This window comes from Lynx canadensis, chromosome D2, assembly GCF_007474595.2.
Source record: "Lynx canadensis isolate LIC74 chromosome D2, mLynCan4.pri.v2, whole genome shotgun sequence".
In the NCBI taxonomy this organism is placed as follows: Eukaryota; Metazoa; Chordata; class Mammalia; order Carnivora; family Felidae; genus Lynx; species Lynx canadensis.
Window position 1 is genome coordinate 69,279,124 of NC_044313.2, and position 144,179 is coordinate 69,423,302.

General features: G+C 49.5%; 1 protein-coding gene across 1 annotated transcript; it reads right to left on the reverse strand.

The window, feature by feature from the left end:
- Positions 1 to 6,473: 6,473 nt before the first annotated feature.
- On the reverse strand, positions 6,474 to 110,947 carry PGBD5 (piggyBac transposable element derived 5). Its single transcript, XM_030335161.1, has 7 exons — positions 110,626 to 110,947; positions 37,540 to 37,967; positions 30,041 to 30,175; positions 15,103 to 15,283; positions 11,114 to 11,311; positions 9,160 to 9,265; positions 6,474 to 7,711 (listed from the first exon to the last, which is right to left on the reverse strand). Exons 1-7 carry the CDS (start codon positions 110,945 to 110,947, stop codon positions 7,516 to 7,518), a joined length of 1,566 nt encoding a protein of 521 aa, XP_030191021.1. The 3' UTR covers positions 6,474 to 7,515.
- Between the last annotated feature and the right edge of the window lie 33,232 nt (positions 110,948 to 144,179).

Sequence of the window (144,179 nt, forward strand, 5' to 3'; positions counted from 1 at the left end):
GGTGATGGCAGCAGCTGACAAGTGGCAGGCTGCACAATCCGGCCTCTGATGGGTAGAGACCCTTTGTTCCCACTTGCCCCCCCACCCCCAACATGAACAATGGGAGGGGGAGACTGAGGAGGCCCCCACGGGAACCCCTCTGACTTTCCCCAGGATTAGCAGCAGAGTTGAGAAGGCCCAGGTGTCCAGACATGCCTGAGGCCCCCGGGGCCCCCTTATCTGCCAACACTCTTTTCCTTTGGGAGCGTCCCTAGGGTGGGCTCGCCAGGCTTTGCCCAACCTCTTCTATTACTCAGTCTGGCAACAGATCCCATGATGCTTTTCACGAATTTCCTTCATCATACCCTCCCTCCCCCAGAAGAAACCACCAGAAAGAAGCAAATGCAATGTATTTAAAAAGGTTTTTTTTTTAATGTTTTTATTTATTTTCGAGACAGAGACAGAGCATGAGCAGGGGAGGGGCGGAGAGAGAGGGAGGCACAGAATCCGAAGCAGGCTCCAGGCTCCGAGCTGTCAGCACAGAGCCTGACGCAGGGCTCGAACTTATGGACTGTGAGATCATGACCTGAGCCGAAGTCGGACGCTCCACCCACTGAGCCACCCAGGCGCCCCGCAAATGCAATATATTTGATTGTATTTCAAAGTTGCTGACTCTAGACAAACTGATGAAAAATCACATGAGAAGTCTGAATTACACTGTATATATATATATATATGCACATGTATGTATGTATGTATGTATATGCCATACTTCACATTTTAGAACTCAGAAATTAGCTCATGGCATACAAAATTTGTAAAAATGTATTGCAAGCATGTCTTAGTGTGAAATCAAAGTCTTGACAAAAGGGTAGGCTTTATCTTCACAAAAGGGATGGGGACGTAGTTGTGTGACGTCCCCTGAGGGCTACATATGTGCAGTTCACGAGATTACAAATTTCCTCCTAAAGATTCTTTTTTTAAAACTTTAACGTTTATTATTTGAGAGACGGAGCATGAGTGGGGGGAAGGGCAGAGAGAGAGGGAGACCCAGAATCCGAAGCGGGCTCCAGGCTCTGAGCTGTTGGCAAAAGGGCAGGACACGGGGCTCGAACCCACAGACTGCGAGATTATGACCTGAGCCGAAGTCTGCCGTTAGCTGACGGAGCCACCCAGGCGCCCCCCCCTCCTAAAGATTCTTAACTGAAAACTGTAAGGAAAAGCAAAATAATGGAATGGTGCAAAGGCATTTTCAAATAACACGGCAATCTTCCCAGATTCTTTGGCAGGGGTTTCCCTGTTGCTGATGGCTGGTGCCCTTGAACTTGGGGTCAGTGGGGACCCCCATCTGAGGAAGAGGAAGAAGGTGAGCGGCTGGGAGCTGGCTGCCGGCATCCTCTGGAGAGAGGCAGTCGTCTTTGTAATTTTGTTCCTTCTTCATCCCAAATCACCTCTCCCCAGGAGCCCAGGAGTCAGGGCTTCGATTCATGGCTATTTTCCGCTCCTCCTCAGTTAAGATGACAGCTGCCAGCAGGGGTGTCCCGCTCCAGCCCACAGCCCGGAGTTAAGGCCACCTCCAGCCCACAGGATGCCCTCCGGGACCTTCCCGTGTTGCGAGCTGCCCCTGGCTGGAGACATCCGGGAACTGACAGAGCGTTCCCTGCTTTCTGGGGTGTCCTGTCCCAATGTCGGGCAGCTCTACGCATTGGAAATCGCTTTCCCCACTGAGCGGAAGCCTGGTGACGTGCACCACATGGAGAAGGGGACTAGGCAGTCCAGAGACAAATGTCACGTTCCCTCCTGAGTCAGTGCTTCACCAACCAAGCTAATCGCCCTGTTTTCCCAACCGCCCCTCTTACCATTTGGTTTCTATGTGGACCCACTGTCCTAGCCTCCGGGACCCCCTCACTGGTCAAAGTCTCTTCTTGTAGGATGGTGGGCAGGACTAGACTCACGGCTTGACGGGGACAGGAACTGAAACAGCATTTGTCCCACTTTGGACACTGTACTTCTATTGATAAGCACTGATAAGCATTGATGAGGGGACACACTTTAAAAAGCCACAATAGACTATGTATGGCATTAATGACTCCAAAATGCCTCACTAATAATAAAAAAAAAAATCCCACAATCCCACCACTCCAGATCTTAAATTTATACCTAAAAAATGAATACAACTGTTCTGTTCTTTCTAATCTATTGAAATAATAGAAACCACATCTCCTTCTTCCTTCTTTTGTTCACTCCTTCTATATTCTATCGCGGGGAGGCAGCTCTCAAGTATGAAACTAGATGCTTTTTTTTTTTTTTTTTGGTATCAATTTAACTAAAAAAACCCAAGAAGTTCAACTCATTTCTCCCAACCCCCTTCTCCTACCTCTGGCAACTACCAATCTGTTCTCTACGAACTTAGTTTTCTATATGCTGTATATATATTTTTTTTCTGGATTCCACATGTAGGAGAGATCGTACAATATCTGTTTTTCTCTCAGTTCACTTAGCATTAATTTCCTCGAGGTCCATCCATGTTGTCACCAATGGAAGGGTTTCATTCTTCTTAAACGTTAAATAATGTAATAGTCCATTGCATATACATATATATGTATATGTGAATATATATGTATGTGCAATGGAATATTATTTATATGTATACATGTATATATGTATATATATTTATGTGTATATATACGTATATATATACACACACATATATATGTATACATACACACACATATATATATGTATACACACACATACACACCACATCTTTATCCATTCATTCACTGATGGACACTTAGGTTGTTGCTACGTCTTGGCTATCATAAATAATGCTGCAATGAACATGAGGCTGCACATACCTTTTCAAATTAGCGTTTTCATTTTCTTTGGATAAATACCCAGAAGTAGAATTGTCAGGGGCGCCTGGGTGGCTCAGTCGGTTAAGCGTCCAACTTCGACTCGGGTCGTGATCTCGCGGTTTGGGAGTTCAAGCCCCGCATCGGGATCTGCGCTGAGAGCCCAGAGCTTGGAGCCTGGAGCCTGCTTCGGATTCTGTGTCTCCCTCTCTCTCTCTCTGCCCCTCCCCCACTCACACTCTGTATCTCTCTCTCTCTCTTTCAAAAATAAACATTAAAAAAGAATTAAATTTAAAAAAGGATTGCTAGATCATCTGGTAATTCTTTTTTTTTTTTTTTCTTAACTAATCTCTAGGCCCAAGGCGGGGCTTGAACTCATGACCCTGAGATCAAGAGTCACATGCTCTACTGATTGAACCAGCCAGGCACACCTGGTAATATTATTTTTAATTTTTTGAGGAATAGACGCATTTTTAAAAAGACGGCCAGGGCTAGTGAAAAAGCTAATTAAAGTAGCTAAAATCTCATCTTCCCAGTGAATGTTTTTTTTTCTAGCGCTGCTTTTGCTGAAGTTGTGGCTCCTTCCTAGTGGAGGAGTGTGGGACATTAGAAGTTAACTGGGGGCAAGCAAACCCTCACACCAGCTGTCAGGTTGGAGAAAGAGGTCAGTATCCCATTTCCTTGGAGAAAATTAGAACCAAGTATAAGCCACAGGGGGAATGGAAGGAATAAAAATTTTGTAGCTGCAGATTGGTACTTAGGAGATGAGAAACTTTCTTTTCGCTTGGCTAGGACTTCTTGTAGGACCCCTTTTTGACTAGCTGCTCACGTGTGGTGCAGCACGTTCCAGAAACACTGAGGTCGCATTGGCTCTCAGGGCCAGTGTTTTCCAGAGAAGCTTACGCATAATTGGCTGCATGGCAAATAGGCAATTTTTGGTCAGATACGGTCTGGCTTCAGCCTCTTCGGAGGATGCGATTCTGTCTTTTCTAGAATCTGCCAAGCCAGGTGCATCTGGTGCCCGCCGGGGTCAAGTGCCCCACATTTCAGAGGGGGCATGGGTGGGTCTGCCTGCCTCCCTCACTGCCTGGTGCTGAGGCTGGGTTCCCTGAGGAACCCAGAACCCAGGACAACGGCGGTGCACGGCCACACACGATGAGCCAGAGCCTTTCAGGCTCCTGGCGACTGCGAACTTCTTCTCTGGCACAGCTGTAGAGTTCATTCGATTCTGGTGGCCGGGCCTTGTCTAATGGAGTCAATAAACTGAATGTCCTTGTCCAGAATGATCCAGACACCAAAGTTTTCCTATGTAACTCATCTGAGGTTGTTTTTTTTTTTTTTTTTAATTTATTTTGAGAGACCAACAGAGACTAAGTGGGGGCGGGCCAGAAGGAGAGAGAGAGAGAGAGAGAAAGAGAAAATCCCAAACAGGCTATGTGCTGTCAGCGTGGAGCCCGACATGGGGCTTGAACCCACAAACTGTGAGATCACGACCCGAGGCAAAACCAGGAGTCGGATGCTTAACCGACTGAGCCACCCCAAAAACCCACTTGAGTTTTGAAATACGACCTTAGTATTATAATGTTCCATTGACTACAGTCAGACCTTGTTCAAACTTGAGGCTTTTTAGGAAGCAGAGTGTGGGGACAAGAGACAATGTGAATGAAACAGAGAAACCGGGAAGGAAGGCAGCAAATACAAACAGAAACTCACCCACGTTCAGTTCCCTGAAGGATTACCTTACCCGATTCTAACTATAGCCGCAGCCCTGGGACTGCGGCCCAAACCACGTGAAGCTCGGTGCATTTGGCCTAACAGAGCTTTGCTCTGGAGAAGCTTCTAGGTATTTGTTGTTTTATTCTCCGTAAGGGTCGGGATGCTCCTTGTTCTGATTTTCTTTTTCAGACTCTGTAGCAAAGACATCCCACAGCGGTGGCTGGCCTCGGGATGCCACCTGCTGGCCGCCCCCCCCCCCCCACCCCGCCGTGGTGAGAAGCACTTATTGGGCCCTCCCCAGACCCCAGCAGTGGCCAGCTACTAACTGAGCCAATCCAGGGGCAACCAGTCTCTCCAACCCTTGGAAATACTGGAGCCAGGTAGATTTGAACTGGAGCAATTCTCCAAGGCGCTCAGACTCACATCTGCAGGACGAGGTCCTACAGGCTTTCCTAATCAGTACTCTAGGTCCCTCTGTCCTCCTTCCGGAAGAACAGAAACCCGTCCCAGCGTTGCAGGGGCTCCAAGAGACCCCGGGCGGAACTGCCGTCTGCTTCAAGCACGTATCTGAAAACAGGTGGTTACCGTTTAAAAACGAGAGCGCTAAACTGGCGTTAAGTCCCCTCTAGTTACTCGGTAACGCAAAGCCACCCACCGGCCTGTCGCAAGAGCGTCTCGCTGGGTCAGTGAGGACGACCACAGAAAGCGGGGGAAGGGAGGAGGCATCCCCCATCTGGAAGGCAGGTGGGAGTTTTCTTCAATGGCACAGGCACCCAAGATACAGCCTGACTCACAGGACCAGGGTATTGATATCTATTTCTCTAAGTCAAGACTTAACTGAATTTCTTTTTTAAACTGCTCAGGGGCGTAGGATACTAAAAACAGTTTAAGATCATGCACACTAGCTCACACACCAAGAAGTCTTAAAAGAGTAGCCCGTGGTTTTGTCCCTGATCTTTTATTTTTTTTAGTAAGCATACGCGACACCCAGCCGTGGGGCTCGAACTCACGACCCCACGATCAGGAGCTGCGTGCTCTACCCACGAAGTCAGCCAGGCGCTCCTTGTCCCTGACCGTTTAAACAAACTCGCATATTCGCAAAGGATCAGCATCTAAATAGACTTTTATTTTTTCTTTTACTTATTTGGACAGAAAAGAAACTTCATCAGCTTTCATTAGAGTCTCCCTAAGTGTTGGAAACACATTAAACTCAGAAATAGTGGACCTTGTAGAAAAGCATCACAAATTAAAAATATATTTCTCCATGTGGTAAAAGTGCTTTCAATCCAATTAAAGGACACGGCGAAGGTGTGAGGAAACACAATTTAAAATTTGGCCTACAATCCGTGGCGTCGAATTCAAACCACAGGGCGAGGGGGATCATCACGAACGCAGGCTGCAGGAATGGCGTGGAGTTCAGAAGCATGCGGCCAGCAACACGTTTAATTAACTGAGTGTGAACAAGGAAAAACGTCCCAAAGCCTGAGTAGAATAGATTTTGCGTTTGTTAAAAAAAAAAAAAAAAATGAGGGGGCTACGTAAACCAGGCTGGAGGGGGATCGTGTAACTCCAGGAATCGCTCGTTTCGTGTCTGCGGGGGACGGTCAGACCAGGGGATCACCCTGGCCCAGGTCTCCCCCGGAGACGCACGGACCTGGGCGCAAGAGCCCCAGATGCCGGCGGCCTTGGCATGTACTTCTCGCGGTCCTACGGGGAGATCGCCCCCAACAAAGCTGGTCACCGGGTCACCTTCCCGGGTCTGCCCGTGCCAGCCGCGGGGCTCTGGGGCAATGGGGTCAGAGGGCACACCCAGCCAGGTGACCACACACAGGGCGCGAGGATTGGCCAGTGTCACCCCCAGACGTGTTGGCGTGCGTTGCAGCAACGCCCCGCGTTTTCCCAAACGAGTAATTCTGCCGACGATCAGGTCTACGGCAACGCTTAAGGCCCACGGGCCCCCCGTGCTCCTTGATGGAGTGGAAGCACATCCGTTCTGGCAGCAAGCTGCCCTTTCCGGTCCTGGCACGGTCACGGGGCCCAGAATACCGAACCGTGACCACGCAAACAGCCGCGGCTGGGGCGAAGGGAGGGGGCGGAAAAGAAGGGGGGCATTTTCCTTTTACAGAAGATCTTAAGCAACGGTAAGAAAATAACCTGAAGATATATTGAAAAATAAAAAACAGCATCACACGTCACTGCGATTCCGTTGGCATTTTCCCTCTCTGCCCCGTCCACCAGCCAGGGAGATGAAATGAGTTAGGAACGCCTCATCCTTGACTCAGAACGGGCGATCGCTGCCCCATTTCATCCCTGCGTGTCAATGGCACCCAGTTTGCGTTCCTTGTTCCAGGAGGCCCGTTCCAAGCCGCCTGCGTGAGGCAGGTGCGGGGCGACGCTCGGGTCTCCTGCCCACACCGGCACGGCCTTAGCGGTGCACAGCCCCACCTCTGCTTGCCTTGGTCGCCGTCGGACACGGCAGGAAACTGAACCGCGTCACAAACGTCTTTACGTCTTTACAGAGCAGGCATTTCTAGCAGGACGTGCTACGGCTCATCCCATCCCTGGCGCCTCCGGCGGCAACAGCCTTCCCAGGGCCCCTGTACCGAGCTGAGCTCCACGGGTGTCACGAGGAGGCAGCGCCCTGCTGGGCCAATGCCACGGACAGCGCGCCCGCCGGCACGTGGAGTCTGGGTGCGGCGCCCGCCCCGGCACCGGGTGGGTGGCCGCTTCTGGAGGGAGGACATGCTCTTCTTCGAATGGGAACCGGGACGGGCAGCCGTCCTCTGACCAGGCCCACCCTGGTCCCCGTGGAAGCCGTGGGCACCCCTCCGGGCTGGGGCCACCCCCGGGGAGGGGGGTGGGGGGGGGCACCCGCAGGGCTCTGGCTGGGCAGGTCAGAATGGCCCGCTCCCTCCCTCCTCCGGCCTCCCGGACCTGGTCCTCACTTAGGCCTGGCCGCCTGGCATCAGTGGGCTGGGGAGGCTTCCTCCAGACCCAGCAGCTCCCTCACCAGTCTCTCGCCGAACTGCGCCCGGCTGTACCTCTTCACGTGGTAGGCGTCTGACATCTTGTACAGGATGTAGGCGTTATTGATCGCGATGCTGATGGCGAACCAGAACACCTGTTGCCAGGTCTTGTTTGGTTTATGAGAAATGAAATACCTGCGGGGGCGGAGGAGTAAGAAAGGCTCAGCCGGATGGTTCGTGGGCGCCCAGGTCCGGGGAGATGTTCCCCAAAAGGCCCCATCACGGTCAGGGCCGCCGCAGGGGGGCCGCGGGGGTAGGAACCGGGCCGGGGGGTCAGCTCTCACTGCAGCTTAGTCACGGTCAGCTTCACTTAAGACAAAGAAGATGAAGACGATTCCTAGCAGAGGATTAGGTGCGGCGGGAGGAAGCCACCAGAAGAGATGCCGAACCCGGGAGCCCGGCCTCCGATGGCTCAGAAGCTCCAAGGGAAGAGGGCCTGGGGGGCTTCCCTCTTTGCTAAGGGATCCTCTCGGCTGCCGCGTCCCGTGCATCCTGAACTGCTTCCGTTCCCCAAGGTCAAGTACAGCCTCAGCTGCAGGCCCCTGCGATGCGTCCCCTTCCTCCCGAGGGCACGTCTCCTGGCCACCCCCGCCTTCCCTTCGGATCCAGGACGGATGTCACGTCAGGGAGACCTCTGCCCCGAGACGGAGGATGGTGTCCCTCCAGGGCCAAGAGCCGGCTTACGACTCAGGCCCGAGCCGTGTCCTCCCATCTGCACGTTTGTCTCTGCCCCGCCCCCTCAGACGTGCCTGAGGGTCAGCATCCCCGCCATGGCCGGCACAGAGCGGACCCAACGCGTCTGCGATACAAATGCAGATTTCTCTGTAATAACCTCACGGACCCAGTAGGTGCTGAGCAGAGCACGCGGTAAACATTTGTTCAATGACTCCCGGTGGCGTGGGGCTGCCTTTCGAACCTGGGCTGAGTTTTCCAGGGGGAACCGGGTCCTCGGTTTTCTCTGCCACGGAGAAGCCCAGCACGTTACCCTCCAAGTGGGCGGAGTAAGCGCCCACCTGCCTTTTGGGGGTTCCTCCAGCCTCGTTCTAGGCTGGGAGGCTCAACCCTACCAATTTCAGAGTCCCGCTCAGGTTCACCAGCCATCACTCCCGAGCTCCTGTCACCGCGCCGTGGGCGACGCATCCCGTCTATGCTACGCGTGTGCTTCAGACGAGGCCACCCCCGGAGCAGGTGCCCAGAGGTGAAACAGCTCAGTAACCTGGGCTGGAGAACACGGCACCCAGGGTGTGGACACCGGGGGGCTGGTGCTGCGTGGTCCGTGGGTGCCGGGGTGGGGGAGGAGAGCGGTCGGGGCAGGGGACAGAGGGAGCAGACTCTGCGCTGAGTGCTGAGAGATGGCAAGCCCCGGGTGAGCGGAGGGAAGGGCGCCCAGGGGCAAGGGTGACAGGGAAGGAGGCAGGGCGCCCAGAAGTGAGGGGGCTGTGCGGGTGAGCCTGGAAGACCAGGACGGGACTCAGGATTTTGTCTCGCAGGGGCTACATCTGTCCACTCGGACACCGGGGCACTGCTGACCACCCACCAATCTCCAGGCCGTGCCGGTGAGCCCCGCGGCTGCCTCCACTTACTTGCTGTACTTGTCGTCGTATTTGCAGATGTAGCTAAGGTGAGCAGCGAACGCCTCCACGGCCAAGGGGCAGGGGATCTCCCCAGTCTTCCTCTTGATGATCACTCCTGCGGAGAACAGAGACGATAAACCCCCCCCGTCGGACAAATGTGCGTCTCCCCACCCTGCCTGGCTATCCTGACATAAAACAGGGAGCGGAGGGGGTGCCTGGGTGGCCCAGTCGGTCGAGCGTCCGACTTCGGCTCAGGTCGTGATCTTGTGGTTCACAAGTTCGAGCCCCGCATCGGGCTCTGTGCTGACCGCTCAGAGCCTGGAGCCTGTTTCGGATTCTGTGTCTCCCTCTCTCGCTCTCTCTGCCCCTCCCCTGCTCGCGCTCTGTCTCTCTCTCTCTCTCTCTCTCTCTGCCCCCCTGCCCCTTCCCCGCTTGCGTCCTCCTTCTCTTCTAAATAAACAAACACGAAAACAAATACTCTAAGATGTGAACTAATAAAAAGATTTCCTGTGGCCACCCAGCTGCCACTCTCCACGCCGCCTCCCTGCCTCCTGGCGCCTCCTGCCTGTGGCACCCAGGCTGGGAGCTCACCCGTGGGGCTCTGTCAGCTCCAGGGCGGGCCTGTCTCACAGGTGCCCATGCCATCCACCTGGGAAGCTTCCAGAGGTGCTGCGGGAGGGGCCGGGGCCACGCCAAAGGCATACGACCTGGGCTTTTTAAGGGTGTCTCAGAACGGGGACTTTGTGATTTATAACCGAGTACTTTAGAAACGGAAACTATAACTGAAGGAAACACAAACAGTAAGTTTCAGCATACTTAAAAATCAACCCTACCAATTTTCTCTTCTTCCCCATCAAATATCCTCCTTGCTGGTTCCCTTGACGATGGATCTAAGCCTCCCAACCTTTGAGATTGGGGCTTTTAAGGCCCTGTCCTCTTAAATCCTATCGCAAACTTTGCAACTTGCCACGCATAACTTGGAGGGAGGTGGCTCCTACGCCCTATTCTCGAACATTCTCCCTGTGAGAGCCCTTGTCCAATCACCAGAGTGTGGAAGTCCAATTCAAACTCGCCCTTTGGCTTGCAAGGTCAATTTCAAACATCTCCCCCGAGTGCCCTTGACACAGTGATACAGTGACGGGCGGCGTTCCATACCTCCTTAACCCCGAGTCCCGTGGGTTTGGGTCCCTAGACTGTCATCTCCACTGAAATGTAACAGAGCCTAGGTGTGTGTGCGGGGTGAGGGGTGGGAATAAACGAACAGACATTAATTAAGCACGCACACACACACACATGCACACACACACACGAGACACACATTCACATACACCACACGTGCACACCAATCACACACACAGACACCCCTCCAACACAACCGAGCGCCCTGCAGCGTTCCTTCAGCAGGAAAGGGGAAACATGTCTTGATACAGACAACCATAGGGGATTTACAAGTACACGACGTGACGGGACAATTTCGGTGAGGCGCCCTCTGTCATCTGAGTTCCCCTGTCAGTGGCTTAAAGAGGTGGGGGCTGTAGTTACTTTAACTGCAGATGCCTTATGGATTTTAGAGCCCGAGGAAAATTGATGACAGAATCACCTGACCACCCCCAAATCCTAGTGGTTCATCTCGGAGGAAGACGCCGAACCAATAAAAACACAGCTGATGTTTTCCCCTCCCGTCAGAACAGATCCTCGATGCCGAGGTGACCACGTGAGTGCTGGCCACGTACAGCACTCAGAGCGACCACAGACAACTCTGGCGGCCTGCGGACCCCACCCTGGTCCCTTCCTGCTTCTCTTGGCCGCCGACAAGCAACGGGGAGCTGGTGTCGCCCCCCCCCACCACCAGTCAGGTGCAGTGGCGCCGAGTCCCCGGCCCAGAAGCTCACAGTGATGGGGTCACCTGACACCTGAGCTGCACAAACCCCCCCCTCCCCCCCAGCCCCCCCTGCGGGCCCACCTTGCTGCACGGGCGAGTAGGCATTGGTCAGGAAGCGGAAGGGCCCTTTGTTGTACCAGCAGATCAGAGACATGTTCCCCTTCATCTTGATGCGGTGCTGGCCCCGGGCCGGGGGGGTGGCCGGGTTGCTCAGCATGGACGGGGGCAGGCCGGTGCAGTCACTCTTCCTGGGGCTGAGCAGGCCACAGCAGTAGATCTCTGCGGGGGAGACGGACACAAAACCGCATCCACACGGTCAGGGAGGCCCCGCGCACGCCGGTGGAAAGGACGGGCCTGCCCTGTTCTGGGGCTGATGCTTGGGGGATGGGCCCTCTAGATGTCCCTGCAGGGGAGACCCCTGAAGTCTGGGGACTTCTATCCCAGAGGTGCTCTGTCCCAGTACTTCTATAAGAACGTTCAAGATTACACGTAAGACCGGGTGCCTGGGTGGCTCCATTGGTTAAGCGTCTGACTTTGGCTCAGGTCATGATCTCGTGGTTCATGAGTTCGAGCCCCGCACTGAGCTCCGTGCTGACAGCTCAGAGCCTGGAGCCTGCTTCAGATTCTGTGTCCCGTCCTCTCTCTATGCCTCCCCCTCCCTCAAAAAATAAAAAAATAAGCATTTAAGATTTTACACGAGACCATCGCAGTGAATCAGCGAATCTCTTCAGAGCGCTGGCTATGTGCCAGGCTCAGGGTTGAGCATGTGCACCTGTCCTCCCATCTGCTCATCTGCTTCTAGAAACTTCTGCACTCTGAGGGAGGAGCAGCTACCGGGTGGCCACTAATGCACAGACGGTCCCACGGAGGCAGGAGGGATTGTGAGCGGAGGTCGCGCATCTCCGGCCCGCCCTGGGCGCGGGGGGTGGAGGGGAACGGGAGGAACTACCCGGGTCCCACTGCCTAATGAGCACCAGTGGGTGCACTGGAAGAGCCACTGGGTGGCATGATGGAGCCTTACTGCTCAGAAGCAGAGGGCTGCTGGCCGCTCGCACCTCTGTAGCTCCAACTCCAGCTACCCCTCGTCTTAATATGTAAGAAGAAGGAACTGTTTTTAAAACAGCGGGGAGCCTTAGATGAACAAGGAGAAAGGATGTTTTAAATTCTCCATCCGAGGCTCCGTGCACACAATCAGCCAAAAACAGCAGGTGCAATTTTTGTAAGAGGGGAAGGAGAAAACCCAAACAGCATCCAAGTCTCCTGAATCTGCCCCTTTATGAAAATAGCGTTTATTATACCAGTGTCTTCTTCCGGCTGTTTTACAAAGCAGACTCTGTCCACGGAGGGACGGCCAGACTCACAGCTACGATGCCCTTCTTCAATCCTGGCTGCCCGTGAGAATGTCCTGGAGGGCACCAGCCCAGCCCAGGGCAGCCTGGGGGAGGGGAGGGCACGCAGCCACCAGTGTGGGGACAATGGAGAACCACCAGCCCAGCGTCTCATCATCACAGTGGAGCCACGCAAGAAGTGCACAGGAGCTCCAGAAGCTTCCAAAAAACAGGCAATGAAATCTTTGCTCGTTCTCGGGAAAAGCTAAATCCCATGTGTAATTATTTTCTTCCCAGTAGAAGATTCTCTTCCGTCCTTTCCCTAATTCCCTGAGCTGGGGAGCGTCCTTTCCTTCCCAGAATCACAGGCCAGCATGGCCAGCTGTCAGGGCAGCAGCACTGATGGCCCGTGACAGTCCTTGGGCACCCGCACTCTGCACACCAGCCCCACCGGGACAACATGCCACCTGACTGCACCACCTGACTCTTGGTCTAGGTGACGGGAGCATATACCGTGTGATGCCGGGTGGCCCCAACAGCACGCAAAGGCTATCTGGGCGGTTCTAGGAACCCCAGGGCTCACGGCCCTGCACCCACAGTCGGACTTGAACGAGTGGGCGAGTGGGGATGGCAGCCTCGGCTCTCGCCACCTGCTCTAACACAGGAACCCCTCGTTCTTCCGAGGGGTTCGGTTAGCGCGCATCAGGGTCCATTTTCTCCAATCTTACTTCCACGGCCTCTCTTCGCGTGGTCGGATCTCTCCACCCTGACTTCTCCCAGCCATTAAGCACGGAGCCCTGTTGGGCACTGGACTTTGCAGGTGAGTCAGACGCAGCCAGGGCCAGCAGAGCACCCAGTCTAGGGCTGCTTCCTTGCCGCAGTGGCTGAGGTCAAGGTCAGAAGCTGTTGGCTCTCCATTACTTGAGAGGGTTTTGTTTTAAGGCCGGATGTCTGATCTGTTGCTAAGCAATCGGTCTGCGATTTCAGTGGCTGCCATAGCAGAGGAGACGCTTTTTATGTTTCTCTTGAGTGGACAAGATATAAATCCCCCAAATGTAGGACAAAGCAAAGGATATACAGCTTGCTGTCAGGCTCCCTGACTTGGTCCACACCTTTTTCTTTTTTTTTTTTTTTTTTAATTTTTTTTTTCCAACGTTTATTTATTTTTGGGACAGAGAGAGACAGAGCATGAACGGGGGAGGGACAGAGAGAGAGGCAGACACAGAATCGGAAGCAGGCTCCAGGCTCCGAGCCATCAGCCCAGAGCCCGACGCGGGGCTCGAACCCACGGACCGCGAGATCGTGACCTGGCTGAAGTCGGACGCTTAACCGACTGCGCCACCCAGGCGCCCCGGTCCAGACCTTTTTCTGCAGCCCCCATTTCTGCCGGAGCCACAGAAGGCTTCCTAACCTTTGAACAGATGAACGAAGCATCCCAGCACCATAGCGCACTAAGAATTTTCTGAGGCCTACTGTCCTGCTGACTGTGTTAATTCTACATAATTCTCTGTGACATCTGCGTCAACTGGAGGGGCCACGTTATAGATGGGGATGAGTCCAGACTTAAGAGCCTTTGTAGGAGCTGGGACTAGGTGCTACAGATCAAATGTGTGCGTTCCCCCCAAATTCCTCTGCTGAAAGCCTAATGCCCAAGGTGATGGTGTTAAGAGGTGGGGCTTCTGGGAGGTGCCTGAGCCATGAGGGTGCAGCCCTCATGAATGGGAGCAGTGCCCTTAAGAAAAGGGACCTCCGGGGCGCCTGGGTGGCTCAGTTGGTTGGGCAAGAGACTTCGGCTCAGGTCATGATCTCACAGCTTGTGAGTTGAGCCCCGCGTCGGGCTCTGTGCTGACAGCTCGAAGCCTGGAGCCTCCTTCGGATTCTGTGTCTCCCTCTCTCTGTCCCTCCCCTGCTCACATACTGTGCCTGTCTCTCTCAAAATCAACATTAAAAAAAAAAAAAGAAAGAAAGAAAGGAAAAGGGACCCCAGATGGGGCACCTGGGTGACTCAGTCAGTTAAGCATCCAACTTCGGCTCAGGTCATGATCTCACGGTTCGTGAGTTCAAGCTCTGCGTCAGGCTCTGTGCTGACAGCTTGGACCCTGGAGCCTGCTTCGGAGCCTGTGTCTCCCTCTCTCTCTCTCTGCCCCCTCACCCCCCACTCACGCTCTGTCTCCCTCTCTCTCAAGAATAAATAAACATTTAAAAAAAAAAAAGAAAAGAGAAGAGAAGAAAAGGAAGAAAAGGAAAGGGACCCCAGAGAACTCCCTTATCCTTTCGGTCACGTGAGATCGGCAACCTGAAAGAGAGCTGCACCCAACCACGCTGGTGCCCTGATCTTGAACTTCCAGCCTCCAGGCCTACAAGGAATAAATGTGTGCTGTTTATAAGCTGCCGTCTGTGGTAATTTGACAGAGCAGCCCGAATGGACTAGGACACTAGGAGAACCCCTCAATGGCCACGGTCTCCCAACCAACGACACAACCAAATGTGACCTGGGCAGAGCTTTGTGCCGACACGCCCCCGCCCAGACCGCAAGCCTGTGGCCGTATCCCTGCTGATCACCAGCGCCTGGCAGGGTCCAGGCCTGTGGCAGGCACACGGCGGGCTGAAACCAGCGTGTTCCCTCCTGGCCCAGCAGCCCACGGGCTGTGCTGGTTGCTACGCACCTGTACCCCCAGACCTCTCCCATCACTCCTCAGGGGGCGAGGGGCCCCTCTCGGACGGGCCCGCCACACGACAAACCTTGCTTTTCCAGCTCCTCGAACAGGGTCAGGCTGGTGATGCTGGGCCCCGTGAAGATGATGTAGTTCTTGCCCGCCGCGTTCCGGCACAGGCTTCGGGCGACCACGCTGTGGAGCTGGGGCTTATTCTTCAGCGCATCTAGCCCATCGGGGCCCCCGCCTTCCTTCAGGTGGACGTAAATCTTGAACAGACACACACAGGAGTCAGAGAGCTCACGGCAGGGTCAGGCCTGGGACCCAAAGCTTCGGGGAGGCACAGGTGGCCGTCGCCGGGCCAGAAATGAGTGGGAAGGCCACCTCTTCCCTGAGCCACTGGTTCCACGGTCCCTATGACACCATCATCACCTCCTCAGCCTGCAGAGGCCCCAAGTCACTCCCAAGGCCACCCTGTAACCTAGGCAGCTAGCTGGTGGCTCAGCCCAGACTTCTCAGTTTGCAAATGTCAAGGGAGGAGAAGAAAGGGGACAAACGCTCACACGTGATGGATTTGGGAGCTGAGGTCAATGCAAACATCCCCCAGTCCGGAAGCACGGGAGGGACTTGAGTTTACAGTAAATACAAGGTAAAGGCCCCCCCCCCCCCCCCCGTAAGGGATAAACTTATCTGTGACCTTTCCATTTGAATACGGCTTTCTAATTCGCAAAGTGCATCTGCAATTATTCCTTATTCCTTCCAGAAGCCACGGCGCAGGCAGAAGACGTAGTGTTCACCTCCCATGGCAGAGGAGGAGACAGGATCGGGGATTAAAAACTCACCTGAGCTGCCAGGACCAGCAAAGAGGATGGGCCGGAATTAGCAAGCAATTCTTCAACTCTTTGTGCCATGAACATCTTCCATGGACATCCCCAAGGGGGTCATTGCAGGGAACGGGAATAGATTCAAGAAAAAGTATGGTTCTCCCAATGACTGACCGAGTCACGAAGAATCTGTCACATGGGTATTAGCTACTGCTTTCCTTAAGGGAGAAAAGATAGTCTTGGGGAATGTTCTAGGTGCCTTTACTGGCAGCATTTCACAAGCGAATAGTGCACCGAACTGCGGAGTGCAGGCTTGCCCATGAGGACAGCCGATGATACTCTGCACTGCAAAACCAACATGGCCCCAGGGAGGATCTGGGCGCGTCCACAACACCTGTCCTTGGCCAGAGAATCACTTGCAAAATACAGTGTCTGATGTTCCAGAGGCAGATGAAGAACAAGTGAATATAGGGGCGCCTGGGGGCCTCACTCAGTTAAGCGTCCGACTGCGGCTCACGTCATGATCTTGCGGTTCGTGAGTTCAAGCCCCGTGTCAGGTTCTGTGCTGACAGCTCAGAGCCTGGATCTCGCTTCGAATTCTGTGCCTCCCTCTCTCTTTGTTCCTCCCCCACTCACACTCTGTCTCACTGTCTCTCTCTCTCAAAAATAAAGAATAAAAAAAAAAATTAAAAGAAAAAGTGAATATAGTCAAATTTTATTTATCTTAAAGCTTATTTATTTATTCTGGGAGGGAGTGAGAGAGAGAGAGAGCAGGAGAGGGGCAGAGAGGGAGGGGGAGAGAGAGGATCCCAAGCAGGCTCCATGCTGCCAGCACAGAGCCCGACGCGGGGTTTGAACTCACAAACCACGAGATCATGACCTGAGCTGAAACCAGGAGTCGGAGGCCTAACCGACTGAGCCACCCAGGTGCCCCGGGTAAGTCTAACTAAAAAAAAAAAATTGTTTTAAGTTTATTTATTTTTGACAGAGACAGTGCGAGCATGAGCTGGGGAGGGGCAGAGAGAGGGGGGGAGACACAGAGTCCGAAGCGGGCTCCAGGCTCCGAGCTGTCAGCACAGAGCCCGACGCGGGGCTCGAACCCGCGAACCGCGAGATCATGACCTGGGCCGAAGTCGGCCGCTTAACCGACTGAGCCACGCGGGCGCCCCCGGGGAAGTCTAATTTTAAAAGCAGCTCGTTTTCCGAGGGCTAATCCTGTCCCAAAAGCTCACCCTAGATCCTAGGTCCTCAGGGAGGACCCTACTTTCTTGCAGCCTGGCAGGTGACTGACGCCTTGATGATACAGAACGTCTTCGTCGGTAACTTGGCACAACGCTGACATTTCGTTTGGGGGCCTCTACGCCTTTTCCACCTCAACGCCCAGAAGGAGTCTCTTTTGATAGGAAAACACAGGGACAGAGAAGCCAATCTCCATCTCTGTCACATGTCACATGTGTTTCTGGCAGAGCTAGGACGTCTTCTCAGAACCTGTCTTCTCTCCGTCAGCAAAGCCCCACTCTCGTGGCCACTACCGTGGACTTCTGCACCCGACGCTCGGATTCAGACCTGCCTCTCCCGGATATCCTGCCTGAAATCCCATCATACCCACGCTGGGCACCGTGTGCCCTGAAATCCACCGTAGGGACAGTTAGCTTTGTCCCAAGTGTCATCCAAAAGTAAGTCCTCCACCCAAATCCAGCTTTCTCACCAGGAAATTGGAAATGTGTCACTGGAACCCCTCAGGCCCACCGTGACACCCCACGTGGTTTCCAAAGGCCCCTCCCCCCGAGGGATGGGGGCGGCCACAGCAGGACTAAATGTAAAATCCCACAACCAAGTTCAAAAAACAACAGCATTCTGGCAAAGGATGCAAGCAACGTGACTTGGCAAGGATAGTTTGAGAAAACGAACACTAACGCCTTTGGAGACGGTCACTGGATGCCATGACCGGCCAAGTTAATGGGATCTTGGCTTCGTCATAACGTGGGTGGCGACCGTCTTAGCTCCTCTGGTCAAATCATACCCGGTTCTTCTGATGCCACTCTTTACAAGGCTAGTGAGAGGTGTGAGGGGTTGGCGGGTTCGTCCGCTAACCCAGACCTGGCGGCTTAAACAGAAGTGTATTTCCCCACAGTCCTGCACGCTGCAAGTCTGAGATCAAGGAGCGAGCAGGGCTGGTTTCTCCCGAGGCCTCTCCGTTTGGCTCGTCGATGCCGTCTTCTCCCTGCGTGTTCACACAGTCGTCCCTCTGTGTGCGTCTGTGTCCTATCTCACACACGCCAACCTCAGACGCCCCAACAAAGCCGCACAGGAGACCACGGCCCGTCCTGATGAACACTCAGCCCATCATCTGTCACAGGACAAAAAAGCCTGGCTGGAGCCGGTCCGACTCCTACATCAGAGCAGCGCTGCCCCCAGGGTCGCCGGGGTGGCTCTGTCGGTTAGGTGTCCCTCTCTCGACTTCGGCTCAGGTCACGATCTTGCGGTTTGTGAGTTCGAGCCCCACGTCGGGCTCTGCGCTGAACAGCGTGGGACCTGCTTGGCATTCTTTCTGTCTCCCCCTCGCTCTCTCTGCCCCCCCCCCACTGTCTCTAAATAAATAAATGAAATATAAAAATAAATAAATAAGTAAAAACACTGCCCTGCTTGAATCCCGACAGCAAAGGGTTCAGAGAATCCTGCTTCTCTCCTGGATCTCATTGTAACCTAGAGAGGATCGTATCTTTCTAATAGTTTCCTGCCGGGAGCTTTCCCAGATGCGGCACTGGGTGAGCCGAAGCCTCATCTGATCGCTACAGCACTGCGGTGGGTCCCTTGGAAGGCGGACTGTCCGGGTGCCTGGCTAACCTCCCTCCCTCTTTGACTCTCTGGAAGCACGGATGACCTCGGGGACGGGGGTGGGGTGCCACGCGGGGGTTGCACGGACCCTCCAGAAGATCCTGCTAGATCCAGGGTGCCGGAGAATCCCTCACCCGCGCTCCAGAAACTGGGCTCGTCTGCTCGTCGCGAGGGAAGTCCCAGAGCACGGGGCAAGTAGCTGAAGGCAAGGGAGGGACTTCCGAGCTCAAATGACCCCCTGCCACGGCAGAGGAGGCCACGGCAGTGGCCCCAAATCACCGGTGATGTGCAACCCTTCCCAGTCACCAAAGCCAGAAGACATCTATCCACCGGGACCACCTCAAAAAGCATCCTCCCTGCTTATAGGGCGATGTGCAAATAAATGCCTGCTTCTCTAGAAATAAGGTGACGCCAGGACCGTGTTGTGACTTTCGCGGGCCCTTCTGCTTCCATGGGCCTCTCTTCCTCCACACGCAAATATTTAAAACCACATTTTACAACTGCACGGGCGTCAAGGCAGACGAATACCTTAATATGATGTATTAAAGCACGTTCTTCAACTTCAAAGCTTGTTTTCTCCCCTTCCGATCGAAGGGAAACAAACATTTTCACATTTTGCCTGGAAGTGTCGCGGGCCCTCGACACCGTTCCCGCTCTATGGAGAGGTCAGATCCAGGCAGTGACGCGAGGAACGCGTTCTAAAATTTGGAGATAGGACGTGAAAAGGTAACGAACGTGGCGGCAGCGGGAGGAGGTGGGGACTAGCCCAGCATGTGACCAGGCGGAGTCTGGGGTGCAAGCAGCAGCCCCAGACAGGGCATCGGAGACATGCATCGGAGAAGGTCAAGGATGAGGACACACGGGTCAGAGTCCAGAGTGCACAGGTGCAATGAAATCCCAAGAGTGGCTGAGCTGGGGATCCCCAGCATTTGGGGTGGGGGGGAGGCGGCCACGGGCAAGGGGCTCCCAGAGAAACACAGAAAGGGAGGGTCAGAGAAGGAGAATGAGAAGAGAGAGGCAAAGGGGTCAAACGTGTTAAGGAGGAGGAAATGATCCAGAAGGTCCCACCACCTAGCTGAAGAAATCCTGGATCTGTTTTTGTGGCATTACAATTCCCCCGAGCTTAGTGGCTTAAACAATACCCATTCATTAGCTCGCACTTCTGTGGATCGGAAGTGCGGGCGTGGCACGGGGGAGTTTTCTGCCCCTGGTGTCACAAGGCCGCAATCAGTGTGTCAGCCGGCTGTGTTCTCAAGCTGGCAGCTGGGATCCTCCTTCGGGCTCACTCAGCTTGTTCCCTTGTGGCTGGAGGACTGAGGTCCTGTCTCCCTGCCAGCCGCGAGCGGGGACTGCCTTCAGCTCCCCCGGGCCACCTGCGCCCCTTACCACGTGGCCCCTCCACCTTCAAAGCCTGCCTTGCAAACCCTCCCTCGGGATGAATCCCTCCCTGCAAAAATCTCTTCGCTGGGAAGAGGCCGTTTCCTTTAAAAGGCTCACCTAATTATGTCAGACCCACCAGGGTAATTGCCTTTTTCAGATCAACTGATTTGGGACCATAATTATACCCACAAAATCAAAACTCCCTCGGCAATGCCTGGACTAGTGTTTGAGTGGAGAAGGTATGTGCATACCAGGGGCGGGAATCTCTTGAGCGTCTTAAGAGTTGTGCCTACTACCCACATATTAACTTCAAGAGCAGCATTTCTAAAAACAAAAAACAAAAAACAAAAGCATCATTTCTAAGGCTCCCAAGACCTCCGACACCGTAGCTGATAGACGGAGTGCTGGCCTATGTTATTAAGACCAGCAGAATGGAGGGGCGCCTGGGAGGCTCAGTCAGTCAAGTGTCTGCCTCGGTTTTGGCTCAGGTCATGATCTTATGGTTCATGGGTTCGAGCCCCGCATCAGGCTCTGCACGGACAGCGTGGAACCTGCTTGGAATTCTCAATCTCTCTCTCTCTCTCTCTCTCTCTCTCTCTCTCTCTCTCCCCCTCTCTCTCTGCACCTCCCTTGCTCGCTTGTTCTCTCTCTCAAAATAAATAAACATTAAAAAAAAAAAAAAAAGACCAGCAGAGTGGAGATGATGTTGGCTTTATTCCCTGGAAGACAGACTGATCTCAACATACAATGTGTGGACCAACAATACGATCTTCCTTACATTCAAACCCCCCGTTACTGGGGACAGACCACTCATCACCGCTGGGAATGTTAAGCCGGTACAATCTTTTTGCAGGGTGATTCTGTAGCATGATCGAAAAATGTGAGCCGAAGTAAAAACCAGTAAAAACCTGCTATTTTACTGATAGGTTCCACTTTTAGAGATTAAATCTAACACAACAATCAGAAATGCAGATTAGATCTAATGTAACATATCAGAAATGCACCCAAGGGCCTGCCTATACATATACGTCTATGTATGTATATATATACATATATATATACGCGTGTGTGTATACATATATATATATAAATATATATATAACCATGTATCTCAGAATTTTTTTTTTTTGATGTTTATTTATTTTTGAGAGACAGACCGAGTGTGGGGGGGGGTGTGCAGAGAGAGAGAGAAGGAGACACAGAATCCGAAACAGGCTCCAGGCTCTGAGCCGTCAGCTCAAAGCCCGACATAGGGCTCGAACCCATGAGCCGTGAGATCATGACCTGAGCCAAAGTCGGACGCTCAACCGACTGAGCCACCCAGGCGCCCCAGAATATTTTTTATAACGGCAAAAAAAATTAGCAACAACCTAATTACTCCCACGAAAAGGAGGCTGATTAAAATTACTATCTGTCGGTATAATGGAATCCAGTGCAATGTCTTTTAAAATCATGATCTACAAAAATTATTTAATAACATAGTAAAAAGGTCCACGATACCCTTCTAATTAAGTACCTACATTATAAAATGGGGTGCGTGTGTGTTTATATAAATATGTTGACTGCATCCTCAAGTGGCTATCTCTATACGTTGGTATCAGACATTTTGAAATGTTTACGCTTTGGGATGCTAAAATATAAATTCATCACAAACAGACAAAATATAACTACAGAAGAACTTCCCTATTGGGGTCACTCACGCACAGGTGCATTTGGAACTCGCAGGATTTGTTCCCCAAGACAACCCGGATCTAAGTTAGTGGCTGTTGACATTATACAGGTATTAGTTTCAGGTATACTGATCATCACGAGAAGTGTAATCATCACGTGTTACCATCCAAAATTATTACACTGTTACTGACTATATTCCTATGCTGTACTTTTTCATCCCCACGACTTACTTATTTTATAACTGGAAGTTTGTACCTTTTTTTTTTTTTTTTTTTAGTTTACTTTGAGAGAGAGAGAGAGAGAGAGAAAGCGTGAGCACAAGTGGGGGAAGTGCAGAGACAGGGGGAGAGTCCCAAGCAGGCTGTCCACTCTCAGCACAGAGTCCGATGCGGGACTCGAACTCACGAACTACGCGGGACTCGAACTCACGAACTATGAGATCCTGACCTGAGCCGAAACCAAGAGTCGGACGCTTAACCGACTGAGCCACCCAGGTGCCCGGATGTTTGTACCTCTTAATCTCCCTCCGCCATATCTATCCCCCCACGCCCCCCAGCATGAGCTTACTTTTAAAGTGATTACAGGGGCACCTGGGTGGCCGGTTGAGCGTCCGACTTCGGCTCAGGTCACGATCGCGCGGCCCGTGGGTTCAAGCCCCACATCGGGTTCTGTGCTGACAGCTCAGAGCCTGGAGCCTGCTCCGGATTCTGTGTCTCCCTCTCTATCTCTACCCGTCCCCCGCTCATGCACTGTCACCGTCTCTCAAAAATAAACATTAAAAAAAAATAAACTGATTATATACTAGGATCTACATTTAAATAAGTAACATAAAAAATGTAACTTCAAAAGTCCTAGTCAAGGGGCACAATTTATTTTATTTTTGTTTAATATGAAATTTATTGCCAAATCGGTTTCCATACAACACCCGGTGCTCACCCCAACAGGTTCAAGGGGCACAATTTAGAAGGAACTGTCAGCTGGGCAGTTAAAACCTGGCCAAGAGAGGAAGGGCCCAGCCTGACAGGTGCTGCTTGTCCGACGGGCCCTCTGGTCCAGTATCCCACTGGCCTGGGTTTGCTTGGACTGAATTACTTCAGCTGGTCAGAGATATCAATTCAGACTCCTTAGCTGAACGAATAAATCAGTAATTCTATGAAAAAGCCCCAGAGCCTCCAATGGAATCTCATCCCAACTCCGCCACTGCTGTGACGGCTGAAGACACACACATGAATTGTGTCTAGATCTGCGAGCCTGCCCTAAAGATCAGTAACCTGAGAAAGGCAGCATCGTTGGAGACCCACACATCCACTCCTACACTGTGCCGGGCACTTTCCGTAAGAGCCTCCGAGAGGCAGCGCCGGAGGAAACAGCCTTCATTTAGATGTGTAATTGCAGGCTGGTGTGGCTCCCAAGGGGTCCCGTCTCTCCCTGGACACATGTGGAGACAGCATCATTACACTGAAATAGTCCCAGCAGCACGGAGAGCACAGGGCACTGCCCGCCCCTGGGAATGTGAATTTGCTGCAGACGCTTTACTCTCTGAGCCACGAGCTTGTCTGACAAAGGTCTTTAGGGCAGAAAACTGTTATGTTTTCATTGCCAAGCTTTTCATTTTCTCCTAACAAAAGTTTTTCTTGCTCCTAGGACTTAACTAACTTTCAGATATATACAGGAAGAAAAGAAAAGAAAATTGGTCAATACACGGCAGGACGCTTTGCCCCGGGATGCGACTGCTAACGTGGCGTGTTTTATACTGTCACCACAACGGAAAGGGCCTTAGGAAACCACCTTGGGGGACACACATAACACGTAACTGTCTCAGCCTGCTTCTGAAAGGCCTCAAGACCTGGAGTAGGGGGGCCCAGCTCTCCTGCCCCACCCCCACCGCGCCTTCTCAGCACACCGGTGACAGCTATAAAGACGGATGGATTCAGAGCTCGTTACGACGCCCCCACGAAGCTGTCACTGGGGTTCTGGCACTCTCCCCGTCTCGGGGAGAACCTGGTTCATCTCTGCTGGTCTTGATCACTGGCCCTACTTCTTTTCCAGAACAGAAGAGAATCAGGCTTCCCCTGTTGCCGTTGCGTATCTGTAGGAGCACGGCATCTCCGGGGACTGGGAAGTCACTCAGGATCGGGGTCTGTGATCCTTTGCTCGAACCTCCAATTGACAAGCTGTGCTTGGAGAGGGTGGAGGGTGGACTCCTCATGGGGTCGGGGGTGGGGGGAGCAGTGCGGGAGGGCATGGTGTGCACTGGCTGAAATTACGCAGAATGAGCTTATGGAGATGTGGGACACCCCGGGGGTTGGGCGGGGGACAGCCACTGGTGTCCCTAAAATTGAAGTGATATTCCCTTACCAGGGGAGGAACGGGGCCTACTGCAAGGAGACGGTGAAGGCATCAGTGCTGGGTTTGATGGGCTGGGGCTCTGCCGTTTACTGGCTTATGTGGTTTGGGGCCAGAAACTTAATTGCACTGAGCCTTGGTTTCCTCATTTGTAAGGATCATAATACGCTATGTACCTCGCAAAAGGCCACTGCCTGTGATGAAAGCTGTGTGTGTAAAAATCTTTTTTTTTTTTTTTTTTTTTTAAATAGCAAAGCTCTATGCGCGCGCTCTACGCCCCCTAGGCACGTGTGGCTGCTTTTATTTAACCGAAATTAAGTAAAATGAAAAATGCAATTCCTCAGTCACACCCGTCGCATTTCAAGTTCTCAACAGTCACGTGGGCTGGTAGCCGCTGTCACGGAAAGTCCGACTGGACGGTGCTGCCTTCTGTCACCCTCGGTTTGTTTAGCCCGGTCATTTTCCGGCAAAGTCTGCCACCCGCCCCCTTATTGCCGCCTTGTGCTACCAATTTCCTCTCACGTGGCCTCTTCCCTCGACTGCGGCGGGGAAAGGCCCGTGCGCCAAGGTGGTTCTTCTCTAACTGTGCGCCTTCGGCACAACTGACCCTCGCAAGAAACTCGCTTTTGTTTCACTCCAAAGCACAGACCTCGGGGAGGCTTGTGGGGAGGGGGGTGGGGGCGCGGGGGCTAGCATCCTGGGTCTTTGCACCCGTTCACTTCCGTGTGGTTGTCGAGTCTAAGCTCCTTGCGGAGAAAGCCAGGGTTCAGTCTGGTCCAGTCAGTGCCTGATGCACGTACAGGGCCACTGGATATTTACTGTCACCTCTGAACCCCTACGCGGTGAGGAGGGCAGGGCAGAGCAACCCCACTCAGGAAGAATGAGGAGGAGATGATTCTCAGCCACTTGCTCAAGGACACTCAGAGATGATGTGACAGATGTCTCGCACCCCGGCCAATTCCACCCTGTGACATAACCACCTCCAAGGTGGCCAGGACGGAAGAGCGCGTCCCCAGCGCGCACAAGGAGACAGATGGACGAGGGCCCTGTGCTGCCCGGTTTTTGACTCCAGAAGCAAAATCCACTCCGGTTAATTAATCCCACTCTGATCCTGGCATTTCGAGCGAATCCTGTTAAAAGACTAAAAATCAAATCAGAAGAGGCACCCCTTCCTGCAAGTTCCTCAAGTCCTTTCCACATGAAAAGCAGGTCTCAGACTAAGGGAGATGGGGGACAGTTGATGCTAAAACCATCAATGAAACAACACGCAAGCTGGGTAAGAGAAGAGATGCGAGGTTTTTGTCTCACGTGAGAAAATTCCCCCAGGCAGCCTGGCGGTTAAGAAGGTGGGATCTGGGGCCCGGAAAGGCCGGGTTTAATCCCAGGTCTAGCGCTCTATGGCTGACCCCTTGGGCGAGGTAGCTTCCCTCCGTGTGCCTCAGTTCCTCACCGTGGAAGGGGCAGGAACACTGCCTGTGTCGTAAGGTTGCGGTGAAGAGAAAGCGAGTAAAGCCGGTAAAGGGCCTGGGCAGAGAGCCTGGCACCGAAGCAAAGTACCCTTTCCGGAAGCCCTGAGGTGGCCATCGTCGTGAATCCACACATCGGGCTGAAGGGAGGAGAGACACTTTCAGATCAGCTGGTCCAACAACACAGGGTAGAGGACCTCCTTCGGAGTACCCCTCACCGATGCGCATCAGGGCGCTGCCTGGACACGTTTAGAGACATACAGGGGGTGGGAACCAGGGGTCCTTTCATCTGGGAGATTCTATCTTGAATTCTGGCTTCTGAAGCCCGTCCACCTCCAGTGAACGTTAGTTCACTCAGCAGGAGACGGCGGCTTGTCATTTAGAACGGCTATGTCCCTGCTCAGCACGGCAGTCACTCAACCCCCTGGGGACTGTCTGGCCTCTCCACTTTGGGCAGAGCATCCCTGTGTCCCTTAAAGCTCACGGACAGCGCACTCGGCAGGCATTTGGTGCCCTGCCGCCCCCTTCTTGGGGCTCTCCTGCCTGCCAACATCCTTACGGGGAACCCCAGGTCTCACACCACAGAGGCAGGTGGCTAGACCGACACATTCAAATAAGAGAAATCTGCTCTTTTTGACTATACCATTTTTTTTTAATTTTTTTAAATGTTTATTTATTTATTTTGAGAGACAGAGCATGAGCAGGGCAGGAGCAGAGAGAGAGACACAGAATCCAAAACAGGCTCCAGGCTCCAAGCTGTCAGCACAGAGCCCGACGCGGGGCTCGAACTCACGAACTGTGAGATCATGACCCGAGCCGAAGTCGGATGCTCAGCCGACTGAGCCACCCAGGCGCCCCTACCGTTTTTTGTTTTTTTGTTTTTTTGTTTTTTTAATTAGTAGACCCTTGCTTTCCTCGAAGAATCTCACGGGTCAATATAACATTAACTGAAGCGTTGGCCAGTTTTTTCCCGTTGGATTCCCAATCCTTCTGACGGAGTAGACAGAACAACACTCTGCACGGACAGTCGCCTTCTGACCCCACAGAAAGGCCACAAGGCTTCCAAGAGGAGCTAACTTAATGTCTCAGACTAAGGAATTCCAACCTCTCTTTTTTTTAATTTTTTTTTTTTTTCAACGTTTATTTATTTTTGGGACAGAGAGAGACAGAGCATGAACGGGGGAGGGGCAGAGAGAGAGGGAGACACAGAATCGGAAACAGGCTCCAGGCTCTGAGCCATCAGCCCAGAGCCTGACGCGGGGCTCGAACTCACGGACCGCGAGATCGTGACCTGGCTGAAGTCGGACGCTTAACCGACTGCGCCACCCAGGCGCCCCTGGAATTCCAACCTCTCAATGACAGGACTGACTGTCCCCGGAAACTGGAAGTCTCATCGTCTGTATGAATCTCCTCAGTCTCCCCCGCTCACAGGGAGGGTGCACACGAAGGGTAAGTGGGGCCCGTCCCCTTGGCTGGAGCCCTTTCTTAGAGACCCTCTGCAAACGGCCTCGGCTAGAGGGCGTGTTGGGGCTGGGGACAGTTCTTGGCCGGCCCGCGACACGGGACACAGAGTATACACCCTGGAGCGCCCCATAAGCCTCTAACCTGGAAACGGCGGTGGCTGTACCGAAAAAAGAAGGCATTCGCTGCGGTCTCATGTGGTTGCGACGTGTCTGGGACCCCGGGGGCAGCTATGTGTCAGGATTTTCGGGATCTCGCTTTATAAACGATCCCTGCCTGCTCCTTCCACTGCTCTTGAAACCTGGAGTCGAAAAGCTTCCAGATCCTCCACGAGACTGGAGTACGTGCCGGGGCGCGGGCTCGCGAGGGAGAAAACGGGCCTCCCTTAGCCTCGACGGGTGTCCGCTGCAGAGATGAAACGGGTGCTGGGAAGGGGAGTCACGGAAATCCTTTCCATTTAGACACCCGTATGTGAGGGAAGAGAACGCCCCGCGCCGGGCTGTGCCCTCTTCCTCCCTTCCTCAGAGGGCCCTGGGGAGCAGGACGCGGGCTCCAGACAGGCCACAGGGCAGGGGGACCTCCAGCCCCCTGGTTCTCGTTTCTGCTCCACAGCCTCTCAGCCTTGGGTCTTGGGGCAGACGACTTACTGTCTGGGAGCTTGGGCCTTCCCCCGTGTACTGCTCAGAGTGTCGTATTAGGCTCAGCGGGCGCCCCTCAGGGCCAGGCCTGCGGTGAGTGACAGTGGCTCCCGCCCCAGCCCTTCTACCCGCTGCCTTCTGCGCGGCCACATCACACGCCCTGCTCTGTCCGCCTCGGGGAGCCTTTCCTGGCCCCCAGGTGCCCTGCCGTGGCCCCCAAAACGTTGTACGCACATTTCTAATGCTGCACCTGTCACACTGTATTTACGAGTGGTTTTAATGCGTCTGTCTCTCCAACTAGAACGTTCACCTCTACGCCAGGGGGACTGCAGGAAAACCCTCGGCAGCAGAACCAGTTGGAGGTAGGGGTGTGTGTGTGTGTGTGTGTGTGTGTGTGTGTGTGTGTGTGTATCACTTCTCTCCATTAAGAGAGATGGGTATTTACTTTAAGGAATTGGCTCACATGATTAGAGAGGCACGGTAAGTCCAGTAGAACAGGTTGGTGAGCCAGAAGACCCAGGAAAAAGTTGCAGGTCAAATCCAAAGGCACTTTTCTGGCAGATTTCCCTCTTCTTTAATGTAGGTCAGGTCCCCCCTCCCCCCCACCCCGCCCCGCGTTAAGGCCTTTGACTGATTAGATGAGGCCCACCACTTACAGAGAGTTCTCTACTTTACTCAAGAGTCTACCCATCTGTTAATCTCATCCGAAACACACCTTCACAGAAACATCAAGAATAGTGTTGGGCCACAAATCTCCATACTGTGGCCTGGCCAAACGGACACATAAAATGAATCATCACGACCTCTGAGCCCTGCTGATGTCAGGGGGTAAAAACCAGAAAGGCCGGAGTCAGGAAGGGAGTGAGGTAGAGTGGGCACCCCCCCCCCCACCCCGGCACCTCGCACCCTGCAGAGCTGACGACAGACCGCCCTGGGAGCCGTACAAGTGCCGGAAAGTGCCGGAAAAGGCCACTTCTGCCTGGAATGCAGACAGACGGCAGTGGGGCCGAGGATTACGAAGCACAGTGTCTTGATCACTCGGCTGTAACTGGGGCTCCACAGACCCAGCGGCTGGAGACTGGGGCCAAGCTGCCCAGGGGGAGCGTGATGACCTTGGAGACACAGTGCCGAATGTGCCAGATCTCTGAGAAGGCAGGACTGGGCCTCCACGTCCCAGTGCTGGGCCCAGTGCTGCAGGTAACAGGTTCTCGGGAAGTATCTATTCAAAGAACTGAATGTTCCCGAGGACGGGGTGCACAGAGTGAACCTCCCTCCCCTGTCCCCAGGGAGCCTCACTGCAAAGGACACTACTGAGGTGGCACGGGCCACCAGAGGCTGTGCAGGGACAGAGGGCCCAGGTGCACATCCAGAGTAAATCGTGCTGTGGGACAGGTCCATTCTGGCAACTGCCCGAAGCCTGTGCTCAAGCCCACTCGGGTCTGGGGTCCAGCTGGAGATCCCAGCCCCAGGCTGAGCTGAGGGTCCCCCGAGCCCGCAGGGAGACCAGGATGGTCCTTCTGAGCAGATATGTTGGCCTGAAGCGCAGGCACTTTCCCTGCTGGGACAAAGGGATGCTCAACTGAATCTTCCCACGAATCCTCCAGTGGCTCAGGGGGAGAAGGGAGGGCAAGACCCCCGTGCCTGGGGCCTGGGGCCGCAGCCAGGCAGGGGCAGCGAGGCGGGGTCAGCCGTGACCGCAGGGCCGGCGGGCCTGACAGCTGGGAGAAGGTATCCCGAACAGCGCGGCTGGAGAAACCAGCCGGAGCCGGGATCTGTCCCTCGGGTGCCACGTCCGGTGTTCGCCGGCCCCCACCTCCTCCTTTTGTGCAGTCCGCACCCTGGCCGATCCCGGCAGGCGAACACCTCACACCTCCCCTGTAGCGGAGCTCGGCCACCGCTTCTGAAACCCGTGTCAGCACCTGCCTGGACCACGGCAGAGCCAGGGAGCAGGTGGCAATGCCGGCTCGAAGGGCCGCCCGCGCTCCTGACCAAGCGTAATTTAAGCAGCTGGCTGTTGGTGGCCTGTGAAGAAGGCTTCCTCAATACAGGGCAGTAGGACAGACACCGGGCAGGTCGGGGGCGGGAGGGGGCTTCCGGGACCACCACACGGTGGGTTCCCGAGAGAGACGGCGGTCACCTCGTGTGCCCCACTCTTTTGGTGAAGTCTCTGGCCGACGCTGTCAGGGCCCGAGCCTTGATCAGCGTTTGCTGCTGTTAACTGAACCAGAAGGGCCGGACAGGACAGGAAGGGCAGGCAGGGAGGTGCCGGCCGCCCCAGTGAGGGGGGAGCAGCCCCGCCGGAGCTTCTGGGGAAGGCCCACGAGGAGGGGGAGTGAGCCGGCTCATCAGTCACTGCGAGAACCGTCTTCCCTTGGCTTCCCTGGGCCCAGCCCGGGGCTCACCTGGATGATGAAGCCGGTGGAAGAACACTGCCTGACCCAGAGGCTGAATTTCCGCTTTTTCCTCTTTCGCAGTTCCCGCTCTGTGCACGTGGCGATGAACACGGGGTCCTCGTCAATCAGGGGTTCGTGTAGCACCTGCCAGGAACGAGGGAGCAGAGAAGCTGAGCTCGAGGGGGGGTCATCAGATTTGGGCTCAATCCTAGTCTCTGCCTTTGACCTTGGCTAAGTCACGTTTCCTTTCTGATCCTGGGTCTCCTCATCTATAAAAGGGTAGCAGTTTCAATATTTACGCCAGCGATTTGGGGAGAACTAAGTAAGAAGCCGTAGGCAAGGCACTTAGCACAGGCCCTGACATATGGTAGGTATTTAGTAAATGGAAATTTGAAAAAGTAACTGAAGGGGCGCCTGGGTGGCTCAGTGGGTTAAGTGTCTGCGTTCAGCTCAGGTCATGATCTCACAGGCCGTGAGTTCGAGCCCCGCACCGGGTTCTGTGCTGACAGCTCGGAGGCTGGAGCCTGCTTCGGATTCTGTGTCTCCCTCTCTCTCTCTCAAAAATACATAAACATTAAAAAAAAAAAACAACGCAAAAAAAATTTTTTAATCTTATTTTTGAGAGAGAGAGAGAGACAGAGACAGAGCGTGAGTGGGGGGAGGGGCAGAGAGAGAGGGAGACAGGGAATCCGAAGCAGGCTCCGGGCTCCGAGCTGTCAGCACAGAGCCCGACGCGGGGCTCGAACCCACGAACTGTCAGATCAAGACCTGGGCTGAAGTGGGACACTTAACCCACTGAGCCACCTAGGTGCCCCCCAAAAAACTTTTTTTCTTAAATAAAAATAAAAAAAAATAAAAAGTAACTTAATTTTTATTTTATATATTTATAAGATACACATTTAATCTCTATACTTATATATGTTAAATACATTTATAATCATCTTATTACAATAATACTAATAATAATTATTATTATATAATTATAATTATTATTATTATTATTATTATTAGTGGCCGAAGGTCCCCAGGGCAAACTCTCACTTGGGGGAGGGATCTCCAGCAGGGGCCCTGACCTCAGCTAGACATGCCCACCTGTCTTCAGGAAACACCTCTCCCCTGCTGGGCAGCCCCAACCGCTAAAAAGTTCTTTCCCTCACGGACTCAAAATTTACCTACATTCTATCTGTCCCTGTGAGAAACAAAGGAAAACACACACTATTTCTGCAGGTATTCCAGACCGTGCTCATGTTGGCCCACAACCTCCTCGTATCCCGGGCCGAACAATCTCTCTTTAAAATCCGCCCCTGACGTGAATCTGACGCCTGTGGCCTTGTGGCCGACACCCAGCCTCTGGCTCTCCTCCACATCGTCACGTCCTTCCAGACGCGGGATTCCCGAGGCGATGTTCACACTTATCTCACCTATTTCTATTTCTTTATGACATGCTTATTACGATGTGTTCAATGACAAGACTCTAAGGTAGAAAGAAATGGGATAACAAAAACGGGTTCCAAGGAGTGCTCAAAGTTTTGCGTCTTTCAAAGCTAAAGCTTTTGGGAGGAGACTTTTGGCTCAATTTAGGAATCTGCTACACGTCTCCCCCAAGTCCAAGGTCAAGCTCAACTGTGAATTGGGGGGTGTGGCTGAATTTCATCGAAATGAAGACTGTGGGAAGCGACGGGATTCCAAGAACCCTCCCCAGTGCCCTAGATGAGGGGCCAGTAAACTACGCTGGAGTCTGGCCCACCACCTGTTGTAACTAAGGTTTTATTGGGACCCGCCATGGTCACTCACTCACGTATTGTCAACGGCTGCTCCTGGACTCCAACGCCAAACCGACAAGATGCATCGGGGACCGTATGGCTCGCACAGTCTAACGTACCGACTGTCTGGCCATTGGCAGAAAAAGTGTACCAACTCGTTCTCCACCGGTGCTTTGGGACCTTTAGTGAACAAACTAGTTACCCGGGATCCTACCGGCGGGCGAATTCTGATTTAGTGGGTTTGGGGCAGGGCCGGAGTTTCTGCGTTGCCGACAAGTTCCCAGGTGACGTCAGAACACGGTCTGAATAAGGGCAGACTGGAGGACAATACCCAGCAACTGCGATTTGGACGCTATCCTCTCAACCTCCCATCAGTGCTACCTGGAATTCCATTTAAAACAGCAACAGACTGGAAGGGTTCAGTGTGGCCCCCTTCAGTTTTTCTGTTGTTGGACGCATGTGGACGTGACGCCTGGCCCTGCCCGTCTTACGCTTATGAACGGGAGGGTGCCGGCACGTGTGGCTGCCAGCCACAGGCCCTCACGCCTTGCTGACTCTGTGGGCTCATAAAATATTCAAAACCCCATTTGGAGCCACTGTAGCAAAATGGACACCCCCCCCACCACTGTGGTGCTCCATTTGAGCAGAGGGGGAATGGGGAAAAGGGCAGAAAGGAGTCCTTTCGCTGCCTGCGTATTCCCTGCTCCATCAGGCCTACTGGAGAAGCGTGTCCTACTCACCCCCTCTGAAGCCACAGTACAGAAAACTGCCCTCTCTCCCTCGTCTTCAGAAAGCCAGAGTACCTCTAGTCCGTGTGCGTTTACCTAAACTCAGGGGCGCGTTGATATTTCATCGCATGCCTCACCAAAGCAACCTCTGCGTGAAAACTACCCATGCCGGAAAACCACTTCTCTCTCCGCCGGGCTGCCCACCCACAGGCCAGCATCTCTCCGCTCCCCAAATGTACTTCCCGAGTCCCCTTCTGTGCATGACAAGCTCATTTGGGGGCGTGGCAGTCGGTTAGGGGAGAGGAAAGGCAAAGCATCCATTTATTTACTTGTATAATCCCTCCCTGAAAATATCCTCCTACGGAACCTGTCCCCACTTTTGAGGACATGAAGCATCTCTCTGTTTGGCACTCGGGTATACGCACGCGTGCGGACAGACGTGCGTGCGACTTGTGGCTGCGTGGGTTACCGGTAGACTGGGAGCCGTCAGCTTTCTGAAGGCTCTGCGAAAGCTTCAACTCATCCTGGAGGGTCGCAATTTGCTGGAAGGGAAAGGCTCCAGAGATGGCGGGGCAGAGGGTGCGTGTCGGGGGTAGAGCACGTGTGAGGGAGCAGGATGTGGAAGGGACGCTTGGCAGCCAGGAGCAGAACCACCCACACGTGCTGGAGAACTGTTCCGACCGCCCTCAGCAGGCAGAGTGTAGACCCTTCAGAGGGGCCCTGAGGCTCTGGGGTGCCAGATGGCCAAACTCACTGTGCCATCACCTTCTATCCAAATGAACGTTCCAGAGCCCAAGCAGGGACTTTTCACGGAGCAGAAAAGCTGGAAAACCAGGACACCTTTACAGTTTCTAGAGTCTTCGGACATCCAGATGGCTAACAGACACATGGAAAGACGCTCAGCGTCACTCATCACCAGGGAAATGCAAATCTGAACCTCAGTGAGATACCACCTGACACCTGTCATGAACAACTCAGGCCACCACAGATGTTGGCGAGGATGCGGAGAAAGAGGATCTCTTTTGCACTGTAAGTGGCGATGCAAGCTGGGGCGGCCACTCTGGAAAACAGCGTGGAGGTCCCTCCAAAAACTAAAAATAGAGCTACCCTATGACCCAGCGATTGCACGACTAGGTATTTATGCAAAGGGTACAAGACTGCTGATTCAAAGGGGCGCATGCACTCACCCCAATGTTTACAGCTGCGCTATCGACAATAGCCAAAGTGTGGAAAGAGCCCAGATGTCCATCGACGGATGAATGAAGAATGTGGTGAATATATACAGTGGAGTATTACTCGGCGATGAAAAAGAATGAAAGCCTGCCATTTGCAGCAACGTGGATGGAAGCGGAGTGTATTGTGCTAAGTGAAATAAGTCAGTCAGAGAAAGACAAATAACCGTATGATTTTGTTCATATGTGGAATTTAAGAAACAAACAGACGGACATAGGAAATGGAAGGAAAAATAAGATAAAAACCGAGAGGGAGACAAACCATGAGATACAGAGAACAAACTGAGGGCTGCTGGCAGGCTGGCAGGGGGGGGGGGGGGGGGGGGGGCAAATGGGGGATGGGCATTAGGGAGGGCACTTGCTGGGATGTGCACCGGGTGCTATATGTAAGGGATGAATCGCTAAATTCCACTCCTGAAACCCTTAATACGCTAGATGTTAACTAAGGGGGACTTAAATAAAAGTTTTTAAAAAAGAAAGAAATTGTAGATTCTTCAGTCAGGGAGGACAGGAAGCCTCTCCAGGAGGCAGATGCATTGCTGAGAAGAGAAGCAGTGTGGGAGCCAAGCATACTGTGGCCGATGCTGGAGGTCAGGGGAAGACGCCCCTCACCCCGGCAGGCCCGTGGGACGGAAGGTCCCGCCCCACACAGCAAGGCCAGCGCTTTCCAGGGCACGCAGGGTCCAGCTGCTTCTCTGCAAAGGAAGGGGGTACAAGGACTTGTAGGAGCCCCCAGCTAACAGGAAGACCTAATCATGTTCAAAATCAATCACACGCTGCAGTTCATGATTTCATCCCCCTCGGCTGACCCTCTCGTGCCTACGGACACAGAGCTGGCTCAACGGTGCCCACAGTCAGGAGAAGGCAGAAGGAGAGGAAAATGCCATCTGATTATCAGCCAACGGGAAAACAGATCCGAGGGCCCTGGGACGTTCCCTCTGCCTCGGGTTCCTGTCCTTTGGGCGGAGTGTACTGGGTGTTCTGTTTGCCCCCAAGACCCACTTTCCACCCCTCCTACGCCTTTCCACCCCTCTTATAAACCACACACCATCCAGGCCTCTGTTCCCGGCGTTGGGTCTGTTTGGCCAACCTGGAGGCCTGAGCGAGAGAAGGAGGAGGCCCCCTGCCTGCCCGTGCCCTCACCTCTGGGCTCCGAGGCCCACACCCTCTCCTTGGCCCGCGGCTGATACCAGTTTCCCACTGCTGCTACCAGTCCTGTCACGTCCCTGCACCCTGACCACACGCCATCCACAGTCCCCCGCATCCGGTCGTCCTCAACTGCCCTTCTAGAACACAGGACTCGTTTCCTGCTGGGATCCTGACCAACGCAAAAGGCACTAGATACCAAGATCGTAGCAAAACGAAGACACAACCTCACAAACACAAAGGTAAACATGAAAATCAAATACAAAGGATATGTTAAAAAAAAAAAAAAAAAAAGGAAAAAAGGAGAGAGGGAAAAAACCCTCCAACACGACCAAGGAGCCCTTCCCCAAAGGAAGACTTATCTTGGGACTCTCTTCTTTCTCTCGGCCTCGCCAACCCGGAAACAAAGAACAGACGTGGGGGCAAGAATAAAGCGAACGTTGTCCCCGGGCTCTCAGTGGTCCTGGTCTCCTGGCTGTGCACCTGAACCACGCAAGGGAGGAAGGCCGAGCTGCCCGCGCGGGTTGCCGTCTAGCCACTGCTGGCTCGGGAAGGTGCCAGGCCCCCTCAGGGCACCCATGCCTGGGCCGGGAAGGGACAGGCCTATAATCTCAGAATTGGCTGGGAAGGGGCAGGCCTATAATCTCAGAATTGGCCGGGAAGGGACAGGCCTATAATCTCAGAATTGGCTGGAAAGGGGCAGGCCTATAATCTCAGAATTGGCAGGGAAGGGACAGGCCTATAATCTCAGAATTGGCTAGCAGGCACCACAGCGTGCCCCAAGCCACCCCGGGCTCCAGAGACACACGCGCACATGGTGACCGCCCCGGGCACAGGTCTCAGGGTATCCGATCCTGCAGTTTCAGAAGGCAGACAGCACGAGGCCGGTTCACAGCAGCACACAACACGCATGAATATAACCCTGGCTAAGGCTGGCCTGGTCCCGGGACTAGAAGGATCTTCGGCAACCTTATCTCGCAGCTGTTAAATAGCAATCATCCAAGCAGCCGGCTGTTTGGTTCTTGAGAGATATTCAGCCCACAGCTTCCTCCGGGGGCTCTTCGAATGTCTGGCCCCAAGGATGGTCAGAATACTGTATTTTACCCCTTGCATCCAGCCGGAAGGGCCCCAGTTTGGTTCATTTTCAACCAAGCAAATATTTAGCGCAGCAAAAACGAACGTGCCCGGCCCTGTATTTGGTCCTGCAGGGCATGTTGAGGGCAGGGCCAGCGTCCCCAAAGGATCCCACCTCCTGTTTAGAAGGTCAGAGACACAACTAGGGACAAGAAAGACTGGCACTCGGCTGCCCTATAAATAGTGGGGGGGGGGGGGTAGGCCCTGCACTGGGCCCAGGAGACTCGGTAAGTCTGCTAAGGCAGAGAGAAGAGGGAAGAGCTTTCTCGGCGTCAGAAAGAGCATCACAAACACCTGGAAATCATAACGAGCCCAGCACATTCACAGCACAGCAGGGGGAACGCTTCCAGAAATTGTTTTAAGGCTCCCACAGACCTGAAATAGAGTGAGATCTTCCCCCACAAAAACCCTGTGATTTTCAGCCGCGCAGAGAAAAAGGCAAGATACAGAGATAGGGAAAGAGAGAACATCGAAAAGAATTTGAGGTTTATGAAGAAGGCCCTTGGAGGAAACGCACGAGGAAGAGTGGGTAGATGGATGGCTACTCAAACGCATAAATAAAAATGACGTCAACTTTGGTTTCCACACTGCACAGGCCAAAAGGAACTGGGCTCACGTGGGCCGAACACGTCCTAAAGTTTTGGTTAGAGGCAGCTCGGGAATGAGCTGCCTCCTCAGTTTGCGAGGCCAGCAGAGCAGTTTGGAGGACAATTCCAGAACGCCTATCTCACCACAGCCAAGTGTACTGGCCACAGGTCGACACCAGAAGGCAGCCGCTCAGGAGCTGAGGGCACACAGAGCCTTCTAGAACCAGAAGTTAGGGAAGTTGGGGTGGTGTCAGGGGGCCCTAACAGACCTGGGGCTCTATGGAACCCTGGTCCAGAGGCCCCGCTGGTGACAGTGTGCCAGGTGGACCCCCCGCCCCCCACCTGAGTGACTCCGGGTTACCTGCAGGGCGACTGAGATCCGGCCTCCTGGCCTCCTTTCCTCTGCCACCTATGAGGCTTCAGCCCTTTCCACCACCAACCCAGGAGTACATCCCTACTCAGAGAACACGGGAAAGTGACCCATCAGAGGTTCTTCTTAATCTAAGAATATTGGGGCGCCCAGGTGGCTCAGTTGTTAAACATCTGACTTCCGCTCAGGCCGTGATCTCACGGTTTGCGGGTTCAAGCCCTGCGCTGGGCCCTGTGCTGACAGTGTGGAGCCTGCTTGGGATTCTCTCTCTCCCTCTCTCTGCCCCCTCTCCAACTCGTGCTTTCTTTCTCTCAAAAGAAATAAACTTAAAAATATATATATAAGAAACGTCCAAGCCTGGAAAACACACAATTTGGAAAAAAAGCGCCATTACGGGGAGGGGGGCAGGCAGCGGCAGAACCCCGCTCTCTGAGGTCTCTGTGGCATGGGGCCGTGAGTCCATCGCTCCCCTGCACTCCGAGGAGGGCGGGAGAAGGCAGGACGGGGGGCAGGGGGCAGTCCCGGGGCACCCCCGCGGCCGATCTCACCTGGGTTTGGGAAGGCCTGAAGGCAGAGTCGAAGCCGTTCTGCAGGGAGTCGAGGAAGGGCTGGACCTTGTACAGGCCGTGCGTGGTCTGGCTGGAGCGGAAGGCCACCACGTGGAAGTACTTGAGGATCTTCTCGAAGCGGGCCTGGCTCATGACCAGGGCGAGGCTCCTGTTGCTGTAGAAGCCGCCGCTCCAGATGCTGAGGACCGACTCGCAGTGGGAGATGCTGGTGGAGATCATGTAGCCCAGGAACGCCTTCATCTCCGTCAGCGTCACCTCGGCCCAGGCGCCGTCGCTGCCGAAGCGCTCCTGGAACTTCTTGGCGTACATGTTCGTCTGCACCACCATGTTCTTGAGCACGTTGTCGGGGACAAAGAGCTGGAAGAAGTCTATGGCACTGGCGCTGGGGGGCATCTTTCGGGTTGGACCTAAAACGAAGGCAGGCCGGGGGTTCATTGCCGCAACCACCACCGCAGCGTGCACCCTGCCCCCCCCCCCGCCCAGCGCAGCTGGCTGGCCAGAGCCCCTACCCCCCCCCCCGCCCCCCGCCATGAACTTCGGTCCCCTTCCCTGGACAGCGGCACACGCGCCCCCTGCCGCCCGGGCCCCGCACCTGCAGGTCCTCCCTCCACCGTGCACCCCGGGCCCCGCGTTCTTCCCTGTCCAGCAAATTCAGAGAAAGGGACGCGCGAGCCGTGGGAAAAGACCCACGCAAGGGCACACTGAACTTACAGGAGCTCCACCGTGGCCTTCTGCCTTTCGCTTTCTTGTAAATTGACTTCCGTAAGTAAGAATGCTTTCACCCCTCGGGGCCTGAAAATTTCCACCCAGGAGAGGCTGCAATGTTTATTTCCTGGTGCTCTCCATGTGGCAGTTTGGAATTTATCGGTGAATACATCTGAAGGGGCTTGTTCAGATAATTTCACCAATGTAATTAAGAGCTCACAGTTTTGGGGCGCCTGGGTGGCTCAGTCGGTTGAGCGTCCAACTTCCTCTCAGGTCATGATCTCACAGCTCCTGAGTTCGAGCCCGGCGTCAGGCTCTGTGCTGACAGCTCATAGCCTGGAGCCTGCTCTGGATTCTGTGCCTCCCTCTCTCTCTGCCCCAACCCACTCGCACTCTGTCTCTGTCTCTCTCAAAAATAAATAAACATTAAAAAGAAAAAATTAAAAAAAAATCTCACAGTTTTGGCTAATGCAGGGACAGCGTGCTGAACTACATACACACACATCCACCCATAAGAGATACGGCTTTCAATCCCAGTGTCTTAAGTCAGGCTAACAGGATGTACAGGTTTGTAGGAGACAAGCTTTTTTTATTTAAAAAAAATTTTTTTTAAGTAATCTCTACACCCACCTTTGGGGCTTGAACTCACGACCGGAGACCCCGAGTCCACCGACCGACGGAGCCAGCCAAGTGCCCCCTGAGGAGACCAGCTTTGCAATTTCTAATCAAAGCCGGGCACGCTCTTCAGAATTTTAACCACCCCCCTAAACCTTTCTCTACTACTGATTTAGGCAATCTCTGAAAAACACGTTTTTTTCGCAGCAAAATAGGACAATGTACACCCAACCGCCTAGGTTTCAGATCGGATAAAGTGGGGAGGTGAAACCCTGAATTTACATCTAGCTAAATGCACAGTCTTGGATAAATTCCCTCTTTCCCACGAGGAAAGCGGAACACCTGCTTCGCAAGGCTGTTGTGAAAACCTAGAGACCTTTACTGAGATGTTATCAGCAGAAATCCACTGCCCTGGGCTCTGGGCTCTGGAATGCTCGATTGCTCTCACGTTGGAGAAAAAAACCCTGAAGCCCAGAGAGTGAAGTGACCACCATGCTCACTGTCACCAACCAGTTACTGGAAGGGCACCAGGCGGTCCTGGTGCCACTGGCACCTAACTGCTCTCGGAGCAGGTGGCCCTGGCTGCAGGGACAGCGAGGCCAGGAGACAGCGGGGGCCCCGGTGAGTAAGAGCGGCCTGCGGCCTACAGCCCCACACCCACTCTTTAGTGGAAATCATCTTATTTCAGCGAAGCTTTTCACCCTCCGGTGGGTGAAGCCATAAATTATTCAGGGGTAGCTCTCAAAGAGGAGAAAAACCAGCATTTCAATTGCTACATCATGCTGAGTGAGCAGAATGAAATTTTCTCTTCCAAAAGTTATCTTTAAAGCAATTTCGCCTCCCGGGCTATTTCGCAATGAATCCTCCCAGCAAACTCTGCCCTGGCCAACTGTTTAATGAAGAAACGCGGAAGTAGCTGGCTCCCTCTTATCTGTTTAGTTTGGATTTACAAGCACCCTCCACTGCCTGTCTCAGCTGTTCTGATTCTTCGTGTTGGAAAGTGTTGGCACAGGCCAGTCCCTGGGAAGGGATGGAGGGAAGGAGGGAGGGAGAAGATGCTATTCAGTAGATTCAACCTATATCGCCAACCTTATAATAGGGCTATTTAATAATATGGCTCTGGGGGTGGGCAGCACCCCCAGCCAAGACAAGACTCTCTTACATTTGATTCATTCACAGGAGCTTTTCCGGCTGTTACCCCACGTGATCCTTACAACATCCTCGTGAAGCCTCGTCCCCTTTTGCAGGGAAGGAAACAGAAGCTCAGAAGTATAGGGATCCAGCCCAAGGTCACTCACTTGTAAGCGCCTTATCGTTGGGGCGACCGTCTTCCCACCTGGCCCAGCACCAGTCTGAGAGCACCTGCTGCTGCTATAATTATTAACGCGCCACTTCTGCTCTCGCGAGTGGACAAGAAGGGATGTGGCTGTCCTGCACACCGTGCATACACACGGCTTAAGCCAGGTGCATGGTCCTCAAACCCCCCCGAGCTCCCTCTACCTCTGGCACGCACACATTTCATGGTGGGCCACGTAGGGTTACAATGCACAGCCAGGAGGAATTCTGAAGGGAAAAAAACCGCAAAGGCGGCATGGAAGTGGGGGTGGGGGTGGGGGCAGGGTGGTAGGAAGGACCTGTAGTGCCCGCGTTTACCTTCGGGTCTGCCGAAGGGAGACAGGGCTCTGTGTGTTGATGATGCATGACCAGGCTATAAACTCATACAGTCATCTCCCGGCCGGGGGAGGCCGGTGCTCTCCCCACCTCCCCGCCCCACCATGTCACCAAGTCACTCTTCAGGGCTTGCTTCAACCATCGACCACCTGGTTCCTTCAGCCCCCCGGGGATCACCTGCTCCCTCAATCCCAGGATGCCACAGCAGGCCCACGGGCCCAGGGTAGCATTAAGCATGGTCCAATGATGCTCAGATTCCCTGAAGAGATTCCCCCCCACCCGAACCACCACCCCAAGGTAGAAACCGACCCCCTCTTTCCAGGAGCGACATCTACAAAAGCAGATGTCCTGTTCAGGGGGTGGACTGTAACGCAAGGGCAGTTAGCAGAAACCACTTATTCCGAGAACACTCACGGGTGTCGTATTGATCCTAGGAAGAGAGGAGTAAGACCCAGTGCTTTCTCCCCAGGAAGTTCTCGGTGTAGGGACAGGAGCAGACAGCAGACAGTGACCAGTGATGTCAGGCTCGGGGGAGGCCGGTGCTCACAAGAGGGACCTCGAGTCCAGATCCTGGGAGTGGGGGCGGGGGGGAATGGACGAGCCGCGTGAGACTGCTCTTGAGACCGGTGGCTGCAAAGGGGTGGCGGCCGGGAGGTTACAGGAGATCTCAGGCACTGAGAACATCTCCCGCAAAGGCCCTGAGTTTAGCGGACTGTGCAAGAGAGAAGGCTGGCTGCAGGCACTGGGGGGCAGGGCCCGGACTCCCCGCATCGAGGCGAGAAGGGCTGTGAGCACCGCGGATCATGCTCCCGCTTTAGGGGGAATCACTACAGGTGGTGTGGGGGGAGGGCCTGGGGCTGTTCCTGAAGCCAGTGAGCACCAGGGGGACCTGAGGGGTGGCCACACGGCTTCCCCTCCTGGCTCCCTCACCTCTACGCACGGCGCCGTGCTCCGTTTCCATACAGGTGTGCTGGGCAGGGGGAGCGGACTGCGGGCGAGCCGGGTACCGGAGGCGGCCTGAACCCGGGGGCCTCATCAATTTGTCATTTCCACTTGAACCAGAGCATCTTACAACACACGTGTCCAGGCCGAAACTCCAGATGCCTCACTGTCCTCTCCCGTTTTGCTCCTCCCCGCCAGCCCCCCCCAGACACCAAAACCACCACGGGTTCCTCTGCTGCCGGCGCCCCGCGTCCCGCCCACCCGCGCGTCCTGCTGCTGGAGTGTGTGATCAGCCACCCGTTGCTCTGACCCAGGCAGCCACCACCCCTGGCCTAGAAGGCAAAAACGGTCTCTGCCCAAAGGATTCACAGCAACAGGAAAAATCGTTAAAAGAATATAAACCAGGTCGCTACAGTCCCCTGCTGAATTCAAACACTCCCGGGACTTGCCACCGTGTTAAAGCGAACCCACATTCCTGACCAAGCGCTCGGGGCCCTGAAGGGGCAGGTCACAGCTACCAACCCCCATCCCAGGCCGCTCTCCAAGGGCAGCTGAGCACAAGGGGTGCAGGCAGGGCTGGGGTCAGGCCCGGGCTCTGGCACGCTCCTTCCACCCCAGGGCCTGCACCCACGCAGACCCGTCCGCAGGAAGCAAGCCTTCCTTGTGATGAAGCGCCCCCACCCAACCACAAGCAGAGAGCCGGTCCTGCCCATCCCCATCCAGACTGCACTTCCTTCCTGCATTTATCAGAGGCCACGGTTGTTCGGTTAGGGACTTACACACCCGTTCTGGTCCGCCTCTGCGGTCCCGCCCTCTGACCCGGCCGCAGTGTGACGGCCGAGGTAAAGGCCGGCGGTCGCAGCGCTCTAAGCCCGGCCCACGGTATGCCGGACGCCCCCGCTGACAAGGTGGATAGAGTGGGTGAGTGGGGAGGGCCGATTTCACGGCCCACGCAGGAGGAAGGGCCTCTTTGCTGAGCCCCATGGAAGGGATCCGGTTTCGTGGACAGCAGCCCATGTCGATGTCTGATAAAAAAGGTAAGGACAGCCAGAAACATATGTGTGGAGGCGGAAGCCTACGTGGCCGGGGTCTGCAGCTGCTGGTTACGTGACCGTGGCCAGGCCACGTAACCTCTCTGCATCTTGGTTTCCTTCCCCGGCCAGTGGGGGTAAGAACCACCATGGAGGGAATGAAAGCCACAGGCCGCGGCCCGTCCTGGCCGGTCCACCACGAGCCCCGTTTGGTGTGAGGGTCCCGCAGGAGCGGCCGCCGCCCGCTTTCACGGTGCCCGCTTCACGGCCACAGCCACATGTGGCCCTGATCCCCTCCTTCACGCTGTCTGGAAGGAAAGTGTGGTTTTTTCTCAAGTCCAACCTTCCAGGGACCAAAGCAGTCATTTTGAGATGTGAAGGGCATTTTGCATCAACTGGCATCGTGGGGCAGCAATGGTCTGCAGCTTTGTGACACAGATAAGGATCCCTTCGTATTCTGAATTAAGGGCTTAAAATAACGAAATGAGGGGCGCCTGGGTGGCTCCGTCGGTTGAGCGGCCGACTTCGGCTCAGGTCACGATCTCGCGGTTCGTTGAGTTCCAGCCCCGAGTCGGGCTCTGGGCTGACGGCTCGGAGGCTGGAGCCTGCTTCGAATTCTGTGTCTCCCTCTCTCTCTCTCTCTCTGCCTCTGCCCTGCTCACACTCTGTCTCTCTCTCTCTCTCTCTCTCTCTCTCTCTCTCAAAAATAAACATTAAAATGTTTAATAAAATAAATAATAAAATAACAAAATGATTCTCCCCAGGCAAAATCAAGCAGATATAAAAATATAAAAGAACATCCTGTGCGATCACAAAAATATTCCTCTCAGCTGAGATGTGAAAAAAATAAATCAAGATATTACATTCTGTAAAAAGGTAACGTAGGAAATAGCCAAGCTATTGTGCTCAGCACTGGCTGCAGCTGGGCCTTTTTCTTGGTCTGAACTAATCCTCCTGTCTTCTCCGTTTCTCTCCTTCCTCCCTCCGCCCGTGGCTGACGTGCAGGACAAGCTGTCTGTCTGACGAGCTGTCTGTCTGCCAAGCTGCCGAGGCCCAGGTCTCGGCTGCAGAATCCAGCCACACGGCCACTCGAGACCTCCAAGGCTTCCTTCCTTGTTCAACCTCGTGGCTCGTGGCTACGTGACCGGGAACAAATTCGATTCGCAGCCAGATCAAGGAATGTCCACACAGGGGCGGGAGCCTTGGGTAGGAGTCCAGGCCGTGTTCCTGACCTCCTGGGGGGCTCGGCCCCTCATCCGTGTGGCCCGATGGGGTAACGCACACCTGTCTCACTGGGCAGCTGGGAGCCGCGTCCAGCTCCCCTTTCGGTTTAGGTGTGACCGACCTGCAACGCTTACCCACGACATACCAACACAGGCTCAGATGAGCGTCAAGTCCTCGAAATGGTGCCTTCCCACCGGAGGACACGTGAGACTCCTCACCGCTCTCCAGAGCCTTTAGAAAACATGCAGAAACCTGGCCGGGAAACCCAAGTACGGCATCAGTCACGCAATTTATCGCTTGCAAGGCTTCCTTGTCAGGAGCATGTAAGGGCAAACCGTGTGTGTGTGCGTGTGTGTGCACATGCACGCGTGTGCCCATGCGTGGTCTCCCTCATGCTAATCCAGCCCAGTGGCGGGAGAAGACACCGGCAACACAGAGACAATTCTGGAATGGGACGCTTGAGGTGACGCCGTTCACAGGAGTAGTTCTTGTAGAAGAGGGCTAATGTGTTGACTGTTCGGAACGTTAAAGCTACACCCCTGACCAGATGTCACGTGACAAAGAACTGCTTTGCAGAGAAGGGAGGGGCACGCACCCACGCCTGACATATAAAGGCTTTTCAAGACAGCCCAACTTCAAGAACGAGGCACCCATACACCTACAAGGAACAGTCTTACACGACTGTGTAAGGTGAATAGTCTTCATCTATGTGTGACGGCCACCTCAAGGGCCTGCCACCTGCAGTGGGGGGCGGGGGGGGGTGGGGCGCTCTGCTGGGCGGGGGGTGGGGAGGGACCCTGACCACCTCCACATGCACTGAGCTAACGGGGAGCAGCTGGAACCGAAAGGATCCGCTCTCGCCTGGGCCTGCGGCCCCCCCCCCCCCCCCGCCCCCAGGGTCCTCTCTCTCTGGAGCTCTGGTCGTTTACATTTCAGGTCACGCACACAGACTGTTCTCTGGACTTTGTTAGCGAACGGAGATCAGGTCACACGCGCTTGGACGGGCAGAACAGGGAACTTCTACTGCTCCTGCCGCATCCGGTTTTGATGTAAGCAGCAAGGTGACAACACGGGAGGGGCTGTGACCCTGACCAACAGCTCAGGTGTCGAAGGAAGGAATGAACGCTGCCAGTCACAAAGCTTCATTGCGAATGTGACTCCCTTAGTGGCAGTAGCCTAAAGGCCAGGTGACGGGGCTATTCCATGGCATCCAGGAGTCCGTGAGTCCTCCCACGGCTAAGAGTCCGTGCGGCCTGTGAGAACGGCTGGTCCAGGCTCAGACCCCACGCCCAGGACCACGCGCATCCCCTGTGCCCCCGGACCAGGCTTCTCCACTAGGACACTTCCCCACCCAAAGCACAGATTTCACTTTTCCTTCGTGCTGAGCTAAAGCATAGCGGGGAGAGGTAGGTGGCCGTTAAGGATGAGAGGCGGGGTTGGCCGCAGCTGGGGTTGGGGGCGGGAGGGAGCTGGTTCTGTTCCCGGCTCTTTCCCTGTCTAACCGAGCCTCTGTGAAACTCCAGTTTCTTTGGGTTTCAGTTCCTCACGGGTACCTCTCCTCCTCCCCCTTCCAAGACCGATGAAACGGTAGAGCCAACGACGGAAGTATTCCGAGGAATGTAAGTAATTATGTAAAAGTCACCTATCACGGTTCGGAAATAGTTGCCGGCCAGCAGAGTCGACGACCTGGGACTGGGCTCCAGCTCCGTGACGCACAAGGCGCGTGACCTTGGGCAAGGTGCTTCATCACTTCATCTTAGAGCACGTGGGACGGGCGGCTTGAAGGACAGCAGTTTACTTCCCACGGTTCTGGAGGTGAAGGCCAAGATCACGGTGTTGACAGACGTGGTGTCTGGAGAAGGCAGGGTCTTCTCGCTGTGTTTCCATGCAGGGGAGGTCCAGGGAGATCTCTGGGGTCTCTTTCCTCAGGCACACTAATCCCACCATGAGACCCCACCCTCATGACCTAGGCGCCTCCCACAGGCCCACCTCCTCGTACCCTCGTGTTGGGGACGGGGTGGGAGTTCCGGGGGCCACGCAAACGTTCGGTCTATAGTCCTCGGTGACCCACCGTCTCCGTGTTGGTAGAGCGAAGACGAAGAGAACGGTACCAGGAGGTTCACAGTCAGGGTGCGGACGGAGAGGGAGGACGCCCAGCAAGAGGCTGAGGTGCCCAGTGATGGGATCTGATCACATGCCCGACAGCATCCGCCAGTCCCCTACCCCCGGCTCCTGTCCCACTTCCCGGAGCTGACTTACCAGATGGCTATTACAGAAGAGCAGCCTTGGCTACCACAGTTGATAGTTCATTTAGACGCCGTGTCTGTTTTTCACAGGAGGCTGTATTTTTAAAGCCTCTGCTTGGAGACAGAAAGGGTGGCAGGATTTTCGTCTCCCGCTTGGGAAGTACACGATGGGGAGGGGACGGGGAGCTGAGGAGCTACGGGGCCACCGCCTGGGGCCGGCCCCACCTCAAAGGCCCCGTGTCACGCGCAGTAGCCAGCGGGGACGGGCCACCCAGAGAATTTGCTCATTTCCTCCGTGACCTCACAGCTTTTTCTTGCTTCCCCTGCTTCCCGCTGTGCCAAGGACACCCACCTTGGTTCTTCATGCCGAACCAAACCAGGTTCATGGCCAATTTCCATGTGCCTGGGTGCTGTTTCTTCCTCAGGCTCCTTCTCCAGACCTTCCTCCTCCCGCGCACTGGGCGCCCGCTGAGCCCACTGGTGTCCCCAGCTTGCTGCCCACCCTGGCCAGTCCCACGTAGCATCACGGTGCATGTTCCTCCGAGGCAGGCAAGAGAAAGGGACCGCGCCCCGGGCACGGAGAGTGCGAACGATGAAAAGCGTGGACAGTCCCCCTAGGCTTCAAGAAGTGTATTCCAAGCCATGCACCTGATGGCATATAGAAAACTCTGGTGTGCCTCATGGAGGGTCTTCTGTGCATAAAGCACCACAACAAGCAGTTAGCTGACCACACTTGATTCTCACGGGGGTCAACCCAAGAGGCGCCGGGACGCCCGCTCTGCAGCCGCGGAAGCAAGTCTTGCCCCAGGTCACCCCGGCCGGTGAATGAAGGAGCCGACAGTCTCTTCCCCCCCGCCAGGCGCCACCCACACACGCGGGCGTGGACTCCCCAGACGGCTGAGTCTTCCTGGCGTTGTGGTTGCTTCCAATTTCCCAGGCACGTGATGCAGTTCTGACCTGGGGAGGGTGAGGGGAGGCAGAGGGCCGGCCCAGGAAGGAGGACAGAGGCTGTGATGAGACAGGACAGGAGCTGAAAAGGGGGCTATTTAAATATATATGGACTTGGGAGTTTCTTTCTTTGGCTGAAATAAATTCTTAGAAGGAACTCTGAGCGGAGGCACCACGCACGCCCCCCCCCCCAGCTTCCAAAACGAGCAGCGATGGGGACGACAGGACCCAGCAGAGCGGGCACACCACCAATGGGTCCGGCTGCCGGAGCACAAACAGGAAATCCTGGATGATTTTGGAGGAAATCATAGGGATTTTATCACTGATGGCGAATCCCTTGGGAGAGGTCCAGAGGGGGTTTGTGGAAGGTCCACACGGATGGGAGTTTTGTCTGTTGGGTTCCCTGTTGGGTCTTAGGCGCCTAGAACAGTGTCTGGCCCACTGAGGTGTGCTGAGTGAGCCAGGGAAAAGGGAATGTGTTCAAAGGCCAATGACCCTCCAGGTCTCAAGGTCAACAGCAGCATCCTGCAGCTCACAGAGAAGGTCAAGGGCACCGAGGTGCTCACTAGAACATGATGCGGGAGAGTAGACGAGACAAAGGGTCGGACCCACAACGCGTGCGCTGGACGTAGGGCCAGGGACCCCTTGCAGACAGCCCGAGGTATGGGCAGGACCACCCCGTGCGTGCGCGCATGCGTGTGCCTGAAGAGGGAGTAGGGATTCGGGCGGGACCCCCTCGTCCACACCTTACGTTCCTCAAGACGCTGGGTTTAGCCCTTTGTGCCTATCTACAAGAGAGATTAAACACAGAGTTACGGAGATGCACAGACTGGGCCGGGCACATAAAATGTGCCATGTTTGCAAACCAGTCTTAGTATTTTAAAAAAATACTGGGAGCCCAAGGAAGGGGACAAAAAGCAACCAGCACAGGCCCATCATGACCTCTGCGATGGCTTCGCCACGGGCCAGAGGGAATGAGGGAATGAGAGAGTCGGTGAAGAGGCCAGAAGGCTCTGGGAGGCCCCAGAAAGGGTCTGGCCCTTTCCAACCCGAAAGAGAAGGTACAGGCCACACTGCATCCTGAACCCAGTCGGTGGCATCAGGAGGCGGGGCCTGGACCTCTGCTCTGGGGCTCAGGAGCCCTGCTTGAGAAGCAGCAGTGACAAGGGTCTGTGTTGACATGACGGTGGTTAGCGCAATGGGGAACATCAGAGGCCACTGCGTGGGACTGGGCTGCACTCCCTCCCTAGAAAAACCTATTAGGACACAGGGGGTGGTCACCCTCCCCGCCGCCGGCAGCTGACTCTCGGGCACCTCCCCTCCTGGCTTGGCATCGCTGGTGCCACCCACTGCCTCCTTTCACAGCCCAGCACGGGTGTGTGGACCCCAGGCCATGCTCCTTGTCTCCCTCCACCAGGCGTCTGTATTTGCTCTGCGTGCCTGTGTCCCCCGGGGGCACCGAGTGCAGGACTGCAGGATCGCTGGGGTGTGGAGGGAGGAGGGAGAGCAAAGGCTTCCGGTGGAGTCCTCATCCTCCTTTCTAGTACTCGGGGACACCCATGGCACCCTGTGCGTGGAGGATGGGACCAGGCGCTTGTCTCGGCACAGCTGGGCCAAGAAGGAAGGCAGGCCGGAGGGGCTTTATCCCCGCACCCTAACTGCATCACTCTAATGCCCTGCACAGTCCTCCAGGCCCCGGGAGAGAGAAGGCAAGGGACCAGGGACCAGGGAGCAGGCAAGAAAGAAGTACATCCTGGCCAAGCTGGCCGGGAAGCCTGAGAGAGCGCCCACATTCATGCTATGACTCACCGAGTCAAGCCGGTGGAGGGAGGTGCCGACCTCCGCATCCAGTGGACTGTGGGGAGAGGCTGGCCCCGTCCCACCAGCCACCTGCAGCCTCACCTCCCCAAGAGGAAGCAAGGAACCAGAGGAGGTCAATGTTATGGTTACTGAGTCGGGGGCGGTTCTGGCCTTCAGGCTCCTATCCTTTTTCTTCCCGGAGCCTTTCCTTTCTCAGGGTCACACATCCAGAGCCCCGTTCCACAAGTGTAGCTGGGCCGGGTATGTTATTTATTTCTCAGTGAACATAAAAGAACGTTTCCGTATTTTATTCAGCATACGTGTATATGGCACTTGTGCTGTATATGTGTTCTGCTTTATAAATGATAGCTTGACTCCCTTCCTCCTTGATGATAACTCGGAGACACGTGCACCGCTACTAACCTCCATGTATCCAGTGAGGAAACTGAGTCACAGACAGGTTAAGGGACTTGCCTGAGGTCACACAACCAGAAAAGGGCAGGACCAGAATCCACCCCTGATGGCTCAGCCTGAGTCCCTGCCCCTGACCACCGCACTGTGGTAAGTCTTGCCGGAAGATTCTTCCAGTTTCAGTGCCCCCCCACCACACGACCTCATAGCCCCAACACACACAGCTGACAATAGCAGACGCCTCTATAGAAACGAGGGAGAGGAAGCCAGCAGCCTCCCCCAGGCTGCCCACCTGTGATCTGACCCCCCAGCATTAGCGAGGACACAAGCCTCACAAGTGTAGGGGCTCGTTTTACTTATTTTCCAGAATCCCATTACTGGATCCCAGTAAGAGCTGGCCGGCTGAATAACATTTGCTGGGGTGTCACCGAGACCTCCTTTTCCCTTCTGGGTTTGGGTGGGACCAGGCACTCACAGACACCGCCCAGAGTCACAGCCCAGCTCAGATCAGCGAGGCTCCCGGCTGTCTGCTCAAGTTAACGCAGCTTCAGGACGTTGCAAAATGGCAGCCGTCAACGTCAACAAAATACCCTTGGACGAGACCGAGCTCCAGGGCAAGAGAGGCACTCTTCATTTGGGAGAGTCAGGCTGTCACTGAATCAGTCCTGGGGACCAGCTTCTGGCCAGCGGAAAGAACCAGCTGAGACTTGAATTCCAAAGAATTCAGGGATGGTGAAGAAACACCTGCTCTTTGAGGAAGACACAGGGGTGACTGCCACTTAGCCCCTGGCCACCGCATCAAAGAACCTGAGAGTGGAAACCCACAGTGTGTTGTTCTGTGCCCGACAGATCCATTGGAGTTGGACAAAGGCCCGATAACTCCTTCAGGAAGGGAGCCACTGAGGTACTTTCTTTAAAAAAAAAATTTTTTTTTAACATTTATTTATTTTTGAGACAGAGAGAGACAGAGCATGAACAGGGGAGGGGCAGAGAGAGAGGGAGACACAGAATCGGAAACAGGCTCCAGGCTCTGAGCTGTCAGCACAGAGCCCGACGCGGGGCTCGAACCCACGGACCGCGAGATCACGACCTGAGCGGAAGTCGGACGCTTAACCGACTGTGCCATCCCGGCGCCCCTGAGGTACATTCTTTAATTTCACGAGGTACCTAAGTTTGGGGTGTCCAGTGTGGGGAGGGGACACAAACCTTGATTCAAAGGTGATGCTGTGCCTAGGGCTCCATTAGGGCTTTAATGTACGCAGGCACCAGATTTCTTTCTTTCTTCTTTTCCTTTTAATATAATTCATTGTCAAGTTGGCTAACATACAGGATGTACAGTTTGCTCTTGGTTTGGGGGGTAGATTCCCGTGATTCATCGCTTCCATACAACACCCAGTGCTTCTCCCAACAAGTCCCTCCTCCATGCCCATCACCCATTTTCCCCTCCCCCCCACCCCCCCATCAACCCTCAGCATGTTCTCTGTATTTGCCTCCCTCCCTCTCTGTTGGTAACTATTTTTTCCCCTTCCCTTCCCCCATGGTCTTCTGTGAAGTTTCTCAAGTTCCCAATACGAGTGAAAACGTGGCATCTGTCTTTCTCTGCCTGACTTATTTCACTTAGCCTAACACCTTCCAGTGCCATCCACGTTGCTACAAATGGCAGGACTTCATTCTTTCTCATGGCCGAGTAGTATTCCATCGTATATAGAAACCACATCTTCTTTATCCACTCATCAGTCGATGGACATTTGGGCTCTTTCCGCCATTTGGCTATTGTTGAAAGCGCTGCTATAGACATTGGGTTATACGTGCCCCTATGCATCAGCACTCCTGTGTCCCTTGGATAAAGTCCCAGCGGTGCTCCCGCTGGGTCATAGGGTAGATCTATTTTTAATTTTGTGAGGAACCTCCACGTTGTTTTCCAGAGCGGCTGCACCAGTTTGCATTCCCACCAACAGCGCAGGCATCTCATTTCTAAGGGAAGTTCTACAGATGTGTAAGCGGAGGCCCAGGGCTTGGAGCAACTGTTCAAGGTCAGAGCTTGAGTAGGAGCCCAAGCTGCTTCCATGCCCCAGGTGGCTGCCTTCCTACGCAAGCACACGACCAAGTGTAGTGCCCTAAGTGCTCATCCCAGCCGTGTGCACCAGCTGCCTAAGCACCGAGGAGGAGGAGGAGGGGGACCGGGTGGGGGAGGTGAGGAGGGGGATAAACGCTTCCCACTGGGAGGCGACCCTAGCCAGCCCCCTAGCCAGCCGAGGTGCAGCGACCAAGGTGCGTAGCTAGGTGTCTCAGCAGAGTGACAGGGGGCGGGCCTTCCAGACAGAACTGCCCGTGATGCACAGGCGGCTGTGTTTCTAATGCCGTTAAGTCCAGGAAAAAGCAGGGTCCTCTGCTGCTCAGGGCTCACCGTCTGACAAATCGAATTACCCACATGGGGCTGCACCGTGACCACGTTTAGACAGCAGTTTTGTAGCTCTCGGGTTTTTCTAGCGCTCCTTCCTGGGCAAGGCGACGCCACGCTAGACAGGTCAATTGCAGAGCACATACGCGACCATCCCTAATCTTCACGCATAAAGACAAAGAAACTAGCGCGAGGGATCCGAAGTGAAAGCTGTAAGGAGACACAGAACACTAAGCTGTGCCCGGCAAATGCCATAAACGTCTTGCCCACCATCAGCCCACGACTGTTCTCTTACTTGATAAAGGGCTTGCGCCTGGAGAGTAACCCACGGAAACACGAAGAACACAGAGTGCACCTCTCAACTGACACCCTTCGAATCGGGGTGGATACGGAAAGGCTGGCATACTTCCAAACAAACCCTAATTGTTTCACATCTTCCTTTGTTTTAACTTTCTTTATTTGGAGCACGAGGAGGAGAGAGAGAGGGAATCCCGAGCAGGCTCCGTGCTGTCAGCGCGGAGCCCGACGTGGGGCTCGAACTCACAAACTGTGAGATCTGGAAGTTGGATGCTCAAGCAACGGAGCCACCCCAGGCGCCTTGTAGATCTTGGTCTTGCTCGAGATGCCTACTGAAATTCGGCACACGGTGCTTCCAAAGCCAATCTGCGCAGGTGCTTCCGCACCCCCAGCCCATTCTCCAGGAATGAATGAAACAGAGCACTCTGCACGCCTCTTCGGAATAGGCGTCAATCCTTGACCCACAGATGGCAAATAGGTTCGGGCTCTTGTGTCAACTCGCGTGGCTCGTAGCTGCCTGTACCCGTGTTAAAGAGGATTCTGAAGTCTGTGGCTGGGGGGAAGGGTAGTGTCGTGACCGACGAGCAGCGCTTCCTGGGGGTGAAGGTGGCCAGGACGCAGCAAGGGGTCACATATCTGCCCCGCTTAGTGGGGAAGGGCAAAACAGGACGGCACTCTCCCCCAAACATTCGAGCCCTCTTACAAGATCAGCGCCCGGTATTACTTAGAGCTCACAGAAACATCTCTCTGTTTATCAAAGAATAAAAAGGCATAACATTTCCAAGGGGGAAATCTGCCTTTACAAATTGTTTACAAGCTTTGATGTTATTCTAAGGGAATGTTCAGAGATGCACGTGTATTTTGCAGAGGAAAAACAGTCCAAATACACTAAATGTCCCCAAATAGGGAACATTCATGATGTGGAATCCTCTCTACGTTAAAAAGGAATGTTCTTGAGGAGTATTTGAGAGCGTAAGAAAATGTTCAGGAGACCATCTTTAAAAAGATAAGAAAGCAGTACAAACAGTTTGGTACAAACTTAAATTAAAAAAAATAAAAGTGTGCCTGTAAACTCTAAACAGCTGAAAAAATTTAAGTCAAAGGGTTCACCATGACCATCTTTAAGTGGTAGGGTTATAAGTGACTTCCATTTTTTTCGTTATGCTTTTCTGAATATGATTTCTGGAAACAGATGATATAACCAAATGAATGGCCTTCAGAAGCAGGAAAAAAAACCCAGCAGATAATATTTTGAAGAAGGGGGCTCTAGGGGTCCCCAAAATGTTAATAGGGCAGTCAAATACTTGTTTGTGCTTTCCATCGGTTATAAATATTCCTCTTTGTGACCAGGGGTATTGTTTGTCAAGACTCTGGGAAGGAAAAACAGCTGTTAGCAGCTGCGGGCAAAGAGAGACCGGCCTGGAGGGGCTGTGGGTACTAATGAGCCAGCAGAAGGGGGGAGGGGGCAGCTAAATGCCAAAGAGGTGGGGAAGCCCCTCCCACACTATGTTCCAACTGTGAGTTGGTCCTAAACCCAGAAAGCAGATGGGCAGGCTGAAATTTCCTCCCGGATGCTTGAGATGTACCAAGGAAAATAACTCCCCATCTTTCCTAATCCCTTACGTCCGAGATAAATAGATGGCCAGGCCAGACTTTGGGAGTTTCAAAGACACAAGCTCATCCGAGCTCGCTCATTCTCTCTCTCTCGCTCTCGCTCTCGCTCTCACTAGATGGAGGAACCTCACAATGAGATAGGAAAACACCCAGGAGGACGTGGGCAGACAGCAAGAAAGAGCATCTCTCTTCCCTCGGCAAACCGGCGTCGGGAGCTATGTGACCTTGAGCCTCAGGCCACCTACCCAGTAGCACAGTGGGAGGATTATATGAGCTAGGAATCTATCAGGATGCACTCAGGCACTATGGGGTATTCCTGCTTCTGATGTTGCTATTATCACTGTCGCTGCCGCTGTTGTCCACAGCCTCTTGGCTCGACGTGGAATCAATAGAGAAGAACACGGGCAGAGCGCCAGGAGACGTCACCCTGGAACGCACAGATTCCTTCCTTTCTATGCACTCGCAGTCCCAAGGAATACTTCGGAGAGGAGAAGCTTTGTGTCATTTTATTAGCACGCTTCGCTAAGGAGAGAATTCCAACCGCCCAGCTCCCTGGGCGCTCCCTGTCTCCCACCGAACCTGGAGCTTGTCCGAAGCGTCCATGAGGGGTCCCATCCTCCTGGACTCGGCTTGCCTTTTGCCCACTCGATCCACGCGCTGGGGTTCTTCCCAGACTGACCACACACGATAGAGTCGGCATCCAAACCAGCAGCCCCGTTGACAAGAGGGCCAAGGGAGCCTCTGCCCCTGGCTTCCCCATCGGGTGGCCCCTGCCCTCTGCGGAGCCGTCCCCGGGGCTGTCCCCGTTCCCATTTCATCTGACCACATTACCGTCACTCAGCCTGTCCGTGCTAACCCCAAGAGTCACTTTGAACACACGCCGCAGGGCCAGGACCTGGTACTGTGCGGGCTGGCGGCTGCCCAGGGTGGGCGCCGGAGGTGTGTGCAGACCCCAGCAGGGCAGAGTAGAGCGTGGGGCAGCAGGTGGAGACAGAAAGGCCCCCAGTCCGCTCATCAGCCCTGATCGGCAGCCTGATGCTGGGCAAACGTGTTTTTTCCTGGTGGGCAGAATAAAGGACCTCTAGAAGACCATAGAAGGCCACAGAAGAGCTCTAAGGCTCTTTCCAGCTCGTAAAACACCTAACTGTCGTCCCTAGTCAAGAAGTCAGCCCTAAATTCACTGTTCCTGCTGCTATTGCCAGAAGAAGGGGATAAACCTCTCCGGCTCACAGGACGCTCAGAAAGAGGGCTGAGTTGGTATCTGCACAGATCTCAGCCCCGGGCATCACTAATAGCAACTACAGTGACAATCAGCTAGGAAGGAGAGGAGCCCTCGGCCACAGGAAATCTCATTAGAAGTGAGGCCAAGAGCTGCCTTGCCTTTGGTTGTGAAAGGGAAAACCCCTCCCTAACTCCAAGTGCAATCACCCTGCCGTGGGATGAAACCCTACACGCACAGGCGCAGGGTGCTGGGTTTGGTCCCTTGCGGCAAACTCTTTGAGGTACGGGTGGGGGGGGGGGGGAATGGTGCTAGATCTCCAAACGCACAGACGACTCCATCTTGGTCCCGATGCGGTGGGCCGCTGGGGTGGCGGAATCAGAGAGGCGAGCGGGCACAGCAACGGGCCCGAAGAACAAATGGGAACCCAGAGACAGGCCGATGCCAATGGCACCAGGCCTACACCAACAACACGCCGAACAGGACCTGGTTCCCAGACGCGGAAGGGCCTTTCCGAGTCAGCTCTGCCTGGGAACGGATCGCCCGACCGCAGAGCCCAACCGGGCATGAGGCTGAGCCACAGCTAAGTCTCCAAGAATGCTCTGCGCGCTGGGAGCACCAGGGCGCAGTCGGGCGGATCTGACCCATCAAACGGGCACCCGGGACAAGGTCCACGGCCCCGCAAGGCTTCAGTTGCCCCACCTGTGAAATGGGGACGATTACAGCACCTGCCTCAAAGGGCAGTCCTGAGGACGAAATGACATGCTGCGCGTAAACCAGAGCGCAGCACCCGGTACGCACCAAGCGTGGAAACGGCACCTGTCACCATTATGACGCCGGCTGCCAGATGCTCGGAGACTCTTGAGATCTCTTTCTGGCTACTCTTCCCCAATCCGAGTTCAAGGAGCCCAGGGAGCTCAGCAAGAGAGCACATCACAGGGTTGAACAAACACCAGACGCACCTTTACTTTTGGCCTCAAGAGCGACAGAATTATTTGGGGGACGTGTTGCTCATGCACCTCTCACCTCTGATTATGATTTAAAATGACCACACGGGAAATGGTATTTCCTTCTGCTCCCGCCTTCCACCGCCTCTCTGTAGAGACAGGATCTAACACAGCGCTGAGGAACTACATCAACACCTCCTTTGCCGGGATTATACTAAGTGGGGTCATCAGGCGGTTCTTCCGTTAATAAGACTTGTCAAGTTGATGCTGAGTGCAAAGGAAGCAGAGTGTCGCTTATTGCCAACCTCCCCCGCCCCGACCCCCCGTGGTGTTACCGGAAGAGACAGCAGTTGCCCAGGGTTCCTCGGTGACATATGCACAAGACTGGAAGGATCCAACTGCCAAGCCACCAAGGTGTCCTTTTTCTGATCCATAAAGCCATCCAGGGAGGAGAGGGACCCTGAAGGAACCCGCGAGCTGCCTCGCCACTGCCCACAGCCCATGCTCCATGACCTCTGCCTCTCACCGCAGCGACAGCCGCCCTTCGGGGTTGACCACCTACTTGCCCACCTCTGGGAGCACCTCCCTGGCGACACACTCAACCCTCGAAGCTCCTGTTATCCCTGCAGGTGGCCACACCCTGGGGGGCCCTGCCCTCAACCTGCCTCACCCCGCCCTCCAGCCCGCATCCTGAATCCCTCTCCCCAGTCTTCCCAGAGTGACTGCACCCACCAGGCTCACTTGTACCTCCCCAGGGAAGGCTCGTGGGCATTCTGTCTCCACCCTCACTATCGCTAGAGTTAATTTCTTTTAAATGTTTATCCATTTTTTGAGAGAGAGAAAGAGAGAGAGAGAGAGAGAGAGAGAGCGCGCACAGGTGGGGGCAGGGGCAGAAAGAGAGAGAGACACACAGAATCCGAAGCAGGCTTCAGGCTCCAAGCTCTCAGCACAGAGCCCGATGCGGGGCTCGAACCCACGGATTATGAGATCATGACCTGAGCTGAAATCGTGCCCTTAACCTACTGAGCCACCCAGGCGCCCCTAGAGTTAATTTTTTAAAACGTGCCCCTCATCATGCTACAACCCTACTGGAAATGCCCCTTAGCCCCACAATGCCTACAGCATAAAGGTTGCCTTCATCTGGAAGGCTCTATAGGGCTGTTCTGCCTCACCACTGCACGCCTGCTTTCACTTACATACCTGTTATTCCAAGAACCCTCCTCACCAAATACTCGTGCTCACCAACATGCCTTGTATTTCAGGCCCTCTTCCACACATTCCTACTATCCTTCAATCCTTCAGCCCAACCAGCCCCTGAGGACCACAGGTCAGTTACTCTATCATTTGCATTCCATTCTCCTCCTATAATGAAAGGAGCTGGCAGAGGAGGTCAAGGCACAAACTTCCAGTTACGAGACAAATAAGTCCTGAGGATACAATGGACGGCATGGTGAACTACAGTTAGTAATACCGTAGTAGGGGCGCCTGGGTGGCTCAGTCGGTGGAGCGTCCGACTTCTTCGGCTCAGGTCATGATCTCGCGGTTTGCGAGTTCGAGCCCCGCGTCGGGCTCTGTGCTGACAGCTCGGAGCCTGGAGCCTGCTTCGGATTCTGTGTCTCCCTCTCTCTCTCTGCCCTACCCCGCTTGTGCTCTGTCCCTCTCTGTCTCTCAAAAATAAAGTAAAAAAACATTTTAAAAAAAAATAATACCGTAGTATACCCTGCAAAGCTGCTGAGAGTAGGTCTTCAAAGTTCTCATGGCAAAAAAAAAAAACTGTAACTACGTAAGGCGGATATCAACTACCCTTATGTTGATTATTTCACAACATATACAGATACCAAATCATTATCTTGTACATCTGAAAACTGATGTTACATGCCAATGATACTTCCATTTATTTTTTAAAAAGCTAGCGTTTCCTCAGCATTTCCCAGTAGTATCTGGTGCTGTTCTAAGCACGGACACGTATTCGTTCATCACGGAATCTTCATCCTACCCTTTAAGATTTTATTATTGTTCCCCACTTTATAGATGCAAAAACTGACGCCACTTGCTGACGTGGCTGGAGTGAACTCAAGAGAGGCTGGCTCCCGGGCCTCAGTTCTTAATTTCCACCCTTATCACATTTGATTGCAATTACCGATTTCCGGTTCACCTGCTGCTTGGGGCTGGGCAGTCCTGCAGGGCAGAGGGCGAGTGCTCTTTGTGATGCAGACCCAGAGTCCTGGGAGTGTCTTTCAAGGAGCCTCTGTCCCAGGGAAGACGGGAACCTAGCACCAGCGCGGTGCGTGTGCTTGATGCCTCCCAAGATCATTAAACCAAATGGCCCGCCCTTGTAATCGAGGCGTGGAAAACGAAGCCCCATGAGGAAACGTGCCTTGTGGAGGAATCGAGCACTCTTTCAAGCCATTTTCCTTTACTTAATTATACAGAGAAATTAACCCTGCTGCAAGTTCCTAATTCAGACCGTCCGCGGCCAGGAGCTCCGCCCCCCCTGTGCTGGGCCCTCAGGGCAGCGGAGGTCAGGGCACACCCAGGTCGGGCCTGCACCCTGCAGCACCCCTCCAGGCCAGAACTCCACCCAGACCCCCCAGCCTCATCCCTGCCTCTAACTCGGGTTGCCAAGACTGTGCTTCAGCAGAAAGGAGAAAGGAGAGGGGATGTGATGGCCATGCTGAGCGTGGGTGAGGGCTTTAGGGTTCCCAGAGACCATCCTGTTGAGCAAATGCCCACCCAGCGGGGAAGGAGGCTGTGCTGGTCAGCACCCACACCTGTACCCAAGACCCAGGGGTGCAGTCTCTGCTTTTGCAAAGGGCTTAGGCTGTTAGTGTTGGAGAAATGGATAAAGTACACCAAAGATGGCTGATGGGGCTAAAACAAACTCTGGTCTGTAGCTTAGAGACCCCTCCTCCGGGTTCTTCTTCCTTTGGTTTGCTGCGCGCCTGAAACAGCACCCCCCCCCCCAAAAAAAACACACACACACAAGTATGGAGGCTGATAACTATAAATTACCCTTCCCGCTCGCATTCGGGGCTCAGATCTTTGGAGAAACGGTCTCCTCTGAGCCCGCCGGTGTTAAATAAATCTCCGATCCACCAAGATCTCCGAGTGCCGCTTGGTTTTTCCACCAGCGTTCCAGCCTGGTTCCGTAACGTCAGGAAGAAGAGAGAGCTTACGTGGAATAAAGGTAAGAGTGCTGACGTGGCCCGAGACAGCAATGGTTGAATCAAGCCAGGAACAGACGACAGAAAAGTAAGAAAGAACACCAGTCCCCATGGTTGCAGAGGGCTCTGCACAGAGCTGCAGGTGGGCGGCCCCGGGGCGGGTGGATGCCTGTCTGTCTGTCTGTCTGTCTATCTACTGCTAGAACAGCCCCTGGGGTGTTCCTGCAGGGAGGAACAACAATGAGGAACATGCCCTCTGTGCACACAGTGCTTTACAGTTTATAAACTGCTGTCGCCCACACGGTCTCCTACCATTTTCACGTGGAACCTCCAAAACGGCTATTGCTTTGCCCATGTCACGGACCAGGAAGCGGAAAGCGGAATGACATTGAGAAATTTACATGAACTAGAACTAATCCCAAGTTTTCTGTCTCCCAAGTCCAGAGTGCTTCCCTTCTCGAATGGCGAACACACTCAGCCATAGAATAATCCTGCTGCTCGCAAGTGCTCCTAATACAGATGGGGTCGGCAGATGCCATCGGCCTCCCCTCTGAGCGTCCCTGGGGAAAGAGGCACGTGCTGCCCCAGCCTGGATCCTGGGTCTTTCCCGGTGCCGAGGTCACTGCCACTTCCTGATGGCCACCGCACGGCCGGGCGGCACTTCTCGGGCACACCCAGTCTCTGCATCTTGGCCAGGGGGCTGGCGCTGGACCCGGGCTGTGCAGCCCTGAGCCCACACGGCTCCCTCAGGCTAGAGCGCCCGTTCCGGCTCCCTCCCACCGCACACATCCGTTCCCCATACAGCCCGCAGAACCTAGCTCGGCTGGGACCTTCCTCAGGATCTTCATCTTTAAACAAAACGCACTCCTTCTTCTGGATGCCCAAGCACTTGATCTCGTTCTCATACAAATGTTACGTTTTCACCGTGGCCTCCTTTATTCACTGTGACGGTGTCAGCCTCCGTCCGGCCCACTTCTCCCTTGGGAGCCCTCAGCATGTCCCCGGGAAATCTCTGGGTCAGCCCTGTACGTGCCTGTGCAAGAAAGACCGTCCGGTTGTTCAAGCAGGTGCTGGAAGCACATCCCGTTCACAGCCCCTGTGGGTCCCAGAGCAGGTGGAAAATACTGCTGAGGGCAGAACTGGCCCAGGGCTCCTTTCCTGCCAAAAGGGAGGCGAGCTTCTTTGTCCCCAACCAGCCCCCGCTTCAGCCACCTGACCTGCGGGCCCACAGCCTTCTGGCTTGCCCTGCATGCACACAGCCAGCCTGCTGGGCTCTGTGAGGTTAGGGGTTCCTCCCGGAGCCCAGGGGCCATCTGGGGCCAGCTGGGATTCTGCCTGTTTTGTCCTTTATTCTACTTCTGAATCTAAACCACACCAGCTCCTTAAAAAGCAACTGAATCAGGGTCAAGAGAGAAAAGTACTTTCAGTAAGACTAATTTATTGTGGGCTCAGAAATAATGAATCCTGGAAATGAGGTTATAAGTAAGGTCATTTGGAAACATGAATGTCTTTAGAGCACATTTCTTGTCCCTACCTGCTCTCCATTTAGAAATTTTAAAATTTTATAGAAATGATACTCTATACACACATATACTACTACTTGTCTGCTAGGCTATAAAGTTTACTTTAAAAATTAAAAGCTTGGGGCGCCTGAGTGGCTCAGTCAGTTAAGTGTCCGACTCTTGATTTCAGCTCAGGTCATGACCTCACGGCTCATCTCCACATCGGGTTCAGCACGGAGTTATGGAGCCTGCTTGGTACTCTCTCTCTCTCTCTCTCTCTCTCTCTCTCTCTCTGCCCCTCACTTGCTCACTCACTCTGTCTCAAAATAAATTAAAATAAACATAAAAACTGTAAAGTTCTTCCAGCTCCATGTTGTAAAAAAAAAAAAAAAAATCCAGCATTAAGCAATAGAAGAAAATGGGAAATGCTCCTTTGCCAAGTTCAGTGAGGTTCTCTGGGTCCCTAAGGCACCAGGGACAGACTGTCTTGCCTTAGGTTTGTTCAGTCAGAATGCTGAACTCACTTCTTCCATAAGCAGTGATTTTCATGTTGGTTTAAGAGGAACGGCTCTATAGTTACATTGCACAGATTCTCCCAATTCAGGCTTCCAATCCCCCAAATCTCGTCCTGCATTTGGGACATAATCAAGTGCAGGTTAAAAACACCATGTTGGAAATTGGAACTCTACTTGTAACACATTTCAAAGACATAATATCTAAATATAAAGAGAGTTCTTACCAAATCAAGTATAAAAATGACAAACCCTCCCTCAAAGGAAAAACAAAGGACCTAAACAATTTACATAACGAAGACAAAAGGCTAACAAGTAAGTGAATTCATGTTTAACCACACAAGTATCAGACAAATTAACCACTGGTGATGAGGTGCCATTTGTTTTTATCAAACCATCAAAGATTTTTTTAATAAAGGGTAACTGCCAGAATCAGCATAGGAAAATGGACACCCATTATTTCTGATTTGGCAACTTTCATCAGAGATCTTCAGAGGGATCTTCAGATCTTCTACTAACGCGTCCCGGGCAGATAATCAGCCAAGGAGACAGGACATTTGGTATAATGATGTTCATCACAGTACTAATAACAAAAGTGAAAATTCATGAAAAATCTCCAAGCGCAGATAATAAGAGATTGGTTATCTAAATTAGAGCACATTTACAAAATGGAATATTAGGCAGCTACTCAAAATGATGTGGTTCAGGGGCACCTGGCTCAGTTAAGGTTAAGCATCTGACTCTCAGTTTCAGCTCAGGTCATGATCCCACGGTTTCACGAGTTTGAGCCCCACCATGGGCTCTGTGCTGACGGTGTGGAGCCCACTTGGGATTCTCTCTCTCTCCCCGCCTCTGTCTCTATCCCTCCCCTGCTCACGCCGTCTCTCTCAAAATAAATAAACTTAAAAAATAAAATAAAATAAAATAAAATAAGGTGGTTCCATATTCCTTAAGCTCAAAAGTAAAAAAAAAAAAAAAATCACTAGGATGTTGTGAAAAAATGTGGACTCTGGGGCCTGAGAATCTGCATTTCCATAAGCTCCCAGGTGATGCTGCTGCTGGTGGTCCAAGGACCATGCTTTGAGCAGTAAGGATGGATGTGTATTTACTGAAAAACACTTTGGTTACTATATGGTGTTAAGGGGGGGGGGTGGGGAGGGGAATCAGCTTACAAAAAATAGAGTAAAAGCTCATCCTTAAACACACACACACACAGAGCAGCTAGAAAGATATTTGCCAAAATGCAAACAGTGTTTAGCTCAGAGTGGTGGGAAATTTGCTTATTTGTATTTTCTAACTTTCCCTACGAGAAATGAGTCTTCCTTGGGCACCGAGAAAGGGGTGGAGGCAGAAAGTGACTCTGACTCAGCACACTTACAATGCATGGTGCCCATCCGCGATGGTCCTAATGATTGCTCCAGTCCTTCCTGTCCTGCCTTCACTTCAATGCAATCTCAGTCAAGCTTCCTTTCCCAAACCTCTTCTGCGTTGGGAAGGGAGGTGGACGTATTTCCAGAGTTCGGTTCATTTTTCCTGTCACGTACAAGTGTGGCTCTGGCTCTTTAAAATGCTGCTTCAATTTCTCCCTTAAAAAAACAAGGCAATTATTTGCCAATCCCCTACTGTAGGAAGGGAACCTTGTAATTACCAAGCATCTGTCTCTCTATTCAAAGTCAAGGTCCCACAGCCAGAAGACACTGTGATTCAGCAAACAGGAGGACAGAGTGAGCTCTGGGGGAATCTCTATCCAAATCCTGAGGTCTCATGTGCCGGAGACTAAAATTTCAAGCCCAAAGCTGGGCATGAATATATCATAAGAGAAAAAGAAAGCCTGTTTCATTTGCATTGCTGGGCTGATGGGCAAAATAAACACAGAAATTGTAACTGTCATCTTTGCAAAAAGCAAAGTTGAGTTCGGGGACTAAAAACATATTTACTCAACAATGGTCCTTTAACCAGAGTCCTGGCTACAGCTCAGGAAAGAGTAACTAAGCCATGACACTTGGAAAGGCTCTGGACCAACACTTGTGTCTTTGGAAATAGCGTTTGTTTTGTTTGTTTTTTTTACTCCCGTGTAAATGACACATAACATCAGTTTCAGGTTTACAACATGAGTCCATATTTGCGTACGATGCAAAATGATCACCACAGTGAGTCCAGCATCTCCATTACCGCACAAAGTCACGTCATGTGCAATAGATTATTGACTACACTCATCATCATGTATATTACATCCCCGCGACTTATTTATTTTGACTGCCAAGTTTGTTCTTCTTGACTCCCTTTTCCCATTTTGCCCACCCCCCCCAAATCCCCTCTCCTCTGGCAACCACCAGTCAGTTCTCTGCATCTATGAGATTGATTTTGTTTTTGTTTTTGTTTTTTTAGAATCCATACATAAGTGCGATCCTACAGTATTTGTCTTTCTCTGGCTTATTTCACTCAGCGTAATACCATAAAGCTCCATCCATTTGTTCCAGATGGCAAGATTTCATTGTTTTTTTATGGCTGAGTAGTATTCCATTGTGGGTATATACCACAACTTCAGCCAGCCAGCCATCAACGGACACTTAGGTTGCTTCCCTATCTCGGCTGTTGTAAACAATACTGCTATAAGCACAGGAATGCATGTATTTTCTTGATGTTTTCATCTTCCTCAGAGAAATACTCAGAAGTGAAATTGCTGGATCATAGAGTAGTTCTATTTTTAGTTTTTCGAGGAACCTCCGTACTGTATTCCACAGTGGCTGCACCAATTTATATTCCCACCAAATGTGCACGAGGGTTCCCTTTTCTCCACATTCCTGCTAACATTTGCTATCTCATAATAACAAGTACCATTCTGAGAAGTGTGAGGTGATATCTAATCATTGTTGTTTTGACTGGCATTTCCCAATGCCAATCAAATGATGATTAGAGATGCTGAACATCTTGTCTTACGCTTGTCGGCCATTTGTGTGTCTTATTTGGAAAAATGCCCAGATTCCCTGCCCATTTTTATATCACATTGGTTTTTTGTTATTGATTTCTAGGAGTTCTTTATATATTTTGAATATTAACTTTACTGGATACATGATTTGCAAATATCTTCTCTCATTCAGTAAGCTGCCTTTTTGTTTTGTTGACGGTTTCCTTCGCTGTGCAGAAGCGGTATAGTTTGATATAGGCCACGTGTTTATTTTTCCTTTTGTTGCCAGTGCCTCTGGAGTCAGATCCTAAAAAATATTGCCAAGAACAACGTCAAGGAGCTTACTGCCTATGTTTTCTTGTAGGAGTTTTACGGCTTCTGATATTATATTCAAGTCTTTAATCCAATTTGAGTTAATTTTTGCGTATGGAGTGAAACAGTGGCCCAGTCTTCCCAACGCCATTTATGGAAGGGACTGTCCTTTCCCCAGTGCATATTCTCGGTTTCTTTGTTCTAAATTAACTGACCATACATGCTTGGATTTTATTTCAGGAATCTCTATTCTATTCCAATTGATCTATGCATCTGACTAGATGCCAAAATCATACATACTGTTTTGATTACTATAGCTTTGTAATACAGCTTTGTATTGGAAATCAGTGAGTGTGATGCCTCCGGCTTTGTTGTTATTAAGATTGTTTTCACTATCCGGGCTCTTTCGCAGTTCCATACAAATTTTAGATTTGTTCTATTTCTGTGAAAAATGCCATTGGAATTTTGTTAGGGACTGCCATTGAATGTATAGATTGCTTTGGGTAATATGGACTTTTTAACAATATTAATTCTCCCAGGCCATGAGCAGAGAATATCTTTCCATTTATTTGTATCTGCAATTTCTTTCATCGGCGTCTTGTGGCTTACAGTGTATAGGTCTTTCCTGGTTAAACTTATTCCCAGGTATTTTATTCGTTTTCATGCAACTGTAAATGGGATTATTTTCTTAATTTCCCTTTCTGAAAGTTCATTTTTACTGTAAAAAAAAAAAGTGCAACAGCTTTTACGCTGATTTTGTTTCCTGCAACTTCACTGAATTTATTAATTCTAATGTTTGTTGGTGGAGTCTTTGGGGTTTTCTAATATATAAAATCACCTCATATACAAATAACAACAGTTTTACTTCCCCCTTTCTAATCTGGATGTCTTTTCTTTTTTTTGCTTAACTGCTCTGGCTAAAACTTCTAATACTATGTTGAATACAAGTGGCAAGAGTGGGCATCCTTGTCTTGTTCTTGATCTCAGTGGAAGAGCTTTCAGCTTTTCACCACTGAATATAATGTTAGCTGTGGGCTTGTCACATATAGCTGTTATTATGTTGGGGACATTCCCTCTCTATCTGCTTTGTTGACAGTTTTTATTATAAATGGATACTGAACTTTGTCAGATGCTTTTTTCTGAATCTATTGAGATGACCATATGATTATTATCCTCCATTTGGTTAATGCAGTGTATCATGCTGATGGATTTGCAGGTGTTGAACCATCCTTGCATTCTTGGAACAGACCCCCATTTGATCATAGTGTATGATCTTTTCAGTGTAGGGCTGAATTCAGTTTGCAATATTTGGAGAAGGTTTTTTTTTTTTGCATTTATGTTCATCAGAGTTACTGGCCTATTATTTCTTTTTTAGCTGTGTCCTTATCTGGTTTTGGTATCAGTGAGATGCTGGCCCTATAAAGGAAGTTGAGAAGCATTCCTTCTTCTTCATTTTTTGGAAGAGTTTGAGAAGGACAGGGATTAAATCTTTGAATATTTGGTAGAATTCAACAGTGGAGCTGTCTGGTCCCTGACTTATGTTTGTTGGGAGGTTTTTGATTGCTGATTCAATCTCTGCTGCTAATTGGTCTGTTCAGATTTTCTATTTCTTTATAATTCAGTCTTAAAAGATTGTTTCTATGAATGTATCCATTTTGTTCTAGGTTGTTAAATTTGCTGGCCTATAATTATTCATAGTAATTTCTCATGATCCTTTGTATTTCTTTGGTATCGGCTGTAACCTCCCCTCTTTTATTTCTGACTGCATTTACTGGGGCCTCTTTTTCTCTTAAGGAGTCGAACTACAGGTTTATTAATTTTGTTTAAAAACACAGCTCTTAGTTTCACTGATATTTTCTATCACCATTTTAGTCTATTGTGTTTCTTTTTCTATTTCCTTTCAGTGTAAAGTTAGGTCTTTTTGAGATTTTTCTTATTTCTTGAGTTAAGTATGTATTGCTATAAACTTCCCTCTCAGAACTGCTTTTGCTATCTCCCATAGATTCTGGAATGTTGTATTTTGATCAACGAATTTTTTGTTTCTCCTTCAATTTCTTCATTGGCTCACTGATCGTTCAGTAGCATTGTTTAATCTCCACGTATTTGTGATTTTTTTAGTTTTCATTTTGTGATTAAGTTCCAATTTCATATCACTGTCGCCTGAAAAGATGCTTGATAGGATCTTCTCAAATTTATTGAGACTTGTTTTGTGGCCTAACATGTACCTTGGAGAATGCTCCTTGTGTACTTGGGAAGAATATGCATTCCACTGCTTTTGAATGGAAAGTTCTGTACATATATCTATTAAGTCCATCTGGTCTAAAATGTCATTTAATGCCAATGTGGATGGTCTATCTATTGATGTAAGGGGGGGGTATTAAAGTCCCCTACTATTATTGTATTGCTTTTGATTTCCCCCTCTAGGTCTGTTAATATTTGCTTTATATATTTAAACACTCATATGTTGGGTACATAAATGTTTACAAATGTCCTATCTTCTTGCTGGATTGATCCCTTGACTGTGGAATGCCCATCACTGTCTTCTACCACAGTCTTCATTTTCAAGTCTATTTTGTCTGATGTTAAGTACAGTTGCCTCAGCTTTCTTTTGGTTTCCATTTGTATGAAACATCTTTTCCTGAACTTCCACTTTCAGTCTGTGTGCGTCTTTACAACTGAGGTGCATCTCTTGTGGGCAGTATCCAGATGGGTCTTCGTTTGATTGGAGAAGTGAGTCCATTTACATTTAAAGTAATTATTGATAGGTATGTCCTTATTGCCGTTTGGCTCATTGCTTTCTGCCTGTTTTGCAGTTACTCTCTGTTCCTTTCTGCTTCTCTTGTTCTCCACCTTTGTGGCTTGATGCCCTTCTTTGATATTACATTTATATTCCATTCTCTTTTGTGTTTCCACTTTCGGTTGTTTTGTGGTTACCGCAAGACTTACATATATATCAGCCTCTATATATACACGCAAAAGTCTATTTTGATAGCAAGTTAATTTTGAACTCATCTAGAATTCTACATTTAAATTCCCCCTCCCATGTTTTATGTTTTCAATGTCACATTTTACTTTCCATTTTGTGTATATCTCTCTCTTTCTCTCTCTCTCTCTCTCTTTTTCTAGCATTTATTTATTTAGAGAGACGGTACCACTCTGAGCAGGGGAGGGAGAGAGAGAGAATCCCAAGCAGGCTCCATGCTGGCAGCACAGAGAACCGAGAGATCATGACCTGAGTCAAAATCAAGAGTCAGACACTTAACTGGCTGAGCCACCCAGGCACCCCTATTTTGTGTATCTCTTAACTAACTGTTGTAGTTATTTTTATTACTTTTGTCTTTTCCCCTTCGTGCTAACGTTTAAAGTGATTAGTCCACTACTTTTACTATAACTTTATCAGTGAGATTTTTACTTTCATATGTTTTCTTGTTACTAACTGGTGCCCTTTCTTTTCAACTTAAAGGAGTCCTGTAACATTTCTTGTAAGGCCAGTTTAGTGGTAGTAATCTCCTTTAGTTTTTGCTTGTCTATAGTAAACTCTCTCTCTTTCAGTTCTGAATGATAATCTTGCCAGACAGAAAAATCTTGGTTGGGTGTTTTTTTTGTTTGTTTTGTTTTTGCTTTCAGTAATGTGAATATATCATGCATTCCCTTCTGGCTTGCAAAGTTTCTGCTGCAAAATCTGATAGTCTATGGGGATTCTCCCATAGGAAACAAGTTGTTTTTCTCTTACTTCTTTTAAGATTCTCTCTTTACCTTTTGGCAATTTAATTACAACATGGGCTTCCTGGATAGAATGGTCTGCTTCCTTCCCCAGGTTAAGAAGTTTTTAACCATTATTCCTTCAAATACGTTTTCTGTCCCCTTCTCTCTGTGGTCTCCTTCTGGGAGACTTATCATGGACTGTTCCATTTCATGTTCTGTTAGACTTCTCTTATGCTCTCTTCACTTTCTAAAATTCTTTTTTCTTTTTGCTGCTCCGTGGGTGAGTTCCACTGCCCTATCTTCCAGGTCACTGATCTTTTCTTCTGCTTCATCTAGTCTGCTGTTGAATCTCTCTAGTGTATTTGAATTCACCTATTGTATTTTCAGTTCTGAGGCTTTTGTCTGGCACTTTCCTGTATTTTCTCTTTGTTCATCCATTCTCCTCCCAAGATCAAGAAGCACCCTTATGACCACTACTTTGAACTCTTTATCAGGTAAGTTATCTCCATTTCATTAGGAGTTGTTTTTTTTTTTTTCCCCAGAGGTTTTATCTTGTTCTTTCATTTGGAACATATTCCTCGGTTTCCTCATTTTGCTTCACTCTGTTTGTATGTATTAGGCAAAAGAGGGGTCAATCCCAGTCTTGAAAGGGTGGTCACAGAAAGACTGGGGCGTGTTTCAGTTGGCTGTCCTTGCAGTGTCCTGGGGATGGTACCCTGCCAAGAACCGCCTCTCCAATTGTTTCAGTTCTATGGGGCCCAGACACACAAGCCCCCTGGGCGCCAGAGCCACAGATCCACTCACTGACTTTGGCAGGGATGCAGGGAACACCAGGCTGGGGCCCGCCTGACAGGTTTAGTGGTGTGGGGCCATAGGGAAGCACTGGGTCAAAGCAAAGAGCAAAAGCAGAAGCATGTAAAAGGGGCGCTCACCGGTGCCTCCATCACCGGAGAGACTGACACCACAATCCTACCTCTCTAGCTGATGCTTTGAGATTAGTCAGTAAATCCCCTTCACGTATGGTTGAAGCACTTTTAAACATGTTCCTTTTGCACTGTGTCCCAGGGACAGTGGGTCTGTGCATGAGCCCTTTGAGAGCGGAGTCTCAGTTTCCCACAGTCCTGTGGGTCTCCTGGGTGTAAGTCATGCTGGTTTTCAAGGCCAGAGTTTCGGGGGGGGGGGGTGCTGCTCTCCTCAGTGCAGGTCCCAAGGGCTGGGGTGCATGCTGTAGGGCTCAAACCCTTCACTCCTCAGGACCACGATCTGTGGTCTGTGAGATCCTTCCCACTTATGGATCACTGTGCTGGGGATGCAGGTTTGGCAAGACTGTGTCTTTGTCTCTCCGACCCATCCTGGTGTGGTCTTTTCATTCTCTGTTGTAGAACAGCTGTTCGGCTAGCTTTCAAGTCTTTTTCAGAGGGAATGTTCCATACGCAGCCGTAGATTTGGTGTGCTCATGACGGGAGGCTGAGTTCAGGGTCTTCTTATGCCTCCATTTTGAACTGCCCTCTAGAAACAGCTTTTCAGAAGACTGGCTATGCACTAAAAGAACAAAGGGAGATGGGGAAGGGAACCTGAGTGTTCTTCCCCATGAACCACTTCTATTCTGAAGCCAAAAAATGATAAATGACCAACGGACCTGAGATCCTTGTTCTGCCCTTATCACCTGTATAACCCTCATCAGTCACTTTTCTCCTCTAAGTTTGTTTCTTTATTTATAAAATGTACGTAATAAAACTACTACCCGTACCTGTGAAGCTGAATTGAGGGCACATATGGTGATTTTCTAGCTGAGGGCCTACCACGTGTGTGTTCAGCAGAGGGAAGAACTAAAAGGAGGGATCATACTTTGCCCAAGAACCCCGGATCTACATGCCAGATGCAGGATTTGAACCTGGGTCCATCCAGGTTCGCTGGGTCCATCCAGGATCGCTGCACATGATCTCCTCGCATGGTGCTATACAAACCTGGCCAAGTCTCCAAAACACATATCCCTCAGAACCCCTCTCCTTCCCCCAACTCCCAGCCATGAGGTCAAAAACCTACATCTCACCAAACTATCCAGAGTCGAAACATCAAAACTATGAACATACATTCCCTCCTGTGACTACTTTGCTGTCTTGTTTTTATTAGCACGGCATTCAATAATAATCTTAAATTGGATCTAAGTGGTTGAAAGCTGTGATCCAATACTTCCCTACCGATGGTTTCCATTTCCCAAACCCTCTTTCCGAAAAGTATTCCCCAGAGAAATCAGGACTCTTCCTGCCCATGAAACAAACTGGCCCCTTTTAAGGCAGGAAGCTTTTCAACCGCTTGACTGGACACAAAGGTACTTTGGCCTGGAAGGGGCAACCATGCTGCCATTTCCCCAAGCTCCTGACATCACGTGGGGGCCGAACCTGCTCCACCCATCTCCACCTTGGGTCCTCTCGCTGCCAGGCTTCCACTCCCACCTCTGTTCACCCCGTCAGCCCTCAAAGGCTCTGGTCCACAAGGCGGGAGCACACAGAGTGCCTTCCCACGGAATATGTTTCATCTGAGAGCCCAGAAATGCAGGCAAAAGCCAGGTAAAGCCAGCTGATGGCCGAGTGCTACATCCCTGCCAGGCTCTGAGCAGTGGAGCTCTCCCATATCCACAGAGCTCAGACCCCTTCAAAGGTCCCCTGGTCCCAGACACTGCCCCTGTGTCACTCTCAAGCTCAAGCACCCTGAGTTCTCCCAAGAGGCATCGAGATGGCATAAAAGCATAGACAGCGCCCCACCACGCTCCAATCAGATCAAGTTTAAACAGAAGGCCAGTATCCTTGCAGTGAGGCAGTGCTAACATCTGACACCTTGCACGTGCTTTCAAAACAGGCACATCTCTCACCCGCTGGTGACCAACCATCCCACTCTGTCTAGGACTGACCGAGTTTTAGTGCTCAAAGTCCTGTGTCCCAGGAAACCCCTTAGTCTCATGCAAATCTGGGTGGCTGCTTACCCTATCGCCCTCCAGGCAATGGATCGATGAACCAACCCCTTGCGATAAGGGGTGTCTGGATTATAAAAGCCAGAGCTTCACCTGCCCATCATCAGTGGAGCTTGTTCCGTCTTGTTCAAACGCCCACAGGCGGTCAACTAAAGCCTGGCACTCACGGCTCTTTTCTTTACCATGGAAAGTTTCTCACTACCAGAAATTCTAGAAACTCCATCATTAGAATTTCACTTCTTTGGGTCAAGACCCTTGTACCTGGTTAAAAAGTAAAATACCCCCGGAATGCTCTGGTAGGGAAATAAATCCTTGGCATAACGACTTCATGAGATCTCTCTTAAGTGTCAGGGCAAGTTTTTGTAGGGAAAAAGCAGGAGGGAAACGAAATGGCTCGTAAGAGGGTGAGGTCAGCGTGTGACCTGGGCTCCCAACACGAATCCTACCTACCTCACAATAATACAATTTTACTTACCACCCGCTTTAAGCAGGATGGCTGAGACACTCATTGATTTTACGCATGCTGTCTTATCTCGAAAGGGCACCAAGGGAAATGGAGGACAGACGGGGCCTATTACCCAACACGCCTGCTGTTCCTCAGACACATTCCCGTCACTGAATACACAGCTGCACGATGAAAAGTGCTACTCAAACTTGCGTGTGCCTGGAAACCTCTGTGGGACCTCATGACGCCAGTGGGTCTGGGGTGGGGCCGCGTCTGCCATAGGTCTGGATTTCCAACCAGCCCCAGGGAGTCACCCCCAACCCCTTTTATAAAGGAGGGAACTGGGGGTCCAGGGGAGGTGGGACGGGGAGAAAATAGAGCACAGCCCTGACGTGGCTGACACCCAGGCTGGGATATTCCCAAATGAACTTGTGATGCCCTAGAACGTAACAATCATCGCATGAAGCCACCCTGTAACCCAGGGAGACACCAGCCAGAGGGGCGCTCTGCAAACGTGAGAATACCTAAATATCCCGTGCTCCATCTACCACTGGAGGCCACTCCAGCAGGACAATCCTCTAGCTTCTAGATAAAGTGACCGGGACACTCTATCACTGATGGGTCTGGACATCCCCCAGTCCAGAACTGGCCTTGGCTCCCTCGAAGCCGTCTTAGAATCACCCAGCAGGGGCGCCTGGGTGGCTCAGTCGGTTAAGCGTCCGACTTCAGCTCAGGTCACGATCTCGCGGTCCGTGAGTTCGAGCCCCGCGTCGGGCTCTGGGCTGATGGCTCAGAGCCTGGAGCCTGTTTCCGATTCTGTGTCTCCCTCTCTCTCTGCCCCTCCCCCATTCATGCTCTGTCTCTCTCTGTCTCAAAAATAAATAAACGTTAAAAAAAAATTAAAAAAAAAAAAAAAAAAAGAATCACCCAGCAGAAGCCCAGAAGCCCAGGCCCCTCTCACCGGGTCATCCAGTCTGGCGCACATTCTCACTGAAGCAAACTAAATCAACCCACGTGTATTTGGCGACAGTTGTGTTCCGGGCCGTCTTCGCCGCTGGGCTTTGACAAGAGCGAGGGCAAACCAAGTCTAAGGCTGGGATCTCCCCCCGAGCGGGGATTTGATCTCAGAACTGGCAGAGCGTTTCCAAACTCCACCCGCCCCCCACCTGCCCACTCCAGGGAGGCCAACTTTCTCCTGCACCGCACAGTCACCGGGAGGCTGACTCACCGGGTGTGGGTTTCAGCAGGGGCTCAGTTCCAGTTTCTCCACCTCCATTTCATACTGACTGGTCATAGTGACTGGGCTTAGTCCATTAGGAGGGCACTGGGGCACATCGCCAAGGGCAGGGTTGGCCCGAGTGTGTGTGTATGTGTATGTGTGTGTGTGTGTGTGTGTGTGTGTGTGTGTGTGTGCGTGTTGGAGGGTGGGGTGGGGGGCTGTTGCCAGCCTGTCAGTCGCCGTCAGCAGACATCTGGCACAAAGCAGATGGGGGTTAATCCACAACAGCGCAAAGTGAGGGCCTGATAACAGGGTCCTGACGCACTTTCTCCTTTAGTCACCAAAACATTTAGGAAAGCTTCAGAAACTGCATATGGTACTACAGTTTAGCAATTTTCCAATTTTGCCCCCACATTTTCTCCCCCAGGAAAAAAATACGTTGGCTCTGTCCTTCCCCACAGGGATGTAATAGGGGTTTTCCAGGTAGACAACTGCTCAAATGGCACCATTATAAAATGGCATGCCCTACGGTGCCACCCCCCTAGGACGCTGGCATCCGTGAAAAGTATCACACCTTATACAAACCTAACATCAGACCCCTCTCCTCCGGATCAACACCTTATGCGCTAAGTCACAATATGCTTTCCTCTTCGTACTGGAACTGCTTCTAAGCAAACCAGGGAGCAGAGTTTGGTCATCCACAGGACACAGCCCCTGCGGGACTTCTGGTGCAATGAAGCAAGGGTGCTATTCCCAGGAGAAATAAACGTCACCCTCACCATTTCTAATAGCCAGTAAATAAAATGAGCCTTACTATTATTAAGCAGCACCGAATGCCTGGCACTGATCTTCATTTTACCATCAGATTAAAAAAAAAAAGAAAGAAAAAAAATGACGCCACAAGCTGCACGCCTTTCTTCCCGGCCCAGCGGCAGCCGGAGCCTGCCCCAGAGAAGGGGGCCACCGGGAGGCAGAGGCAGGCGTCCTGTCGGGCATTCGCTCATTTACCGATGCGGTTAGAAAAGAGCCGAGATGAAATGAACTTTATACGGGCAAAGGCAGGATTGATGCTTCCCGGGACAGTGAGGCGCATACCTAGATCTCAAACCCATATGAAAATCTTACCTCCTTTGAATGTTTTCTTTTAAAGTGCCTTGGTGAGCTTCCAAGGGGCTGAGCCCAGGCGAACAGCTGGCCCTCCACAGGCTTCAGGGGGGCGCCCACGTGGAATGGGACCAGAAGGCTTTGGTGCCGTGAGATGGGGAGTGAGCACGTTCCCGATTTGGGCCAAGTGAGGACCCTTCCCAGTCAGTGGGAGGAAGGAGACTGCTAAATGCGCTCGTGTTCAGGGGCTTTTCAATTTCACACATGGATGACAACTTAAAAGACAGAGGGGAATCCAAAAGGCTCCAAAGATTATTTTGCGGTAGGTCCCCTCCACCGCCAAGCCTCAACTGTGATTTTAATCATTTTAACATAAAAAAGGTAGAGAGAATGGAACTGCAATCAAACCCACATGCAGTTTCATGCATCACCCCAGGGTTCTTATTCTTCCTGTAAAAAAAAATTTTTTTTAATGTTTATTCATTTTTGAGACAGAGAGACAAAGAGAGAGTGACAGAGCACGAGCAGGGAAGGGTCAGAGAGAGAGAGGGAGACACAGAATCCAAAGCGGGGCTCCAGGCTCTGAGCTGTCAGCACAGAGCCGGACGTGGGGCTCGAACTCCTGAACTGTGAGATCATGACCTGAGTCAAAGTTGGACACTTAACCAACTGAGCCACCCAGGCGCCCCTTATGTTTCCACTTAACTTTGGACCAACAGTAACTTCACTGTAGATCAGCAGTGGTTTGCGAGCTGGCACGTGGGAATCCTTCGCAGGAAGCAATACGTGCCCCCTTCCTGCTGGCCTGAGTGGCCTTCCGGACCACGTGGGCGCACCCACACACTGATGCGGCAGGGGGCCGTGGAGTCTGCACTTAGCGCTTACCCTCTCTGGGCCTCCACTCCCTGCTACCTGTAAAATGACGGGCTTCTATCTTGATACGCTGAATGCTGGACACCCGATCCCAGGCTGAGCACACAAGCGATAGCTCCTCTTCTTGGTTGTACCCTAATCAGCTATATCCACCCCCCACCCCCACCCCCGCCCCCGCCCGCCCAACCTGCTCCCTCACCCTGGGAGTGCAGGGTGGCACTCTGGCTGGGGCCAGTCAACAGATGCCTTTGGGGCACAGAGGACCCCTATCTGCATCGGCATCGAACACTGTTTCCCCGTCTATGTCCTGTCTCCGTTCACATGCCCTGGGTCCTGAAAGCTGGAGCAGAGAAGGTAACGGCCCCTTCTATTTCTGCCAGGACTTCCCATCGAAGAACTCAAGGCATCACTGAGAAAAGTCCACACCTGTGGTATGTGCTGACTGCTGCGAGGTGGGAAGAAGAGAGAACTCAGAAAGAAGAGAAGATGCACCTTGGACTTGGTCTTGAACACCCACTCCAGTTGGCCTCCTGGCCCCTATTCTACACACGGGCTGCGCTTCAAGGTGTAGAGAGCCTGGTGTCATTGGAGGCTCGGCCCCCAAGGAGGAGGCCCTAGGGTATCGGCCCTGGGATCCCGTGCACAGAAATACCCGCCCCCCTTTCCCCCGCCACAGCCTTGTCATCCACCCCATAGGGCCTGGAGAACAGTGTGCCAGACTCCACAGAGCTGGGGAGCTCAGCCAAAGAGTCTGGAGCAGCAAGTAGGTGGTGAGAGACAGACAGCTGGACCCTCGGTTCTAGGGGGGGGCAGGAAGGGGAAGTGTGGCCAGGAAGGAGGTGGACGGGGTGTGGGAGGGAATGGATCGTGGGCAAGGAGGAAGGAGGTGCGTATGCTAGGAGGAGGGTGATGCTGGGAACTAAGAGAGGGGTTGGGGAGGAAAAGAGAGGAGGCGTGTGTGTGCTCTGGGACAGGTACGAGGCCAGCGCTGTGGCAAGGGGACACCGGAACTCCGGAGACCGAGGGGTACGCAGGAGGAGAGGTGGAAGAAGAGAAGACACACACACTGAGGGACCCACTCTGCGACATCCCACCACCGAGCCAGGCAGGTCTGGCAGTCCTAGAGCATGGATCACACCTGCTCTCAGAGGCTCTGGCCCAATCCCAGCATCCACGACGGGCTAGGAACGCAGTTCAGAAAGGCGGAGCTGTCCCCCGGGGGCCCACCCCAGTCCACGTTCTGCTTAGAAACCCAGGTGGCTTTTAAAGGCTTTGCTCTGGATGGGGGAGGACGGCGGAACAGCACGGAGACCCTGAGCTCCTCTCGTCCCCGAAACGCAGCTAGATCAGCGCCAAACCATTTTGCGCACCTAGGAAATTGATCTGAGGATTAACACAATGATCTGCATACCCTGAGCCACAGAACGCAGCAGGCACACAGTGCAGAGAGGTTGACCGGGGAAGAGAAAAGCCGCGGAGGGAAGGGAGCTGTTTTTGCGGACAGGGGACAGAGCAAGGGGGAGAGCGTGGCGCATTGGGATCGTGCAAGAAAAACGCTTCCCTGAAAGTAGCTGGGGAGAAGGAGAGAACGCGTGAAAACACTCGCAGGGGACTGAACAAGAACTCTGTTTCCCAAAACCATTGACGGGAAGAAAGGAGAGGGGGTTCAATACCACCAGGATTCTATAAACAGTGGAGTGCAGAGTCTGAATTTCCGGAGCTCAGTGCCCGGCGATGCTCTGGTGAGGATATAGGGCAAATCCCCAGGAGTAGGCAGCAGGGTCTGAGGGGTCCATGTGCCACACACACGGGCAGAAGCGGTTCCCCTGCTCAGAGAGCATTTGGTAGAGGCCATACGGCCTCCCCACAGGCAAAAGTCCCACGGGACCCTGGAGAGCAGTCACATCTGCTGGTACTGGCACAAAGACGCCAGAGTGCGATGAAACCTGGCGACGGCCGTGTGTTGTGGTTTGCCATAATCTCTGAACCTCTGCCACCGTGCAATCGCCCGAACGTCTTCTGGGGCAAGCCGGCACCTGGCCATTGCTCGGCGAGACCCTCCCCCAGGGAGTCAATGTGGATCCAACCCTCAGGGGTCTCTGAAGTGTGGGGTGTTGAAACACAACCTCCGCCGAGATAAAACTCTGGAGGGAGGTGCTGCCTGGCAGGCGGACGGCTTGGACACACAGAGTAGATTGCGGGAGTGGACAGAGTCCTGAGACAAAGGAAGGGTGCTTGATCGCGGGTTCCTGAGAACGAGAAGTTCCTGTGCCAGAGGCTAGGGGGCCGGGTGAAGCCATTTCCAGCGCTCCACACGTGCGCACGTGTGCAACGCCGATCCACCCCAGTAAGCTAAGCAGTGCCACCTCGTGGAGAAGGGATCCGTTACACCAAGCCCCACCCAACTGTGCCCTCCAAGCACACCCCCTAGAAGGCCAGCACAAGTCACTCCATCTGCTCGGTGCAGGAACCAAAGAGTGTTTCATAGTTTTAGTTCTAGCGAAGACTGGATGTAACTTCATTCTGGTTTCATTCTATTTGCTCGTTCATTTATTAGTTCATTCTTTCCTTTTCCTGTTTGTGCTTAAATTGGTTTTCTTCCTTCCTTTTCTTGGATAAAGAAAGAAGATTTTTTATTTTTATTTTCTTTTAATTTTTCTAATTTTTTTGCACTTTTTTATTCTATTTGATTTTCTTTATTTCATTTTATTCTATTTTATTATGTAAGTATAAAGTGCCGAAAGACATGAATTTAGTGCCATTGTGTTCCCGTAGAGTTATGTATATATCAATTTCATAGATAAAGTCATGAATGAAACTGGAATTATCACAACCAACCAGTCAGAAATACAAACAATTATCAGAGAATACTATGAAAAATTATATGCCAACAACCAGACGACCTGGAAGAAATGGACAAATTCCTAGACACCCACACACTACCAAAACTCAAATGGGAAGAAACAGAAAATTTGAACAGACCAATAGCTAGTGAAGAAATGGAATCAGTAATCAAAAATCTCCCAACAAATAAGAGTCCTGGGCCAGATGGCATCCCAGGGGAATTCTACCAGGCATTTAAAGCAGAGTTAATACCTATTCTTCTCAAGCCGTTCCAAGAAATAGAAATGGAAGGAAAACTTCCGGACTCATTCTATGAAACCAGCATTACCTTGATTCCCAAACCAGACAGAGACCCCACAAAAAAGGAGAATTACAGGCCAATATTCCTGATGAACATGGGTGCAAAAATTCTCAACAAGACACTAGCAAATCTAATTCAACAGCATATAAAAAGAATTATTCACCATGATCGAATGGGATTCATTCCTGGGCTGCAGGCTGGTTCAATATTTGCAAATCAATCAATGTGATACATTACATTAATAAAAGAAAGGATAAGAACCATATGATCCTGTCAATAGATGCAGAAAAAGCATCTGACAAAATACAGCACGTTTTCTTAATAAAAACCCTCAAGAAAGTCAAGATAGAAGAAACATACCTAAACACCATAAAAGTCATATATGAAAAGCCCACCGCTAATATCCTCAGTGGGAAAAACTGAGAGCTTTCCCCCTGAGATCAGGAACACGTCAGGGATGTCCACTCTCACCGCTGTTGTTTACCATTGTGTTGGAAGTCCTAGCCGCAACCATCGGACAACAAAATAAAATAAAAGGCATCAAAATTGGCAAAAAAAGAAGTCAAACTTTCACTTTTCGCAGACAACATGATACTCTACACGGAAAACCCAAAAGACTCCACCAAAAGGCTGCTACAACTGATACATGAATTCAGCAAAGTTGCAGGATATAAAATCAATGTACAGAAATCGGTTGCATTTCTATACACCAATAATGAAGCAACAGAAAGAGAAATCAAGAAATCGATCCCATTTACAATTGCACCAAGAACCATAAAATACTAGGAATAAACCTAACCAAAGATGGAAAAGATCTGTATGCTGAAAACTATAGAAAACTTATGAAGGAAATTAAAGAAGACACAAAGAAATGGAAAAACATTCCACGCTCATGGGTTGGAAGAATAAATATTGTTAAAATGTCAATACTACCCAAAGCAATCTACACATTCAATGCAATCCCAGTCAAAACTGCACCAGCATTCTTCTCAAAGCTAGAACAAACAATCCTAAAATTTGTATGGAACCACAAAAGACCCCGAATAGCCAAAGTAATGTTAAAAAAGAAAACCAAAGTGGGAGGCATCACAATCCCAGACTTTAGCCTCTACTACAAAGCTGTAATCATCCAGACAGTATGGTATTGGCACAAAAACAGACACATAGACCAATGGAATAGAATAGAGAACCCAGAATTGGATCCACAAATGTATGGCCAATTCATCTCTGACAAAGCAGGGAAGAGTATCTGATGGAAAAAAGACAGTCTCTTTAGCAAATGGTGCTAGGAGAACTGGACAGCAACGTGCAGAAGAATGAAGCTGGACCACTTTCTTACACCACACATAAGAATAAACTCAAAATGAATGAAAGACCTAAATGTAAGACACAAAACCATCAAAACCCTAGAGGAGAAAATAGGCAACAACCTCTTTGACCTCAGCCACAGCAATTTCTTGCTCAACAGGCAAGGAAATTAAAAGCAAAAATGAACTACTGGGACCTCATCAAGATAAGAAAAACTTCGGCACAGCAAAGGAAACAAGCAGCAAAACTAAAAGGCAACTGACAGAATGGGAAAAGATATTTGCAAATGACACATCAGACGAAGGGTTAGTATCCAAAATCTATAAAGAACTTACCAAACTCAACACCCAAAAAACAAATAAACCAGTGAAGAAATGGGCAGAAGTCATGAACAGACACTTTTCCAAAGAAAACATCCAGATGGCTAACAGACACATGAAAAGATGCTCAATGTCACTCAACGTCAGGGAAATACCAATCAAAACCACACTGAGATACCACCTCACGCCAGTCAGAGTGGCTAAAATGAACAACTCGGGAAACAGCAGATGCTGGAGAGGATGTGGAGAAATGGGAGCCCTCTTGCACTGTTGGTGGGAATGCAAACTGGTGCAGCCACTCTGGAAAACAGTGTGGAGGTTCCTCAAAACATTAAAAATAGAACTACCCTAGACCCAGCAAGAGCACTACTAGGAATTTATCCAAAGGATACAGGAGAGCTGATTCACAGAGGCACAAGCACCCCAATGTTTATAGCAGCGCTTTCAACAACAGCCAAATTATGGAATGTCCATCAACTGATGAATGGATAAAGAAGATGTGGTTTATACATACAATGAAATATTACTTCTTGATCAAAAATAATGAAACCTTGCCATCTGCAGCAACGTGGATGGAACTAGAGTGTATTATGCTAAGTGACATAAGTCAGTCAAAGACAATACCATATGATTTCAGTCACGCAGAATTTAAGATACGAAACAGATGAACATAAAGGAAGGGAAGCAAAAATAATGTAAAATCAGGGAGGGAGACAAACCATAAGAAACTCTTAAAGACAGAGAACAAACTGAGGGTTGCTGGAGGGGTGTTGGGTGGGGGGGATGGGCTAAATGGGTGATGGGCATTAAGGAGGGCACTTCTTGGGATGAGCACTGGGTGTTATATGTGATGGATCACTAAATCCTATTGAAAAAGAAATATATATACATAAATGTAAAAAAAGAGTAAGAAAAATAAAAGATCTTATATTTTAAAAAAAGAAAATCATAAGAGAAAAATACACTTCAAGTACTGCATTAAATAAAACAACAACAACAAAACAACCTGTGTTTAAGTTTGAACCCATGAAGTTCAAACCTGTATTGATCAAGCATCAGCTGTATTTATGGGTGATACGACATGCTATCTAGGATTTGCTGAATAATAATCTAAGGGGCGATGGGGAGGGTGGGGCGAAAATGAAAGAAGACTGGCCATGAGTGGATCATTGTGGAATTGGAGCAGGTAAGGATTTATCACACTATTCTCCCCAGTCTGGAATATGCTTGAATTTCTATAACAAAAAAGTTTTAAAATGTGATCCCAGGCAGAGGCTATTACACGAAAAGTGCATTATGATACATTGTGATCCTAGCTTTATGAACAGATATTGTAGCTATCTGCAGAAAATTTTGTCTGGGAGGAAAGACACCCAAAGTTTATTTGTTTGTATATACATAGTGGAATTCGGAGTGACTTATTTTGTATAAGTAAGTCTTTGTATTAGTTTTTCCACGATAAACATGGTAATTTAAAACAAAATAAAAATATTATTAATTAAAAACTAAATTAAGAGGGGTGCCTGGGTGGCTCAGTCGGTTGGGCGTCCGACTTCGGCTCAGGTCATGATCTCAGGGTTCATGGGTTCAAGCCCTGCGTTGGGCTCTGTGCTGACAGCTCGGAGCCTGGAGCCTGCTTCGGATTCTGTGTCTCCCTCTCTCTCTGCCCCTCTGCCGCTCACGCTCTCTCTCTCTCAAAAATAAACATTAAAAAAAATTTTTTAATTAAAAAAATTAATTAAATAAATAAATAAATCTAAATTAAGAAGATAATAAAGGCTTTGCTCTGTCCCTGCAGGCTCCTGGCTGCAGGCAGCCCCAGTCCCACCCCTGGCCCCCATCCCCAGGGCCCCTGGCTTCCACAGGTTTCTTCCTTTCTTACTGGTCTCCCCGGCTGGACTATACATCTTCCATAATCTCAGACTTCTCTTACTCAAATCCGACCTGTGGCTCTTCAAAAGGGCCAATCCCACAATCTTTACCCAGGTCTTCAAAACATGCTACTAGCTTTTTTTTTTTTTTCTCCCCCTGGAGACCACTGACCCCTTGGTCAGGATTATTTCCACGGCATGACAGGTAAGGTGCCCCCTCCCTTCTGCGCCTGTGTCCCGGGACAGCATGCCTGGTGAGCTCCGCCCACCGCCCGCACCACCCCCACTTACCCGCCTGTAGAACTGCCACAGGGACCCAAGGCCCCCATCCTTCGCCGAATTCAAGGCCAGTGTTTCTGAGGGCCAGGGGGCAGATGCTGGGCTCCTCAGCTCCTCCCCAACTCTTCTGCTCCCCTTCTCTCCCTAAGCTCCCCCTCCAGTCCCCAAGCTCCCGCCCCCATCGGGGTCTCCGGCCTAGGGCTCCAAGGGCTGTTTTTGCAACAGGGGGTGCTAAGCCTCCGTGGCTAAGGTGCGTTTGGGATGCCCACGACAAAACAGTCACACTGAGCTGGTAACCTTCCACACCCTCCCCTGCTTCCACGCAGGCAGAGGACAGCACTCACGAGGGGTCACACAAGACCCCGCGCTTCGGGGTTGCAAAACCCAGGGTGCACCTGACTTGCCGGGGCCTACGTGAGCCTCCACCATTGAAACAGCCTACCCACGGGACCCTTGTGAGGCGCAGACAGATTAGTGTAGCAAGCCTGTTTATAAGGTACTATGTAAAACAATCACTCAGGCTTTAAAATCAGTAAATCGGGGCACCTGGGGGGCTCAGTCGGTTGAGCGTCCGACTTCGGTTCAGGTCATGATCTCGCAGTTCGTGAGTTCGAGCTCTGCGTCGGGCTCTGTGCTGACAGCTAGAGCCTGGAGCCTGCTTCAGACTGTGTCTCCTCCTCTCTCTGTCCCTCCCATGTTCATGCTCTGTCTCTCAATAATAAATAAACATTAAAAAAATTTTTTTAATCAGTAAATTGGAAGGGTGTCCTGAAACTTCATGCACCTACGCACCATTTCTAGGGGTCTGCAGTCACACTCTGGGGTCCTTTGCAAGATGATGGCTGGGAACACGTTGGTGCTCCCGGGGACAGAGTTTCATTGTGATTTATGCCAAATCTTCAGTTATGGCCCACAGAGAGATTCAAGACTCTGCTGAGGTCTACAGCCACCCACATAGCTGCCCACACACGCACACGCCTGTATGCTCCCGTGAAACCTTCAACCTGGCCTCTACGGGTGACGTCCCGGCCAGTTGTGCCAGCCCAGGCTTGTGTAAGGCTGGGGAGGCCCAGGTTTCCAGCTGCACTGATCTGCTGAGTAGAATTCCCATTCGGCTTTGCTAATCTCACCCAGCTAACTTCCCGCTTTAAGTTCGGGAGAGTGTTTCCCTAACTCTGGAATCTAAAGCGGCCGCTCCCCAATAACGTTCACGTGGAAAAAGCAGAAATTCTATAGTTTGAAATTCTTTTTTATTTAAGTTTATTTATTTTCAGAGACAGCACGGGTGAGTGCATGAGCCGGGGAGGGGCAAAGAGAGGGAGAGAGAGAATTTCAAGCAGGCTCCCACGCTGTGAGCACAGAGCCCGACACGGGGCTCAATCCCATGCCATGAACTGTGAGATCACGACCTGAGCCGAAATCAAGAGTCGGATGTTTAATTGGCTGCACCATCCAAGCGCCCCTCAAGTTCTAAAGCATAACACAACCAATAACCTAAAATCAAGTTTTGTTCTTCCTCCCTCAAATTGACCCAAGTCTTCAAATTCCTAGTTTCTGACTGGCTGGGACGTATTTTGAATTATAATTACCCAAAGATGTCACTGCGATAGAAACCGCTCTAGGATAATCTTTTTTTTTTTTTTTCAAAACCTCCTCCAGGAACACACAGCTGTATACATATGCAGAAATCCACTGAGCTGTGACTTGAGATTATACATCTCCTGCAGGGATGATACAGCTAGAACACGTAAAGAAGTTAGAGCTGAACTGGGTGACATTTTCCTTATGTGACTTGCCTTCTGTAGCGCTTAAACTCAAGATGCTGCCAGGAAGAATCCTGCTCTAAAGCTGGGAGCCCGTGGAAACACAGAGCTGGCTCTGAGGGCGGAGTCCCCAGCACGGGCACCAGGCTTCTCCAGTCAGGAACCGCCAATGCCCAAAAGCCCCTCCCAGGCCAGGGGCGGCACACCGGACAGGAAGTCCTTCACCTCCTACGGATCACCTTCACATGTGACACGGTGCATCTGGTCCCGGGGAATCCCACAGGCTCCTGACAGTCCCAGATGGCAAAGGGCTGGATGGCACACAGTGCGGAGGCCACCTGAGCTCAACCCTGGAGTCCAGCCCTGCCTGCCTTGGCGACTCACCTGTCTGTCCCATTTCCTTGCAGAATGGTCTATTGTCTGCTGGAGCGGCTATAACGAAGTATCACAGACTGCGGGGGCTTAAACCACAGGAGTTTATTGTCCCTCAGTTCTGGAAGCTAGAAGTCTACGATCCAGGTGTTTGGCAGGGGTAGCTTCTCCTGAGGCCTCTCTCCTTGGCCGTCTTTCCCCGGTGTCTTTGTGCAGTCTTCCATCTGTGCCTGCGTCCCAGTCTCTTCTAACAACGACACCAGTCGTTTTGGATCTGGGCCCACCCTAATGCCTTCATTTGAACTTAATCATTGCTTTCAAGACCATCTCCAAATACAGTCGTATTCTGAGGTGCTGGGAATTAGAGGACTTCAACTTACAAATCTGGGGGGTGGGGGACATAATCAGCCCATACAGACGGGGGGGGGGGTGATATCTAGCAGAATGAATGCTCAGGACAGGACTGGAAGCCGCTGAGGTCTCCCCAGCAGAACAGACATAAGCCCTTTGAGGGCAGAGCCAGCCCACGGCCCCTGCGCTCCTGGCAGCTGACTCCACCCTCTACAGCTGTCGGTACTGGGTTTGCAGGGGGGCTGAAGCCTCAGCCCTCAGCACTGCCTCCCTGGGGGCCAGCAATGTCACGGCCGGTAGAACTTAAAACCCAGCAGTGGGCCAACACTTCATCCCCTGGAACAACCTACCCAGGAAACACATGAGGGGAAGGGCAGGACGCACACGGTGCTCCGATCAGCGCTCAGGACGAGGCCTTGACTCTCAGCCCAGACAATGGAGCCTGACTTGAGCCAGGAGCCTGGCAGAACACCTTCCCCACAAGACGAAAACGGTTCTTTTGGTCTCGTTACCCGGCAACCCTGACAGGTTACTAAAGTGGCGGACTCAGTCTCAGGGGCAGCCCGTCAATTAGCGAGAACAGGCCAAGAGAGCGTGGCCAGATTTAGCAAACTGAAATACGGGAGGCCCAGCTCAAAGTGGATTTCAGGCAGGCGACCAGTTAAGTTTTCATATGAACATGCCCCTCGCGATATTCGGGGCAAACTCACAATGAAACGTTTTTCGTTTTCGGAAATTCACAGCGAATTGGCATCCTATATTCTATCTGGCAACCCTAATCCAAAAACAACAACAACAACAACAACAACAACAACAAAAACCAACCCTCCTTGTCTTGCTGATGCGCAGAAGATTCAGCCCAGAGACGCCCAGGGGACCCATTCTTCTCAGAAGAGGTCCATCAACAGTTAACCCCTCTCCTTGGCCTCTCTTCCAGAGCCCCTCCCATGGGTCCAGTGACTCCAGCATGTGATCGCCTTACAGAGAAGATAAGCCCATCTCCTTGATGCCTAGGGAGTCAGCCTTAATGGGCACCATCCACCAGAACTTCTATACTGGTCCTCAGACGGCCGTGATCAGTATCACTACCGCCGTCACCAATAATAATAATATGCGGGAGGCAGAGGGTAAATGACTGGACAGTGTCAGAGAGGGATGCTGCTGACGGCATCTTCACCCGATGCTAAATCCAAACTTTTGGCAAAGTGAGGCCAATTTCTTCCGGCAATATTGGTGGAGATGCCTCCAACACTCAGCTCCCAGGGGTGGATCGTCCAACTCACCCGAGGACCCAGCTGGATCTACTTTCAAAACACATCTGGAATGTGCACACTTCAGAGCCTCTGCCCCTCCACCATTTCTTGTCCGACTATGGCAGCGGCCAGATCGTCCGCTCGCCCTCCTGTGCTCTGTTCTCAACCCGCACTCAGAGTAGCCCTTCAAAAGTTATGCTGAGGGGCGCCTCGGTGGCCCGTCGGTTCAGCGTCTGACTCTTGAGTTCAGCTCAGGTCGCGATCCCGGGATTGTGGAATCGAGCCCCTCATCGGGCTCCATGCGAGGTGTGGAGCCTGCTTCAGATTCTCTCTCACTCTCCTCTGCCCCTCTCCCACTCATGCACATGCACACGCTCTCTCTCTCTCGCTCTCTCTCTCTCTCAAAAAAAAAAAAAAATTACACTGGGCCACGTTACCCTTTGCTAAAAACACTCCAAAGGCACCCATTTCACTCAAAGTAAAACCCATGTCCTTATGATGGCCCAGAAGGTCCCCCATGAGCCACTCCTTACCCTTGTGATCTCTTCCTCTTCCTCCTCCTCCCTGCCCCCCTCCTCAGCAACCTGCTTCTCCGGGCACACTTCCACCTGGTCTTTACACTGGCCACGCCCCCACCTGGATGGGAGGAACACCCACTTTCCAGATACCCTCTTGGCCAACTCGCTCCTGTCCCGAAAGCCTTGCTCAGATCTTATCATCTCAATGGGGCCTATCTTGTGTGCCCTATTTAATTCCACGAAGTACCCACCTGCCCTGCTCCATCCTTCCCAAGCCCCCCGACCCCCTCCCCAGTCCTGTCTAGTGTTCCTCTCCTCTGAAACACCTCCGTTGTAAGACCCCATCTGTTGGTCCTGATTATTCCCCCTCCGGAAGGCAAGAAGCCTGCTTTGTTCACGGATGCCAACACTTACTGAGTACCTCGCAACGTGCCAGGCACCAGGAAAGAGACTTTATAAACGTTAGACAAGTTGAAGCTCCCAGCCATCCTCTGAGGTTAGCGTCTGCCTACTTTATAAATGAGAAAACGCTCAGGGAGGTCACCCAGCGGTGAGGGAACAGGGTCGGAATTCTGACACAGACCAGGCGCTTTTATCGTGACCTTGAGAAACATGCGTACTGTCCACAGCTGCCTCGGAAGCACCACTGTCCCCTTCAGCACTTCCTCTGTCCCTGCCACCTGATTCCTGGCATCCACCAGTAGTCTGCTCTGTGCAGACTGCCAGGGAACGGGCCGTGCTCACTTTCAGGGAAGCCGTACGGTATGAGAAAAGGACGCTGGCCTTGGCCCCGAAGTCACAGGTGCCCCTGGGTCACGGACACCCCTGGATCATAGGAGCAACCCAGTAGGTCACAGGCACCCCAGGCCACGAGCATCCTCGGGTTGTGGGTGCCCCTGGGTCATGGGTGCACATCTTGGCGGCACCCACTGTGGGTTGGGTCACGGGTGCACAGTGGTGCACGACTGTAGGGTGCAGACAACGCATACTAGACATGGCAATGCCGATCGCCCGTGGGGGATGCGGGGGTAACAGTCCTCGGCACGTAGAGGTGCTCCGTGACCGCTGTTGACACTGAGATGGCTCTTCTCACAGGGGACTCCTGACTGTCCCAGGGAGGACCTCAGGACCAAATGCCCACTGCTGGGGCAAGAGAGAAGGGCAAGCAGCAAAGGGCACTGAGGGGGGGCTCCGAGAAAGCACGGAGAGCGGATCGCCGTGGCACAGCCAGGTCAAAGGGCAGAGCAGAGCAGGAGTGCCAGCGGGCCCTGCCACAGGCAGGCAGGGGGGCTGCCTGGGGTGTCCACACTGGTGAGCCCACGGCTGCAGCACAAGGTACTTTCCTTCTGAAGGTGCAGGTGGCTGCCGGACCCAGAAGGAAAACAACACTGGATGAGATTTTCACTCTCCTTTCGTTTCCAGAAGCCGGCAATCAGGTTTCACACTTCCTCGCTTTCTGACCCGGGCGTCTCCCAAACTAGACACGTCAGGCCTCCAGCCACATTTGCTGCCGCCAGTCACTGGCATGCCGCCTCGGCACCCCTGGGCACCCGGGGCTCCCCTGGGTACGGAGCCCTCGGGTCCAGAGTGCTCGCTTCGCCCACACGGCACGGCGCTAACACCTGCCAGCCCCAGACAAGACAGGACAGGTGACCTGGACAGGAGCCCGGTGTAGGAGGGGCTGGGGTGGGGCGTGGGGGCCAGGGCGCCCACGCTATAAAACAGCAGGTGCCCAGCCACCGCAGCTCGAGCCAGGAGCAAATGCCAATGGGAGGGTGAGGGGTGTGCTTTGGGGCCCAGCGAAAACCTTTGATTTCTCAGATTTCCCCCTTTTGTCCAGTTTCTGGAAAAAAGAAGTGATTAATGCCAACCATTCCTACTCATATTCTATAACCAAACCTCACAAGCAACAGATTCCCCGAGAACTGACTCTAAGAGACAGCGACGTCCACATACACACATCAGTAATCCCCTCAAAGGGAGTGAGCCTGCCGTGTGCTCACTGACCAAGCAAGCCCTGTATACACAGTTTACGTGGCCCAGCACCTCTTCTTGTCACCCTTAAGAAAAGCCCAGAAGATCCAAGAGACAGATGGGGGGAGGAGGGAGAAGGGACTAATGCTCATGGAGGGTTCGACATGATTGATGCTTTACAAACACGCGATCCCTTCCAACAAGGCAGCGAGGTGGCTACTATTCTCCCATTTTACAGAGTAGAAAACTGAGGTTCAGGTTAAGTTACTTTGCCAAGTGACTCAGCCGAGGCTGGGAAGTCTGAGAATTCGAAGATTTGCCTGGACCCAAAGGAGACTCAGGAATTTTGACTCAAAAGTCCATTCTTTATACTCTCACACTTAACCCAACATTACGTCAGAAACCGCCCCGGTTCCCTCAGATCTGGCACCTGCTAAGCTATTTGGCAGATGCCGACGCACGGGCGAGGCAAAGGTCTCGGGGCCTGGCTGAGCCAGCTCCAGAAAAACCACACCCATCTCCTCTTGGCTCTGAGGATCCGGCCTTTTAATCTCCAGGTGGAAAGTGAGGAAAATAGGGCAAGAACAATTTCAAGCTGTCCTAAAAGACCAAAGCCAGAGCCCTTTGCGATAGCAATAGCGACGTTTTAACACGTCTCAGTTACGGAATATTCAGCCTGAGCAGACCACATGTGACCCCCTGCCAACGGCAGCTTCAAGCATCTGCTTACGTGGTCACTGAATGTGGCATTCCAGAATACGGTTCTTCGCCGAGACTTCTGCCCTCAGTGCCTTCTTGTATTCATCCGTGCAACTACCGGACCAAGTCCTTGTTAGAAAGTCTGAAATAAGGGAAGCCCTGAACGTAAATCCCATAGGAAAGAAACTCCTCGTTCCAGCATTTTCCCCAAAGCACCCAGGGTCTGTAATCGTGAAGGCGGCCGAGTACCACAAAACCTAACAGCTAACATTAAGCGCCCCCTGAATGCCAGGCGCCCCCTGGCCTCTCCTCTCAGAGACACGGGGAGCTGAAAAAGGGCCACGGGTTCACTTCCTGGGTCCACGGCTACCACCTATTGGGTCAGCCACTTCATCTCCCAGGTCTGCTTCACAGGTATAATGGGGACCACTATACTTATTTAAGTGTGAAATACAATAATTCCAGTGGGGGTGCTGCCTAATAAATCTTTATTCTTTTCCTGGAGACAAAGGCTTTCACATTTCTCCTTGAAAGAAGACGGCGACCCCAGCATGGCCTTCTCCTCACATCTGTCCCCACTCTGCCTCTCCAGCACTGAGAACCACAGGCACCTGGGTGCCTATGCTGTGGCTCCAGACAGGGAGGACAGCAGACTTTTGCTGCCTAGCTAGAGGGACCAGCCCTGGAACCTCAGAGAATGAGCAGGGGCGCCAGGAGGGATCTGCAGGTGTCAGCTGTGGACACGGGGAGGGAGGGCGGCTTTCACCCTCCCCCTCGGTTACTGCACTAGACCCAGCCCCCCGAGCCCACAAAGAAAGATAAGCCCCCTTCCGAAGGTCTCACAGCAAAGAGTCAGATCGCTCAGAAGAAACAGAACAAGAGACAGCTATGGGCAACTTGAATTTTAATTACACAATAATAAAAGGACTCAAAGAGATTCAAGCGCAACACACACAGGGAAAAAAAAAAATTTCCTGGAACTAAAACGAAAGAAAAAACACCATGAATTTCCAACTAAACTCTTCACACAAAGACAAGGTAAAGGCAGTCATACGCGATTCCTGGATCACTGACTCAGAAGATCAGGTCCGAGAAATAAAGCAGAGATTACAAGTATCAAGGGATGGAAATCGTAAAGGATCAGATAGGGAGACTCTCGGGCTACCTCCCGAGCCTGCGAGAGAAAAGGGATAGATGAAGAAAAGGCAGTAAAGGGCATCAGTTCTGGACAGAAGCGATAAGAAAAATACACGGAGGCAAATGCTAGGGAAGTTTCTGAGCCTAAGGATAAAGGGGAAGGGAAAAAAAACAACAACAACAAAAAAGACAATCCTTCAGGCAGAATGAACTCGTACCCAGGATGGAATGAGGACAATGCACTAAGCTGTGAGGGCAGCCCTCGGTGGCAAGACAGCTCTGTGCACCCAAAGAACGTGAGAACAGCTTCCTCAGGCAAGATGTTCCGCTATCAAGAAAAGAGAAGAGAAGACATTTGAAGAAATGTCTTCATTTCTATATTCAAAGTATATAGTACTAAGCACCTAGCATCCTAGCAGAGAAAAACAAGAAAGGAAAGGATCTATCTACCCAAACCAAGACTTCACGGAGAGAAAACTGATGGCCTTGGCAAGGTTGAATGGCTGGTGCCTACTTCAGGGTCATTTCTGACACCCGAGAATTGACAGGTGATCACTGGCATCTGATCACGTCAATTCCCACCATGCCTGAGCAGTAACCACCTCAGTGATGTGTGCAAGACCTGTACTTCGGATGTGTTATTAATACCTGAGTGTTCGCTTTCACATTCCATTTGGCATCGGGGGTGTAGCTTGGGCTGAAAATACAACCTTACGCGCCATGTTAAAGTTCTAGAAGTTAAAATATAAACGTGTCATTATTGCGGTGACGGTAAAATGTCGCAATGAAGATCGGAAGAGCCGATAACTTTACAGACAGAGAAGGAAGATTCAGAGGTTTCGAATACTTACATTAAGAGACGGAATGACAGTCAATCCACACATGACAAATATTAAGAGTATGCTGTCCAGATCACTTTAGGAAGAACACTCTTCCCTTTAGAACTGACAGTTACAGGCAGTGCAAGATGAGGCACAGGACGACCGTGAACTCACCTCCTCCTCTTCACACACTGAATCTACAGTCAGGTATAAAACAGTTCCCTGGAAACAGACCTGAGCACTAGCTGCACAGCTCGTCCACAGCAGAGGAGAGAAGGCCATCTGGAGGTGGGCAGGGGAGGCAGAGACGTGGTCTTGCCCCAAACCCCACCCAGTGCAGGAACCCACGTCAGGAGCTTCTCCCGGGGGAGCAAGCCCAAAAGGAGCCCCCACAATGTCTAGCTTTGAAAATTGCCTGGCTCTAGTGGCCCAGGGCGGGATGGCGGCGGGGGCGGTGGGGGGGGCTGCTTATATTTCTGACTCCCACCAGACTGAAACAATCAGACAAACAACCTTGGCAGGCTACCAACCCCAGGCCACTGTACATATAGTCAAGTGAAACACACCCCCAGTCTTCCTGTGAAAAAAAGCCCCTTTCCTTGTCCTTAGAGCTTCAGCTGGAGAGGCAGACTTCAGGTTTGCCACGCACCTAGAGGCTATGAAGGTGCTCCCAGGGAACATGGGCCCGGGGACACCACCTTTGCACTCTCCCTAGGCCTTGCTATAGCTCGCCAGTACCTCCCAGGAGAGAGCTGATACGTTCATCTGGGGTCCCGATTTTTGCAACTGCTACTCAGGTCCCAAGGGCTGGGGTGCCTGCTGTGGGGCACAGACCCCCCACTCCTCAGGAAGAAACTCCTGCTTTGTAAACCTCTAGACTGCCTAGTCTGGAAGCCAGCAGGGTTTACAGTTGCAGTCCCACGGGGCTGTCTATATTTGCTTACTTTAAAAGCTGCAGTCTGAGGTTCTGATCAGCCTGAAAGTAGGACCTGACTGAGATCCGCCCCGCTTTGGAACAGCGCCAGGTCTATCAAGTGCAAATTGGACTGCTTCGGCCATCACAAAGGTTCGAGAGACCACGGAGAGCTAGGGCAATGCTGACCTACGAGATTCACCTCCCACACAAGCTCACTCCTTCAAGATTAGGACAGGGAGCTGTTTTGCCTAATACATAAAAAAAAAACACAGAAAGCCAAGCGAAATGAGGAAACAGGAATATGTTCCAAACAACCAATAAGATAAAACCTCAGGAAAAAAAAAAAAAAAAAAACCTTAATAACACTGAGATGAGTAATTTGCCTGATAAAGAGTTCAAAGTCACAGTCCTAAAGATGCTCACTGAACTCGGGAGAAGAATGGATGAACACAGTGAGAACTTCAATAAGGACACAGAAAATATAAGAAAGTACCAAACATAAGTCACGGAACCGATGAATACTGTCAACTGAGAAATACACTAGAATGTTCAACAGCAGCCTAGATGAAGCAGAAGAAAGGATCGGTGACCCGGAAGACACAGCAGAACTCACCCACAGAGCAGCACAAAGAAAAAAATAACCTTAAAAAGTGAAGAAAGGTTGAGAGAGAGAGAGCATCAAATGGAATGGCATTCACATTATGGGGGTTCCAGAAAGAAAAGAGAGAAAAAAGGGGGCAGAAAACTTATTTGAAGAAATAATAGCTAGGGGCGCCTGGGTGGCTCAGTCGGTTAAGTGTCCGACTTCGGCTCAGGTCACGATCTCACGGTTCATGGGTTCGAGCCCCACGTCGGGCTCTGTGCTGACAGCTCAGAGCCTGGAGCCCGCTTCGGATTCTGTGTCTCCCTCTCTCTCTGCCCCTCCCCTGTTCATGCTCTGCCTCTCTCTGTTTCAAAAATAAATAAAAACATTAAAAAAATTTTAAAAAACAAAAGAAGAAATAATAGCTAAACACTTCCCTGACTTTGGGAAGGAAACAGACATCCAGGTTAACAAAGCCTAGACAGTCCCAAAAAAGATGAGCCCAAAAGAGAGCCACACTAAGACATCTCATAATTAAAATGTCAGAAGTTAGAACTGACCGTTATAAAATTTAAGTAATGATACAAGGTAGAATAATAGAGTTTGGGATATATCATAATTATAATCTCTGTAGAATTACTTCATGTACTAGCTTTCATCATACTAAGGCAAATACCCTGAAGAATTTGATGTTCTAGTCATTTAATTTAGTTTGGGGTATAAGTATTTCAAGAAAAAGTCTTATTTGGGAATTCTTCACCTAGTGAAGATAAATTAACATCAGAAAGTCAACTCTGTCACCGTAAAAAATCCGAGAACAGAAAAAAAAAATCCACAATTATGTATAACACCATGCATGATACATCATTTGCAATCCAGCCCTGAAAAATACTATATAGTGTATGAAGAAAGGATTGCAGAAAATTCTGTTTTCATTAATTACACTTTAAAATAGCAAGCCTTCTAAGAATGCCCTTGAAGAAGACAATCCCTTGTGGTTTTAAGTCAATGGAAACTCATGCTACACTCCAAATCATGTTGACATGATTACTATAGACTAACGACCACTTTCAGTAGTCAGAGGATGAAAAATTGTCAAGAGTTACCCAAACTATGAATCCCCGTTACAATGATCCTCTTGGAAAATGTGTTACTGAAAAGTTTTCCCCCCTGAATTAATGTGCTCTTTCTGTATCTTGTACAGCAGACATCTGGATGTGCAAACATATCCAGAAGGCCTTTGAGGGCTGACAGGCTGCTGGAGTAATGAGGAATTCATCCGTGTTTCTGCCTTTCTGGCTGGCTCAGAGAACCCTGGGTAACCAAAACGGACGTGTCACGAGAGTACAAGTGTTCCTTGCACAATACGTATCGCCTCCTCAGGGAGGACACCAAAACCCATGTTCGTATACCAAAATCTGAGATGCACACAGAAGTTAAGAAGTGATCTCGTTATCTTGAAAGCAAACCACACTGTCCCAATGCCACGTTCCTAGCTTTTCCTCAAGGGACGGCAGGAGGTAGTAATTGCAGTCAGGAATAAGGAGTAAAAATTGTAACTGAGGGCCACATCTGAAACTTATTCCTGAAAATATCCAGAGAACACCTGTGAGTATTACTAACCAAGGTTTAGTTCATGGGATTGTGTCCATGAAACATTATCCCATGGACTGGCCAAATCCTTGAGTCTAGGAGATGAGAAGGAGGGAAGTCTTTACCTTCCAGAGCTACTACTAGGAAGGAAGGTCCAGACAACACTGACAGAAGTCCCTCCAGTGGCAGGAGAGCCAAAAACACCTTGCCCCTCCTTGAGCTCAACTGAAATAGACATGTCATTTCACAAATGTGCAGTAGACTGACTACAGGTACAGGAGAGACAGTAGCAGCCTGAGAAATTATTATTCCTGTGCTATATGGTCAACTTTTTGAATTCTGACACCTAGAATTTTTAATAAAATATAAATGCTCTTTTTTTTTTTTTAAAGAACACCTTCAGATTGTTATCTTTATCCTACAAGCTCACCCTTCAACTGGATTCGGTCGTAAGCAAACATTTGGCCATTTGGACAAAATCTATATTTGGTGCTTTGTGTGTGTGTGTGTGTGTGTGCACATGCATGTGTAAAATAAAAGGATAGTAATAAATCTTTAGCATTGTGTGTAATAAAAGTGAAATGAAGCCTCTTGATACAAAAGGTTTTATTCTGGTGTAGAGCCTGCTTGGGATTCTCTCTCTCCCTCTCTCTCTCTGCCCATGCTCACCCTTTCTCTCTTTCTCTCTCTCTCTCAAAATAAATTTTGTTTTGTTTTTAATGTTTATTTATTTTTGAGAGACAGAGTATGAGTTGGGGAGGGGCAGACAGAGAGGGAGACACAGAATCCGAAGCAGGCTCCAGGCTCCGAGCTATCAGCACAGAGCCTGATGCGGGGCTCAAACTCACAAATGGTGAGATCATGACCTGAGCCGAAGTCAGATGCTTAACCGACTGAGCCCCCCAGGTGCCCCCAAAATAGATTTTTTAAAAAGCACAGTTTGGAGAGAAGATATAAAAGGGATAACTATATATACATCAAACAATATGGCAGCTAAAGACTAAAAATACAAGAACATGGTAATAATTTAGCTCTTCAAATTTAGCTCTTGTTCTGGGGAAGAGGTGGGAAAACAGTGTGTTGTTTTCAAGTGAGAGTAGAGAAATACACATTCAATTATGAAAGAGGGAAGGACAAAGAGACAAAATATTATTAAAATGGAAAAGTTAATTATAGTCACTTGATTTCCGACCAGGATGCCACACAATTACATGGGGAAAGGACAGTATTTTCAGTAAGCGGTTGAACTTTCAACACGTGGTTGAATAACTCAAGATCCACACGCAAATGACTGAAATTGGAACCCCACCTAACACCATACAGAAAAAATAACTCAAAATGCATCAAAGACATAAATGTAAGAACTAAATTATTAGGTTCTTAGAAGAAAACATAAGGGTAAATGTTAGTGATCTTGAACTTATTCATACAAGGTACATACCTAGGGTCGCCTCGGTGGCTCAGTCGGTTAAGCATCCGACTCCAGTTCAGGTCATGATCTCACAGGTCATGGGTTCTAGCCCCACATTGGGCTCTGTGCTGACAGCTCAGAGTTCAGAGTCTGGAGCCTGCTTTGGATTTTGTGTCTTCCTCTCTCTCCCTCTGCTCCTCTCCCACTCATGCTGTCTCTCTCTCAAAAATAAGCATTAAAAATTTTTTTGAAAAAACAACCAGGAGCACATACCCAGACTATATAAAGAATTCTTACCCAACTCAATAATCAAAAGGCAAATAACACAACTAAGAAATTGGCGAAGGACTTGAATACACATTTCTCCGATATACAAATATATAGATGGCATATACAAATACGTACATGGAAAGATACTCAACATCACTAACCATTAGGGAAATGCAAATCAAAACCACGAGACACCACCTGCGGCCCATGTGGAGGACTACTGTCTAAAAAACCAAAAACAGAAACAAAAAACAAGTGTTGGCAGGGATGTGGGGAAACTGGGAGCTTTGTACATTGCTGGGGGGACTGTAACAACCGCTTTAGGAAGACTTCAGTAGATCCTCAAAATGTTGAACACGGAGTGACCATACGACCCACCAATACCCCGCGTGGATATATGTCCAAGAAAAATGAAAGCTATGTCCACACAAAAATTTGTATGTGGAGGTTTTGGGTTTATTCATAATAGCCAAAAGGCAAAAACAACCCAAATGTTCATCAAGTGACGGGCAGGTAACATGTGATCTATCGAGTCAATGGAACATTATTCAGCCTTAAAAAGGAAGGAAATTTTGATACATGCGACAACACGGATGAGCCTAGGAAACATTCTGCTAATTGAAAGAAGCCAGTCTAATTGCTATATGCTAATTGAAAGAGCGCATATTGCAGAATTTAATTTATACGAAATTGCCAGAATAGACAAATCTATGGAGACAGAAAGTAGGAGCAGTAGCTGCCTAGGGCTGGAGGTGGTGGCTAAATATTTCTTCAGGGGGTGATGAAAATGTCCTACAACTGCACTGAGGGCTGCACAAACTGTGATTTAATAAAAGCTATTAAATGATGTGACGTGTTTTTTTTTTTTTAAGATTTTAAAGTAATCTCTGCACCCAACGTGGGGCTTGAACCTACAACCCTGAGATCAAGAGTCTCCTGCTCCAGTGAGCCCCGAAATCGTACGTACACATTAAACGGGTGAGTCCTACGGCATGTGAAGTATATCTCGATGAAGCCAAAAAAGGGAAAGAACTTCTGTACTTACCAAGTAGAAGAAGAATGAACTGGATTAAAATGTCAAAAATGGGAGAAAGACAAGAAAAGCAGAAGAAAAGATGATGGAACGAATAAACTCATGCCTGTTTGTCACTACGTTCGATGTATGCAGACGGATTTCTCCAACTAAATGCAAGTGCCTATCGGGTTGTGTTGAAAATATACATCTGTGCTGTTCAAGAAACACACTTAAAATGGCAAATGTGTTAAATGTAGCAGGCAAGGCGGTATCGGCAGAGAACGAAGGAATGCCAAAATTAACAGCAGACCCGCTAGATCTAAGGTTAAAGGTACTAAGGTCAAGAGTGACATGATTAAAGTCATCGTTTGGGCGCGTCGGGATGGCTCAGTCTGTTAGGCGTCTGACTCTTTGGTTTCGGCTCCGGTCGTGATCTCACGGTTTGTGAGTTCAAGCCCCGTGTGGGGCTCTGAGCCGATGGTGGAGCCTGCTTGGGATTCTCTCTCTCCCTCTCTGTGCTCACCCTGCCCTCTCTCTCTCTCTCAAAATAAATAAATGTTTAAAAAAGCACAGTTTGGAGGGAAGATATAAAAGGAATAGTTATATATACACCAAACAATATGGCAGGCTGAAGACTAAAAACTACAAGAACATGTTAACAATTTAGCTCTTCAAATGGGAACACCTATTAGAGACAGAGAAAACAAAAACACACATAATAAAATAGATACCATCACTTCTTCAAGTAATAAGACATACATTTTTTTCTTATACCTGTGAATGCCACATATGAAAAGATTAATTGCCTATTTGGCAACAAAGAAAAGCTTTACAAGCCTTTTGAATTAGAGAGTTAAAGGACGGTTCTTTGGTCACAATCCAATCAAACCAGAATCAAATAATTAGGTAATGAAAGTCTTAACTACATAGAAATTAAGACATCCACTCTTAGATCAAAGAAGAAATCAAAGGTACCAAAGAAAATCTTGAAAGCATTGGAAAGAATATTTCATACCAAAATTTACAGAAGACACTAGAAGTTATACTCCAAGGAGATGTTCGTGTCAAATGCTTTCAATTCCAAAGTTTGGTTTTTTTTTAATAAAAGAAGCTTTGTACTCATTTAAACCAATTAGAAAAGGGCAGCTAAATAAATCAAAAGAAAGGAAGTGGTTGTAATAAAGATGTAATTTTAAACTAATAAAAAATATGAGGGACAAATAAACTCAAAGATGGTTCTGTAAAAAGACAAACAAAATAATAAAAGATCTCACATATGCCATATTAAGGATGAGAGACGGAAGATGGGGGATAGGGAAGGTAGGGAAAGTGAAGGAGAGACAGGGGTTTCGAGGAGAAACAGACAGACAGATGTGTGCAAAACAGGCGAAATGAGGATTGGAACAGATATAAAAGCAAATGCACGATATAAAAGCAAATAAAAGAATCATTAAGCTTCATGGCATTTTATGTTAACAAATCTGATAACCTAGAAGAAATGACCATTTGCTAGGAAAAAAAAATCATCAGAATGATTCAAGAAGTGGAAAATTCAGGGGTGCCTGGGTGGCTCAGTCAGGTAAGTGTCCGACTTCAGCTCAGGTCATGATCTCATGGTTTGTGAGTTCGAGCCCCACGTCGGGCTGTCTGCTGACAGCTCACAGCCTGGAGCCTGCTTCGGATTCTGTGTCTCCCTGTCTCTGCCCCTCCCCTGCTTGTGCTCTGTCTCTCTCTGTCTCTCAGAAATCAATAAATATTAAAAGAAATTTTTTTTTTTAAAAGTGGAAAATTCAGAAAATAAGTACCAAGACCAGACAGGTTTGCAGCTGCATACCCTGTCATTCTACTGTTAAATGGCAACAGGCAATTAAAAAATAATAAGCCGATGCATTTTGTGAAGCTGAGCCTAATTTTAATTCCCAAACCCGAGAGAAAGGAGAAGGAAAACTATTAACGAATCTGGCTTATGATAGATTAGTTACAGAAACTGAACTAGTATTACCAAATAACAGAAGCCAGCCATCTATCGAAGGGATATATACTGAGACCAATTTGGATTTACTGCAGGAAAATTAAGAGCGCTCAATACCAGAAAATCAATAAAATGTACTTCGTCACTAAATGAACTGTGAAAAACCTCTAAGACCATAGCAACAAATGCATTTGATAAAAATAGAGCCACGTGATCAAAGTTTAGCAGCCACGCCTTATATAAATTAAGCACAGGAGGAAGTTGTTCGCGAAGTATTATTGAACAAGAGCTCGCTAAAAAGGTATATAAAGCGAGCCCGTATTGGTTCCACAAATGACGTGCGTGCATGTGTATGTGCAAATGCGTTTATGGAACAGCACCAAGTTGTCAACAGGGATTCTTGCGAAAGAGGCAGCGGTGAGCACAGGAGAATTTTTACAAACAGGGAAGACGGTAAAACAAAGATCGCAGTTAGGAATCAGGCAGGACATGTATCAATGCATGCAGATAAAACTGGATACCCTCGCGAGCACAGCACCACCAAGGAAAAAGATACTCTTGTTGCCAACCCCACAGCCCTCAGGTGCCTTCCCCGTAGCAAGGTGCCGGGTGAGATACTCTGTCGCGGACGTTGCGCTACCTAACACAATGGAATGTGAATCAGACCAGGGGCTGCAGGGGCAGGACTTGGGCACAGTCACCCCTACGCCCATCCAGAGCCGGACTCCCGACATGCCAAGCTCTGGATGGTCTCTGACGAGGGACACCTGGAGCTGTTAGGGAGCAGAGATTTGAGCAGCAGCCTCCCTCAAGAAGGTGTCACTTTATTTTTAAGTTTATTTAATTGAGAGAATGAGAGAGAATGAGCACGTGAGCAAGCAAGCATGAGCTGGGGAAGGGCAGAGAGAGGGAGAGACAAAACCCCAAGCAGGTTCCCTGCTGTCAGCACTGGAGCCCGGTGCGACGCTCAATCCCCCAACTGTGAGATCATGACCTGAGCTGAAATCAAGAGTCGAATGCTTAACTGACTAAGCCACCCAAGCACCCCCAGGAGCTGCCACTTTAGAGGCAGAGTGGGGACAGGCACCCAAGCGTGTGCCAGGGCTGTGGAGACAGACACACGCTCGGGTGCCTGTCCCCACTCTGCTTCTAAAGCGACACCTCCTGGGCGCCTGGGTGGCTCAGTCGGTTGGGCACCAGACTCTTGACCTTGGCTCAGGTCAGGAGCTCACCATTTTGTGAGTTCGAGCCCCATGTCAGCCTCTGTGATGGCAGCACAGAGCCTGATTGGGATTCTCTCTCTCCCTCTCCGTCTCTCTCAAAATAAAATAAACTTAAAACGTTTAAAAATAAAGCACCTCCTGGGGGTGCTTGGGTGGCTTAGTTGGTTAAGCATCCGACCCCTGATCTCAGCTCAGGTCATGATCTCACGGTTGGGGGATCGAGCCCCGCATTGGGGTCCTGTGCTTACAGATGGAAGTCTCCGGAGCCCTCTGAGAAGCAGAACCAAAGACAGCCCTTCATTCCTCCCCACCAAAGTATCCCACGTGCCGGCTTCAGAGGTCTGGGCTGTGCCCTCTCGCCCTTCCAGTTTCTCTGGTGTCATTTGCCATCTCCCTGAATTTACCTGCATCTTTTCCAGAACCTACTTCTTATCTGCCAGCCTTCTTGAAGATAATGAGCCTATAAATTTTCGACAGCGGGAATTTGCTCCTGCTAATATTTGCATAACACGCGCCTCTTTCAATCTTGACGAAAAGCTGCTCACTACAGTTGTCTGCGCTTTCCAATTAGGTTCTGTTCCAGGATTCCACTGGAATTCTGCAAGCATGTCCCCGAGGATGCCGTAAACTGGGGTCCAGTTTCCCAGCCAGCCCAAGACAACACATCGGACGTTCTGCTGAAATACTAGTAATTAAGGGCAAACCAAAGGGAACACATTTATTTGCCTTGAATGCTGGGACCCGAGGAAAACAAGTTTCAAATGAGGAAGGAGGTGTAGACTGTTTGTTATGTGAATTCTGAAGTGAACGTTTACTCGCTCACAGAAACTCACAATCTTTACGCGGTACACCCCCACCCCCCTCCCAACTGCCGGGGAGGGTGGGCCCCGGGGCCCTCCTCCTCCAGTTCAAAGACAGCCGCCTGGGGCGCCTGGGTGGCCCAGTCGGTTGAGCGGCCGACTTCAGCTCAGGTCGTGATCTCACGGTTTAGGAGTTCAAGCCCCACATCGGGCTCTGTGCTGACAGCTCAGAGCCTGGAGCCTGCTTCGGATTCTGTGTCTCCCTCTCTCTCTGCCCCTCTCCCCTGCTTGCATTCTGTCTCTCTCTCAAAAATAAATAAACATTCAAAAAATTAAAAAAAAAAAAAGACAGCCGCCTGATTTCCACTGGTGCATCTACGTACCCTGGGTTTGTCCCTTCTACAGTTCCTGGTTGCTAAAAAGTTTTGAAAATCTCCTAAGTGGCCCAACATCCATCCTGTGCATTTGGGCCTCGCGAGACAAAAGGAGTTTAAAGGAATCGAGGTAAAGTTGCCTGTGACAAAGCACCAGCTCTGGGCTTCCACACACGTCTTTACTGATTCTCACAACTCGGGGAAGGAGCTCCCTGCATAGACGCCAGACTCCACGGAGCCACCTGCCCAAAATCACACGGCAAACACTCGGCAGAACCCAGGCCTTCCGCCCCGGGTCCCCTCCAGCCACAAACGGACCATCAAGCCCCTTTCAAACCATCCACAGCTTCAAACCATTGGTGTGCAATTCAACACCTGCATCTAGAACACCCCATGCACGTGGCTTACCACCATCATCTTACCTGTCCGCTTCCAGAGTTACCGCGAGGATTTCACGGACAGAATTCCAAGAATTCATTTTTTTTTACATTTTTATTTATTTTGAGAGCCTGTGTGTGAGCAGGGGAGGGGCAGAGAGAGGGAGAGAGAGAGAATCCCAAGCAGGCTCCACGCCAGCAGCACAGAGCCCGAGGTGGGGCTTGAACTCACAAACCGTGAGATCATGACCTGAGCCGAAACCAAGAGTCAGACGCTCGATCAGCTGAGCCACCCAGGCGCCCCCAAAGAATTCATTTTTTATTCTCCAGGTTATTTTCCATCATTCCCCTCATGCGTCCTCCTCACACAGCGATTCAGCATGTGGCCCCCACTGACTTGAATCCGCTTTTCCCCATCAATCCTCTTTAATGTCTGTGACAGTTAAGCTGCCTGTTCTAACAAGCCCCCATCCCCCAACAAATGTACGATGAATCAAACAGGAGAGAAGTTCATCTCTTGCCCACAGAAATTTAGTCCATGACAAATAGGATTGCTGTGTGAGTGGCTTTTCCCCAAATGGTGATTTATTTTTATTTTTTTTAATATTTGTTTATTTTTGAGAGAGATGGAGTGCAAACGGGGGGAGGGGGAGGGGGAGAGGGAGGGGGAGAGGGAGAGGGAGAGAATGTGACGAGGCTCCAGGCTCCGAGCTGTCAGCACAGAGACCAACGCAGGGCTCGAACTCACCAAATGCAAGATCATGACCTGAGCTGAAATCGGATGCCCAATGGTGATTTAGATACAAGATCCTTTCATCTGCTGGCCCCCAACATCTCTGACACATGGCTCAAAGGAGCCTCCACATGGCCAGGCCTGAGAGTGGGGTCCACACTTTGGCTCATTTTCCACCGCCCTGAACCCAGGCAGTGGCCCCATCTCCTTGCAAGGGGTGCTGGGAAATTAGGTACAGCCACTGCCCACGAAGAGAGGGAACAGGTGAAATGAATTTAGAAAAGGCCACTGGTCTTCAATTCAAGAGCCCCTTGCAAGGGACCTACCCGTTAATTAAGTTGATCTGACCAGCATATCCTGTGTTCCATACTCCCACTCTAAGCAGGATGCATCCTTGTCCCCTAACCAAAGGAACCAGTCTACCCTAGATCACTTAACCTCCCTGTGACTCGGTTCCCTATGTTAAAAATAGGGATAACAGGGGCGCCTGGGTGGCTCAGTCGGTTAAGCGTCCGACTTCGGCTCAGGTCATGATCTCGCGGTCCGTGAGTTCAAGCCCCGTGTCGGGCTCTGCGCTGACCGCTCAGAGCCTGGAGCCTGTTTCAGATTCTGTGTCTCCCTCTCTCTGACCCTCCCCCGTTCATGCTCTGTCTCTCTCTGTCTCAAAAATAAATAAACGTAAAAAAAAAATTAAAAAAAAAATAGGGATAACACCTTGCAAGATTGCTTTGAGGATTACACACATTAGAGAGAGCTTAGAACGCGATCTGGCACACGGTACATGATATACAAGCACTTGATAAACAAATAAAGGGGTACAAGAAGCAAGGTTCCCTGCAGAGTTCTAATAGACTCCTGTCTTGGGGGGTCTCTGTCTCTTGGGAAGAGGGCACACTGCAAAAGCCCAAGGGTTGGAGAGGCAACTTCCCTCTGAGGCAAGTTCAGTTTTCCATGCAGGAGGGAAAGCCCTGTAAAATACACCCCAGACTTGATTTAGCGCCTTCCTAGTAAAGAATTCATTCCCTCGAGAGCTGCCCCAACCTCTCTTCCACTATTTTGGATGTGGAATATGTCCTTGTAGACATTTCAATGGTGCAGATTCCTGTCCCCATTAAAAAAAAAAAAAAATCTAGTTCCGGGGCGCCTGGGTGGCTCAGTCAGTTAGGCATCCGACTATGGGTTTCCGCTCAGGTCACGATCTCACAGGTCGTGAGTTCGAGTCCCATGTCCAGCCCTGTGCTGACAGCTTGGAGCCTGGTTGGGATTCTCTCTCTGCCCCTCCCCCACTCTCTCTCTCGCAAAATAAATAAACTTAAAAAAAAAATATCTAGTTGTGTCCATCTGTTCTTTTCTTCACTCCTTTATTCAACAAACACTGAATTTTTGTTCAGCGCTTACCACGTTCTGTGACCACGACGTCCCAGGTCTCAGCCCACATGGAAAATGATTTAGCTTATGTGGCTGCTAAGAGGGACAGAGGGAAGGCAGTGATTTTAGATGCTTGGCGACAGTGACATTTGAACCAAGGCAAAACTAGCAAGCAAGGGCCGCCGTGAAGCACCTTCCTGGTATGGGTCCCACGGGCACAAAGGTTCCGAGATGGAAAGACTTTGTGGCTAGAGAGTGCGGGTGGCTGGACAGGTGACAAGAAGGGACACTAAAAAGGAAGGCTGCAGAACACCTATGGGCGCTGGAGGCCTTGCGAAGGACTCCAGGATTCCCTTTGGCCTGAGTTGGAAGCCACTCAAAGGTTTAAACGTTTTAAGTGTTTCAAGTGGTTTGAGTGTTTAAGCAGAGGTGTTTAAATCTTGGTAAAAGATCACTCTCCTTCTACCAGGGAAATGGGGACAGGGTTGGTGGTGGGGGGGGGGGGGGTGCCAACAAGCCTGGAAGCTGGAAATCCAAGCAGATGCAGTTTCCAACATCCGGGCAAGGGGTGATGTTGTCCCAGTTAAAGTGTGAAGATTCGTGCTTCTAAATTTTTTACTGGAGTGGTTTACTAAATATACACCCAAACATGGCCAGAGGTTCATAGTTTTGTAATCATTCTTCCTGAAACTCACAAAAAGGAGAAAGGTAGAACATCATCTTGATATTACAGGATAACGCATCCCCAACCCCAAGGTAATACCGGGCCTCCTCCGGCCAGTAAAGGTTTTTACCAGATCACCTTTAGTTGTCATTTTCCCTCTTCCTTCCTTAAAGGAAAGGCCTCAGTGCTTCTCCACAGATTCAACCCTCTCTAGGTTCTCCTTCCTCCCCAGACCCGCCAAATTCCCCTCCCCAGGGGATCCAGCATCTGCTAGGTGAACCCACATCCACGACTGGGTTCAGATTCCAGCTACCGTTAATGGCAACGGTGACAATTACATACCGTCAAGTCTCAAGGCGTTGTCACTAAGACGGCCTCAAGGAAGGACGCTCAGTTTAGGCAAAGAGTGGGACTGCCCATGGGCAAAATGGCTTCTCTCCCCTCCTGGCCTTTGCCCAAGTTACTCCCTCGTTTGGGGTGCCCTGCTCCTTCCTCGTCACCTGACTGAACTTTATTTGTTCTTCAAGATGCAGCCCAGGGGCCGCGTCCGCCAGAGGTGCTGTTCTCCCCCGGCCCAGCTGGGTCAGGGGCGCGCCTCCAGAATCCCATATCCACGTTTACCCAGATCGCAGTGGTTGCCAAAGAGTCTTCCACCTTTTCTTCACTTTGTCTCTCCTGCTGGACCCCAGGCGACGTGCCTTCTTTATCGTTTTAGCCCAGCCGGGTCCAATCTGCTCGTGGAATGAATACACGCCACGTCTCGTACGCCGTGGGTGGGCGCACGGACCGGAGAAGTGTTTGACGGTGCCTACGAAAGCAGTGGCTCCCCACGGCAGGTGAGTTTGGTCCCCAGGGGCCGTGTGGCAACGCCGGGAGAAATGCTCGGTTGTTATAACTAGAGGAAAGGGCGCCCCTGGACATTCAGCGGGTAGGGGTCGGAGATGCTGTTAAACATCCGGCGATTCACAAGACAGGCCCCCCCAACACAGTTACCCAGCCCGTAAGGTCAGTAGCGCGGAGGCTGAGACACGCATCTAATCTCTGACCAGGAAACCTACTCCAGGGTACACGTGCCCAAGGGAAATGATGTGTAAGTCCACCAACAACACAAGAACACCTCGGGGCGCCTGGATTGTTGGGCATCCGACTCTTGATTTCAGCTCAGGTCATGATCTCGTGGTCGTGAGATCAAGCCCCAAGTCAGGCTCTGCGCTGACACCACGGAGCCTGCTTTCGATTCTGTCTCTCTCTGACCCTCCCCCGCTCATGCGCTCTGTCTCTCTCTCTCAAAATAAATAAAGTAAAAAAAAAAAAAAAAAAAAACCCCAAAACACAAGAACCTCTGTAGCAGCTGTACCCACAGAAGCCCCAAACTAGAAACAATGTAAAAGACCGTAGTAGTCAAATGATGGAATCCTACAGGCCATATGAAATAAAAGACTCTTATCTGCAAGAATAGATCTCACAGATCTACTGATGAACTAAACAACCAGACCAAAGTAACAGGCAAAATTCATCGATGGTGAGGGAACGGAAGTCGGAATAACGGTCACCCCTGGAGACAGGGAGCTAGTGACTGGGAAGGAGCAGGAGGGAATCTCTGGGGTGCTGGGAACATTCCTGATCTTCATCTGGGGAGTAGTCAGTCACACACATTGTGCTGTGCACTATGACTCATGCGCTGAATGTGTATTATGCCTCAAAAAGCTTTATTCAATGAACAGTCCTCTAAGAGCGCCCTACCGGCAGGAATCACACACAGGGACGCTGCCCTATCAGCCAGGTTTTCTAACAGACTTCCGGGTATACTGCCGGCGGGAATGTATGTAGGTGCATTTCTGGAAAGCTGCTGCACAACAGATATCAAAAACCTTACAATGTGTCCTTAATTCAATTCTGGTCTGGTCATTTTATGCTAAGGAATGTGCTAAGGATGCGCACACAAACCTAAGCTTCCGGAATATTTATCATAGCATAATAAATGTAAGAGGGAGGGGGCACTGAATTCAATGCCCACCCAAAGGGAACTGTGTCATATTATGGATACATTAAAATGACATTTTTAAATTTAAATGGAAGCCATTTACAATATATTAATTAGAATTAAAAAGCAGATCACCCAACAAGATGTAATCTAAGGTAAACAAAGGATACACTCAATATGTTAACTATGATTATCTAGGGTAATGAGAGATTATGGGATTTCTTAAAATTTCTATCATTTTCCCCCCTAAAATATACATATGTACTTGTTAATAAGAAAAAAAATTATACAATCACAGTTTTTAAAAATAAAGGTGATGGGGCACCTGGGTGGCTCAGTCGGTTGCGCATCCGACTTCAGCTCAGGTCACGATCTCACGGTCCGTGAGTTCGAGCCCCGCATCGGGCTCTGAGCTGATGGCTCAGAGCCTGGAGCCTGCTTCCGATTCTGTGTCTCCCTCTCTCTCTGCCCCTCCCCCGTTCATGCTCTGTCTCTGTCTCAAAAATAAATAAACCTTAAAAAAAATTTTTTTTTTTAAATAAAATAAAGGTGAGTTTTAGATTTTAAAACTGTGTACCAGACCTCACACAACCCCCCAGTCGCCAATGTATTCAAAGCCCCGCTACCTGCAGAAGAACTCTAAACTCTCATCACAACGGCTGCGGTGTAGCAGGGATTAAATAAAAAGATAAAATTCTAGATTTTTCTGTCTCCTATCTGATTGTGGGATAGGTTACACAAACCCATACATTCATGGAACCACACAGAGCTTCATAGCCCCCCCCCCGAAACAGTTAAAGGTAATTCCACGTAAAAATATGAAAATAAATATTTCTGACTGCAAAAGGTTTCAGATGCTGTAAAGGAAACCAAACAAAGGCACCCCCTTCCCTGGGGTGCCTGGGTTGCTCAGCTGGTTAAGCGTTCGGCCGGGGTCATGATCTCACAGTTCGTGGGTTCGAGCCCCACGTCGGGCTCTGTGCTGACAGCACGGGGCGTGGAGCCTGCTTCGGATTCTGTGTCTCCCTCTCTCTCTGCCACTCCCCTGCCTGCACTCTGTCTCTGTCAAAAATAAATACATGTTTCAAAAACTTAAAAAAATTGAAAAAAAAAAAAGGCATGACCTTCCCTGAATGATCAAGTCTGCCTAGGTAATCTCTCAGCCCAGACCCCGACCGAGAAGTCCTGTCCGTGTTTCTGTGTCAAGTGGGGCGATCCCTTCTGTGGCAGAGTCCTTGCAAAGATGTGGCGCAACGACGGAAGACGGCGCTGCACATGGGGATCGCGGCTGGTGAGCCGCGTCACCCCCACCACCTGAACAAAACCTCTCTCCAGGAAGCTCCCTTCTCCGAATCCTGCGTGGCGGCTGGTGGCAGCACATGCTCCATTATTATGTGGCACCGCACAAGATCTACCTTGTAGCTCACCCAGCCTCGGAGTTCCTCCTGGAGCCACGGGACGTGCGACAGAGCTAAAGGTGGGAGCGTCTGCTCAAACTTGACACCGCTGATGGGCCGGGGGAGGGGGGAGGGGGGTACCTTAGCTCACAAATCCATCCTGAGAGTCTCAGGTTCATTCCGGTTTTAAGCGCAAGCTGTTTCTCTCCTCACTTGTTAAGTCAAAAAGACTTTCAGCCAAAGAAGTCCACAACGAAACCCTGAGCGCAAACATCTAACAATGTTAATTTTCAAAGCCCTGTGTTCCCCTCCTGCTTCTCAAGGTCACACCTCCCCGCTGAATGATTCCAGAGGGGTGCTGACATGGTACATGGGAAAAACAGTCCTATGAAGTCCAACCTCTAATAGGAAGAGCAAACAGCTCAGATGCCAGCCAGCCACGACAAAGGACCGACAAAGCCGAATACGCCCCCCCCCCCCCCCCGGCCATCCGTGAATATCTGCCTGTTCTGCCTCCTCAGAGAGGACGGATCACAAGACTGCTCGGAACAAGAAACCAAAAGGGCGGAAGCCCAGGAAGCAGCCGGGCCTGAATTTCACGCTGTTTCCAGAGAGTGAGCTGGCAGGCTGTGTCGGTGATCTGCGCAGCGGGCAGGCGGCAGGCGAGGCTGACAGCGTGAGGGGGTTGTCGTAGGGAGACAGCTGCAAGTGTTCTCCTGGAGAAGGTTCTGGGCCCTGAGCTCCCGGCAAGCATTTTCCGCTCCCAAGCTGACCCTCCATTCACACAGGGGTTAAGAGCCTGTCAGCCGGCCCGGCAAGCACGGTCTTTGTATTTAAATCATCTCAAGGGGACCCACAGCTCCAGGCACGACCAGAGCCTGGGAGAGGGGAGAGAAGGGAGGTGACAGAGAGGACCTTCCGATCCAGGAAGCTAAATAAAAGGGGGACACCAGAAGAAAGAGCCTAGGAAGACTAGAATACCCTGGAGAGCAGCTAGAGGAATCTCAACCTTAGGCACAGAAATGTTTCTGCCTCTTTTCCCTTCCTCCTCCCAGCTGGGCATCACGTGCTCCCTACTGTGTGCACTCCAAATGCAGATCAAAACACAGTGGTGCCCAGTGTCTACACCACTCTCAGGCACAGGGATTCTCAGTCATCAGAGGGCCCCTAGACAGCAGCTGTAATCTCTTTCTAATCAAAATAAACAAACAACAAAAACCCCTAACCAGCCCAAACCAGCGCAAGCAATACACAAGTACCTATAAGACACAAACATACACATTTACATATGTGCCTATTTACACACATACACATGCATATGCTTTTACAGCAGAAGGCAGGCAGGAAGCCTGTTCCCCGAGTCTAGAATCCTCTGCCTCCCTCATCGGATTCTAGCAGCAACAGCCATTTCTGCTACGAGTTTTTTCTCCGGTGAGGACCGATTCCAGACCAAAATGCCACCCCTCCGGCATGCTTCCCCATCCCACTCTACCAGCCCAGTGAGATCTGTGAACAATCCAGGGAACAAAGAGGGAAGAGAGACCCAAGCTGCATTCCTTGAAAGTGGGGTTAGATTCTATACTTTGATAAACCTCAGAGCCTGAACCTCTTTGCTCTCAGAGTGGCCAGGGTGCAGCTCTGAGCCTCTTAATAAACAAGTCCGCCTCTCTCCCCGCCACTAGGCACAAGGGTTTTCTCTGCCCAGCATCTATTTTCAGCCCCCATAAATCATGTTCCGTTGTTTCAGGGAATCTGAACTCACGCTTAATAAACCATCAACCTCACCCCTCTGCCACCACCCCAAATTTCCCTCAGGGAAAGACGGTTTCCAGGAGAGAAGCAAATTCTTAATTAGGGCTGGGTTTGAAAAGCAAGCTTCCGCACAAAACAGAAAAACAAACCTGGGTCTAAAAACCATCAAATGACCAACCGCTAGTGTCTTTGATTAAAGTGCAGGACTGTGATTCTCAGGTCCAGGTGGGACTTCAGTGACCATCCGAAGGAAGCAGAATTTGAACCTAATGCCAAATGACACACGATCAGGTACTTGAGGACCACGTCGGTGCTGCAGTGGCTAGATTAAATTGCTCTGATGCAGAATTTCTCCCAAGTATAGGTTACCAAGAAACATAATACTGCTTTAAAATTTACTTAGGTGTGTTCACCCTTCTCACACCAACACAGTCACGAATCTTATTCATCACCAGGCTTCACCTAACACAATTCCCCTGTTTTTCCTGGAGATGCAGGGAAACGAGCAGACATGTAGCTCATGTTCCGAGATCGAAACCTGGATCACGGCACTCACAGCATAAAGTCTGCTAAACCAGGGCTCCGGGTACACACAATTCTTAAAGAGCTAATTTAACGGACAACCGCTGTCTGGGACAGGAAGCCCTTCTGACATTCTGGAAAACGTAGGGGGTTTCAAAGGATTATGCAGAGAGACAGACTTTGAAAATTCCCAAACTCTTAACCGAAGCCTAAATGAGAACAGGTTCCGTTCCAAAACACTGCACAGTTCACTTGGACCCTGCAAAGCCCAGCTGGAGCTCAGCGCGTCCACACTGCAGCCTGTCTACACTGCAGCTTGTCTGCTGGAGGTTTGCAGACCACTCCCTGCTGACAGAGTCCGGCCAACCCCACCAGCCTACCAGCAGCCTGCAGCACTATGTCCAGATCCAAGTGAGGGCACCAGGCAGGGGTTGGGGGGGGGGTCCCCTGGGCCTGCCCTCCTACCTGCTGTATTCCTGGCTGGTTGAACAATGATCAGGGAGAGCCACGGGAAAAGCCGCATCATGCCCAGTACGCCACTCCCTGGTCCTCAACAACACCGGTTGCACACTCTTCCACCCGTGAAAACGGTGGGCACAAACGAGGGCCTGCCCCGGAAGGATGCAAGGAACAAAAGCATCAGGGGCAGGTGGAACCGGCTGGTCTCCACCTCTCTCGGGGGACAGAGGCCACAGAGCTTCTGCAGGGTACGTAGAGACGTTGTAAAACCAACTCCCAGGAAAGGGCGCAGTAAAAGGGGACCTCGGGCAGCCACAGCTGCCAGCACGAGCGACCTCCAGATATCAGGAGCTTGACCATGACCATAGCGGTAAGCGGAACACACACACACACACACACACACACACACACACACACACAAAAGTGCCTTCCGGCATAAGAGCATACACCTTAAGGCGGGGAAACTTGTCATTTCACTTTTCTCTGCTCTTGGCAAGAGATCCTGAAAGGCACGGACAGAGAAAGTTTCTCGGATTAACTGGAGAAAACACACGCCAGTGAAGACACCCCGGAGGACCTCTCCCGAGGTTCTCACTGCTCCTCGTCCCAGCCCTGGCACCTGAGTAAGGCTTGCCATGGGGCCGTCAATACAAACTGATTTACCACCACCACCACCACCCCCCCGCAACACACACCCAAGCTGTATCAGCGTTTCTGAAGCCCTTTACCTAGGCTAACTCAAACGCACCCCTAAGGTGCGACCCCACAGGTGTGACTGGCTTGGCCACACCCAGCCAGAGAGGGAAGACACTCCCCACCACCCTCCACGTCCTTGCCAACCGCAGGGTGCCGGCGCCGGCCTCCGCCTCCTCCTCTCCACCCACGGGGAAGTCGGAGCCCCCCACGCAGTCAGAGCGCTTTAAATCCCCGCCGCCGCGGCCCCCTTAGGGTCCAGAAACGCACAGCTGCCCTCGGCCCACGGAGCGTCTGGTGTCCTCCCGGCCCGGCACTCCCGCCTCCCCGGGCCGCCCCCGCCCCTGCGGGCCGCGCCTTACCGCCGGTGTCCTCGAAGCGCGGGGGCGGGCGGTCCCGCAGCGTGGCGCTCCAGCCCGCGCCAGCCTCGTCCTCCTCGGCTTCCTGCGCGTCGGGAGCACCGGGCGGCGGCGGCGGGGGGCCGGGGCGCTCGCGTTCGTCGTCCGAGGAGGCGGCCGAGGAGGAGTGCGAGGCGGCCGACGTGCTGTAGAAGGGGTTCCCGCCGCTGTCCGGGCCCGACTCGCCGAACACGTCGTCCGAGATGTGCAGGCTCTCGTAGCGCGCGCGGGCCGCCTCGAGCAGCGCCGGCGCCCTCCTCCGCGCGCCCCCGCCGCCCTCGGCCATAGCCCCGGCCGCCGCCCGCGCGCCCGCCCCCCACAGCGCCTCCCAGCCGCACGCGCCGGGCCCCGGGCCCGCGCCGCGGCCCGCCGCCCCCCACCAGCGCAGCCCGCAGCACAGCGCCCGCCGCCCCGCGCCCTGCCGGCCCGCCGTCTTGGCCGCCTCGGGCCCTGCGCCCGGGGAAGCGCCCTCGGAGCTCGGGCGCCGCAGGCTGCGGGCCGCGGCTGGAGGCAGGGCGCGCGGGCGGGAGGCTGGGGCTGCGGCCGGGCCCAGGCGCCGCCGCTACTGCCGCCGCTGCGTCTCCTCGGCACCCGCCGCGTCCCCGCGCGCCCTCCCGCGGCACCCCGCGCTCCCCGGCCGACCTTCCCGGGCGCGAGCCGCCAGAGGCGGGCCCCGCCTCCTCGCACCTCCGGCCCGCCGGCCAATCGGGAGCCGGGCCGGGGCGGGGCCGGCGCGGGGCACGCCCCGCCTCCCTCCACCGGGCGGGGCGAGGAAAGAGGCAGAGGCGGCGGCGGGCGGGAAGGGGGAGGGCAGGCGGCGGCTCGAGCCCGTCCCCTCGCCTGCAGGGACATGCGGCCCGGGACGGCCACCCGCAGGCCCCGCGCTTGCTCCGCGCCAGGAAGGGAGGAGCCGAAGGGGTGCCGGGGGGCACGGGACGCAGCCGGTTCTTCCTGCCGCCCGAGCGGGACCCGGCGCTCACGTCCCCTAACGCAGGAGGCGCCCCGCGCCGGGGAGCTGTCCGCCCCGGTGGTTCTGAACCAGGCGCGGCAGAAACTCCAGGTAGGCGGCGGGCCCGAGGCTCACAATTCCCTGGGCTGTTGCCGCTGCCGCTGCTACTGCTTCCCGTGGCACACAGCCGGCTGCGCCCCTTGCTCCTGTGAGCACGAGGGCTGTCTGGCTTCCGGGAATCTTGGTCTAATTAGGAGCCGGCCTCGCCGGTCCATTTCTGGGGTCAGATGCTAACTCAGTCTCGCTTGAGTAGCCCTGTAATTCGAGGGTGGCAGCATCTGGTCTTAGTCATTCCTCTCATCTTTGACGTTTGACCTCTTTTAAACTCAAAATATTCATTACCTCCCGAATATTGATTACTCTGGCACCACTGTTGTCACATCCTTACTTACACATTTGACACACTCGTCTATTAAAATATAGCACAATCACCCAGGCGTCAGGGCTCTGATAAACAATGGCACAGAAAGGTTTCATCCACCCCTCTTCCTCGGCCAAGAGTGTGTGGCATTCATTCTGTTGATGGCGCTACATATGATCAGTCTTGTCTCCTTGCTCCCCTCTCCCTCCCACAAATAGTGCAATAAGTCACGATGATGGTAATTGGGCCATAAAGTCACTTGCACTCAGAAATAAAATAAATCCACAGAGATGTGAAAGGCTTACAAATCCTACTGGGTATTAACTAAAAGATAATTGCACAAGAGGGAAAGGCATGTTGCTATTTCTAAGCATGCATAAAGGATGAAGATGATGGGACCATTCTGCCACCAACTGAGGTCAATTCAACAGCAGGCCGGCAGCTTCTGCTCTTACCCTCCCCTCCCAGGCCTGTGTTTCCTCCTCCCAACCAGAGCCTCTGTACAGGCATGAGTTCCTGACAATCACTGAAAGAAAATATATAGAAAGGAAGGGATTCACATGGCATTCTTTCTATGTGGATTGGCTGATATATGTGAAATTGTTTGCAAAGCATTTCAACTCTGTTGGAAGAATTATGCCACGGGAAAAAACTGGCTTCTGGCATATCTGTATACTGTGCTAACCAGTGAAAGATTTTGAAGAGAGCACATACAGGTAGTCAGACTTACCACAAAAGACCAATGAAGCATAGATCGAAGACACAAAATGAGACTCCAGAGCTCAAGTTTGAATTCTGCAATTAGGAATTCTGTTATACTCCTGTAAAATTTTATGTTATCTCTTAAAAAAAATAATTGAATGGGATCTAGAGGGTGAAATCTGTAGGCAAGAGTTCCTTCTCCTCTCCAGGTAGCCAGTGAAAAAGTCAGCAGCTCAAGTGAGTGTGTGTTTTAAAAACAATGGCTTGCTTTGCTACCCATAGGAAGCACAAAATAGACGAATAACAGTTACAAGGATGGATGGACACAGTCTCCCATTGTCTCAAATTTGCATTTGCATGGTGCTAATCCCAAGGAAACCTTAGAGCCTTTGTGTTGTAAGTACTTGTAACTCATACAGCATGCAACATTGGGGAGAGGATTATTTGGTCACAAAAGAAACAGACTGGGAAATCAAATTGTTATCCAAGTGCTTGTCAAACAAAAATCAGATGGCTATTTCAGTTCAGAGTCAGGTGTTCAGCAACCAAGGGTTACTTTGTTTAAGCAAGTGATGCCAACCAAGAAAAGTAAAAATACGTCAGCTTTTCTTTAAAGACAGGTGGCTGATTCTCCTTGTGGAAGGAAGAGAGAAAAGGAAAAAAAAAAACTGGAAAACAAAAACCAAAAAACTTCCCCATCTGCTTGGCAACCTACTACCATTATGATTTTACATCATTAACTTTTCTAAGAAATGTTATCTGTAAGGATAATTATGGAAGCAGTATTACACTGGGATCTTTTCAACTTTGAGTCATTTAAATACATCTTCCAAATAATATAATTTTGTAATATAATTAAATAACTTTAGATGAATATTATTTAGATGGTTTCTACTCTGCACAAAGGTCTCCGGGTAGTAAAGGCAATCCATTTGTGTAGTAGAGTCCTTAGGTTTTGTTAAGCCAGGAGTGTGTGCTTTTTATGTAACGGGGACTGGTAGCCATTTTTCACTGAGTCCTGGCCTCCTTTCCTGGTATGTTTTAATAAGAAAGAAAAAAATGCTACCATTCAAACTATGATACAATGTTTTCTTTTCATTAACATTTTAATTTAAATGCATCGAAAGTCTCTTTGGTAAATATTTAGATTTTTATCATGTATCACCTTAATGCATACATAAAAATGAAAGTTAAAATCGTTGGTTAATGTTTTCCCAGGACTTGACATTCAGAACCTCTCTATTCTTATTTGCCTTCTGCTTTCAATGCCCAGGTTTTCCCCACAGTATGTTTCTCTTAGCCACCCAGAGCTTCCGTCATGCTGCACTTAAAACAATTTTTTTTTGGGGGGGCGCCTGGGTGGCGCAGTCGGTTAAGCGTCCGACTTCAGCCAGGTCACGATCTCGCGGTCCGTGAGTTCGAGCCCCGCGTCAGGCTCTGGGCTGATGGCTCGGAGCCTGGAGCCTGTTTCCGATTCTGTGTCTCTCTCTCTCTCTGCCCCTCCCCCGTTCATGCTCTGTCTCTCTCTGTCCCAAAAATAAATAAACGTTGAAAAAAAAACAAAACAATTTTTTTTTTATTATTGACATATAGCTGACCTTCAATGCTGTGTCAGTTTCAGGTGTACAACATAGTCATTTGACAATTCTGCACGTTACTCAGGGCTCACCTCGTTCGACGCGTTCGCCTCGTTCCACACGGGGTTCTAACCCATTAACCGTGAGGTCATGACCTGAGCTGAAGTCGGACGCTTAACCGACTGAGCCACCCAGGCGCCCCGTAATTCTATTCTTAATTTTTTGAGGAACCTCCATACTGTTTTCCACAGTGGTTGTACTAATTTACATTCCCACCAACAGTGCACAAGGGTTCCCTTTTCTCTACCTCCTGGCCAACACACTTGTTCTTTCCTGTCTGTTTAATACCAGCCATCCTGACGGGTCTAAAGTGATAGATCTCATTGTGGTTTGATTTTATTTCCCTGATGATTACTGATGTTGGACGTCTTTTCACGCGTCTGTTGGACATCTATATGTACTTTTTGGGGAAAATGTCTATTTAGGTCCTCTGCTCATTTTTTCAATTGGATTATTTGTGGGGTTTTTTGTATTAAGTTCTTTACATATTTTGGATATTAATCCCTTATCAGATGTACCACTCACCACTATCTTCTCCATTCAACAGGTTCCCTTTTGGTTTTGTTGTCGATTTCCTTTGCTGTGCAAAAGCTTTTTATTCTGATGCAGTCCCAATAGTTTATTTTCGCTTTTGTTTCCCTTAACCAAGCAGACGTATCCATGAATATGTTGCTAAGGCCAATGTCGAAGAGATTACTACCTGTTTTCTTTTAGGAGTTTTATGGTTTCAGGTCTCACACTTATTTTTTTAAGTAAGCTCTGTGTCCAGTGTGGGACTTGAATTCACAACCCCAAGATCGAGAGATGCGTGCTTCACGGACTGAGCCAGCCAGGTGCCCCTCAGTTCTCACTTTTAGCTCTTTAATCCATTTTGAGTTTATGTGTATGGTAAAAGAAAGTGGTCTAGCTTCATTCTTTTGCATGTAACTGTCCAGTTTTCCGACACTGTTTTCGAAGAGACTGTCATCTTTCCATTACATACTCTTGCCTCCTTTGTCAAAGATTAATTAACTTTACAACTGTGGGTTTGTTTCTGGGCCCTCTATCCTGTTTCCATTGATTTGTGTGTCTATTTTTTTTTTTTTTTTTGTAGTAGATTATGAAATCTGGGATTGCGATACCCCCAGCTTTGTTCTTCTTTCTCAAGATTGCTTTGCATGCTGCACTTTTTATAAAAGTACTCTGTGGTCATCCAAGTTGTGGTCCCTCCATTCTGCCTGGCTTGATGCTGGTGGTTTTTTTTTTTTTTAACTTATCCAAGATTTTCATATAATAACCAGTTTGTTTTTCTTCTTCAAATGGTCCTCAAAAGGCCTGTAGCCTGGCATGCTGAGAGCTATAGATGGCCAGGCACATCCTAGGACTAGTAACTAAGTTGGCACAGGCTCAGGCTGTGGTAACTTTATAGACACTTCCACCTGCTCAGCACCAACTATAAGACAATTCCATGTATATATAAATATATATATATATATATACACACACACACACATATATATATACATATATATATACATATATATATATATATATATATATATATATAGTTGGAGATGTGAATGTGAAAGAACATGGGGGCAGGGGCATCTTAGAATCTGTAAAATATAATATATTGCTTCCTGTCTGTACTTTGCCATTTTTGATTTTGCAAATGGCCAAACCACCGTAGGGAACAAAAATGAACAAAAATCCTAAGGTGGCAGGGCCTGACCTGGCCAACCCCATACTGCACAGGCTAGACCAAGCTTGGAAAGTCTATGTGTTGCTGGGTCACTATGAATAGCGAAGGCAGAGGTGGGGGGGGTCACGGCAGCTGCTGCTTCTTCCTATATTGCCTTCATCGCCCATAAGGAGGGGGCCAGAACCAAACAGAATCTCCTGGAACTGAGATAGGGGAGGGGAAAAGAAAGAGCCACAGCTGCTGAACCATGATCGACATATGGGGGAGAATGCTGGAGACAAATGTGCATGGCACAGCGTGACATTTGAGTCACATCTGACATAGAAACTTAAGGATCCAATCTTGCTTAAAACGATTTTTTTTTTTTTTGATGAATGTATCTACTAGTCAAAGAGACATGCAGAGAGGGAGAACAAAGTAGGACAAAGCTACAGAAAACTTTTGGGAAAAATCTCTCTTGTTGGGATTGAGATACCCTTCATTGATTGGTTGATAGATTCATTCATTCATTCACTCATTCATTCAACAAATACGTACTGAATACTTATTATGTGCCGAATCCTCTTCTAGGCACTGAGAATAAATCAGAAAAGAAAAAAACACAAGTACCTTGCTTTTATTACGTCTATACTCAAGTAGAGAGAAGAGAAAAAGAAAACAATAAATATGCAATATGTCAGCTGTTGACAAGGGGTAAAAAGTAGGGGGACAGACATTACGTTGGTGGTGACGGGGATGGTGGTGGTGGTGATGCTGCTTGTGTGTGTGGTCAAGGGAAGTTACTGAGATAAGAATCCTTTAATGGGTTAAGAGCACAAGCCAAGTGCATTTAGGAAGAGGAAACAAGTGGAAAGCCCCTGGGGCAGGCACACACCCATTGTACTCTAGAGAACCAAGGAGGCTGGCCTAGCTGAGGCACAGAGAGCTGAGTGACTTGGTAGGAGATGAATTGAAAAGGAAGTTGAGTGCGCCATTCTGTAAGGCTGGATTTTATTCTGAGCGAAGTGGGGAGCCACTGGAGACCTTAGAGCAGGGAAATAACAAGATCTGACTCGGGTGTTCAACGGATCGCTCTAACGGCTGAGTGGAAAATAAACTAGAACAGAGCAGGAATAGAATCCGAAGGCCAGAGAGAACACCGTGACAAATGCCCAGACTATAGAGGGGAGTGTTTGGGGCCAGATTAGAAGTGATAGAGGTGATTAGAACCAGTCAGATTGTGAATATGTTTTGAAGGTAGAACCCACAGCTTTGACCAAAGAATTAAATATGGGCAGTGAGAGAAAGAGATGAATCCAGAATGACTCTATAGTTGTCTGTTGGAGCTATTGCAAGTATAGCAGAGTTGGAGGAAAATAAGAGCTTGGATTTGAACATGTTGGGTTTAACACATCTAAGTGGATCTGGAAAGCAGACAGTTGAAGAGAGTTCAAGAACCAGGTCTGGACTGGAGGGAGAAGGGTGGAGTCATCAGCAGATCGATGGTAGGAAAATGGATGAAGTCACCAAGGATTGAGTATAGAGAGGGGAGACATCTGAGGACAAGTCCTGGAGCACATTCATAGAGATCAGGGAAATGAGAAGAAACCCCCAAAGGAAACTGAGAAAGTTGAGGAACCCAGACAGATTTTAGGGGCTAAGAAAGTATCTCAAGGATCTCGAGAGTAACCATGGTGAATGCGGCGGAGGGATCTGGTAAGGTGAGGGCTGGGAAATAACCACTAGGTTTCGCAAAAGGGGGATAAAAATGGGATTGGAGAGTGGGTTTCGGAACCTGGGAGAAGAAACGGGGGTTTTGAGTAAAGACAACTTTTGAGGATTTTTGCCACGAAGGGAAGAGAGAAAAGGGAGGTGACAGGTGGGTTAGAAGTTAGAAGGAGATTTCTGAAAATCGGGTGATATTTGAATGAGGGTGGGGATGATTCAGTAGGAAGGGTGCAGGAGAGATGCCAGACAGCTGGACAGAGAGAGAACAGTTACTAAAACAAGGTCCTTCCTTGCTTGGATGGCAGTGAATCGGAATGCACGAGTGGAGGGGCTGGTCCTCACTCAGAAGGCATTGGGGGTAGGGGTCCATGCAGTTAGATTTAGATCCTTAATCCATTTTGAGTTTATGCGTGTGGTGAAAGAAAGTAGTCTAGCTTCATTTTTTGCATGTAACTGTCCAGTTTTTCCAACACCATTTTTGAAGAGACTGTCATCTTTCCATTATACATTCTTGCCTCCTTTGTCAAAGATCAATTAACCGTACAATTGTGGGGTTGTTTCTGGGCCCTCTATCCTGTTTCCATTGATTTGTGTATCTATTTTTTTTTTTTTTTAGTAGATTTTGAAATCCGGGATTGCGATACCCCCAGCTTTGTTCTTCTTTCTCAAGATTGCTTTGCAGGCTGCACTTTTCATAAAGGTACTCTTCTTCCTTTCCTGCTTTGATTTTCTCGGCGAAGTCCTCAGAGGGGTCATCAGCTGTATCTGAGAGAGGTGTTCAGTTCTTAATCCTGGCTGTACGCAAGAATCACCTGGAGAATCTTAAGAGAACACTCCTAACCGGGCCCTACACCAATTTAATCGGATTTCTCTGGAGGTGTACCTGGGCGCTGGAATGTGTCAAAGGCTTCAGGGTGATTCAAAAGTGTGGCCAGAGTTGAGAATCCCCGGGTTAGGGGTCTGAGGAAGGAAGATGTGAGGTAGTCAAAATATTTCACCAGTAGAGTGGAGACTCAGTCAATTAGATCAACATACTTGGATTCGTGGTTGAGAATTTAATATGAAACCTGCCAGGATGGTTGCATTTTTTCCCCCAAGTTTTATTTATTTGAGAGAGAGAGAGAGAGAGAGAGAGAGCGAGAGCACACAAGCGGGGGAGGGGCAGAGAGAGAGAGAGAGAGGATCCCAAGTAGGCTCTGAGCAAGGGGCCGGACGTAGGGCTCAAACCCAAGAACCATGAGATCATGACCTGAGCCAAAACCAAGAGTCAGACGCTTCACTGACTGAGCCCCCCAGGCGTCCCAGGATGGTTTCATTTTTCTCCAACTGTGTTCAGCCGCCAGGGGCAGACACGGGGTGGACAGAGGGTTGGGTTTTACTGAGGTAGGTTTTTCTCAGGTGTGTATGATGGAGGTGAGAGTACTAGACAGTGATTATAATCATGGACCTGGGCTCTGTGTCAGCTAAGGAGGCATGTGAGAATTTGGGGGAAGAATTAAGGGACGTTGAAAAGGATGTAAGTAAATGGCTTCTTCTGAGTGGTTTCGCTAATAAATATTTCCACGAAATATTTAGTGCAGTCAGACCCCTGCAAGCAGCACAAACAACTCTGATTAGTGCTTCAACCTACATTTTCTTCCCAGGGTTGCAATCAGTTGCTCTCAACGAGTGGACACTGTGAGATATTTAGAGCAAAGAGAAACATACATATTGGAAGTGGGCTTTTCCCATTCTTAGAAACCAGAATTTTGTACCTTCGTGTCCTTTCTTCTGTCCCCCTTGGTGACCTTTTCCCTCTTGAAGCACACCCAAGCCCCACTCCCCCGTTCTCCAATAAAAGAAAGGGATCTGAGTAACAGCCTTGAAGTTCAATCGCCTTTAAAGGAGAAACAGCCCTGGGCAGTTGGTGTTTTACACAAAAGAATGGATTGCTTAGTCACAGAAACTCAGGTATTCTAAGAAACCGGGAGCGGATATTCCCTGCTAGAAAGGGGACATCTCTGCATCTCTGAAGTCACATTCCTGTAGCTGGCACTGACGGAACTGAAAGTATAAATTAGACGTCCAGGGTCAAACTCTATGTACGTAGATTGTTGAACTGATGCATTGTTGTAGGCTTAGTGTTAAAGCCCCATCTGTCCCTCAGTTTCCTTACAGTGACAGTGATGCTTCTTATAAGATTGTCTGTGAAAGGCTGGGCGCCCTACAAAACCATGCAGCACAGCAGAGCTTTCCCCTAAGGAGAGCGTAATGTGCACTCTAATCGTAGGAGAAAAAATAGAGAATCACAGGAAGAAACACTCATGTCGGGGCTTTCATTAAACTTAGTGCAACCTCTCACCAATTCTGTATCTTTATTTGCAGTAATTTTTTAATAAACATTACTGTTGAAATACCCTTGGTTACAACGAGCAACTCAATTACAGAAAAACAGTCTCAGATGTTTGTTCTAATTACTAAACCAGAGGAGGTGACAGGGGTGCCTGGGTGGCTCCGTTGGTTGAGTGACAGACTCTCGATTTCTGCTCTGGTCATGATCTCACGTTCGTGAGATCAAGTCCCACGTCGCGCCCTGCGTTGACAATGCAGAGCCTGCCTGGGATTCTTTCTCCCCCTCTCTCTGCGCCTCTCCCACTCATGCTACACACACACTCTCTCTCTCTCTCTCTCTCAAAGATAAATAAATTAAAAAAAAGAAGAAGAGCTGACAGAGTTTAGAAAATTTTTCAACAAGGTTTAAACAAAAAGGATTTTCCACTGTATTCTAATCAGGTCAACACAGATACCACTTTCCCATAACATTGCAAGTAATTGGTATTTTTCAAAGATATCATTCGGTTCTTTATAGAAGGCTAAAAGTTGGAGGCCCATAACAATGACAGTCAACTTTTATGTGTGCTTTCCATATGCCAGAATCTGTGCTAAATGGTTTGCCGGGAACATCTAAAAACCAGCCCTATGAGGTCAGTGTTCTCCCTGTTCTAACTCCACGCATGGCAAAGCGAATGCTTCAAGCCGTGAGCTCGGTTTTCCAAGTTCATACAGCTAGTATATGATGGGATTAGTATTCAAACGCAGGCAGTCTAATTCCAGGTCAGATCCCTCCTGGCCGCTACCATAGTTTTTTGACTGTCACCTGCTCCCCCGCTCCACTCCCGTTTAGGGACAATCAGTAATACCTAAAGCACAGTGGCTGTGCGTGAGGGGTGGCCACTGGCTTTAATTATTTCTATCCAGGGAGGAAGGGCTGCCTTCATACATTCTGCGTCAGCTCTTTCTTCTGCCCAGGAAAGTATCCATCCTTCAATGCATCAGTATTAATTGTTGTTCAGGGATGAATTAAGCTTCTGGGGCCATGCACCGTTTACTATGGCATCCATATTTCTTTCATGAAACCTAAGTAGCATTCACTTGGAGACAAGAAGAAATGATGGTGAGGGCGGGGAGCGGCGATGTTAAGAGGGACTCCCAGAAATTGGTTCCTGGACCAATAATGATCACTAGCCCTTATGCTACTCTTGGAGTCACTTTACTCGTGCTGAAATGTATGAATTTGCCCTAGCGTGACTCGGCCCCTCCTAACAATCAAAAGCTCCCAGGATGGGTCAAGATGTTTTGTTGTAATTCTGCAGGTTGAATGTATTTATCAGCCCTTCCCCGAGAATGCTATTATAGGGCGGGAGTTGGGTGATGACTAGTGGGCAGAAACCTATCAGGTGGGAGGAGCCTATGACGTTTGTATGAAGGAGAAACCAGCCCTCCTTGGTGATGGGGCATTTATTCTGCTCTCAGACTCCAGCCCGGCCAGGACCGCTTTGTAAGAGAAAGCCTTCAGCTGGGAGGGGTTGCCAACTACTGAGAAAACCAGTCAATTAATATTGAAAAAACACTAGCCAATTAGGTGCATTTTTTTGGTTTCGATTTTGGTCTTCAAAGCATGAAGGTCCTTGGGGAAAGGGAGCGGAGGAAAAGGCTGGGCCAGACTCTCCGCAGGCCAAGCCTCGCAGTTGGGCACAGCCCTGCCTGCCTAGGGACCCTTCCTGGAGGCCCCACCCCGCGAAGGCCCTGCCCGGCGACCCCATGGTTCCATCTCCTAAGGTCTTGCCCTCAAAAGCCTCACCCTGGAAGGCCCCGCCCCCGGAAGGCCCCGCCCCCCGGAAGGCCCCGCCCCCGGAAGGCCCCGCCCCCGGAAGGATGCCATGGCCAATATAATGCTCTGCTGTCACTGTCTGGTAATTCTTCAGTTTTATTTTTGAACTTGTGTTTTGGGAGTGGGGGGGATGGGACAGCGGAGCACGCGCGTGAGCCGAGGAGACCGCCCGGTATGCGTGTCCACCGTCCCTTGCCTCCTCATGTTCAAATACTGGTCTCCCGCCTGGCGAGTGCCGCTGGACAGTGACACCCAGTGCCCGGGGTTCAGCAAGAGAAGCTAAGCGTTACATCGATGACTGAGTCAACAGGAGCGCCCTTTCCCTACGAAGCAGAGCTTGCTCTGAGCACAGACAGAAGGCAATGGCCTCTGGTGAACAACCCAGAACCGGGTCATACCCTTTCTCACTCACGTTACCTCCCTGTGTTAGCCGAGCGCTTAGGCTGCAAGCGGTGACTTAGAAGCGAAGGGAAAGAAAGGGCGGCCCCTGCCCCCGTCCTTTCGGGTTCCTTACCCATCAGTAAGCTGAGGGCGGGAGGGTTGGTGGAACATGTCCTGTCTCACCAGGTGGCGTAAAGACAGCTGAGCTGGCCGAGCGCAGGATTTCCACCGTCCTGGTGAGAACAGGGTGCATGTGCCCGGACCAGCTGCCGCGTCCACGTGCGGATTATTTAAAACTGACATTGCACCGTACAAAGATGGGTGGTAAAATTCATGCTCCTAATTAGGTTTGTAAATGTTTATTTACTTGGAATGACGTTAAATGCGAAGCGAAAACACCGGCCATGGCACGTGGAAAGACAGACCTTGGAGGAAACGGGCTTTCTATTTTAGTATCTTTAACAACTCTTCATCTGTGCTTTTGAACAAAAGGCCGTATATCTTCATTTTGTGCTGGGCCTGCAAATTATGTAGCCGGCCCTGGGAACAGCTGTGCAGCGTCTCGATGACCTAGTGGCGTGAATGCCGGGAGCCTCCTTCCCGGACCCCGTAGCATCCCACAAGCCTCTCAAGCCGAAAGAGAACTTTAGGGTATAGTGGGGAGGGGGGGGAGGTCCTCAAATTTCTGATTCATAGGTGCCCTGCCATAACAAAATACCAAAAGCTGGGGGGGGGGGGCGGCGTGGGCAACATACACTTTATTTTCTCACAGTTCTGGAGGCTGGTAGTCCGGGGTCAAGGTGTCAGGAGGGTTCAATTCTCCGAGGCCTCTCTCCTTGGCTTGCAGATAACTGTCTCCTCTGCTGTGTCGTCAGACGACACATTGCCCTTCAGTGTGTATTGTCTGTGTCCTAGTGTCCTCTTCTTATAAGCACACCAGTCATGTTGAATTAGAGCCTACCCCCAATGAGCTCATTTTACCTTAATCATTGAATGATTGATTGATTGTGGGCTTTATGCCCAGGCAGAGCCCAATGCAGGGCTTGAACTCACAACCCTGAGATCAAGACTGAGCTGAGCGCAAGAGTCAGGTGCTTAACCCACTGAGCCACCCAGGTGCCCCTTTAATCACCCCTTCAAGGATCTAGGGTCTGAATACAGTTACATTCTGAAGTGCTGGGTGTTAGGACCTCAACATCGGAATCTGGGGGGGGGGGGGTACATTCAAACCCCTGAGCCCAAAACAATAGGCAAAACTAGAACTGAAACAGACATTTAGACACATTTTAAAATGCTAAATGTATATTTTTGTGCGCCTTAGTTGCTAGACTAAGATGTATTTGCAACCTTGTAGCAAAACACCCATTGGCATGATCAAACAGAGCTTCTGGGTAACTTCACACACCCACAATTAAAACAAACCCCAAAGCTTTCTAATTGGGGATTTGGCTGTTTTAGGCTCAGTGGCAACCGAAGCCTGCCTAGGACTTTCCTTTTGTTTTAGCAGAAAAGTAACAGGAAGAGGAATTGAACATTTAGACATCTTGCCGGTGTTTGTAGTTAATCATACTCTGCCTCGTGGTCCAAACCTGATTGAGCTCTTGGCGCCATAGAGGAGAGATGATGTTCATTACATGTCAGTGGCCACAATGTGCCTTTTTTATTATTGTTGGTATTTGTGTTATTTTTAGATGTAAGAGACAAGCCTTCTCTTTGGGCTGCTGTAACAAAAGCACCATAGACTGGGTGGTTTAAACAACAGACATTTATTTCTCACACTCCTGGGGCTCGGAAGTCTAAGCTCAAGGCACTGGCAAACTCCATGTCTATTCAAGGGCCACCTCCCGGGTCACAGATGACCATCTTCTCCCTGTAACCTCCCGTGGTGGAGGGGGCAAGGGCTCTCTGTGGGGTCTCTTTTAGGAAGATGCTAATCTTGTCCATGAGGGCTCCATCTCATGACCTAAACATCTCCCAAAGACCCCACCTCCCGATACTGTCACCTTGTGCATTAGGATTTCAATATATGAGTTCTGGAGGGACACAAACATTCGGTCTACAGAAGGCTTCATTGAGTGTCTTGTATGTCCCAGGCACTAATTTTTTTGGCAAAAGTAACCACTTCCTACACGTCCTTTGAAGTGAGAGTGAATTTCTCCACTTTGTCTTCCTTTAGAACTTTTCTCCGGGGGGGACCCTAAAAAGTTCAGAAAAGATCCAGAAGAAACCCACTGGCCGCTGGCTAACTCATTCTTTGCAGGAGAGCAGAATTCAGTCTGAAGCAGGTTAATCTTGGAAATCTAGGCAAAGAGACCTTGCTTTAAAGTCTTCTCAGGGCACCTGGGTGCCTCAGTCAATTAAGCATCCCACTTCTGCTCAAGTCATGATCTCACGGTTCGAGAGTTCAGGCCCCGCGCTGGGCTACGGGCTGACAGCTCAGAGCCTGGAGCCTGCTTCAAATTCTGTGTCCCCCTGCCGTCTCTGCCCCTCCCTCTCTCTCTCTCTCTCTCTCTCTCTCTCAAAAATAAATGAACACTATAGGGCACCTGGGAGGCTCAGTTGGTTGCACATTGAACTTCAGCTCAGGTCATGATCTCATGGTTTGTGAGTTCGAGCCCCGCGTCAGGCTCTGGGCTGATGGCTCGGAGCCTGGAGCCTGTTTCCGATTCCGTGTCTCCCTCTCTCTCTGCCCCTGCCCCGTTCATGCTCTGTCTCTCTCTGTCCCAAAAATAAATAAAAAACGTTGAAAAAAAATTAAAAAAAAAAAGTCTTCTCGTATTACGAGTTTTGTTAGTACGAGTAATAATAACTACAATATCAACTTTCTTTTTTATTTATTTAATTTATTTTTTAATTTACATCCAAGTTAGGTAGCATGTAGGGCAACAATGATTTCAGGAGTAGATTCCTTAATGCCTCTTACCCATGTAGCCCATCCCCCCCCCACCCCCTCCAGCAACCCTCTGTTTGTTCTCCATATTGAAGAGTCTCTTATGTTTTGTCCCTTATCATATCAATTTTCTTTTTTATCAGTGGCCCACTAGGTGCCTGGTACTGCTGAGCACCGAGGGGAATGGTCGGTCTCACAGCCCTCTGAGAATCACACTATTTTCTCCTCCATATTATGGATGAGCATTAAGCCTTGGTGAGAAGTCACACAACACTCCCAAAAGCCACATTGCTACCGAGGGGCCAGCTGGGATCTCCGCCCACTTTGGTTCCAGAGCCTGTGATTGCAAACGTGGGCCGCACTAACTGTTCCGTAGGAAGGACCGTGCGTGGGGGTGACAGCAAACCCAGAGGGCCGCCCTTATCCCTTAAGGTAACCCCAGCGCAGCCCGCTGTGACTGCTTGAGGGAAGGGTGAGAGCTGGGTGCTGCCCAGGGTGTATTTCGGGGAGCAGACGTGTGGTCTAGGGGGTCTAATGATGCACAGAATGAACAGAGGGAAAGATCTGAGTTCCTGGAGCCGTGATCTCCAAACATTTATTATTGTGCACCTCTCGTCTGCCAAAAAATCGATCAATCAATAATAAAATAAAAAAAAGTTTTGAGGACATAACACCAACGTAAGTATATTTATTTATAAATTATAGCCTGTACTATATTAAATTATGTGCATTACAAGTGATATGCAAAAGGTGAACATTTAAATTTTTTATGTCTTATTTTATATTAGAGAGAAAGAGAGACAGAGCATGAGCAGGGGAGGGGCAAAGAGAGACAGGGAGACACAGAATCTGAAGCGGGGTCCAGGCTCCAAGCTGTCAGCACAGAGCCGACGTGGGGCTCGAACCCACGAACTGCGAGATCATGACCTGAACAGAGGTCGGACACTCAACTGACTGAGCCACCCAGGCGCCCCTTGAGAACTTCCTTATACAGAGCCCGACGCGGGGCTCGAACCCGTGAGCAGTGAGATCATGACCTGAGCTGAAGTCAGACGCTCAACCGACTGAGCACCCCGGCGCCCCACAAAAGGAAATATTTAAATGGATGACAAGAAATACAATTCAACCAGCTAGTATTTTCTTCCTGTCCTTTATCGGACTATATCTCTCCCACTCACTTTGGAAAAGATTTTTTAAAAGACACAGGACACTTCAGTTTGTACCACTAATTCCTAGGATTAATCTCTAAAGAGATGGAAAATGGAGATGGTTTCTTAAGAAATACACCACGGCTCTGAAAGAAGACAGGGACCATCAGTTCCTGCTCTGCTGGCCCGTGATACATCCATCCAAGTCTTGAAACTACAGATCTAGAATTGGACCTCTCATCCCAGACCCGCCAACCCAAAACTTGAAAAAATACACTTCACTTAAAATCAGTATCATCACAAAATTCTTCTAGCCACTCGTGCTCCAAAAATCAAAGTAAACGCTTGCAGCCTCCTTCCGGGTTAACAATACGGAGAAACCAAACTTTAGGGAAACAAAAACAAAAAAACCTAACTTTACAGGAAGGAGGAAGCAGGATCATAGCATATGGCGACAAGATTAGTTTTAGAGAGCTGTTTAGGGAGCCCTACTGGAAGGCTTAAGGTAGAGGAAAAAAAACAAAGGGACGTGGCGACCCAAAACTGTCTGAGTTTTCTAATTTGCCCCGGGAACTTCTGGGTGGAGAGGAGAGCATCGTGTGGGGTCAGAGCAAGAGGCAATGGGAAACCCATACACGTATGTAAACAGCTCTTCTCCCCATCTCCTATGGGAGAGGAAAAGAGAATGAATTTATTCCAGTAAGGACGGCCACGAGTTGGTGAGGGAAGTTAGGTAGATGGATGGATACCCGAAAAAGCCAGGGAAGGAGGCTTCCCTGCGGTCTTGTCAGCATCTATGGGCAAGGCTCTCTTAACGGACTGCCAAACGAATTGATGTACAAATCAGATTACCGGCAGCCATGTATAGCTGCTCGGGTTGTGCATGGCACAATGCGCCTCAACTAAAGGCATGCCCTTAACACTACAGACATCTTTATATCTTTGTTATTTTAAATATTAAAAAAAATATATTTTTTTATTCGTTGACTCCAAAGAGGCAGTTGATTGCTTATCATGACAATTTTTTGATCGTGTAAAGCTGCCTCCTTGGTTGTGAAAATCAGTACGTTGTAACAATTTTCTGAGAGATGGAAATAAAGTGCCTCCTTCCAGGGAGGCCTGAGTGGCTCAGTCAGTTAAGTGTTGGAGTTCAGCGCCGGTCAGGATCTCATGGTTGGTGAGCTTGAGTCCCGCATCAGGCTGTATGCTAACAAGTAGTACAGAGCCTGCCTGGGATTCTCCCTCGCTCTCCTCTCTCTCTGCCTCTCCCCCACTCATGCTCTCTCTCTCTGTCTCTCTCTCAAAATTAATAGATACTAAAAAAAATAAATAAAAATGGCCTGTCTCAGTAGCACCCTATAGTGAAATTTATACAAATAAATGCCTAGAGTGTAAGCGAGCGCTCCTTAATTTTTCCAGCCCGTAGTGTCACCTACCTTCTCTGAAAATATATCAGGAGCCAAGCGTATCCACAGCAGGAGCTGCTTAAGTTTTGTTAGCTCCAAGTGTCCGCCTCCCTTGGTAAGTAGCATGGTAGGAAATGTCCTTAATTCATTGCAAACTTCCGTCTGCATTTTCTCTATTAGATTCATTTGTCGATGTCTGCTATTTGCCGGGTTGCATTGCAAATGTAACGTTGCATGCAAACTCTATATGCTGTTGGCTACAGGGCAAGCATATTAATTGTTAGGTGATCAGGAAAAATGTTTTAAGCATTTCGTATCCCTTCAAGAGTTTGTTACTTACATGCAGGCATTTTTACTGGGTTTTAGTTATCTTTTGAAGGTGTTTGGGATTTTCTGTTGACATGCAATGTCTGATAAATTTCCCCATCGAAAATAACGGGGTGAAAGACTATTTTCAAGAATGGATTAACTATGTTCAGTGGGAGATGTCTCTGTATTGTTCTGCTTTGATTGTGAAATAAAAACATGTTGGATGAAGGAAAGACCTTTTTGCCCAAGCTGCTTCTAGACAGAGAACTGCTTTTCTGATTCATATACCAATTGTATCTTAAACTTAAAAATGAGACACCATTGACATTAGACACTAGCTAAATTTGATCTTTTGAAGTTGATTTGTTGATCGTATCTTCCGAGATTTGTTTGCTGAAAACAGAATGGCATTTGGGGTTTCCAATTTGTATGTGCTTTCGTTATGGCACAATCATTTTTAGTAGCTAATATTCATTGATCGTTAATATGCCAAAAACTATTACAAAGAAATAAGTTAGAAATTCCTGCAAAATGCTTCATTAATTGTATTACGGAAGTTACTTTCAATGACATGGGAATTTGGTTGGTATATAAATAAATCACCTACTTGTTACATACATATTACTTTAAATTATATTTACTTGTGACTTAAAAATTTTATTACTTTGCACGTTTGTAAATTCTAAGTTAAAACACGAAGTATGCGAAACACAGATACTAAATTTAGTAAAAAATTTATTTGGGCCAGGAATACAGCTGTGCTGCAAATGTGCATAGAAAACACAGTAGATTAAAACACATTTAAAACATATTGTGGGACATTTTATATTCCACGGAAGGCTGTGCATTATTATTTTTTATTTTGAAACAATCAAAAACTCGGATAATGAGGAGCTTATTTCCTAAATCATTTGAGAGTTCCTTGATAACCCAAGTCTCTATCACGCTCGCACACGTTAGTGTGGATTTCCTACAGATGAGGATAGTCTCCCAGATGACCACGTCACACGCTGATTTTGAAGTCAGTAAATCTACATGGATAGATAACTATCATTTCATCCACAGACTCCCTTCACATTCTGGCAATTGTCCCAATAACCTATGATGGATACACGTATTCGTTGGTCTCAGTCTCCCTCAGTCTGGAACAATTTTTTTTGGCATTTCTTGACTTTTGTAAACTTGACACTTTTGAAGATTACAGGCCGGTTATGTTCTGGAGTGTGCCTCCGTTTTGGCTTGTCTGATGTTTCCTCATAATTAGATCCAGGTTATAAGCGACTCTGTGTTCTTCTCACTGCATCGTAGGTGACATAGGATTTGATTTTCCTGTCACTGATGATGTTAATTTTGATCCCCCAGTGAAGGTAGACTTTTCCAGTCTACCCTGTGAAGGTACACTTTTTCCTTTCAAAATTCAGAAGCGGTTTGTGGGGTGGTATTTTAACACTACTTAAATATACCATTCCTCATCAAACATTTTATTATTTATTTTTAATAGTTATATTGACATTCGTTTTTCTATTTTTTAATGAATTAAAACTGTTACCATGCTTATTTATTCTGGTGATTGTGTTGTCCCCAACCTGACCAGTAAGGTCAGGCCCTGTAAGCTGACTCCTGTGTCCTTAAGTAGTTATCATTCTTTGAGCACTTCGACACAAGATGTTCCAAGTTTATCTCATACTTTTCCTGCCCAGCCCCAGAATCAGTTAACTTCTCCTGCTTCTTTTAAGTGGAAAATGGAGTTTAGAAGCCAAGATGTGCACCCTAGGTGTGCTCATTGCCATTGGGATGTCATTGTTTCCAAGCAAGTTAATGAACAATGTTAAATATATGTATGTATGTGTATGCACACACACGTGCGTTTGTGAGCATACTTATACACATTTCCATCTGTGTTTACTTCTATGTATCTATATATCGAGTTCATACAATTACTTTCAATCCCAATCCAACACATAGGTCTAATTCTAGCTCTTTTCCCTGCCATACTTGTAACCAAATATAAGAAACCTCGCTCTCATTATCCTTAATATTCTTACACGATTTGATCAGTTACCCTGTATGTGCCCAAACTTGTATCTCCCCTGTCAGATGTCCACCTCACCTCACATTGGCTCAGATTCTCTGTGCTGCACTGTCCCTACTCATGTGGACACCCCATCCTCCTGCTCAGACTTTGATGCCTCGCTAGGCTTCCCCTCTGTGGGGATTCCCACTTTACCCCAATGTAGGCTTCTCCAATCGCACCCCAAGTGGATACCCTCCTCACCTTGCTCCAGTCCGAGGCCCCATGCTGGGCCGAGGTGACAGAGGGACACTCTTTTTCACTCTACTCGGTCTCTGACATTTCATGTCAAGTTCCACACATTTTTTAAACTTGGTAAGAAATGATGCAGACAAAAAAAGTCTTTTGAACTATAGGCATTTTTTATACTATCCAAAAACTATGTAACTCTTTTCAACTTTAATGAAATGTTGGAGCGTATTGAAAACATATTTACCAAACATAAATTTGAAACATTATTGGATACCAAGTGGGAAGGTTGAGTTGATGTCCTAGGTGCCATGCAAAGTCAATTACACAATTTTGCTCTAGAAATTCTTCACGTTTAATAAAGATGTAAATTCTAGATTTCAGCCAAAGATATGCTTTTTTAAAAAATCCACTTGTAGACAACATAAACAAATGGAAAAACATTCCAAACTTATGGATTGGACGAACAAATATTACTAAAATGCCCACACTACCCAAAGCAACCTACAGATTTAATGCAATCCCTATCAAAATACCAAGAGGATTTTTTCACAGACTAAAACAAACAATCGTAAAATTTGTATGGAACCACAAAAGACTCCGAATAGCCAAAGCAATCTTACAAAGAAAAACAAAGCTGGAAGTATCACAATTCTGGACTTCAAGTTATATTACAAAGCTGTACTAATCAAAACAGTATGGTATTGGTACAAAAGTAGATACACAGATCAATGGAATAGAATAGAGAGCCCAGAAATAAACCTATGATTATATGGTCAATTAATCTTAGACAGAGGAGGTAAGAATATGCAATGGGAAAAAGATAGTCTTTTGAACAAATGGTGTTGGGAAAACTGGACAGCTACATACCATACACAAAAATAAACTCAAAATGGATTAAAGATTTAAATGTGACACCTGAAATCATAAAAATCTTAGAAGAGAGCACAGGCAGTAATGTCCCTAACATCAGCTATAACAGCATATTTCTAGATATGTCTCCTTAAACAAGGGAAACAAAAGCAAAAATAAACTATTGGGACTAAATCAAAACAAAAAGCCTTTGTACAGCAAAGGAAACAACCAACGAAACTAAAAGACAACATACTGAATGGAAGAAGGTATTTGCAAATGACAAAGCTGATAAAGGTTAGTATCCAAAACATATAAAGAACTTATACAGCTCAACACACACACGAAAAACAAATAATCCAATTAAAAATGGGCAGAAGACATGAACAGACATTTCTCCAAAGAAGACGTACAGATGGCCAACAGACACGTGAAAAGATGCTCAACATCACTCATCATCTGGGAAATGCAAATCAAAACCACAATGAGATACCACCTTACACCTGTCAGAATGGCTAAAATTGAAAACACAAGAAACGAGGATGCAGAGAAAAAAGAACCCTCATGTACCGTTGGTGGGAATGAAAATTGGTGTGGCCACTGTGGAAGAGAGTGCGGAGGTTCCTCAAAAATTAAAAATAGAACTACTCTACAATCCAGTAATTGCACTACTGTTATTTACCCAAAGAATACCAAAACCCTAATTCGAAGGGATACATGTACCCCTATGTTTACTGCAGCATTATTTACAATAGCCAAGACATGGAAGCAGCCCAAGTGTCCATTGACTGATTGAATGGATAATGTAAAGAAGATATGATATACCCTCCCCCCCCCCACTGGAATATTATTCGGGCATCAAAAAAGAATGAAATCTTATCATTTGCAACAACAATGGATGGAGCTAGAGAGTATAATGTTAAGCAAAATAAGTCAGCCAGAGAAAGACAAGTATAATATGATTTCGTTCATATGTGGAATTTAAGAAACAAAACAATGAACAAAGTTTTTGTTTGATCAGTGGGCGGCGGAGGGGGGGGGGAATAAAAGAGGGACAAACCAAAAAAAACCAAAAGACCAAAACCAAAAACCAAAAACCAAACAAAACAGACCAACGAACCAATACCCTAGTCTCTTAAGTATAAATCTGATGGTTACCAGAGAGGAGGTGGGGGGGTAGATGGGTGAAATAGGTAGAAGGAATTAAGAGAAGAAGACACAAAGAAATGGAAAAACATTCCATGCTCATGGATTGGAAGAATAAATATTGTTAAAATGTCAATACTACCCAAGGCAATCTACATATTCAATGCAATCCCAATCAAAATTGCACCGGCATTCTTCTCAAAGCTAGAACAAACAATTCTAAGTCAAAGTAATGTTGAAAAAGAAAAACGAAGTGGGAGGCATCCCAGTCCTGGACTTTACTACAAGCTGTAATCATCAAGATAGTATGGTATTGGCACAAAAACAGACACATAGACCAATGGAATAGAATAGACAGCCCAGAACTGGACCCACAAATATACGGCCAACTAATCTTTGACAAAGCAGAAAACAGTATCCAATGGAAAAAAGACAGTCTCTTTAGCAAATGGTGCTGGGAGGACTGGACAGCAATATTCAGAAGAATGTAACTGGACCACTTTCTTACACCATACCAAAAATAAACTCAAAATGGATTAAAGACCTAAATGTGAAACAGGAAACCATCAAAACCCTAGAAGACAAAACAGGCAACAACCTCTTTGACCTCAGCTGCAGCAACTTCTTACTCAACATGTCTCTGAAGGCAAGGGAAATAGAAGCAAAAATGAACTATTGGGACCTCATAAAGATAAAAAGCTTCTGCATAGAGAAGGAAACAATAAGAAAAACTAAAAGGCAACCGGCAGAATGGGAGAAGATATTTGCAAATGACATATCAGATAAAGGGTTAGTATCCAAAATCTGCAAAGAACTTATCAAACTCAACACCCAAAAAACAAATAATCCAGTGAAGCAATGGGCAAAAGACATGAATAGACAGTTCTCCAAGGAAGACATACAGATGGCCAACCGACACATGAAAAAATGCTCCACATCACTCATCATCACGGAAATACAAATCAAAACCACAATGAGATACCACCTTACACCTGTCAGAATGGCTAAAATGAACAACTCAGACAACAACAGATGTTGGCGAGGATGCGGACAAAGAGAATCTCTTTTCAATTGTTGGTGGGAATGCAAGCTGGTGCAGCCACTCTGGAAAACAGTATGGAGGTTCCTCAAAAAACAAAAAATAGAACTACCCTACTACCCAGCAATTGCACGACTAGGCATTTCTCCACGGGATACAGGTGTGCTGTTTTGAAGGGACACATGCACCCCCATGTTTACAGCAGCACTATCAACAATAACCCAAGTATGGAAAGAGCCCAAATGTCCATCGATGGATGACATCGGTGGATAAAGAAGATGTGGTATATATATACAGTGGAGTATTACTTGGCAATGTAAAAGAATGAAATCTTGCCATTTGCAACTACATGGATGGAACTGGAGGGTATTATGCTAAGTGAAGTTAGTCAGTCAAGGAAAGACAAAAATCATATGATTTCACTGATAAGAGGACTTTAAGAGACAAAACAGATGAACATAAGGGAAGGGAAACAAAAATAATATAAAAACAGGGAGGGGGACAAAACAGAAGAGACTCATAAATATGGAGAACAAACTGAGGATTACTGGAGGCATTGTGGGAGGGGGGATGGGCTAAATGGGTAAGGGGCACTAAGGAATCTACTCCTGAAATCATTGTTGCACTGTATGCTAACTAAGTTGGATGTAAATTTTAAAAAATAAAATTAAAAAAAAAGAAAAAAAAAGCTTTTGCACAGTAAAGGAAACAATCAACAAAACTAAAAGGCAACCGACGGAATGGGAAAAGATATTTGCAAATGACGTATCGGATAAAGGGTTAGTATCCAAAATCTATAAAGAAGTTACCAACCTCAACACCTGAAAAACAAATAATCCAGTGAAGACATGAGCAGAAGACATGAATAGACACTTTTCCAAAGACATCCAGATGGCTAACAGACACATGAAAAGATGCTCAACATTGGTCATCATCGGGAACATACAAATCAAAAACACACTGAGCTACCACCTCACAGTGGTCAGAGTGCCTAACAATAGATGTTGGTGAGGATGTGAAGAAATGCGAACCCTCTCGCACTGCTGGTGGGAATGCAAACTGGTGCAGCCACTCTGGAAAACTGTGGAGGTTCCTCAAAAAATTAAAAATAGAACTACCCTACGACCCAGCAATTGCACTATTCGGTATTTATCCAAAGGATACAGGAGTGCTGATTCATAAGAGCACATGGACCCCAACGTTTATAGCAGCGCTTTCAACAATAGCCGAATTATGGAAAGGGCCCAAACGTCCATCAACTGATGAATGGATAAAGAAGATGTGGCTTATATATACAACGGAATACTACTTGGCAATGAGAAAGAATAAGATCATGCCATTTGCAGCAACATGGATGGAACTGGAGAGTATTGTGCTAAGTGAAATAGAGAAAGACAGATATTGTATGTTCTCACTCATGTGGAATTTGAGAAACTCAACAGAGACCATGGGGGAAGGGAAGGGGAAAAACCTGTTTCAAACAGAGAGGGAGGCAAACCATAAGAGACTCTTAAAGACAGAGAAGAAAAGGAGGGCTGATGGGGGTAGGGTCAGGGGAGAGGGGAAAAATGGGTGATGGGCATTGAGAAGGGCACTTATTGGGATGAGCACTGGGTGTTGTATGTAAGTGATGAATCATGGGAATCTACCGCTGAAGCCAAGGGTACACCGTCTACACTGTATGTTAGCCAATTTGACAATAAATTATATTTAAAAAAAAAAAGTACACTTACCTTGGGGCATCTGGGCGGCTCAGTCGGTTAAGCATCTGGTTCTTGGTTTCAGGTCAGGTCACGATCTCACAGTCAATGAGTTTGAGCCCCACATCCGGCTCTGCACTGGCGGTGAGGATCCTCCTTGAGATTCTCTCTCCCACTCTTTCTGTCTTTCTCTCAAAATAAATAAATAAACATGAAAAAAATTTATTTTTAAAAAGAGGACACTTACCTTGATGAACACTGAGTAATAAATGGAATTGCTGAATCACTATATTGCACACCTGGAACTAACATAACACTGTATGTTCACTACACTGGAATTAAAATAAAATTCAAAACAAATTCGAAATCCACTTTTAAATGTATTTGCTCAGGATTGATTTGGCACAGCATTTTAAGTAGAATTAATATCATTAGCAGATAGTTATAGGAACCAAAATTCAATGTACCTAGTGATCCCCAAAGGATCGAAGGGATTCAGGAGTGTTTTGAAGAAAAACAAAGAGTCAGTAGTTATCAAATACATATTATTGATGCTAAACAAATTGTAGGGTCTCTTACATTGACGCCAATCACTCCATGTAGGAAATACGAGAAAAAGGCTAATGAAAACCCTTTAATCTCCAAATCCTATGACAGCCCAACTATACTACAAATTAATTTGAAAAAAAAAATTGCTTTATATTTCTTACAACAATATCATGTTTTAAGACAGGCTTAGATGTTCAGTGTTATGACCTTCTCAAGGATTTAGATGCCATGTATTTGAGAATTATAATGAACATGTAGTGCTTCACGGTGTAATTTATTAAAGAAATAGATCTGATCTATATAAGCAGTGTGATATCCAGGGGATATCAACATATGAGGATCCAAAAGCCTCAGGTGACTTTCTGAAATCCACTTTGTCATCTGTTAGTGTCTTTTAATGTATTTGCAGCTATAGCTTATCAGATGCCTTTGCGCAAACTTCTGAAGCTCTCACGATATATTTAACTTTGCCAATATAGTTTCTCAGAACTCAAATTTATTTCCAAAGACGTAAGGCCTAAAATATCACAGCTAAAGCAGTCAAATCTAGCAATGATTCTTACAGGACGCAAGATAGTGGGGCAATTAGGCAATGAAATTATCGTAGCAATGTCACCATGAAAGCAAAATGTTGACGTGTACTTATGTAATAGTCTGGTTTCTTGAGTATCTAATTATTTGTGATTAAACTTTCCGTTTTCTATGCTTTTGTATTTAATAATTAAATCTGCAAAATTTACACAGACTGACTTTATTTTGGTAATTATTATCATTAAGAAACCGGGGCGCCTGGGTGGCTCAGTCAGTTGAACGTCCGACCGGCTTAGGGCATGATCTCACAGTTCGTGAGTTCGAGCCCCGCGTCGGGCTCTGTGCTGACAGCTCGGAGCCTGGAGCCCGCTTTGGATTCTGTATCTCCCTCTCTCTGCCCCTTCCCCGCTCATGCTCTGTCTCTCTCTGTCTTTCAAAAATAAATAAACATTAAAAAAAAAATAAAAAAAAAAGAAACAATAATTTATGGCTTTTTCCTTATGGAAAGGGCATTCTTCTAATGTCCTGCAAGGTGTCATGAGACCCCATACCAGCCTTGTGTTCTGCCAGCTTTCCTTCACAGGAGAGGGGGAGCCCCTGCCATACCTCTTGCTGCCATTAGGTCAGGAGGAGACTGTATTTTGACTCCTTAGTTTCAGTCTTCCTCAGTTTTAAGAGGCCTCCCTCACCCCGCTTAGCCTAGGAAAATCACTACCTAACCCCTGGGTCATGGATCTATGCCCTTCCCTCGGGCTCCTTCCAGACTTGTCGGCCAGTTCAGGGGCCCCGGTCTCTGCTCCCAGATGACCCTCTCTTAAATGTGCTATACAGGTCAGGGCTGTGGCTTTGGTATCCCCACAGAGGGCTGCCCGGTTACATGTGGGTTTCAGATACGGGATCGATTTATACTTGAACATTATCTATTGTGTGTGTGAGGCTTGAATAGAACCAGGCATCCTTTTTGTTGTTGTCATTGCTGCTGGTTTGTTTGGAAATCTGGCAACCCTCTCTCCAAGGCAGAGCACATAGTACATGGATAGCAGGGAGGTTTGGGAAACAATTTGCCTGATAGGCAGGCTGAAAAGATACAGGGAAATAAAGCAGTGGTCCTATGGCTTTTCTTCTTCTTCTTCTTTTTTAAAATTAAGAAACAAATTTTAATGTTTATTCTTGAGACAGAGAGAGACAGAGCATGAGCAGGGGAGGGGCAGCGAGAGAGGGAGACACAGAATCGGAAACAAGCTCCAGGCTCCAAGCTGTCAGCACAGAGCCCGACGTGGGGCTCGAACTTACCAACCTTGAGATGGTGCCCTGGGCCGAAGTTGGATGCTTAACCGACCTGAGCCACCCAGGCGCCCCGCTATGGCTTTTCTCAGTAGTCTTCCTTTACATATAACCATGTTTAAATTAGTTTGGACGCCCCTCCCCCTCCATTTTCCATGGGCCTTAGCTTCTCCGTGTGTAAGATCAGGAGGTTGGGACCTGAATCCCTGAGAAGCCACGAAAGCAGTGGACGTCTCTCCAAAAACACGCATATCCACAAAAATTAGGTGCAATTACAGAGAGTCACAGCCCCTGCTTGAAGGCTTTCTGTGGACCGCAGTCAGAGCACCATGGACCAGCTCTCTGTGGACCATTCCAGCAAGAAGAGGTCATGATCATTCTGTGGCGACCATCCTACTAAAGGAATTAGAAAACAACAAGCAAGGGGCCCCCTGGGTGGCTCAGCGGGTTGAGCATCCGACTCTTGATTTCGACTCAGGTCATGTTCTCACAGTTCATGAGTTCGAGCCCCACACTGGGTTCCGTGCTGACAGTGCGGAGCCTGCTTGGGATTCTTTCTCTCTCCCTCTCTCTGCCCCTCCTCCACTCATGTGCTTTCTTTTTTTCTCTCTCTCAAAATAAATGAAATAAATAAAAAGCAGAATTGCCCGTGTCATCTTGGAACATTTCTGCCCGATGACACCAAACGATTTTACTAACGTGAACTTGTTAGTTTCCACATTTCTGCTCGCCTGATGGGTGCTAAGCGGTTCTGCATTTGCTAAGGATTTGCTAAGGAAACTGAGTCATAGGAGAAAACAAAGACTTTTCAGGATTTCAGAAGAATTCTCAAAGTATCCTATCTTCTCGGACTCCTTTTTTCCATCTCTTTGGAAGGGACACCTAAGCAAAGGTGAGAGTCTCTGATACAGTGGGTGCAGAAGCGTCCAGGCAAAACACCCTGGGAAGACCAACAGGATGGAGACACCCAGTGCAGTAGTGAAGCCTGGAGAACATTCTAACTGGGGACTACGAGTAGGAGAGAGCGAGGTTTTATGATACTATCATAAAATTAATTACACTCAGCGATACCTCCCATCTGTTGAGCACTTACGCGGAAGGCGGTGTGCCAGGAACCATATTCATTTCTTCATTCGATCCCCAGGACAGCCCTGCAAGGTAAGTAATGGCATCCCCACTTTGTAGAAGAGGAAATGAGGCTTAGAAAGACAGATTTGCCCAGGACCACGGAGGCTTTATAATATTCATCTTAATCCATAAAATACCCCATGTGGCACTGATGGGACAGGGAGAAAGTAGCGTCCCACGTTTCCCTTCTTGAATTCCAATAACGTCCAATGATGCCCGTCTGCAAGGAAAACCTGAAGGCAGAAGGCAGATCGTGGGGGCTTTGGTTGGCCGAGGGTCCTGGGACTGCTGGTTCAGGTGGAAGGGAACACAGGCCGTGCAAACCCGCAAAGGGTGGAGTTTAACATTTGCTGCTTCTCGCTGCTTCCAGATGCGCGCAAACCGCTCCCGGCCTCTGATCAAGTCTAATCATGAAGGGAGAATAAAGGAGACAGACTGCTTGTTCCAGCTGGATGGTCACAGTCAGTTACGCGGACAGGGATTTCCCGGACAAAGGTGCAGGGAGGGTCAAAGTCTTGGAGGGTGGAGCTGTGTTGGTTTGTCACTTTAATATGACCTCCGAAGGTGGGTTATCAGGGCACCTCTGGTCAGCCTGGGGCGACCAGATTCTGAGCGGTCGCCGTCCTCCTACCTCCTGCCTCCTGCAGATTCTCAGATGTGGGTTTCAGGTCCTCGGATCTGCCTGCCACCCATAGCCTCCCAGAGTCCCGGGGCTGTCACTGCGGCTCCTGCAGGGGAGAGCGGCCCCTTCTCGCAGCCTGACTCAGAACTGACATCCTGCTGACCTGGCTGTCGTGATGCCCCTCAGGGAAATGGGTGAAGGGAGCCCCATCAAAGATGTAACGATCACACAGAATCCCTGGAGCACCGCTTCACAGCGACAGAAATCATTACGAAAGTCAATAATGCAAAATCAACCAATAATGACTTTTATTTTCCATGCTAATAAAATGACAGCACCAACCAAATTCACGACCTTTGGTAGACATGTACTTTGAGAATCAAAATGGCAGTCTTTAAAGTCTTTTGTCAATGAGCCCCTTCTATCATTCACTGCCTTAAAAAAAAAATGATCTGACGTTCAGGGAATACATTTCAGAAATGACTTTTAACCTTGCCATTATCTAAATCGATTCAATTTGACCCAGTTTTGCCTTGTGTCAAGGTCAAAACCACTTACGGTCTTAGGGACTGTATTTTTCAATTTCTGAAGAACACAGGGCATGCTCGCAAAATTGCCAACGGGCATAAAAGACAGCAAAAACCTTGAATTAGTCGGAGCAAAGCGATCAGGATAAAGAATTGTCTTTTATTTTATTTTTAATTTTTAATGTTTATTTTTGAGAGAGAGAGAGACAGAGGGGCAGAGAGAGATAGAGGGGCAGAGGGAGGGGCAGAGAGAGAGAGAGGGAGACACAGAATCGGAAGCAGGCTCTAGGCTCCGAGCGGTCAGCGCAGAGCCCCACGCGGGGCTCCAACTCACAAACGGCGAGACCATGACCTGAGCCGAAGTCGGACGCTTAACCGACTGAGCCACCCAGGGGTCCTGTCTTTTATTTTCAATAGCAAGACAGAGAATTAACATCTTTGGAGCACCTATTTTGTGCCCGTTACTAAGATTCTTAAGGGACTCACGTGACACATCTTGGCACTTTGTTTACATTTCTGTAACCACTACCTAAAACTCAATTGAGCACACTTCCGTGACTCCAGAAAGCTCCCCCCGGTCCCTGCCAGGCAATGCCAGTGCACCCCAGGTCACCGCAGCTCTAATATTTACTACCACAGATTAGCTTTGCCTTTCTTTAAGGTCATATAGAATGAACTAATACATCACATGATCTGTCGGTGTCTCTTTTTTTTTTTAAATATTTTTTTTTCAACGTTTATTTTTATTTTTGGGACAGAGAGAGACAGAGCATGAACGGGGGAGGGGCAGAGAGAGAGGGAGACACAGAATCGGAAACAGGCTCCAGGCTCCGAGCCATCAGCCCAGAGCCCGACGCGGGGCTTGAACTCACGGACCGCGAGATCGTGACCTGGCTGAAGTCGGACGCTTAACCGACTGCGCCACCCAGGCGCCCCAGTCGGTGTCTCTTTATGTCCGGCATCTTTCACACACGGAAGTGTTTGAGATCCATGCATACTGCTTTTTATATTAGTAATTGATTCCTTTTCATTGCTGAGTGCTAGTTCATTTAAGGGATATACCATAGGGTATTCATCTGTACCCTCCTCCACCTCCCCTCTGGCAACCACCAATTTGCTCTCTGTACTTAAGAGCCTATAGGGGCGCCTGGGTGGCTCAGTCGGTTGAGCATCTGACCTTGGCTCAGGTCATGATCTCATGGTTTGTGAGTTCGAGCCCTGCGTTGGGCTCTGTGCTGACAGCTCGGAGCCTGGAGCCTGCTTCGGATTCTGTGTCTCCCTCTCTCCCTGCCCCTCCCCTGCTTGCACTCTGTCTCTGTCTCTCTCAAAAATAAATAAACATTAAAAAAAAATTTGTAAGTCTCTTTGTGTTTGTTTGTTTTGTTTTTTAGACTCTGCATAAGTCTGTGTGACTTATCATGCACAGTCTTATATGGGACTTTTATGGGACTCTATGGTGGGGGGAGGACTAGGACATATATTTTCATTTCTTTTAGGTAAATGTCTAGGAGTAGAATTTCCAGGACATAGAGTAGATGCTTGTTTAATTTTTTCAAGAACTACCAACACATCTCCAAAATGTCGTACTCTTGGTTAAATATTAGGGCTCGTTCCACAGATATTGACCAAATACTAACAAAATGGAACAAAAATGTCTGCTGTTGGGACAGCTAGCTGGAGAAGACACAACGGACAAATAAGTTAAATATAAAATGTCAAATGGTGATAAGTGCTGTAGAGAAAAGTAAAGTTCAAAGGAGGGAGAAAGAAACATCCGGCCTGGACAAGATTCACATTAGCTGTTGTCATAAAAAAAAAAAAAAAAAAAAAAAAAAAAAAAAAAACCAACGCAAAAACTGGATTCTGTTTCTTTTGTAACCCAGAAGTTGGCTCCTTGGGTTTTGCAGCCAGAAGGTGGTTCAGTGACCTTGACAAGAGGAATTTCAGTGAATCATAAGACCTCTTAGTTGACGGTGAGTCATTCTTGTCTGTGGACCAAAGAAACAGCTTTAAACCATCGTAGGTGACCTTTGGGCTCTGGAGTCAGGCAGTCTGGGCTCAAATACTGACTTTGGTCACTTGCTGAGTGCCCTTGGACAAGTTATTACTTTCTCTAAGTCTTAGGTTTCCTATTTGCAAATAAAGACAATGTAAGAGCCCTAACTTCATAGGGTTCTAAGGTTAAAGGAGATAATGCTTATAAATTGCTTGGATGTAAGGACTGAAACATGAGAAACACTCAGTGTCGGTTGTTATTTTTTAAAGAGGAGACTTTTTATCTTAAAAAATTTTTTAATGTTTATTTTTGAAATACCATGAAATTGGATATTCCACACAGAAGTCGAGTCTTTCTTTCTTTCTTTCTTTCTTTCTTTCTTTCTTTCTTTCTTTCTTTCTTAATGTTTGTTTATCCATTTTTGAGAGAGAGCAGAAGCAGGGGAGGGGCAGAGAGAGAGGGAGACACAGAATCTGATACAGGCTCCAGGCTCTGAGCTGTCAGCCCCTAGCCTGACTGACATGGGGCTCGAACCCCCGAACCCCGAGATCATGACCTGAGCCAAAGCCAAACGCTTCACGCACTGAACCCCCCAGGTGCCCCCGGAGGCTTGTTCTTCTGACACAAACCACCTTGCTCCCAGCCTCAGGTTTTTTTTCCCTTCCGTATTTCTCTTCTCCCCTGTGTTGTCAGCATTTTCCCCACAGTCCCAAATTCCTGTTAATTTCTCCAGAGAGTGGTTCAATCGGCTCGCTTGTTTTATTGCTTTCTGAAACCCCGGCTCTCAGGGTCCAACCTCTGCCACGAAGCGTCTTCTCGACAAAGACTCCTTCCTCTTCAGGAGGAAATTTTACAGCAGTTGTATTTGATAAACATTTGACAAATGATCTCTCTTTTGTCCTAGTTATCCTCATGTGTGAGAGGAGATGTGTAATTTTGGATGGGGATGGGCATTTCCCTATAGCCTGTCTGAGAGCCTGTGTTTTCTCAGCAGAGGTGATATCTCAGAGGCTTGACTTGGTTTTCTGACCAGTGGAACAGAGATTTGGGGGTTTGTGGGGCGCTGCCTGTACCTTTCTCTCTTCTCCTTGCCTTGCAGGGACCAACTTCAGGACGCAGTGCAGGGCGGGGGGGGGGGCGGTAAGAAGAGCCTTGCTGGTTGGGGGGAATTTTCTCCGCTCTGTAGAAAGCCAGCTTCATCCCTGAACTGTGTTCTCGGGCTCTCAGCTTGTGTTTTGCATGTTTGTTTCACTAAAGAAGTCTTCAGGGTTTTCTTTATGCCTTTTAGCAAACTATATTCTGTTCCTTAGGTATTTTGCATTTGGAATTATGCCTTGAATTGCAGCTTAATTGTTCTTCTTTACTTCTCTATAATCGCCAAGCTTTCTAATTTTATTTTCTTTTTAAAATACCTTTTAAAAATCCTCTCTCCTTAGCATACACACACACACACACACACACACACACACACACAAGCAACCTAGGCGTAAATAGAACAAAGTATGTACAGGATTCGTATGAGGAAAACTACAAAGCTTTGATGAAAGAAATCAAAGCAGAACTAAATAAATGGAGACAGACTCCATGTTCATGGATAGGAAGACTCAATAGTGTCAAGATGTCAGTTCTTCCCAAATTAATCCATAAATTCAATACAATCCCAGTCGAAAGCCCAGTGAGTGATTTTGTGGATATTGACAAGCTGACTCTGAAGTTGAACATTTAGGGGCGCCTGGGTGGCTCAGTCGGTTAAACGTCTGACTCTTGATTTCTGCTCATGTCACGATCTCACAGTTCATGAGTTCGAGCCCCATGTCCAGGTCTGCACTGACAGCATGGATCCTACTTCAAATTCTCCCCCCTCTCTCTGTCCCTCCCCTGCTTGTGCTCTCTCTCTCTCTCTCTCTCAAAATAAATAAGTAAACTTAAAAAATAAATAAACATTATTTAAATAATAAAGTTTAACATTTACATGGAAAGGCAAAGACTCAGAAGAGCCAACACAATATTGAATAAAGTTCGACGACTCACATTATCGGACTTCAAGGTTTAATGTAAGCTACAACAATCGAGACAGTGTGGTACTGGTAACAGAAGAGAAAAATAGACTCGTGTGTCAGAATACAAAGCCTAGAAATGGACCCACAGATAGTCAACTACTCTTTGACAAAGGAACGAAGACAATCCAATAGGGAAAGGATCATCTTTTCAACGCATAATGCCGGAACAGCTGGACATGTCTATGCAAATAAATGAATCGAGACGCAAATTTTACACTCTTCACAAAAATGAACCCAAAACGGATCTTAGACCTAAGTGTAAAATGCAAACCTGTAAAACCTCACAAAAGATGGCCGAAAAAAATCTAGTTGACCTTGGGCTTGGCCATGGCTTTTCGGATCACAAAGCGTAGTGAAAGAAAAAAAAAAAAAAACCTGACAAGTTGTACTTCATTAAAATTAAAAACTTCTGCTCTGTGAAAGACGCTGTTTAACAAATGAAA

What these genes read in the sequence shown, in the direction of transcription:
- PGBD5 (XM_030335161.1), bottom strand. Translation starts at nt 110,947, where the DNA reads ATGGCCGAGGGCGGCGGGGGCGCGCGGAGGAGGGCGCCGGCGCTGCTC. An exon ending in CGAGGAGCTGGAAAAGCAAG is followed by an intron (nt 11,312 to 15,102) that starts GTTTGTCGTGTG and finishes TCTCCCCCGCAG; the next exon opens with AGATCTACTGCTGTGGCCTG. An exon ending in TACGACGACAAGTACAGCAA is followed by an intron (nt 7,712 to 9,159) that starts GTAAGTGGAGGC and finishes CCGCCCCCGCAG; the next exon opens with GTATTTCATTTCTCATAAAC.